Raw genomic sequence first — 144,179 nt, forward strand, 5'->3', positions numbered from 1 at the left:
AGTACTTCATTGATAAGAAACACACACTGATAATTAGTTTAAAACAATGTGCTGTCATTAGAACATAGAACATCACAAAATGTTCAATCTGGTAATTAACACAACAAGAATGACTCAAGAAAGGTGTCCTTGGCTAACAGTCAAAATAAACAGTACACGCATTACAATTAACACTAAAAAGGGGTGGCATAGTTTTGGTTGAGATGAGGCTTCAGGTTTCCCACTTTTTGCAAGATAATGAAAAACTTCTTATGAAATATGAAAGAGCATACAATTTTCAAAGGAATCCAAAGTTTATTTGAGGAAAATTAGTCTTGAAATGGCTGAGGTATCAAAAAGAATGAGGACATAATAAAAGGTGGAACCCACCTTTTATTAGGACCACTTTGTTTTACTTTGTTTTTAGATATCTCAGCCATTTCAAAACCGACTTTTACCCCCCCCCCAAAAAAAAGGAATTCCTCCTAGAATTGTATGCATTTTACTATTTTATACTTGGTTTCTAATTAAGTCGCAAAAAGCTAAAATCTGAATCACCATCTTTATAAGAAATATACATCCCTTTAAATGAAGGGAACAGTTTTTATGAAATGATGTCATCACGCGATTAACGTTTCATAACAGCGTTACGATATGAAGCAGGTGTTAAGGTCATCAATGAGATCATAAAGAACGTAAAAGGAAAACAAAAGAAAGATAAAAAAACGAATCTGTAATTATCACGGGTTTCTTATATCGTCATCCCTATGATATTACTTCAGAGAGTACGAAGAGCCCCCCCCCCCCCAAAAAAAGGACTAAACCAAGGGCAAAATAAACCCCGAGGAGTTTTTGTTTCCACACCGCTGCGCACAAACTGCGCACAAACCCTTACGCTTCAACTCACTTGTGGGTCGATATGATCCCCACACCTTGGCAATTTCACAGAACAAGCAATTTATGGTAGCATAAGTCGCCCTTTTTACGCCTTTTTAGCTTCTCCTCATACTCGAATGGTGGATGATATCTTCTTCCCCTTGACAGACCATAGTGGCATGATACATCCTTTAGTGTTAGGCGTTATTTCGCTTGGATTAGCCTTATGTGTTAATTGTTCGTGCCTTCTTGCGCCGCTGAGGCGAAGGATATTGACGATGAAGACTCGATGACAGCTACACACGCTCGTAATCTTGGGAGTATAGCAAACTATCTTTTTCCACTTCCCTGCGCGGGGGTATCTTTCTCTTGCGAGTCAGTGCGCGCGGTGATCGCTGCTCACACGTATTCTCTCAAGATCCAATGAATCGTTGAGAAATAGAAATGTGTCAAAATGGTAGCGACTCCGGTGGGTAAATTAAATATAGTTATCGTTTTGACCCAATTTTGGAAGCTTTCCGTCCATATATGCTTGCTGGAAGGAGTAATTTCGCCGTTGATCAGCAAGCAAACATTCAGATAAGACACCGGGACCAGTATGTTTAACAACTATTCATCTACAATTATTCTCGTTCTAATGCGTTTTAGTCGCAGATGCAGCTGTAAAATATTCCAAATTTTCCATTTCTGGTTAAGAAATTAATAATCATGAGTTGATATTTGTAATATTTATGAGTTTGCTGTACTCAGAGATTATTTGCCATGAATGCGTTTGATGTCAATCACAACGTGACCCTTTCCGTTAAAAAAGAAGAAGAATACCCTATGATTTATTCATAATCCGTCGGTTATTCTTTTCAAGAAACACCGGAATTTTGTAGCCATGTCACCAATCCAAGAATGATTACAGATTAGCATTTTCAACCCTTCATCTCATACACAGCGATACATTAAAAAAAAAAGTTGCGATCTGGATATGACTGTTTCAATCTGCGTAAAAACATATTTCTTTTGATGACGGGCCCCTTTCATTAAAACAATAACATTTCCTGGTAGCACAAGTTTAATCATTCATTTCTTATTTCTTTTACCACAACCTTCAAATACTTTTTGTTATCTTATATTATGTCCTTCACATGCGTTTCAATTGGTAATGCTATCTAGTAATGTTAACACGTATACTTGTAGTCGCGTTATTTATTTCAATTTGCTTTTGCCTGTTTTAGAATGTTATATTCTCTCCATGCACGTTCCTTTTGTATTGTCGGTAACTTTTATCATTTGATATTTCAATGTATAAATTGTAATACGTATATGGTTGATTTCTGTCGACTTAAACGTGCATTCTATTCCAAGAAGCATCTGGTTTTTACCGAATTGATAAAGTAGATTCTTACTTTAAACCATTTTAACCCTTTAAAGTCTGTCTCTCTAATGACGCTTTCAAAAGAATCAAGTATACTGTCATCTTTCAATCGCAGCTTGCTCTGATTAAACTTGTCATGTATAGCACGCATTTAAACAACATTGCATAATTATAGAATGACTTAAGCGACGATCTCATTTAAGAACTGATGTCTCCACCCTTATCGATTTCGGTTCCTCGCCCTATTCCATATACATTGTAGCTTTTAACAATTGAGCAAACCTTAATAGCATCGTCTGTCAGATGATAGCACGGAGCAGTATGTCGTTGTCACGAGATAGAAATGAAGTTGCTTAACCACACAGTTATGAAAAGATTCCTAGTTATCATCTTAACTTCAATAACTCATAAACGAATGAAAGTACAAAAGAATCAATTCAAAGACACCAGTTTTGCATTTGATGAGAGTTTTATATCTATCTTCCCATGCCCATATAATTTTCATGTGACATCATTATCTGAGTATGATTGCAAAACAAAATTAGAATAATATTGGTATCTTTTATTTCATTTTCAATAAGATATTTACAAACAGAGAAGGATACTTAAACTTATGATTGAGGGATACCTTTTTTTTTATCTGACAGCGACGCGAAGCGTAGTGTATTCTTTTTCTAATCTTAGAATTATCAGTAACTAGACTTGTTGTATTCATTTATCTATCTATTTTCTTATTTTGGACAGACAAATACGCTGTCATTGTTATTTCATGCACAAAACAAAATTCTCTTTACGTGGGATGCTTAAAATTGATACATGTGACACGTTCTCAATGGTTATTGTAATAATATTTGCGCGTGATATGTAGCTGCAAGACAAGTCAAGCCAGAACTGTGTGTGTGATTTGATTATCGGTGTTATTTATTAGGTTTTCATTTGCGTGAATGCTTTTTAAGCTTGGATTAATTTGAATGAAAATGTTTTAGCAACTCGTCACTAAGTCTTGTCATTTTGTTCCATCTGTAATACAAACTTTTTTGTAAGTTATGGCAAGTTATCTGTGAGACAATAATACCCTTGAATAAACCCGATGGCAAATAAAGCATTTAGAATGATAAAAGGGGGACAATAATCATGATGAATGTCTGAGTTAAAGACTACAGTGCGAAATTGATGTGAAGTTTCTGTCAAAAAAACAAACAAACAAAAACAACACACATCCCATTTCCTCCACGAAAGAAATGAACAATAACAACGAAAACAGCAAAGGTTAATGGGTGTATAGGTGTGTTTTGTCCTTGTTTCTTTCCGTTTCGTTTTTTGATTTAACATTCGTTTTTTGATTTAACAACAACAAAAAATAGAATGGAGACAAAAAAAAATCATCGTCTTCATCGATATCAAATGGTTCACTTGGAATTTGACCATATTTTATTTGTTTTTGTTGTTGCTGATTTTTTTCACCTTCAACTTCCAGTGTATTTATAGAATAAACGTTTCCTTTTGCTTTCGTAGCTTCATTCGATAGTGCCAAATGTAGATTGAATTGTCAAATCCTCGCCTTAACGTTCAGTGTCAGCAGAGCCTGAACGAATTTAACTCTTACATAACAAAGATCGGCATAAAGACTCTTCAATTAACACATATTAATGAACATGGCGCACCGCCAACGGTCTGCGGCGTGCACACGTCGCTTTCGTCAACACAAGCGGTCGATAACGCACACTCCGCATTGTACGTTCAGCGTTGTTTGCTCCGCCCACTTGCGCGCGCGTCCACCACTGACACGTGTCCCTCTCATTAATTTGCGTATGACTGACAGCTTATTATGCACACATAATTTCACAAGTTGAATACTATTGGTTTACTTTGAAAATGAGAGTTAACTTTTATCCTTGTATTATCTTTCTCTTTCCCTCTCTTTCTTCTTTTTCTTATGTTCCCTCTGTCTTCACTCACCTCATAAATTATGTATTATAACTCTATGAATTTTATTCTACACTGTGCTATTAGGCTTAATGCAGGATGGTTGGTGTAAACGGGGAAAAAAGCTGAAATATGTAATATCGCCTAATTTTTCAGCGCTGAACTCGAGATGCGCGGCTAAAAGGAAAAAGAAACCCACGGTGTTTTTGCCGGAAAATGGCCATTTAGGATGCTCTCTTGAACAGCAAGCCTGATTTGTTAGCCGTAAAACTCCCTGTAAGGAATTCGTGCCTGTGCATAGGATTTCCTAAAGGTATCTGAGCTTGCGGTATTCACTCTCTCTCTCCCGACCAGCCGAATTGATGTTTGCAATGCCTCTATTTTGGGTCGGCCATCCCCCAGCCAGTGTGTGACGCGAAAACCTCCGGCCACTATGTCGTCTGCGCCGAGTCAACACACCTCCGTGTGTAGCGTCGAGACATGAGTTGTGACGAACGGGGTAGGCGCGACAGAATCGTGACGAATCCGCGCTTTTGGGGACTTGGCAAGCCAAGGGATTGCACACGTTTAAACTACGTGCGGTTTCAATGCTGGAACGGGCCACTCCAAGTTGAGCAGCCGAGGAAATCCTCACGTTCCAATTGCTACCAACTCGCGGACTCCCCAAACTAGGTTTCTCGCGGGAAGACACACGCACGACCAAACCACCTTGACTGTGCTGCGCATTATTTATTGTTTATTTTTGTGCCTGATTAGGTGTAGAGCAGAAGGAAAAGACTATCCCGAAACACGTCGGAGCTGGGAATCAGTAAAAAAGGGAGGGGAGTGTGTGAGAGAGGAAAAAAAGTAAAGGTAAGTCATTTGATCAATTCATGAAGGTGGACTACGGTACGACTTTCCCTCCTACTTCCCACTTTTCAGAAACAGTTTAGATTTCACGTCTATTTCCTTTCCAACTCATCCGGGACTGGACCAGTGCGAGTCTGAAAACACACGTCTCTAAAAACAATCCCTTCCACTTCACAACGGCTCGCAGACATAGTTCGCCACGACCGTGATCATCGACCTCGGCTGAAGGCTGTCGACACTGCACGATGTGGACTACATATCACTGGTTTAACCACGAGTTCGTCATTCAAGTACCGTATGGATTCACGCTGATGTCGGACGTACAAGTTGCTTCATTATCATTGTTGCGTAATCATCCGCCATGAAAAGGTGGACCTGGTTCGTCGGCGTAAAGTATTGTGATAGCCCTGTATTCCCGGCTACCTGTGAACGGCCCTTATCTGGGACAATGTGGTGCTAAAGCTCAGCTAGAAAACCTGCAAGATGGCCAGAGTTCTCGTTTGAAACAAAAAGGTCAAAGGTCTGAGATTGTAAAAAGATTAATGTTCATACAATTTTCTTGTATTCTGGTAGGTAAATGTGTATGGTCTTTTTATTGTCAATAATTTTTAGCAGAAGCTGAATAAGACATGCAGATAGGACATTGATCATTGAACCATAATTTTTCTACTGAACTGAAGAAGAAATCGAAATGTGAAGTCTTGGAAGAAGAAAAAACAACGTGGTGTCGGGGAATAGAGAGCCCGCATAGCCCTCAGGTGCTAGGCAGTGATAGTCTCGCCCAGACATCTGCGGTAGACTCACAGGCGGGACCGCTGTCTGTTTTGCTGCTCCCCGAGTGGTCACCGATACGTGGAATATTGTTTTCATTTCTCATTCTCTCCTTTTTTCAGTGCTTTTACCCCTTTGAAAGTTGGGTCCTTTTTCTTTCCATTCTGTTTTCTCCTCCTTCTACTCCTCCTCCTCCTCCGTCTTCACGTTGGAATCTCCTGCCCGGAACATTGAGAAGACATCGGGCCCGCGGGCGCCCGATGGTCCGCACGTGTTGGTCCGTCTCTTGCCGAAAGTAAAATTACTCGTCGGGCCAAGGCCGAGTAGGAACGTACATTCAGCTGTAATCAACCTCATTGTCGACCTGGTTAAAAGTGGCAGGAAAAATGATAAAATAATAGGATATCAGGAGGAAATTCGAAAGGTGGAGAGGGGTGGGGAGGGTAACGGGAGAGAATAAAAAAGGACTATGGGTTAAAGATCAAAGTTTGGCACACGTCATGTGCATGCAAATGACTTTAAAGTGATCCTATTTCATGATAAAGAGGAAATTAAGTTTTGACGAAAATATCAACTTGCAGTGATAACGGTTGACAAAATAGAGTACAAGGTACATTATGCCATGTGGATATATTGAAGGTAAATTCAACCGATTTACCAAATATGTTCATTACCAGCTCTTTAACGGAAATCCAAGATTTACTATCATTTTCATTCTATTATCAGATTATAGCCAAGCTTTGAAAATTACTGTCATCTCAGACTTTATTTCCAGCAACATATTCCCTTTGTGAATCATTAGTTTCAACGAAATATGGATCACAATTAACGTTATCACAGTATTGTGTACTCCTACTATTCAAAATTTTCTCTGTGTAGATAATGTATTAGATGCCTGTAGAACTCCATTCATTTTTTTTTTCATCTTAGCTAAAGGTGATAACGGTCATAAAGTGAGATCCCTGGAGTTCAGGTGAAAAAAAAGTATATCAGTAATATAAACACCTTTACCTCGGGAACCCAAGGTAGGCAAAAGATATCAACACGTTGCCTGACCTCTACGTAGATTTATCACCGTAAAAGTCTACCTGGCGTAGTACGGTATGCCAGGTAGACGTGGGTATAGAATGGCTAGGGCGGCCGTTAAGTCCTTGCTAATAAAAGGAGGCTCTTAGAAGACAAAGACATAGAGATAATAAGACAGGGTATGAGGTGTCGAGGACCAGGGGAGCTAGACCGTAAGAGTTTATTGATGATCTGGTGTGAGTGAAAAGTGTTGGTATCAAAGGCGTGGGATTTTTTTTTTCTTCTTCTTTTGAGAGATTTAGTCGTCCGCGCGACGGGACGAGACATACAAGCCATGGTTCTTGGCACTGGGGTGCGATGAATGCCAAAGAGGCGAGAATTAATTTGTCGGCCGGCGAAAAGACGACCGTAAGTGATCACAGATAGCTTCACTGAGCTGGTCGCTACAACTTGGGGTACACTGATGCGGGCTTGGTGTGGGCAGCTACCCAGCAGGCTGCCATCGGCGAGGATATGCGTGAGGAGAAATTGGTCATTTTTGTGGAGTGGAATATTGCTCCGAATATAGAGAGATTATATGATCACGGTTTTGACGAGCTTCGGGTGTACTCGGGAAAGCCGGTGTAGCAGCGAGCGCCGAGTGCAGCGAAGGGGCGGCTCAGTAAACGGCTCGACGCCCGTGCGTGGCGGACGCTTAACCCCCCGAGGGAACGACACGGCTGCCTGCTAGCTTCGTGCTTCGCGCGAAACAGATATCGTCGCACCATTTTCTATTAAACACCCCTCTATAATTTTTTTCCCTGCCTCTCTGCGTCCCCTGACAGAAGTACATATCAGCGAAGTAAAAGACCACGATACAGTGAGGAGAAACAAAATATATTCATAACTTGGGCGTCCAATTTTTTTGACGTGTTCGAACCATTCAAAAGAGGCCAAATCTGTGTTATTCAGGCTAAATGTTCGAGTAGGGGTCATATTTAATTTTGCTTTTGTTCGCTATTTTCTTGTTGGCATCGAGGGAGCAAACTGAACTTCAAACACCGTTGCATTTTTTTTTTTTTCCGGGGCTTGGTTGGAAACTGAATAGCGACAAATTTGTCGTCCCGCTCCCCCGTTTCCCTGTTGTCCCCGACAGATATTTGGAATTTTAGGAAACCAAGCCCTGTCTCAGCCAGGGCCACTGTGTTAACCTGCAGGAACTAGCTCGAATTTGCCTTTCTCACGAGGGCTCACTGTTTGTACATAGCCCAGCGACGTTGAATTCAGCATGGATTTATGACATACGTGTATGTATGAAGCAACATATTGACTGTGTTAAGTATAATTAGACAAGACATCGTTACGTCTATTTCTGTGAATCCACCGATTGTAAACGGTAAGTCTCTTTGAGCGGTAGTTAATATTCACTTTTCATTCTTACTGTCGACAGATAATCAGGGCCAAAAAAGCTATGGGTGCTTTTTTTTTTTTATTTCTCGTCGGGGTCTATAAAAGGTAGCCAATAGCAATAATTGCAATAATTGTAATGAATTTTTTTTTTCTCGACCATTTACACATAAGCGTTGACTTATGACTTTGCTTCACGCACCTAATGACGAAGATTTTGTATTTGATTTGTCACTGAAGTGGGGAAAAATACGCAAAAGTACAACCGAAACACACCAACTGAGTCAGCAGATTAAATCATTCATATGTCATATTCATTCATAATCATTCAATATTCTGCCAACGTGAATAATTGTCTTGTATTAAAATGCCCACTTTGGAACTGTTTTTCCCCCTTTACAGCAGTGCATTGATAAAAGTTGTTGATATTTTTTTCTTGAAATGTAGCTCCTACACTACTTATCACATTGTTTGAATTAGAAGTTTTAAAAATTCTCGCCCCTTTTTATTGTGTCAGTCTCTTTTTTCCTGTCAATTGCTTTCCCCTGTAACGCAATTTTCCTGCAGTTACAGATATATCCGATTTTGACATTCGTGTAACTGACACGTTTGCGTTTTTGTATACCACGTGAAGATGTTATGATTTGATCAGACAAGGTGTGTTTTCAAAATACCACAAGAATCAACCAGTGGCTTGTTTCGTGTTGAAATATATGTAATTCGAAACTGTTGCGCTTTATTTGAGACCTACGTACGGTAAATGAGTCACTGAGATAATCCTGTACCATCCAAGTTGGCAGCGGCTGTCGAAATAAGTTTCACTTTCTCTTGGTGTCCCATGTCCTGTCAACCTATAGAGACAATAATCATCAACTTCATTACAATGATAACAAATTCAACAAGTCATGATATATTCTTGGTTGGTTGTGAATCTGTATAATGCATATTCGGTAACCCACGTTTTCATGTGAATGAAATTGTTTTACTCTCACTATTGTATAAACATCGAAAATCTTGAGTCCAGATTATAAACATGATTGCTCTAAATACCAATAAAAAAAAAGAAATTCATTGATGGACAAAGTTTTCCTCTGATTTTTATGTGGATAGGGATGTGGAACACACCAGTTTAGTGCTTTTGCTGCCAATACAATTATGTCATATTTTACCCGCTGTTTTATACCTAATACTCCAATGATTGTTTATAAAATTCCCTTTTATTACCATGTGATTACCGATAAGTGTCATAGATTTTCCAGATTTTGCGCTTTCAAATTTCAAAATCACATAAACTTCTTTTTATTCTCTTCTTTTTAAAAAAACAATATTGACAATTATCATTCTTGACGAATGCATATAGACTTCTCATAATTTTTGGATACAAATTACTTGACAAAGCACTTTAAAATATTTTTGTCCCATAAAAGAATATCGTTGATGAAATTCAAATAGAATGAACTAAAGCATTTGAAATTGTTGGCATAAAAAGAAAAATCCAAATTCAACAACAATAATCTATGAAGGAAAAAACAACGATTAGAATTGCTTTATTTTGAAAATAGAGAACAGAAATATATCAAAATGGATTCGTTAGATATTTAGTCCATTATGTCTGTACTACATGCCAACTAGAAGTGAGGATGGTTGTGGCTTTAAGTTAATTCTCTTATTTGCGTCCTACAATGTTTATACTTTTGTTTTCCAAAACATAACTTTTTCTTCTGAACAATGAATGAAGAATAACACTACATTCATATTACTTTTCACATTTTGAATCACCGCAGTTAATAAGCTCATGGGAAGCTATGAGTTAACTTGATATTCCCTCGGGTTATACGTTCATGACCTTTCTGTTTGTCAGAGTGATTTTCTACAACCATGTAAACTCTTAAAATCGTCGATGAAGTTCTTTTATGTAAAAATCGAATTTGTATCAAGTTGAACAATTTGCATTGTGTGCAAGTTTCGGATGACGTCAGAATATGTCATTACAGCCAGTCGAGTAGGATTAATCTTTGCTCACGTACCAGTAAACTCTTTCTTTTGTTACTTTTGATGAATTAAATCATCGTTTGACAAAGAGGGGAAAAAATCAATTCAAGTGATCTTGACTTGAATACCACGAGCGGAGTATATAGGAAGCAACAGTTTTTTACACGATGGGGGAAGTGTAGCTCGCTATTATGTTCCAAGGCCACTCTGGCGTGAGTGTGTGCGGGGAGAGTCGGGCTGCTGCAGAGACGAACAAGCCGCTAGAGGCCGTGACCTCGGTGTACAGCAGAAACGGTTCTAGAAATATAATTGTTATTACCGCTTTTTTGTAGGTATACCGTTGCTTAAACAGCCGGTTCCCTTTTAATCAGGACTTAATTTCATTAATAAATTTACATTTGATTATATAATGATATCAATAGTCTTGACTGGATCATGTTTAACGCTTAATATGGACAAATTACAGTTCACACACAAAAATTGATTGCTGTTTTGTTGTTTCGTTTATTGTTTCGTATAATATGTATGTAATCATACAGTATTCTTAAATTGTGTCTACAGAGATGTGTAACGGTAATGTTTGTGCAACACAAACGTCTGACCGACATTTAACTTCATTTCCAGTCTGAAATATTTTATGTTGTATAATAATAAACACTGAATATGAAAGGTATGGTATGAGTTGTGAATATCAATCCATTTAAATCCTCCTCTGATCAAGAGAAATGAATGTCAGTAAATGCTACAACAAAAAATAATTTTACTACGCAGCTAGTTTGACCTATGTAACTACATGTATGTATATTGATATTCCTATGACTGACGTCTCCTAAGCAGAATGTTCTCGTTTTAGGTTTGCAAGGCATTAGTTGTCCCGCTAATAAAGAGTATACTCTTAATAATCTTCATGTTCTTTTTTCAAGTTCTGCTAATCGTATTAGTCTTTCTCTACGGGTTGTTTTCCTCAAAATCGATTATTATGACATATTTCTTGTCATGCAGAGGGAATGCAATAGGACGAAAAACGAAATTGTAACTTTCTTTTGGTGGTGTAAATGCTAGGGATAAAAATGACAATCAGAAACAGTGGTGAAGTTTTTGTTCAAGTTTGTATCGGGTACGCTCCTGCTTGAAGTAACATAATTATTTTGATATATATTTGTTATTGCTTTTTCAATGAACATGATTTTGGTGACAAATGTATTCCCACTGCCAATGTATGAACACAACCCATGTATCAGCTCGGCAAGTTTCTTTTGATATCGGCAATCTGCTACTCTCTTTCTCTCTCTCTCTCTCCCCCCTTTCTCCCTCTCTATCAAAAATAAATTATTTAAAAAAAAATCAGTTATCAGTTTCCTGTATCATTGTATGCGAGATGGTATAAAGAGTCCCAATGACGAAACCCTTTTCAAGTCCGTCTTTTGACGAGGTAGAAAACGCATTGAAAGAAAACAAAAAGGTACAAGTTCCAGCCACCGTGACAGAAGTAAGTCAGTTTTGATTGATCGAGACCATTGGCGACATCTGTTGAGGGGTCGGCAACATATAATGACACCGTTGTCTTCTTCTTGTTCCTATCCCTTTTATGTGTCTGTTGTGTTGGTCGTCTCTTTGGACCTGGGCACAATGCAATCTGTACACGATCTTTACTATGTGGGACTAGTAACAGATTGTGACTTTTGTGCGACTCGGGGAATCTTTATCTGATACCAACATGTGATCAAAGAAATAAACAGTTGAGTAGCGAATGCGACGCGGTGCCAGCAGATTATATACAGTATGTTCCGAGCAGTGCTGTTGCTCGTGTACCGCTTAAAAATATTCGATGAACTGAGTAACTACAATGTCTGTACATATCTACACTTAACTTTAAACTGTGACAAAGTATTATATGTATCTAAAAAGCTATCTAGTAACTTATTCGACCATCACTTGGTGTTACTACATCTCATCCAAAAATTTACTCTTAGAGAAATGATTCTCGTCTGTTGTTGTTGTGGTTGTTATTATTATTTTTAGGTGTCATTGTTTACAGATTAGATTGTTCATTTTGCACAAATGTAATGATTTACTGTACAAAAAGTCTAGTATACGTATTATGCCTCTAGACGTGAAAAAAAAAGGCTATGGGATTTCCTCCGTGATGACAAATGGTTATTCGAATGCAGGAACTTCCAATGATGTAGCGCTTTAGATAGTGTGATGAACAAATTAGTTTAAAAAATAAAGTATACCTACTAACATACTTACATTTTGATCTTGTTAATGTATCAATGTACGTACTAAAAATACCGTAGTTTAAGGTATGATTACTTCTTCAAAACTTGTAACCATAAGTATTTTCTATTTCTGCAATATAAATTATGAACAAACACCATCTACATGATTCTAAACTTAGATCACGTCCTGCCTATGAAGACAGCTCAGTCAAGTAGTAGATGTAAAAAAAAAATGTAAAAAAAAAAATGACGAAATTCACAGCAAATTTGTGATACAAACAGATAGTCATAATGTACTGTAGAATTAACCACTCATTTAGCACAATAAAAATTCTTCTTATCGTAAGATGAATCTCAAATTTCCAGACAATGAAAACAAACAGCTACAATATTGATTTTTTTTTTTTAAACTATTCTCCCGACTTCTTTTGTTTTCGTCAAGAACAGGTGTTTGTAATTATCACCCTTGGAATTCCCTTTCGGAAAAAAATAAATAAATACATGTGCAGTCATATTTTTGGACGCGTATTCCAGATGTGCTGTTGCTTTGCAAAGTTGTGTCGGTGATTAAAAGGACATAACAGGAATTCCTCTGTATTGTTCGTCATGTGTTTTGTCTGTACGGCTGTCTTTATGTCACTCATGCTTTTTTGAAATGGAATTTGATGTTGCGTTGTTGTACCAGTAACCGCGCTTAAGCTTTTGGTTCTGGGCCCCGTTGCTAGAAACTTTGCGTTTAAACGCAACTTGCAACTGATTGTCACTGGCCAATCAAAATCATTGTTGCATGCATGTCTTCTTAATAGGGCAGACCCTGAGCCAATCAGAATGGTCAGTGACAATCAGTTGCAAGTTGCGTTTAAACGCAAAGTTTCTAGCAACGGGGCCCAGATGGTGAGAATTATTTTCGAGATGTAGCAGTGACCTTTCCTTTTTTTCTGTGTTTGTTTTAGGCATTACAGAGGATGATGTGCATGTATTTTCTGACATTACACATCAGTTTTATCAAACATGTTATGGCATTGTAACGGCAGTATTATATTGCACAATTATAATCATTTCTGTTGCTTCAATGCCGGCCCTGTCTATGCAAATGTTCGCCTTTGGAACACTTTGGTGAAATGACAAAGACAGTCGTCGATCCGAACTCTAGGTATATTCACATAATCTTGATAACAAAACACGCTAGGAATGTTAACTTGCGTGTACACATTTCCTGTGTCAAAATTTCTTTTGTTACGATAAACTTCCTACTTTTGTTACGATAAATTTCCTACTTTTGTTTCTTTGACTCTTTTGTATAAACCTTCATCAATGTCGTAATGTAATATAAGATTGTAGAAGAGCAAAGAAGTATCATTTTGTGCTATATGAATCATGTATTACTTTGTGTTGCATTGTGCATACTATTCTAGGTGTGCAAAGCGCCACATAAGCTCCTTCTCACAAATAATATACTTGATGTTTGTTTGTTTGTTTTATTTCCGTACTAAAAATCAACATATTCCATACATAAAGGTAAAGAAGAGAAAAACGTACAGAGGGTACCCCACGTTAACGCACGCGATAATTATAATATAGAAAAAGCAATATTAATTAACATCAGTCTTGTATTTCTCTGGTCGCCCGACCACGTCCACTAGGTGAGCGGTCGCCATGAAGGAGAAGTCGAAGAACGCCGCTCGTACTCGGCGCGAGAAGGAGAATGCCGAGTTCTTCGAGCTCGCCAAGCTCCTGCCTCTACCGTCGGCGATCACCACGCAGCTCGACAAGGCCTCCATCATCCGTCTCACGACCAGCTACCTCAAGATGCGAGCTCTTTTCCCGGACGGTGAGTCACCTCCGAATTTGGCTTATTTTTCCAGAATTTCCCGCGATTTGTTAACAATATCTACATTCTGAGCTAACAGTGAATTCCAATGAATGATAAAAAAAAAAGTTAGATAGAAATAGTAGCCAGCAGTTGATACATTGTATGATAAAGCGATGACATTCCGTTTTGTTTTAATCGTAAATATTCTTGGCATTGGGTTTCGATGTGCAACACGTGGTCAAGAAATTCACCGACTCGAAAAGGAGGAGTAGCGAATATGGTCAATTAGGGTGGCCGTTCGCTAGGTACTACTGCCTATTTCGTATTAATCAACTCGTAATGTTTCAGCAGTGTTTCAGTTGCAGTGGTAGATGGTGTATCGTGACGAAGTTTGTCGTGTCTCGCTGGTTACAAACGCCGTTTTCCATGAGCCACGCTATACTCAAATTCAAAAGGAATCATCATGGTACTTGTAGTGGCGCTGTTTCACAAGTTTGTCGCCAATATTTTTCGTACGGCCAAACACACATACAAAGAAAACGAATCCCTTGAAATAAGACTAGTGTTTAGCATCACTTTTAGTTTTCGTTTTTGATTACCATGAGTCAGCGAATTTTGTAGCGAGACACTGATGCTGTCATGATAGTGACACTTTTGTGACCTACTTATTGCATTTTTGTTTTCATCGAATAAAGTGCTAGATAACAATAAAGAAACAAAAGAAATAGTGGAAACGTGCGAATACATGTATAAGCCTGTGGACTTCTAATCGTGTGTGATGCCTGCAAGATTTCACCATCAATTTTGAACATTCTCTGGGAATGCATGTACCAAAAACAAAACAATAAGCCCTGTAACTCATTGCCCTTTCTGTTAACTTACAAAGTAAACTGATGAAAACAAAATTTTAATAATGATGATGATGATTCTTCTGCTGCTACTACTGCTATTGGCACTACCAATTGCAATTATTACAACGTGATGAAAATGCTTGTGGCGATGATAATGAGTGGAAGAAGAAAAATAGGGGTAAGAAGCAAATACGATTACACTTATCTATGTTTTGTTGGTTATTGATTCACAAGTGGAAATGAAATCAGTCATTATCAAACATGAGTACTGTTCATAATTTCATATCTGCAATGCGCACAGGCACTATTGAGAAAAAAAAATCAGTAGAAGAAAATTGTCACTTTGTTGCATTATGACAATAATAATATTCTCCATGTGGAGATTGGCTATTGTCGTCATTCCTGTTCCTGAGAGCGTGACCCCGATAAGGTTATATCGTATTTTGGCAGTGTCATGACCAAACAGTCACGTGATTCTTCGTCTTGGATTGACTTCGGTTTATTTACGCCCAAACCATGGCGCGACGGTAGCTAACCCCCGAGGCAGAGCAAATAATAACACAAACATGAAATCAATATTGTATCAGCATACAATGCGTGTACGAAAGAATGAATGTTGCATATTTTGAAAGCCTCTCTCCTGTATGTATACTGTATTTTGAAGTGGTGTTTGAAGAGTACAAGATATACACCTGTTATCAGCATGAGATATGTACTCAAAGAAACACAATGTGGGTTTGTCTCTTCACATGGCAAACATATTTCTTTCCTCTATCTCGCCCTCTTTTTTTTTTCTCGTTTTTCTCTCACCCTTACCCTTTGCCAGTTATGTTTGTTAAAGTTCTGACAAAATGAAACTGATGCAAATGAAATGGGGGCCCTGTCAGACACATCATCATATTCGTTATGCGCGAAGAATTATGTTTTGATTTCGTGAGCTCACTTTGGTGCATGATTAAAAACAAATCTTGCCATATGACCATCCATAAGTTTGTTCAAGCCTACAAGATGTCTTATTTCAGGTCAAACAAGTTACAAAATACTTCACTAAAGTAAAATCACCAGTGATACATCATGTCTGTCTGATGATAAATCAATAATTAAACAATTAAAAAAACCCTCAAAGAAACTGGTATTTTGTAGCCTTAAGGAGAATAATGATTTACTTAAACTTATTCTATGAGAAACAGCTAACCATTATTTATTTTGTTGAGAATAACAAATTCAAAATGCAGTATTTTCCTGAAGTTCAAAATCGCTCAAGTTCTCAAATTCCAAGCCACAGAACAGCTTAGCATTCTACATGGGTTTAAGGAACGCACGGCACAATTTAAATTCAGCATATTAGAGCCTTCGCCTGGTTGGTTTCCTATTGCACCGACTTTTGCATGCAACTGATTCCGAAAAACCCTTGCCATTCGCGTGGCTAATATTTGTTGTGAGTTGACAACGAGGTAAGATTATAATCTCGTTTTAACTCGAGCATCGTTTCGTCAAGGCAGAACTGTGAGTACAGTAACCATGAGACCATCGAGATGTTACAGATAGATCCAAGCCCTTAACATGCATTGCGGGATGGCAGATTGTATCTATATCACACAAATATAGAGTTCATATTTGATGTAATATGCGCCCGAATCCAAACGCAATAACTCTTCAACTCCGCTGATCGTAGATCGTTTTGTTGAGTTATGGAGGTATGGAATTGTGCATGTTATGGAGAGAAAAAAAGAGAGAAAAAAATCAGTGATGAACAGCGCAATGATGTGAGGAAAAATTAAACGATGCGTACTTGGAATTGCGAATAAATACCCCCAAATACTAAAACGAACAGTACCAACAAAGCAGTCATGTGTTATATAAAGATGGCAACCTCATTGAAAGATTACAAGATTGCAACCTCATATGGAAACATGATTATTATGATCTATGTCAACCTATGAACGGAGATACAATCTCCTATGTATATTGCAAACATAAGAATTTCGCTTTTTGTACATTGTAATGTAAATCTAAACACTCAGTTTCTATAGAAACTTATGTTGTTCTCCTGGAAATGGATGAAAACAATGAAAGAATAAATGAAAGAATGAATCAACATATATATATGTATCTATATATCTATATCTATCTATCTATATATATATATATATATATATATATATATATATATATATGAGTAATGCATCATAACATATAAACAAGACATTCTTCAGTATGTAGTTAACCTATTCATTTTGCATGAATGCCCTATTTGTGTTTCAATCATTTGTCCAAGGTTTAAATTGTCATTACTGATACAATTATGCCATTTATAGCCACTATTTGATATTGCTTAACCATTCACATATTTACACGAGTGACATATATGAATAGTGACCCACTTTTCACAAGGTAAAGAAGCTCCTTCTCTTTTAATATTCAATATTCACATCACTCCACGTTTGCTGCGGTACAGATGCAAACGCCTAGTGCTAGCTACGCATAACACTGCTCTCAGTCTCAGTTGCAAGGTACAAGTTTTCTATCAAATAAGCAGCCATCAGGAATACGTTGCATCTGTCTCGCGTATCGCCATTGTCGTCGTCGCCGTTCGTACTCAATTATCGACATTAATTTCCGAGAGCTTTCCTCTTCTTCCTTATTTCCGTCTGTTAACTCTGGGACAGCGAGATCTGTCAATTTTGCAATCCGAGCGATTTTTGCAAATAAGATCCTGTGGTTTGATTTGTCGGTCTATTACGCGCCATGTCGTAATGTAATAAGAGAGTTATCGTGAGGCGTACGTATTGTACAAACTGAACGCGCGTAGAGAAACGGACGTGAAACGCTATACATTGGTTTGTTGCTATCGTGTTATACTTTATGTCTTACATGGCGTACGATTTTTTTCCCCCCGCATTTTCCTTTTTAAGGTTAAAATGAATGCTGACACAACGTTCGGAAAGCTTTTCTAGAATGGAGACAAGATTCTATGAATCATTTTGAGTAAATAAGACAGAGACAGTGTATGCATGACAATTAATTGAGCACAGGTGTTACAATTGAGGTTCTGCTTATAACAAATAATGTAGACTCTATCTTCATATACATATTTATCTCCGAAAGTCTGCACTTAAGAGAAGAAGCTTTTGCAAAAGTAAGACTTTCATGAATAAAATGATATGGATTCTATGGTAACATTTCTGTAGAAATTATGAATGTGAGTTTGCTTTTTATCTTATTGTGTTTTTTTTTTGTTAGAACTTGTAGTATATAAGTTAACGTTTATACAAACATAATTTTCAAACAATTTCCGTACATATTTACGTCGAAATCATCGGGAATTGCCTCTGTACGAAAGGAGAATAGAATTACATAATTATGTTGAAACGTGTATGTCGTGTGCAATAGCGTTTTATATTTCATTTTTGAGGCTATAGAATGAAATGTGAATGTTAATCATGGGTAAACATACTACTATTTCTCTTTTAAAAAAGATAGAGAAGATGCTAACAGTGTTGACTGTGACCTGAAGAAAAATAGAGTCAAAAATATCAAACCAAGAGGATAGCTTTAATCCAAACAAAACTATGATGATAAATTGATATGTCTCTATGTCGTTATCTGTATAATGAACTTTAGCAGCATTTCGATATTTCGATATTCTTCTCATTATAATCTGCCAATACTAGTACATGTATTCGTTCTAGCGACCATTTCAAATCGCTGAAAACGTATCTCTTTCTATTAATCAATTTATAATATTCCACTATACAACAGACTAGATTATAAAAATGATAATAACGACGACGATGATGATAATAACAACAATTAAAATGATAATAGTAATTATAACAATGAACGAGGCTTTGAGTCAAACATAAAGCTCGTTGAGATCACTATAAAGAGGCTATAAGCCTGATTGAAATGTTTTCCCTGGGGCCAGTGATGAAAGTGGTCATGAGGTGTTTTGTACGTATACAGCACCTTGTCCATGCCTTGCGTACATATCTATACTGTGAGCATCTTATCATAAGTGCGTCGATCAATGTGCCAGATTCATAATGGATTCGGGTTGCAAGTGGCATCTTAAATCCAATATTCAAAGGTTTTCTGAGACTTTCCAGACCCCCCCCCCATTAAAAAAAAACAATATCTGTATTTTCTTTTTGAACGTGAAAAGGATATACAGCAAGTTTTAAGTTTGTGGGTTTTTTATGTGTGTTTTTATTTTATGGCTAATGGGGGGGGGGGGAAGGGGGTTAGACATTTCCACTGTAGGCATGACGAACAGAAACACAAGGCGTTGATTGCAACATGAATTGATTCTATAGATTTAAGTTATACATACAATAGCCTATATGAATGTATGCAGGGCCTAGGTACATGCTTACGTTCACAAAATATACATGTAGCCCATTGCCATACCAGGGTCCTGTTTCATAAAGCTATTCGTAAAGTTACGAACGACTTACGAGAGACTGGTCATCAGTTCTTGTGCTGAATTATTGAAATTCTAATAAGTATAGCACAGCAGAACTGATCACCAGTCGCTCGTAAGTCGTTCGTAACTTTACGAACAGCTTTATGAAACACCCCCCAGTACTATTTGTATAATTCTTGTTATGCCTGCTATATGCTGTATAATGCGTAAAACCTAAATCCAGTGACTTGCATCGTGTGTGATCTTTGTTTGTAATTATACTTTATTCCCCAACGTATGTTGTAATCTGCTTGAACTGCTCTGACTGCATGTTTTGGCGCCTACGTCTGCTTGCGTCAGATATCCGTTAATAGCAACCAGATTAAGTTCTGTACAAATAGATGTAATCAGAATAACTTTAAATGTGTGTCAGCGAGAGAAAATACAATCACATTCGTGCTCTGTTCTTTCCCTATCCCACAGACCAGCGAAAGTGTCCGGCAAATATTTTCGCAGCGTGTTTTGTCAAAGACTTTTTGTTTGTTGTAGCGACGGGCAAGAAAAATATTTTCGGAGGTGCAGCCAAAACATGATTATATTGAGAAGATAGATAGATGTCGAAATGACGTTAATCCTGCAGGTGTCATGGGGTTCTTATGCCAGTCGATGTCAGGTGCAGCTACGTTCTCGATGATCTTGTTTATAACAAACATTTTTTGCGACAGGGATTGTGTGAGAGATTAAAACATTTTGCGATGTGAATAATCTCCGAGTTAGAAGCTTAATCAATGCACGTCTACAAAGGCATCATGGACATCTTGCAAGAGAGATTAACTCGATTAAGTTTGAACTTTTCTCCAGCACAAAGGACAAGCATGAATTAGATAAAGTTTCAAGTGTGATCATTGTGATGAGACTTGATGGAGTCTTTGCAAGAATATTGTTTATCTTTCGTGAGAGAACAATGCCATTTTATTAACTGATCTTCAGTTCAGCAAGTGTTCTTCGAAGGTTCACGTCACCGCGAAGAAAAAAAAAAAATCAGTAAACATTCACAATGCTTTGAAGCGATTTATATATAAGCACTAGTACATGTACTTTTTACATCACTCCCAGGCTGGAAAATGGAAAATGACACAATAATATTGTGTGTTTTTGTTATATTATAACAAAAAACAAGATGAGCATAGCTGTGTAAATGAATGTACTTGGGCATTTCCACAGTAAAAAGGTACTTTTCAGGGATGTCGCTTTATTTTTTGTTTCCAGTGTGCATTACACCCCATACAATATTTTCTAGAACACTTGAATGAGAGATAACTCTGCCCTCAAATTGCTTCAAACAAGTAATCTATTGGAATTTATGCCAAAACAACAAGTAAATGTGGAAATTCTGTGGAAAAATGCCCACACCATTATGTGTGCGAGTGAAAGAGGGGTAGAAGAAAGAGTGCGATAGATAGAGAGAGAGACTAGGAAGCAAGAAGGTGAGGGAGATAAGCTTACTGCGTAGGCTCTCCTAGTCTCAACATGCGATTATACAGAAAAACATTGACCCCATAATGGAGGAGGAGGCGGAGAGGCGGTTTATCGATTTCACTAGGAGAAAAGTCAAACGCTTAACCATCGAAGACTCGCATAATGACCAGAACACTCCTCTACCCCCCCCCCCACACACCATCCCAATCCCAAACCATCTCCTTCCCTTCTTCCCCTTGCTCCTCTAACGCCTTGTCTGTCTGTTCATTGTACTCTATTTTCTAATACCTCTCCTAAGTATGCGAATAAAATCAATATCATTTATCGCCGTTTTGCAAAAAGAAAAAAAAAAATATCCCAGGGGATTCGCAGAGAGCTAGAAAGACCAAGCAGCAGGGAATCTGGAGAACAAGAAGAAAACAAAGAAGAAAGAGATGCCTAGAATACTAAAAACAGGGCATCAATATTATAATCTAAAAAGACGAGTATTAACATAATATTATTGCTAAATGACGTTAGAAACAAGGCTATAAAGTAAAATTTCATACCATTATATATACACCTTCTAGTATAGCTAAAATCTGAGATGGGCTACTGGAAGCGGTGAATAAGTCGCAATATTGGCGATGATCTTAGGTTTGAAATCAGATGTATATCAAAAACCTATGGTATTAACATCTTATTCATACTTTGTTAGTATGTAATGATTCTTTATACTGTGTTCCATACAGTACACATGATTTTATTTCATATAACTTCTAAACCATGGCATTCCGACGTGTAATGGGTGAGTGTTTAATCTATTTGTGAGTTTTTACTGTTCATTTTCTTAAAGTGATGCTATGTAATCAAGAAGTTGTGGCGTTCAAGTTCATATACTTACAGTATAGTTGTTTACGTGTATTTGGCAAATGAATTCGCTCGTTTTCGGCAACATACAGTATGACAGGTAAACTGAATGTATAATAGCAAACACCAAGACCTCCATCTTTCGTTTCCTATATTTTTTTAGTCCATATTCATCGTCCTCCGGAATTGAAACTATAATGGATCTTTTTAGAATAAGAGCGCAAAAAAATAATTCTTATGTATGATAATCATTTTGAAATGTGCGATGTAATGTCGGAGGAAGCAGTCATTATTTTGTCAGTATTATGTACTAGTGGCTTGAAGAATCTTCTCAGCCTTATCAAAGAAAAGAAAAATAAATAAAAGGAGATAAAGCAGCAAAGGAAGAATTTCTTGGAGTATAATTTTATCATCGATTAATGTTGTTTACTACTTGTCTTTATTCCACTCTTGCCCTTTCCCGAACAAATGGCGTTCGGATTCAACCATTCTCCTCATTTGGAGTGTTGTACATGCATTGGGGTCTCCCCCCCCCCCCCTTTATACCATGGGTCATCATTACAATAAACAACATCCCGTTGCCATGGGAACCAGCGATCGTTCTTCGCAAGTGGTGCCATAACGAGGTATCACATTATGCTCGTAACATTTTATGGCGCGAACTTAAGAAGCAATTCGTCTTCATTTCGTAGCCACAAGCTCTATATGGAGATGACAAAAGTCAATATGTTTAGGGAAATGAAAGTATTTGAGACATAATCTTATTCGCCTTCCGTATATAGCTTAATAATTTTATTATATACATATATTTGATTACGCATCACCATATACCTCGACATTTTAGTACTTAGACTAACCTCATTGAAATCACCTGTAATTGGGTTTGCATCGCAAAATTACAAGTAAAGCAGTTGGTATATGTTATCTTTAATATTAACGATTTTATCAATACCATATTTCCCCACACATGTACACACAGTGATTTTGTTTGTTTGTTTGCTTGCTTGCATTCTGGGATTGCGTCGGTATTAGACAGGCTCTGTTTAAAGTTTACCCTTTAATGTACATTTGCATAGCGTCACCATTAATAAATATTGAGTACATATTGGCAGTAAAAAAGAAATTGCACTTTCATTCACTGTGTTTATTTTTCTCTCTTTGTTTGTTTCTCACCATCATTTTGGTAATTTTTCGTTGTTGCCATAGAGCGTGAATAGTGGTACTTTAAGCATTCGGGAGCGAAAAGCGCGGGTAAATTTACCGGTCGTCTGCACAGCACTCGAGTGTCCGCACAGACAGTAATTGTAAGCAGTCTCGTCAAAGCTAACACATGCACCAGATAGTGTGTGTCACCAGGCGGAAAGTAGCTGAGAGATTACAATCAGGATATCCATCGACAACACCGACAGAACATTATTTACAAGCCAAGAAGGTAGTCGGCTGCTGTTCTGGTCTGAATGTTTTGTAATTTCTTTATTGCGGAAATGAATGTTCACTACGAACGATGAATATCATTACCGAAGAAATTAGCACATAACATCGAAGAGTATTGTTTCAAAATCAGTAGTTTACAACTTCTCCACTGTGAAAACAATCGCAGTTTAGTTTGAATTGTGTATAACATGGTAGTTGTTAAATCGCTGTTACCATGGAAACTGCAAGTAGTATGAAATACAACGTTGTGTGTTATGAAACAAGACCCATATCAGATCTACATCACTTGCGGGGGGGGGGGCGGACTGCAGCTTTGCTTAAAAAGAAATGAAATCAAACAGCAGCCCCCCCCCCCAAAAAAAAAATAATAATAAATAAATAAATAAATAAATATAAAAAATAAATAAATACATAAATAAAAGCAAACTAACCAGCAATGGCAAAGCACATAAAAAAAAAATCACAATTTTATAATGAGAAGACAGGCTATGAAAGCGATACTGTGCGGTGTACACTTCAGTAAACTACCATAATATTTACCATACGTAATAACATCGATTGATGCACACTGGTTATAAACTCAAAAATCAAAACTTTTTTTAATGAGTCCAAACGGCAGCAGCAAACCCAAGGATACCACCAAAGACAGGGTAGTCAAAATTCATACTTAACAACTTGTTACGTGACAATAGGGACATCATACTACACGTCTCAACTACAGTAGCTCTTATGGGCGAGGACCCCTTGTTTACCGTCTACTTACATGTATGCACACTCGTGTGTGAAATTCTTGCTCCCTAGGTGTACAAGATAAAACACACTTCGGAGAGAAGAGCAACCAAAGTCCAGGGCTTATTGGCTGACTAGAGTTTGAGATCCATTTGTTCTCTTGTTCGAAGTGGCTTTCTCCCTCTTTCAAGAATACAAATATAAGTGTGAGTCTGAAGTATCACAAGATCCCAGCTTTATGACAACTTCAAACATAATCTTTCTGTTCTCGTGGAAATGATAATAATTCTAAGCGAACCAGTGTGCCGAGAAGACAGAGATAACGCGTAAGGAATTTTACATCAAACAACTTTGTGGTTGTCACTGTTTGAAAGTTATCATAGGGTCTTAGGAAATAGATATTGATCTAGGATCTGAGGAATTAGACATTGATAATTTGATATTCTGTATAAATAATCTGTATATCTCTTCTCTCCCTCTTTCTCCCCATCACGACTCACGTAAAATAACCCTGAATCGTTGCGAAGAAAAATGACTAAAAAGATTCAAGTGTATTGCGGATAGTCTTTTTAGTACGTTCCTTTTTAATAGAACAGCTGATGATAATAGAGATACTACTCCTACTACTTCTATTACTGCTACTTCTACTACTAATAACAGTAATGGTAATAGCAATAATAGTAGTAATAACGATAATGATATTACTAATAATAGTAATGATAATAATGATACTACTGCTACTACTATACTACCACGACTACTACTACTACTACTACTACTACTACTACTACTACTACTACTACTAATAATAATAATAATGATAATAATAATAATAATTAAAATAATAATAATAATAATAATAAGAAGAAGAAGAAGAAGAAGAAGAAGAAGAAGAAGAAGAAGAAGAAGAAGAAGAAGAAAAAGAAGAATGAAAATACTGTAATGACCATTATCATTGCTATGATCATCAGGATATTTATACATAACATTTATAGATATTATATATAATCTTTACATTGGATCTTCATATCATACACTTCTCCTTCTTAGTTTGATGCCTACATATTTTCCTTTCTCTCCTCTCTGAAAAAATAAACAAACAAACAAACAAACAAACAAAGAATCACTTGATATAAATCATACGCTTATTTCATTTTGTCCTGGTTTAGAAAAATACATGTTTATAGGCAGGAGGAAATGGATAACCCGTACCTTGTATCATATCAAAGCTTACAAAGGTGTGAGTAGAACGTAATTCACATCAAGGTTTCCTGCATCAAGACTTGTACAGAGCTTGTCTGCATTCACTTATCAGCGTCCTTGCACCTGGGGAAAGTGGTGGACCGGGAAACCTATGGCTAACATAATGCCGGACCCGCCCTGAATGGGTCTTAGCACAGCTGACCACAAAGGGAAACTTCTCTCTCTTTTTTTTCCTCCGGCTGGACATTGAATACAGAATCGTATTGACCAATTGACCGCCCCTTTGAATGGTGGACCACTTGAGACGGAAAATGGGGTATCGCCGACCATTGTGTGTGCTCGTCTTATTGTCACCTTTCTGGCAGTGTTTGACTCCTTGTCTTTTAATCAGGACAGAAGGCATTTTAAGGCCAGAGGTGTCCAAATTTGTTGCGACCGAACCATTTAATCAGTGGCACACTTACTCATTTCGAACTAACGTCTCCGATGAGTGGAAAATGACCACTTAATTATAACCTCTCTAATGCGTATTCTTCTAATTGAATTAGTTCTACAGGCTCAATAAGCTATAAACTCCGAATCGCATTTTAAGGTCGACATAGTATGCCATCGGCGGAATGATTTCATTACGAGACATTCTATGGGCGCGCATGGTATAATAATGAAATGTGTCAGGTAAAAATACACAAAAACAATGTGTCTATAACATGAAATATCGATTGACGTATTCGTTTACGAGGATATCATAAACATACTACAATATGATTTATTCTTGTGAATGTTTTTTTTTTTATCATCTTGTAAATATTCTGTCGTTAAATCAGCCCTAAATAGAGTGACATCTTATGATGTAGGGAAAGAAAATTGTCAACGCTGCTATTATGACGTTGACACGCGCCACCGAAGCCAACATTGTAAGCTCAATGTATAACACTGGTCCACAAACTTAAAATGATTACCTCGTGAAATTCTCTAAAATCACTTCAAAATTATGAAATATATTTTCAGATGGTGCTGTAACTTAGGACGGACTTGCGATACAGAGCAGTCAACTCAAATTATAGTCTAAATCGAAATTAAACGGTGAATTTAACAAATCTTAGGCAAACAAACGTACTTGATGATTATTGATTGTATATCGTCATTCTTTTTCCTTTGTTTTATTTTGTGAACTGTGTACCCCGTGGTCTTTTTAGTCGTAAACGAACGTTATTGTCAAATTCTTGTCAAAATTGATCCGAGATGAATCTCTGAGGAACCCACATCAAAACTGACAAAGTAACAATAAAATTCGATTGAAATACGAGAGATGTACCCTTGAGATGCGAAATAGTAAAGCTGTATGCAATATGTAACAGTGGAGGAATATCAATGATTCAAACAAATTGAGAAAACAAAACAAAACAAAACAAAACCTAAAGACATAGGCCTGATATAAGGCCTGTAGAAGCGTTATTTTAGTAAACGTTTGATATGCCCTAGAGCACAACATAAAGCATTAAACAAAACAAAAGCAGGTATCGGAGGCTGTTGCACACACTATCCAAAGTCCCTTACACAGAAAGGTTTACACTGACACCTTTCACACACACCATCCAGTTTTTGCCCACAACAAAACTACACTCATCATCACAGCCAACAACACGTTACTATTTTTGGAGCAGAGTATCTGAGGGGGCTGTCTAGCTACATTCAACACATCAATACGTCACTACATCAATTGTCCTTTCTTCCTCCGTCACTATCCATTATTTTTTCCCCTACTTCTTTCGGATTAGATTCTCACCGTCCAATTGATGGCCCTATCACCCTATTAAAAGCTAACGCCTGCTAACAATAGCTGAGATGCTAGCTTTTCAAGCCGTGGGTGTCGCCCTCACCTGCGTGCCACGGGTCGATCCCCGACGAGATTCCATGGATTGGGTGGTTTCAAGGAAAGTGTTCTTCGTGACATAGCATAACAATTATTGTAAGACCAACCGCTCTACGCATATAGTGCGGGGCTATACCTCCACAAAACCAGTCAACAACACAGCACGAACTTACCGTACCTGATCCAAGCTTGGCGAATATAAAAACATCTACGTTATCATAACAATAATCATGTATTCATTATCTACTCGTATCATGTAGGCCGTATAGCCATTGGAGCAGGAATTTTATGACAACACTTCTCTCAAAAAGGTAACAGGCATTCCTTCTAGAGAACTTTGATCTTAAATTAATTCAGAAAATTATTGCAAGTACTTGTAAACAGCTTAATATAGGGCGAGTGCGTGCGTGCGTATGTGTGTGTGCGTTTTGTTGTGTGTATTTTCATAATAATGTTATCATAATACTTAACAAGGAGATGCAGCAACAACATTGCATTTTAAACTAATGAGATATCTAGCACTAAGAAATGTCCCTTTTTCTATGTTCGCAAGATCCTAGGTTAATCAAGTGGTATAAATTTTTAGCAGGTTCCGGGGATCTTTTACGTTCCAGTGTGACTCATGACAATAAATTTTGATATTCAGCTTGTTAAATTCTTTTTCAGTTTCGTTGCTGAAACTTCGCAACATAAGAGTATAAATAAAAGTGATCTTAGAGAGGGTAAAACATAATGTTGAGAGTGTCCTGTTGGGATACAACTTTTTTTTTTTTTTTTTCATCTGCACGCCAAGAACAGAAAGAGCAAAAATAATGTAGTATGAGTAATCAAAAAACAAGGTGTAGCATGCATTCCTTTGCAATTGATTATCACGCAACAAACATCCTAGTTTTGTGGATTTTGCTATTTTATTTATTGTGTGTGTGCGTTGTGTGTGTGTGTTTGCGCATTATTGTGTTCGGCGGGCAATCCTTTCTTCAAGTTCTAAAATTGCTTTCGTTTTTTTTTTTCTTTATTTATTCCATTCTCGTCTTCTTGTTGTCTTTTGCTAGAGGTTGTGTATCACTGAAGTGTTTTTGTGTTTTGCTATTCGCCGGTTAATCGTAGCTCGCGGCCACTCACCTGCGCTGAGGCGTAAGTCTCCCGGGCCGTCACGGACGAAGTAAACTACGATGGACCGATGAAGTATGCCAATAGTAGCATAAAGAATAAATTAAAGCGCACTCCTAATTACTGGTATATATTATGATTCATGCGGAAACAAAATAGATATATATGTACATGATACATGTATGTGTATACAGCTCGTCATACATATTTGAACAGAAAAGAAGAAGAAGAAGAAAAAGAAGAGGAAAAAGCAAACGACATACTTGATGTGGTTATCTATTTCAGATATGAACAAGACTAAAATATTTTGATGTAACCATTCTCTTCTTTTTCTTCTTCAATAAGCTAGGAAACATCCTGAATGACTTGATAATGCAAGATTCCAACACAAGCCAAGTAATTTTTAAGTGTAGCCTATAGAATGAAAAACTGTAGCGATATGATGGGAAAAAAAATGCTCCAAATAAGTATAGTTCAGGGTGTGTTGTAACAAAATATACTCTAGTGTTAATATGAAATATAATATGAAAATATGATTTTAATATTATTTGAAGCGTATTATGTAAACTTCAAATAACAATAAAAATGTTGTCGTTTCGAAGGAAAATCTCATTTCGAAAATGTTTTAATTTAGTGTGTATTTGCTTTTTCCACGCAGGAGTAGATAACAAAAACAGGTACAGTCGACATGCTCATCTTAATTGATGCTTTACTCTTAAAGGTTTTCAGAAAATTTTGTGAGATTTGACCATTTTTCTCCCTGGTGCCTAACATCACGACTGTAAACGTTTTTGAGTATTTGCTCAAGCCTCTGAAAAAATACACAATAGGTACTCGCACAAATACAACACTCCTTTAAACTTTGACGAATAATGGCCAAGGAGGCGCAGATTAACCAGACTTCGAATAACTCTGCGCCGTCCAAATAGTGCGCTTGGTTTCGCGCGGACTAATATCAATATTTGAGGGAGAAAAAGGAATGAAAATATATATATCGCGCGCGACTGTACGGACGCTGCCTTGTTCATGTTCAGCCTAATTTACAGCTTGAGATCACTTGCTCGCAGGCTGGGTAGTCCACTTTTTAGCTGCAATAAGATAGTGCGCCCGCCATAGACAAAACACAGTGTCAGATTTCAGTCTCCGGTTGAAATCGAGGGTGGTTTAAAACCTCACTATTTTATGTACTGTAAACAACACGTCAATTAGAAAATAGTCTTAAACTTTTGGTTGTGTGGAGGAATTTTATGTAACGTTGACAATGGTCTTTTCCGCAGGGAGGGGGGGGGGGGTCATTCTCAGTTCTTTTTTATTCTTTTGATGGGACCACACTCCTTGAAGCCAAAGTATATTTTTCTATTCCCATTTTCTTTTCTTTTGTAGAAGGAAATTATTGCAGTGCATCTACGACTCCGGAACGTTTTACCAGAATCTGCTTTAAAAAAAAAATACACGGAAATTTTGTCACACGATGTATTGCTATGAGTACATAGAAAGGAATTTGCTGAAACAATTCATTCTCACGTTTTCTCTATAAGACTGGATATATTCCATTATCTACTCCATACAGACAAGATGACTACTCCCAAAACAAGCTGTAAAAAAAAGACAATTCTCGTAGTCACGACATCGTAAAACATATGCAGTGATATAGAGGAAAGTTAGTGTTTGTATCAGCAATAATCAGAGTCTGTAAATTTGCTAGATAACAAAAGCTATACAAACGATGGTATTTCTCGTCTAATTTTTCCTCTTTTTTTTTTTGGGGGGGGGGGGCTGTCACTATCATGTAGACAGTAATTTTTCTCCCGATGCATAAAGAGCGGCGACAGAGAAGATACATTTTCCATTATCGTCACCCTCCCGTCTACCTCTAATTGAAGTCGACTATAACAAATGGACTGATGAGGATTCACCTGAAGCCTTGGTAGGAGGTACTTATACCACCCCACTGAGTCTTGCCTGCCCCCCTCCTCCTTCCCCTGATTACCTTTTTGACAAGAACCACGCCACGCGGATAAAACGGATGTCGACACCACCCTCTTCCCCCCTTCTCGCCTCCTATATTCAGCATCTTTAACGTCTCATGGCGTTCTATCGGTTTTATCCAGCACAAGCTTCTGAATCTGACTCCTAATGTTATTGTTTGATTGTTCTTTTGAATTGTTTTAAACCCATGCCCTTTGTTACGAACTCGGTTTCCGTTTTTTAATTCCCTTGTCCTCAATTTTATAGCTAAAATGAAAAAAAAAAATACTGCAACTCACTCTGATGCCGATAATCACATGTCATAATGCATGTCATTCGCTCTCATAATCAGCAATTCATTTCATGATATGATTCAATAAAACATATATTGTAAAAAAAAAAAGCGTTAGGCCTATATAAATGTCATGTGATAACACAACAAAATAATAATGGAACCGCATGTAAGCGAACTTGTATAGTTGCATATAGGAGCCACAAAATAAGAGATAATCATGATAATTCATTATAACAAGTTATCATGAATCCTCATTATTCTCATAATCGCGATATCATTTTTATTTTGCCTTATTTTCAATAGTGCATTCCAGGTTTTGTTCTTTATTTACATATTTATTCTTGTTATTTACCTACTTATTTTTCTCTTATATTCATCCCTTTCCCACCTCTCCTTTCATGCCAGTTTGGCAACACGATGACGTCATGATGTTTCAATAATTGCTGCCAAAACACTTGAATAGAGAATCAACTGGTGCTTCACTGATTGAGAATACTTGATGGACTTTCACGAGAAGAAGAAGTGGGAGTTAAACCGTCATTTGGTATTAAGTTTCAATTAGCAAGAAGAGAAGCTTCAATCACTGAGTTAGCCCCTCAAGCGCTCTCACTTTTTTCCCTGCATTCCCTCGACAAAGTTCAAAACATCCTACTACGATTACGATAGCTTTAATTGTAATAATTAGAATTCAAACACTATGTTTGCAAACCGTTCAAACCTAATTATGTTTTACGTCACATTGAAAATAAAGATGGTCGGATGACCTTAAATACTGTGTGAAGATTCTTCAATTTCTTCAACGAGAAGGGAAAAAAAAGTATTGTTCTAAAATGATAGGCACACATTTTTCAATTTACATTATTCTGGATTAGCTTAAAAGAAGCTCATCTTACACGTGGTATGACGATTATCAGTACGGCTAGCGGGACAATAACGTACGGTGTAAAACAGTGTGAGCTTCATGTGTTTCAGCCACCTCAGTCTCTTCCCGCACTCGTTGATGAATCGCATCGATCAAAAACAAAATGGCGCTGGCGCTGTTTCTCGGACTTCATCACAGGCCAGCATACGGAGCGCGTTGGCTGCTCTTAATACATGTATCAATTTCTCGTTGCGCACCTCAATCAAGTCGATACGAAGGCAAATATTAGCTCGCGGAGCAGCCTCTAAGTTGAGCTGCTGACAAGATCTATCTATATATCCGCCGTGGCTTGCCGAGGAGCTAGGTATAAGAGAGAAAGCGAAGAGCAGGCAGGGGGAAATTCGATACCGAAATCTCTAAAAAGGCGGCCCATCCTCCAAAGGCGAATTTAGGGGAAAATTGTCTCGGATACGTACTTCCTCCATTTTTTTTTCTTTTGGCGGGAATTCGTTTAACCGTATTAAGTTTTGATGGAGTTTTATGCAGTAAGGGGTGCGGCAACGTATCTAGAAAGAAGAAGAAGAAGAAGAAGAAGAAGAAGAAAAAAAGATATCATGATCGTGGCAATTTTGCTCACCTGTATTTTATAGGTACCGAGTCGTCGTCGACTGTGTCGACGAGGAGAATAGCCATGGTCAACAACAAGTGGTGACATGCAAAAATAAATGGCAGAATCAAAATATCCAGTCGCACTCGTTCAGACTGTCCGTTGCCGTGACAATGGTCAACATGAAATATTTTTGCACAAGTTCGAATTAAATTTGAACTGAACTGAACTGAACTGAAGAGATAAGTGTACTGATGGTAGGCCCCTATTCAATATTTAAGATAACGGTTGCTCCTGGCTACCTGAATGTTTGTCCAAGCCTTGTGCAACTGTGTGTAAACTGAATTCTAAGTCTCGAAATGTTTTAGTTCGGAATAGACGACCTGAGGAGCTCGTCGGTGAAAGATGGTAATCATTTTTTTCTTTTATTTACGGATGCTTCTCTCAGGTTGCTTTGTACCTGTTTAAGATCTTATATCAAACCGACTCTGAACCAATTTTAATTTATGAGTTGTACCTATATAGCTATGATTGGGTCTGACAAGCTTTTTTTGTCGTCACAAGGACATTCTCAGCTTGTGTACCAGAATATTTCGCATACATTTTTTTTTTCAAATTTTCAACTTTGATTTCAATTTATTCCCATATTTCTCGGTGAAAAATACATCAAATACAACAAAAGGAGATAACACATGATACCCAGCTAGGACGCATATTGCAAACATAATTATGCAACCCTTATTGTAATTTCCACAATAGGCCAGTCTAACAGTGCATTCACTTTTATGGCTGTTTTTACTTCTAAGAACGTAGGGAATGATAACTAACTATGCTCCATCCGCCTTCGCATACACGATCCATTTCAATTCTTGGAATCCACTTGACAAGCATTTTTAGTTGATATGTCGGGTAAACATCTCCCATGGTTTCTAGTTGTCGTGGACAACCTCTGTTAGAAAGGTCAGCATTACATTTGACTGTTATCTTACTGTATATTGGGTCTGTTGGTAAGGCTGGACAGATTCCATCTTTAAGTCAGTACAGTAAGTCTAAGGATACGAAAAGTTAACTGCGCTGCCATCGCAAATCAGACGAAAATGTTACACTGAAATGATACAATCTTGACACCGACAGCCAGAACACAAAACTGGTAAGAGAACAATAATTGTTCAGTACATGTCGTTGTTTCACTTTGTGTGATATCTGGGTTGTGCTTCCCTGTGACAATAGAAACACTCACAATTTTGTTTGACAAAGAATAGATAAAATCCGGTCATACACCAGTAGCATTTATCCTAAAAAGCAAAAATTAGAAATGATTACCTTTAACACGTGCGGAATAAATGTGGCCGTAATATATCCAAAGGTAAAGAGGGATGCGCGCCAAAAAGTCTGTCTTCACCAATCGACACGGTTTTTAACGAGTCAAACCCTTTCTAATTCGCACGCCTTTATATACCAGCAAATCTCCCCTATCCTTTTCTTTCCGTTATTGGTCTCACTTCTTCGATTTAATTGGAGGCATGGAAGCATACCGATTAATGAGCACGAATTCTTTTTTAAAGTCATTATATGAAGCGAAGTGAAAACAAAGAGAAAGGATAGAGCAGAAAACGAAAGTACATATTTATTGGTGAAATGTCCCACCGCGTCGAGGGTCAGAACGTGAAAACTGGGCAAAAAGCGAGATTGGGGAATCTGGCCGAAACGTGGACATTGGGGAGGAGAGTGGAGTGGGCATGGGGAGAGGACATGCTTGTGGTGTGCTCCGGCCACTGGACGCGGCACGTTTCCATCGGTCATCTCCATCAGTGTCCGGTGGTGAGATGGCCTGAGCTAATTCCCGATAAAGCCCGACTACCTTTACTCTCATCTAACTCATAAAAATTTGGTTCTAACTCAGTTTCATGAGTTGTCCAATTATGACTGAAAGTCCACTCTTCTCCCATCTCAAAAACACCATGAAAAACTTTCAACAACAATTACACCTGATTTCTGTATCCTTCACATAAAATGCTGGCGATTACCTTGGTCTGGAAAATCGTGAGTCAGAATCCGAACGCTAGGACAAAGATTATCAGAAAGGTAAATTAGCCCAACGCTCTGTCCATCACGTCTAAAGTAATGTGGACAGGACGGGACTCGGTGGGGCCCAGCCATGGCTGAACAGTATGGGGTGCCGATGGGGTCATTACGCCCGATATTCGGCTATAATTATTCGTTCCGGAAGCTGACCTTGCAATCGGGTATAGCATGAGCACCGCGCTCGTGCAAGATTTTTCTTTTCATACTTAAGAAGCACCTTAGAATATTTATCTAAAGTCATTATTGAAAGTCATGTTACTCCCTGTCACACACATAATAAACTTATGCACACACTCACACACCCACACACACTGGCACACGCACGGACCCATACACACACACCCACACTAACCATTCATTTATTAATCTATTAATTCTATGTCACGAATGTCACTGTAAACTAATATAAACTAATAAACATTAACATGCAATACACATAGAAACATTATCATCATTATACATCATTTTAGTATATAAACCTCAAATGTAAATGTCATTTGATTTATAAGAAAGACACACCTGCATCGGCATGAATTGCAGGAAAGACTTCATTGGAAGATATCTTGATAGTTTAAACGAGTAGTAGAGATCGCGTGCATAAAATAATATTGAGATTTGATGACTTTTCACCTCATCTCAAACTGCATTTTAATTTGATTGTGATTTTACTTATTCAATGTAAGATACGGTAAAATAGGTAAGTCATAACTCTGTTACTTTTTCACTCGAAAAGGTTAAAGTTAGGGTTGATTAATGGGATAATGAGGACTTGCAGTGTGTGTGTATACACAGCTTATTAAGCCTTTTCGTGGCGTCATTTATCTAATGGCCCTGGCCTTAAGGAAGCGGATCCGTAATTATTGGCGGGTTATCCGCAAATTAATTCGTACAGAGCACAGATTTCCCCCCCCCCTCCTCTCTCTCTTGTATACAAAGCAGCGTGTGACGATCATACAGGAAGCTGAGATAAATAGCAACACGAGTTAGCCAGGGTCATGGTCAGTATTACAGAATTGGATTCACAGTTGAGCCGTTGAGACAAAACCATGAAGTCATAGCCAAAGGAAGAACACTCTTTTCTTCCTATTAAAATTTTACTCACTTTCCCTAATTTCTAAGGGTGAAAGACTTTAACTACAGCGCATTCGCATCTCGAGTTAAAGTGCTCATTATCATGATTGGCTTTCACCTTCGTCGTACATGACAAAGTAAGCAATCATACATCAAAACGATGAATTAATATTCCAGCATGCAGTGAGAGTGGTATTTATTAGGTACATTTTCACACGAACAAAGGCATACAAACACACACACAATAAATGATTATTATATGATATGTATACATAATGTATATCACATTATCTTACTTTGCCTGTTCTATATAACTGGCATTAGAACATATCATTTCTGGTCCTGTTTGAAGTCGTAGTTGGAAACGCGGCCTGTAATGGAAGGAGCTAGGACACAAAAGAGAAAACAATATCCTACAATTAGTGACTGAAATGTCGAAGAAACGGAGGGAGAGAGAGAGTGGAAAAAAGAAGAAGAGATGATTAATGCAAAGAGCTCGCTCGCGTGAACAAACCGTTGAGAAAGAAAGAAGAAAAAAAAAAATAGGCAAGGAGCGAACGCGGGGGCGAGTTTTCGGAAGCACTCCACCCGATGTTTGTTAGACACCTTTGAATAAGTTCTGACAAATATTGGGACAAAAATCTGCTTAAATATGATCGCACGCAAAGGCGACGGTAGAAATGGAACGGTGGAGTTGGACGTATCGGGGAGAGACGGAATAGGAAGGGGAGATTTGGTGAAAAAGAGGAAATATTAGAAAGAGATGGAGAAACAGAAAGAGAAAGATTGAGAGAGATGGAGAGACAGAGGGAGAGAGAGAGAGAATGGAATTTAGAGAAAGCAGAAGGGAATGGTCACCAAACATGCTGCTAATATGGAAACGACACAGAACGTCTGTGAATATATGACAGAAGTTAAAGAGAAAATTGAACAGATATCTTGTGTTGGACAACAGACTGAAGCTATCACCTAAGGTTGATATATATATATATATATATATATATATATATATATATATATATATATATATATATATACCGGCCTATAATATACAGATATAAACATTTTTTGTTGCTACATCACCTTGGTGGCGTACTGTGAAAATATTGATTGAGTATCTAATATCTAACCTCACGCTAGATGCTTCAAGATGATTTTTAACCGGGATTAGGTGTTTCCAATTCGAGGGCTAAAAACACGTGCTGGTTAATAATATTCATTAGAAACATATACAATTTATAGATGGTGAGAACACAATGGGACATAGCCTTATTGTAATAAATGCTCACCAAATGATCATACCTGTCAGTGAGTGGATGTATTTTCACGCCTGAAATATGTAAGGTTAAAACCATATTATACATATTAGGCTTTGTGTCAATACAGTAGCAGTGTTGCACGTCATTTCAGTGTATAGCTGATAATGTTCAAGCTGAGAGAGGCAGAGAAGAGAGAGAGAGAGAGAGAGAGAGAGAGAGAGAGAGAGAGTGTGTGTGTGTGTGTGTGTGTGTGTGTGTGTGTGTGTGTGTGTGTGTGTGTGTGTGTGAGAAGAATGGAGGAAGGATCGACAGAAAGAGATATGTTAAGGTGAATGTCAATATATTCACTCCATATTTCCCAAGTGTTTGCTGAGGAAAGATAGACATAAGTGTGAGAAAGAAAGGTATCTGTGTGAGAAAGGGAGTGCTGGAGAAACACTGTGGATATGACTAACCCCCTAGGGAGGCATATACGTTTGGTGTTTTTCCTTATTTAGTTTAATATCTCAGATTAACATACGGGGACGCAAGCTATTCATCGAATGGAAATATTTGTTTAATCCCTCCCTTTAACTGGCGGGACAGCTATGAGATGCAAACACAAAAATACATAAGACCTTTGACCTCACATTTTTGCGGACAAAGGCGAGATCGAAAAACCGTCAAAACGCTCCTTTCTTGATCTGCTTTCTTTGGCCAATTCTGTCCATTTTGTTTTCCTCGACTTTTTGCTTTCTTCTGATGAACATCTTAACTACCTAGTTCAAGTCAAGTTCAAGTTCAAGTTGATTTATTTCATTTCCAACAAACAAAATAATTGGAAGTACAATGAAACATTTGTATACACAGATGTCAGAAAATCAGTACCACAATACCTATGATCCTGATATTCAGTAACCTTAATGCCCATTTTATGTCGTCTATGATAAGCTTTTTTTTTCTATATCTTGTATCACCTTGATTTGCAAAATGTCTACTAATTAAAGTGCTCGTGGTTTCCTGATGTGGACAACCGTCATGCATTGGCAAGAGGAAGTGTACCTCATGAAAGGACCAAACTCAACCGTCGTTTACGTTCGAAGCAACACAATGTTTCGATACACTAAGTTAGGTATCTCTTTACGCGAGATGACTGCTTACTGCGGAAACATGGCATTCATGCAAAATGACAGTTGCAGTAATTATACAAATTTATGCTTGATAAGTTTCTCTCACTCTTTTTCCTCTGTACTTCCAATGACAATATGACTCCCGATCAAAATGTTGTCACCATCACTTCTGAAACGATTTAGTGCGAAGTGTTCTTTCCTTTGCTTTGTTTAAAGATGTTAAAAATGCAATAAAAAAGAAAATGGTAATCAGATGGAAAATGATATTTCTTTAGGAGTAGAGATACTTATAAGCAGTGAGTACAATGAGTACAATTTTGAAACATGATAAAGTTTTCTGAATTAAGGGTAACAGTTTTCGCAACAACAGCAGTGACAATAGAAAAACAATGACAATGGAAAAGCACGTAATACCTTTATCAAGGGTGGCAATAGTAAATGAAGCATATTAAAAGTGACATGTGATGGCAAAGAAATTAACATGTTTAATTTGTTATATGTATATCCCATGTAAATATCCCTTTAAGATTAGATTGCACATTATCGTGATTATAACAATGTTATTATATTGCGTATGTATTAAATCATTTAGCTTATTATTGCACCATTACGGGGGGTTTACCACCTGCCCATTGAACTCATTATGACGTAGGTCTTCTCCTACTGTCAGAAAGAACCAATGAGGCATCTGATTACTTCCAATAAAAAAAAAAGAAAAAAGAAAAAAAAAAGATGGACGTTACTGTTTGTCCTGCTACGCTGTCGAGAAGGCATGATGGGTGATTGGCAGGCTGGTATAAGCTTAACTACGAGTGGTTTTCTCGCCTTCGAACAATGGAGTTTTCTAGGAGCGACATTTTAAGGCGAAACCTATCCCAGGATGGGAACAAAAGGGTGTTGGTCCCCGTGTTACCCCTCCAGAGAAGAGGGATGTGAACGAGGGAAGATGGTATAGTGGTGCACACTCCTCCTTGGCCTTCCTCTTATCATCAAAACATACCCCCCAAATTTAACATTAGGGGGGAAACAGCAATAGCAGGGGTTAAACGAAAGCTTAGCAAATGGATTGATTCTAATGTTTCGGTCACGTTCGGACAACAAACTTTTTCTGTACCCGCGGTTTGACTGTCGATGGACTGAAAACGGGGGGAAAAGGCGACGGCACGAGTAGGGAACAAACTCGACCGGGAAAACAAAGAGAGACATAAAAGGAAAGAGGGACAAAGTTGGGGCTGGGTCTCAGATGTGGGAGCAAAGTTGATTCAAGGGGACAAACGATGGGGGTGGATTAGTAGTTGGATAGAATGACACAAAAATAACACAGACGCCTTACCAGTCAGGCGCTTCGCGCAGCTCCCAGTTGTCCCGCGTCTATTCCGCTGTGGGGGGCTCTGTGGTATGGTGGATAATGATCTTGACTTGTAAGTCTTGCGTTCGAACCCTCACACAAATGGGCTTTTCGGTCCTTGGACAAGATGTACGTGTACCTGACAATTCTCGGCCAATGGTAATGATAATAGAAGCAGCGTCCACTGGGAATGACAACAATGAAAAAAGAGGTTCCCTTGGGTCAACAGAACCATGCTATTATCATGTTGTTGTAAATCATTGTAGTTTGCCGATTATGCATTATGATATCAGCAAAATATTCTGTTTTTGTATTTGTACAAGTGCTACCCAATGTATTCAGGGGAGAAAATGCATGTGTGGTTTTTTCGCGTATGAATATTTGTTTTAGCAATTAGCTTCATTTGATTAAAAAAAAGGTTATAAGATCTGTGCAATTCCCTTGTTTAGAAAGCTTGAGCGCCAGATTTTGTGAAGTGAATTTTTTCAGATGGTTCATGTGTTTCCATTTGGGAATGGTGAGAATAGAATAGACACTTATACCAACGGCAATTTGTGTCATCTCTATGTGATCTTTAACTGCAAGTGAAATATAAAACTATGTATTTTCATTCTCATTTTGTATACATGCACAAAGGGCCAAATACAGGTATAACTTTCATCAATCTGGAGTACGTTGGGGGAGGAATATAATTTATATAAATAACTTGTGACACACAAAATACAAATAATCCTATACTCAATGCGACATTTTTATTGGCACCAAAATTGTATTATCGAAAAGCGTAAACCATATTTAGTAGGTTTAATGTGACACAAAACTACGGTGTATCGCGTCCCCCATTTCCTATATCTCAATTTTGTGAGATGCGCAATGAAAGAGACACATTTTGTCTTCGCGCGACAAAGAAAAAAAAAGACCTATATCGTTAATGCGAATTCGACGCAGATAATGCAGGTACTATAAAGTTATCGAGAGAATATTAAGGTAATCAGAGAAAGGGAGACTGAAGAGATGGTGCAAAAGGAAGAAGAAGGTGAGAAATATATTAAAAAAAAAAGGTATTGAGAATTATTCCACAAGATGAAGAGATTTTAAAGGGTAATTACACACCAATTAAAAGATACTCAGAGTAAAAAAGTGAAGTTTTAGAAACTCAATAACAGTGACAATTTGAACAAAATGAGATGAAGACTAGGGAAGTTATTAAATTGAGAAGTTCTGCTAAATTTTACTAAATTTTTCGAACAGTCGATATGAATAATTATGTAAGTTAAGTGAGGTCCTGTTGTTGTCATCTGATGATTTTCCATTGGTCATGTACAAAAAGGTGACGAAAATTCATTTTCAACGCTATAAAAAAAAAAAGAAATCCACAGGCCTAGCGGAATAAATTCAAAATAATGATCAGTTATATTTGGATTTGAGACGGGGCCATGATTGTATTTAAACAGAAAAAAATGGACACCCATTTTCAAGGTTTTGTGTACATACAATATGACAAGTTGTGACGCGATGACATTATCAGCTCCCTCATTTGCATATTTATATTGACTGTTTAAGATGCTTTGTTGAAATTAGCTTAACTTCACAATTTCATAACTTCCAAGCTTTTCATCTGATTATGATCAAATTTACATTGCTTGGCTTCTACATGTTTGCTCTTTCTTTTCAGATTAACTTGAAACTGGCCTGGAATTCCCCTTTAAAGGGATGGTACAGTTTCGGTTGAGATGGAGCCTTAGGTTTACAACGTTTTTTTTTAATGGTAATTTTTTGAGATAATGAGAAATCTCTTATGAAATATGAAAGAGCATATAATTCTAAAAGGAATTCAAAGTTTATTTGATGAAAATTGGTGTTGAAATGGCTGAGATATCCAAAACAAAGCGATCCTAATAAAAGGTAGGACCCACCTTTTATAGGATCAGTTTATTTTACTTTGTTTTTGGATATCTCATCCATTTCAAAACCGATTTTCATCAAATAAACTTTAAATTCCAGTTAAGTCGTATATACTTTTTAGCATTTCATAAAGTGGTTTCTAAGTATCTTGCAAAAGCTGAATCCTCACCTCAACAAATACTATACTATCCTTGAGCTTAGCAGGTTGGTTCTCGATAACAGCATTTGCTGTTGTGTTTATGTTTATTGTTCATTCCTGAGAAGTACAAAAGTTTGGTATATTATGCTCCTTTCCAATTTTTTTTTTCGCTTCCTATATTGTATCAAAATCAGTCAAAGTCGTATTGTTACAGTGTCTCCATGTTTTGTAGTGAAAGTGCGTTTGATTTACCCCGACCACAAATTCCTGTATTTTGACAGAAGGAATTACAGGCAGAAAACAGTGCCGGGAACCCCTCGTACTACATCGCCTGGGCGTGCCACTGAATATCAGGAGGGGATTTAGGCGGAGGAATCCCACACTTCATCGATTAGGCTCATTCACCATTCGCAGAATTATTAAACAAATTTTAGTCTCTTCGGAGTCGACTTGTTTCTCTCACCGTCTTAATTCGATCCCGTAGTTCATTTTGACGCAAATGCGCGGTGATTCTCGCTTAAACTAATCGCTTTTAGTTATACGATCGTCCTCCGTACAGACGTTTGATGGGAAGCAGCTACGTACGGCTCGCCACCCGTCAACGGAGGCTCAAGATTTCATGCTGCGACCTGCGACGGCTGGTCGGTCGCGCTGCGCCGTAGTCGACGCATTATGGACGGATGGCTTGATTTCAGAATGAATTACGAAATGCAATTGTTTGGATGAAGTAGAAAGTATCCAGGAGGATAACTGGTTGATTGAGGTGATTCATCGTAAGATAATGTGATCCTTCAAACAAAATTGCATTACGGAGTTGCAATCAAACGACCCTGGAACAAAGTCAGTCCATTTTAGTTTTTCTTACAAATGGGAATAGCATTGTGGATTACATACTGACGACAAAGTTGTTTGTTGGAAAACACTTCTTTTCTTTCTTTGCGTTTTTCTTCAAACAAACAATGCATGCCACTTTCTTTTTTGATACGATCAACTTATAATGCATCAATGAATGAAAGTCAAACAGAGGGAAATCAATAATCGTAATCTTGTTGTAAAGTGAAATCCAAAGCATTATGCGATGTGCATAGTGGTAATGTTTCCAAGAGGAAACTGTTACATCTACACATGGAGACTGGGTCGCTAGGCAAAGTTTGTCTTACGCGTCTCCTGTACAAAAGACGCAGTGCGTCTTTCTACCACCGCTTTCATCTGTTGATTTTAAACAACCTCGCTCCCGGGTAGACTCTCGAAGGGCACCGCGGGCCTCCTGGCCGCCTTAGCTGCTGGGCATTTGGCCCCCTTCCTGCACCTGTTTTGATCTCACTAGCTCTGTATATTTCCAGGGCCGCTGATATGGATTCCGCCGGGTTGTAGTCAATTACGCGAAAGTCACGATCACCTGATTAGCGTGTGGATGGGTTTTCTTTCTTCCTTCCTAAACTTGCACTTTTTCACCGGCATGACAGAATCCTCGTCTCTTTCTCTCTTCATGTGAAGTAAGGAGAACGACCCCTCTCTCTCTTTATTTGTGTGCATTCGATGTTTTTATTGGCAGTGTAACACACTGTTTGTTTGTTTGTAAAATCTTCCCAAAGATTGTTTTCGTATTTTCGTCGGTGCGTGACGAAACGGCGCCCTTCGCACGGGGAGTCTACGCTCGATGCCCGGCCGTGCATTCATCATGACTCGGTCTGGCCAGCATTAGTCCTAATGTCGCAGAGAGCATTCCTCTCATGAACCGACAATTCTCTCGTCCTCCTACTCGTTGTCAGCCGCACTCTTTCAGCAATTAGGCACGCAGACCAACAGGGAATACAAACTCTTCCTGGCCTTAAGCCGACAAAGTAACTGTTGCGCCCCGTTCCTCCACTAAATGCTGGGAAAAGAATCAGACGTATGCCGTCATCCATAATCGTTAATATCAGCTCGTCGTTAAAATTGCCAATTAGACGAGTGTGAACTTGGGCATAAGAATTAAATGCTTTCTGTAGTTCAAAGCCTTTACTATGAATCCTTTTGTGAGGTCAGACGAATGTGTCAAGTATACGAGAGATAGCAGACGAAAGCACGTTTGTATGTGAGCGAGTATTTCATGTTCAATGAGACATTCAGATGGTTGTTAAAGCGCATTTTTTTTCTTACTTCTCTGTTACGCTGATTGGTGACTGCTGACGAAAGCCGGCGACTGAATAATTGATAATGATGAGCCTAACTTAGATCAAAGGAATAATGATATGATAGATGATAATAGGAATAGAAACATGAATGACGCCGAAAATTGAATGCAAAGGGGAGGGGGGAGAGAGAGAGTGAAGAGAGAGAGAGAGAGAGAGAGAGAGAGAGAGAGAAAGGGAGATCTCATACCCTCTGCCTGAAACTCATATTATGCTGAAAATCGTCAACAGCCAAAGTTGAAACGTTCTTGAATAGTCTGCATCATTTTTTTTTTCCTGATTTGATTACCAAACATATACTTTTTTTTTTTTTTTCAAAATGTCTCTCTGGCAACTATCTTGGAAGCTCCGGCCGACTCACGGTTTGATGAAAAGAATTATTTGATCAACGTAACGCAGTGAGATTTCGGAATGATTGGCGTCATTTTGAGTATCGATTTTACAATCACGAATAATTCAGACGGATATTTTGGTATTGTCCAATGTCACGGCCCGAAAATGGAAACAATAGCTCTTGAGTAGATTTCTCTGAAGTGACGGTCGTTTGTTTGTTTTTGTTTTTTTGTAGTACTAATGATACAAGTCTTTATCATGATTATGATGTAATGACGCCGAATCCATTTGATGATGAGTAAGAATGTATGTAACATTTCCTTTTACTAAGACTAGTGAGCAAAGTTTTATACATTCTTTTAACGTTTTGTCGAAATATGAGTTCACTGATTGGTTTTTGTGTAAAAAAAAAAGAGGAATATGTCAAAGGAATGTGCAAGCCGAAATTAATTATTCGCTCTTACAATATGGAATAAGGAATATATGCCCGTATATTCATATATAATTATATTCATATCATACATTATTATGTCGCTCTTATAATTATGGAATACAGAATATATGCCCGTATATCTATATATGATTATATCTATATATGAAACATCAGTCGCTCCTATAATATCGAATACGGAGTATATGCCCGTATATTCAATGGAGGAGAGTCTATAGCTTCCTGACTCCCTTGAATACAAAACACAGTCACAGCATACTAGGCTCACTCCTCCTTCCCTACCCACCCCCCGTGTCTCTTTCTTTGTTTTCATCTCTTTCGCTCACACACACACACTCTCTTGTAACAAAACGTATAACATTGTTGAGTACGTTGACTTATAATCCATTACACTTGTCAGTGTCTTGTATCAACATCGAGGTCGCATGGAAAGAACAGACAGAGATACAGAGAAAGAGAGAGAGAGAGGGGGGGGGGGAGGTGGAGAAAAGAAGAGCAGAAGAGGGGGAGAAGAAACAAATATATACGTTTGGGTTGTGGCGCATAAGGGTCATTGACGGTGTGTAAGCATTGCTTTTATGCGTTTTGATAGTATAGGTTGGATATCACCTCGAACTCTTTCCGCGCCGTTTGCGGGCGTTGGGTAGCACAAAAGGAGAGTTCAAACCGAAGTTCTGTGAGTATACACCAGCCCCAACTGGATTCTGATATGTATAATATGACATGTCTTCTGCGGTCGGCAAATTCCGAGAAAAGGTTTACTTTTGAGAGTCATGTCAGAATGAAAATTATTAAAGCTTTCACTCATGCAGATGTTTGCACAGGAGGTCAGCTCGTTCACTGAATATGACGTGATCCAAGTTGCGGTGCCGGCGGGCGAAAGACTCATAGTTTAAGATATGATTCCTCATGAAAATATGCTGTTGACTTTTGATATTTAACTTTCTCATTTTTATTTTCATCTTTTACATTTGGCTGATCACCATCTATGCGAAATTGTCTGATTTAATTAGTTTCAATACAAAATCAATGTGGCCCATTTTACTACAGTACCATCGTCTAGCAACAGCAGTGAACAGAACGCCATATTTATATTATATAGCTTGTTTAGAAATGAAAAAAAAATTGACATACCAACATATGGTAAGATTTTCTTGTATATGTCTTTTAATGTATCATTGTATATATACTTTGTTTACGTATTACCCACGTACATTTTCGTTGTTGCTCTTTATGATTATTTTCTGACAATTTGTTGTATCATGAAAAATGTACAGAAATAAATGAACTGAATTGAACTGAACATAATAAAATATGTAAGTACGTTTCTAATATATATACATCAAATTATGTGAAAGTTTTTTACACACGTAGGTGGCCTGGGGAGAATTATGATAAAATTATGATTTTTTGAAAATAGAATAAAAAAAAAATTGCAGTGCTGCAAACTGATTCATAAGCAACGTATAAGTGCAACAATTTAGAACCATTCTTCCGAGAACAGCAGTTTGTAACACATTAGTCGCCATTCTCTCCCTCTTTCTCTCTCTGTTACCATTCCCCATAATGTATTCTGCGCATTTTATCCTCTTTTTGTAACACTTTTTACCCCCCTTCCTCCTCCCGCCCGTTTTATTTGCTAGTGAATCTACCACGAGCTCGCTCAGCCCGATAGATGACTTAATTCCTCACTGTTTGAACAAACTGATGAAGCACTCCCATGTGGGATGGAGGGCGAAGAGGAGACACCGCATCTGTGATGGGTGTCTGGAAGAGAGGACCAAAGGGGATGGGAGGAGGAGGAGGAGAAGGGGGAGGGGGGAGGAGGGGAAGGAGGGGGAAGAAGGAAGGTGGAGATGGATGGATGGACACAATATAGAGAGAGGAGTATTTTTTTTTTTTATTGTACCTTGTGCAGTGCAAAATATGTATTGCCTTTTTAAAATTTCATGAGATGTGATTTGCAGGATGAATAAAGGTCATTAACGTTTGCTATTTCAGAGTCAGCGTTTTGGTAATTAAGACATGACGCTAATAAGTCATTAGAAGAGGAATGCATAGTTGGCAACTGTATGCATATTTAAAGTCCAGTTGCATATAAATTTAACGGAAGTCTATTTCCGTGTGAAACACTCGCCTGCTTCAATGTCATCAGGTTTATACCAGGTATAGGCATGAATGACTCCTTATAGATGATAACTGTTGCTTCAAGAATGTCAAAGGACAGAAATTCCACGTTCAAACCAGCCAAATGCCAGCGCAACCAACTCCTTTGTCCATTCATGTAAAAGCACTGTATTAATTGTGAACTCTTTACTGTATACTGTAATACTGTATACTGTATACTGTTTACTGTATACACCAGTCACATCACGGTCATGTACAATTTTTGTTCCGATTGTCTAATTCAAGTAAACACTGCTTCTAAGTCTAAGCTTTTGTGTTCGTCTACTTCTACTGCTATTACAAGAAGGTTAAGGCAATGGTGTACTCTGTTTGTCAAGAATGGCTCACAAAAAATGATTTGCCATATCGTTGTTATACAATATATGGGAATGGCATTGTTGTCCTCATCATCACCAATAACATCACTATAATTTGACTGCCTCGTCGATTTCCTATCGAAACAGCAGGGAATTGATCGTTTCGTTAATATTCCAACGCGCGTAAGATCGAGATCAGCTCAACAGGCCTTCATCTTCCTTGCGTGATGCGATCTTGAGACTGGTATATACGTCCTCTCCAGCATTAGATGAGCCTCACTTCAACCAAAGAAACTACAAAATCGCGTGGGGGAAAATCGTTTGTGCAAAATAGGGTAGGAAGCGAAAAGAGGAAAAGACCCAGAGAAAGAGAGAGAAGACCATCCTGCAATTGCTTGTGACACTCAGACCAAAAAAGAAAAGGAAAAAAAAAAAGATGGAGATGAAGAGAGGTAGGATGGGAGGGGAGAAAGAGAAGGAAGGGGATGACAAGAGATGGATGATGCCGTCTGAGGATTACTAACCCTCCCATGGTTAAACATCATTATGCGAATGAATCGTGTGCCCGTCACTAAGAAAGGGATAGAGATGTCAGGCTGGTGAAATTGGCAACGCAATGTACTCTACATGGACTTTACCGACAACTTCAGTCACCACCGAGCCCGGGTGTGTGCCTATTTTTATCTCTTCTTCTCTTTCTCTTCGTGATGGGTGAATATGCGGAAGGGGGTATCGCAGGCCCTTGCATTAAGTTGTCAGCCGCCATTAATTGGCGGCAACGTCTTTGTCCCTGTCTCTGTCCAAATTATCGTCATTAGATGTCAAACTATTCCGTATAATTCGTGAATCATTGATAGCTGGCAGCAAGAGTGCATACAAGGCACATATTCACACACACACACACACACACACACACACACACACACACGCACACACACACGCGTGCACGCGCGCAGACACACACATTCACGCACACACAATACAGCACACGGACGATCAAACACACCCACCCACACACACTTACACCCACACACACTCCAGGGGCAGATCCAGGAATTCTGTAAAGGGGAGGCGACTTTACAAAATTAAAGCGGGGCTTACTCACCCCTCCCCATTTTTTCTTTTTATTTCTTTTGTTTTAACGTCCCCCTCTGGATCCACCACTGCACACACACACAGACACTCACACACACACACACGCACACTCCTCCCTTGGTTACCACACATTGAGGAAGTACTGGGATGTATGTGGGGTGTAAAAGGTGGAGCGGAGCGGCATGAGAAGGAAGATATCAGGACGGATCGGGGAGAGAATTATCTATATTTGGGTCTCCTTACGTCATTGCATGCTTTATCTTTAAATTGTTATAATTATATGATCGAAAATAGCATGCGTTTGAAATACACACCATATGTTCTATCATAATGTATTAGCAGTATTCTCAAACGAGAATGTTTGCAGGCTCATCAGGACGAAGATCAATAACGTTTTTAACAAAGACGGTACTATAATCGTTTTAGTTTTTCTTTACATTTTTTTTTTCTTGTCAAGTTTACTGAAATGTCTAATGCGAGATTCTAGCTAAATTGGCGATTGTGGTGATTTAAGTTACTTTCATCAAACAAAGCAAAGTACATCTTGCAAAATGCAGACACACACATACACCCACATGCACTAACTCAAAGAAAATAAATGTTACCAATGTAAGATGTTTATTGAAGTATTCATCAAGCAAATACAGGCGTGTAATTGAGTTAAGAGTATCATAATTGAAATATACATGCTACATTATTTTCGCGAACAAGTGCGCACGCAAATACGCACCCCATCCGATCGTAACCACCTGCAGTTTGCAGCGTAATCATAAGTATGGTTGTCTGGAACACATCGCAGTAGGCAATCCCCCCTCTATACGGGGCTGTCTCGATCGCCTGGGTTTGTGATTGATTTCCCCCTATTAGGTCAGGAGGGGTTTGAGGGGCATCGGCGGTGGTGGGACAATTGTGGAGATTGCACGTCTACAAGAGCGCGCCCTTGACATTAAAGGAATACTTCATGAACGAAGACTAATAGGCTTAATCGTCATTCCGATGACGCTGCGGTTCATTGGTAATTAGTCTGTCTTTTTTTTTTATATAATCTGGTAAACTTCTCCCCACCATAGCTGGTTGATTTCTTTAATGAGTTCTCGGACTTGGAATGAGACGACGCTCGACACTCGAAACGCGAATGAAGATTGCACAAGTAATAAGGATGAATGTCATTAAACATGTAATTAGGCAAAAACGTGAGGTTTCTGTTCATGCTAGTCATATAGAAGGATCTAACGGGAGGAAATCTAACGGGAGAAGAAAGAGAGAAAGAAAGAAAGAAGGAAGAATAAAAAAAGTTTGATCCTCTTCAATCTAACAGGCTATCAAATTAACTGATGTAGAAAAGCCGTAGAATACAGGACATGAATTAAATTATACAGATAATTTGTGTGATACGTTGCATTTATTCATTATCATCATGATTGATTGCTGGTGCTGTTTTTTTTTTCCCCCGTAATGAAAGTAAACTTTCAGGGAGTATACAGGTGTTTAATCTCGGAATTAGGCGCCGGTACATGAAGCTTAAGTAACTATCATGGATTGGAGTCTGTCGCAAACGATAAATACGTCATAATGTCTAACACATACATTCATTCTTTTTTATTTATGTCACTAAAAGACGTCACAGCATTGTTACCAAGAACAAGCGACTGTTTGCTACATGTTGGCATCACTTGACTTCCAGTCTTTCGACTCTTTAACCTCACGTTGCGAAGATCTATCATTCTCGTATATCGGCTATTGTTTCCAGTTCCATCTACACTGTTTCATACACGTATACAAACACACGCAGGCACACACAAACAAACACTGCCACGCCAGCAAGAAAAAGAAAAAGAAACACACTCTCTGCTATGTTGAATCTGAATGTCTTTTGGGAGCATATTGAAAGAATCATTTCTATACTAGATTCTTCTCAAACTCTCCCCCTGTCGCCCTTGCCTTTCTATCTCTCTCTCTCCTTCTCTATCTCTATCTCTTTCTCTTGCCATTTATCTCTCTCTCCTTCTCTCCACTCTATCTCTTTCTCTTGCCATTTATCTTTTTCTCTCTTTCTTTTGTCTGTCTCTTTGTTCCATTCTGTCTTTTACGTCAGTAATTCTCTTTTTCCCTTAAAACAGCATTGGTAATAAAACAACGGTTGTTAATACAAAATAATGTGAAGATGTAACTCAGTGATTAGTGTCTATCTTAAATGAGGTGGAAGGTTGTCATACTGGACAGCTTATACGTTTCATCTCACTGGAGCAAACATTAGACATAAGAATCTTCATCTCTTCTGTTACAATTATATATAATTCTGCAATTTGTGTGTTAACATTTCCATTCGTTGTCATTCTTACTGTGTCGTTACTGTGCAGCGCGCTCTATTTGGATGAGCAAATGAAATACTGTGATAAATGTATTATTCAATCACCCTCAAATTCACTTTCAAATTTGGGCAAGTTTATATGACAGCTCAAGATTGGGCAGCAGGCGTAATCGAATAACAAATCGTAATAATGCATCAACCTGAATTGTAAAGCCACGATCTGGTAATAGGCTGCATTATCAACCCCCCACCCCTTCCACTCCCTAAATCATTATTTCATTTATTGCTGACATTATTACGATGGTTTTGTGTGCGTGTGTGTGTGTGTGTTTATGCGGTTATTTTCCCGTCGGAGTCATATCTTGGTCGTGTTATTGTGGAGCGCTACTCTGAAGTATGCACTCCTCTCCAACTCAAGGGTTCCGTTTCCGAAGCGAAGAGCTCAAACACAACCCCCGCCGTCGCCTCGGCTTGACAGCACTGTAAACGTCCGGTCAGATTGACTGCCTCCATGCACCACGTGGGTAGTTACTCTAATAGCAAACGGCCGGCCTAGCTTGCCGCGACAGTGAAGATGGGGATTCGTACACAAACAGCAGCGGCGTTTGCCCGCTTGTCAACCGGTTTGGTGGGTCGCAGAATGTACGACATTTGGATGAACGATAGACTGAAATTCATCGTAGTTTTCTTCTTGCAATGAGATGAGAATAAAGTGACTCTCCTAATGATCTGCAGCATTATTCGTTCAGCAAAAAATACAAGAAAAATTAGAGGAACTTGAAGCTTTCATTTTAGAAACAATATCTCTGTCAGATAAGCCACAGAGAGCATTCTCTCCGTTTATAAACATCAATCTTCTCATATGGCACAATGTGCCTTGTCGATACCATTTGCCGACTATGTCTAGTCACCTGGGGCGAACCATGAGGGGTCGGGATCATTTGGCCGTTTTTCTTTTCTGGGTATGTTAATGAATTCAAATCAGTCATTGATAATGCCTTGTCGGCAGACTTTAAAATTTAAGCATATAGAAAAAGAAATGTTCCTCAGATTGTAACAACGGAATGAGATCACTACTTTGATTTATATTTTACAATGAAGGAATTGGTAGTTTCTAAAATTGCTTAGTATATGTTGGTGTGTTATCTGTCAATGACATTATACAATATAAGTATTACAGATGTGTTTTCAAAAATGAAAAAGAAAAAAAATTGGTCATGCTGTTATGATAGTTCGAGTCCAAAGCATTCACCGAAAGAAAGCATTAACAGAAATGCGTAGTGTTTATTAAAGCATGCCTATCTTCCTCTTGAGTAGCGTTAACATCTTTATGTCGTATTATCATTGCCTTGCCTTGAAGCCACCTTAGACATTCGAAGACGCGTAATGCACATTGCACTGTGACGAAACAACGAGGGAGCTATCGTTATTCCTTTAAGCCATGTCCACATGGGTCGCGTTTAATGCTTACATTATTACGCAGACAGAACCTTTATCGTCTCTCGTTCTCTCTCTCTCTTGTCGAAGCCTACATTAACTGTATTCATACGAGACAGAAGGAGGGAAAAAAAATCAATGACATCTACATGCGGTGAAATCTAAGAATCGCCACACACATTAGGGATTTTCGAGCCGGTGCCCGTTTGTACTTGTCTTGTCTTTTTTCTGACCATGATATGTTTATACTTTACGATGCGCAGAGAACGGGTGGGAGAAACGCTGGAAAAAATTATGATTTTTTTAAATCAGAATGCGAAAATAGGATATCGATTAGGCAATCAAATATAATATGCAGGGCAGCGGGATGCAAGACGGTGACAGCTATGGGATAAAAGCAGGGATAGAAAGGGAGAAATGTAAGGTGGGCGGGGGGGGGGGGGGATATATAAAGGAGAAGAGACCGCCCTCTCTGTTTGCCGTAGTAGGAATTCTGAATTTGATAAGCTTCGTCGAAGTGTCGCACAGAAACGCGATTCTTGTTGACGGAGACTGAGGTTTCATAAGGTAATTCTCTCCAAATTTCAGTCTCGGTGCACGATAGTGTACTAAATGAAGAGTCGAGCCCCTTGCATTTATTACGGTAGATAGAATGAAGATTTCGCCATCATTTCAACAAAATAAATGTAGATGTTAGGCAATAACGCCTTATTTCTCGCAGCGAAATGAGAACTTAAGCTATGTGCAGTTGGCAAATGCAATAACCAAGTATTCTGATAGTATAACGTTCTTCATCGTCAAAGTATCCTGCAAATTTATTTGTGGAATTTGTCAATAACATTGGCGCTATCTATAGGGTTTCTACAAGATTAATACAAAGCAACTTTGCTTTTCATGGTAGAGAAATGAGAGTATGTATGACAGACGTACTGTCATTAATGACGCAGAGTTGAATCTTGCTAGAATGTCTCAGTGTCATCTGTGTCATGACGAAACGAGCACAAAGGCGAAATTAGAAGCACTTTACGCCAAAAAAAAAACAAAAAACAAAAACGAAGAAAATGTTTGCTGTGGCATAACATCGTAAGAAGATAGAGAAGTATAGAGAAAATACAACAACGATCGATAATAATGATAAGAAACGTCAGTATTTCATAATAAATCTTCAACAACTCGTCATTTAGAATGCGCCAAATTCCTTAATAATATTGAGGAGTTTTCTTACTCATTTCCTTTCTTTCCGTTCGTCTTCTTCCTTTTCTTCAGTGATGATGTTCACTTAACTATTTTCTCACTTTAGTCCAAAAGATACCACTGTAGGTTTTTTTAAGTACCTCTGTCATTTTATTGTTGTTTTTGTTTTTGTGTTGGTTCATTCTGTGTATTTTGCTCTTCTTTTCCACTGTCCAATCGAGGCAGAAAATGGATAATGACAAAATATATTATGATCTGAAATGTGTTAGACACCATCTCCTTTTACTATCATTTGTTATTTTGTTTTTCTTTAGGACTGGGATGTGAAATAAGGGAAGAATCGATCTATTGCCGAAAGCGGATACGGGCTGTTTATCGCCAGATAAGCTTTTGCGCCCTCACAACATGTTTTCTACATCGACTTTTGCTGCACGCACAGATCTCTGTCGAACGTAGAGGTCGCATGTATCCCAGGGCATATTCCTTTCAAAAAAGGTGACAAATGTTTACCACCATCGTACATCATTGGTAAGCACAGACGTGAATATTGCAAGAAAACGAAAGGACTGGCTAATAATTAATCGTATGATGACCACGATACCTATGGGGAAATATGACTTTTTTTCCCCTGGGTTTTGTTGCATTCTGCATGCCATCTATTTTTGTATGGAAAGACACTATCTCAGGAGCGACACACTGGTCATAATATAGGCCTACATAATTGCGATCATTCGTTTTATGCCACAAAATGTCGGTAAAAAGGAGTCTGCAGATTTTCATTGAATAATGTGTTGTAAATAACTGCAAAAGAAATGTATGCTGTAATGATAGTTATTATGCGTCGTGGAAATGAAGCGAGCGAATTGCGTGTATCTCTGCTCTATGGAGTTGATCTATTAAGCCCTTCTAGTATCGTAAGTCACTATTGTTATTAACAAAAACGGCAAGTAGTTGATTCAATAAAAAAAAAACCATCAGATTTCACATATCCGGGGCAAAAACAATGCTTACTGCCTTGATAATGTTATGTTATGTTTCGGTGATTTTAATGGAAATGTAAGGGTATGGTAGTCATGAAGAAAATGAAAATGGTCCCTTTCTAGATGTTATTCCTATAAAAAAATACCATTTACCGGCATGAGCAAAAACAATACAGCAGTGTTTGTATGTGCGTGAATGTGTGTATGACCATGCAAGTTTATGTATACAGTGTGGGTGAATGTGTGCATGATTGTATAGGAGGTATGTTAGTGTCTGTGTGACTGCTTGTATTATGCATCGTAAGATCGTATAGTTATATTTTAGGGAAGGTGTGCGTACGTACTTTCGTCATGTTCCTGGTAGTATCATTGTCCACCAAAGTGTGTCAGTTTGCTATCTGGAATTACACGGTCAACAGTACATATCACTTTTCGTGTTTTTTTTTTTTCGGTCTTCGTTAATTTTGTAACCGTTATTTCACTTACACAAAAAAAAAAATGATTCTGTTTTAATCCGTGCATAATATGAATGCAACGCATTTATACTGGGAATATGAGATAGAAATTTTGAATTATGTAGATCTGTGTCAGTAATACGCATTAGTGTGCGTAGATGTTGTGACATAAACAGAAAAGAGAGTGAGAGTGTGAGCGAGAGAATGGTAAACGAGTTCATGATGTATTGGTCTATCAAACGGAATCGTCACGGCAGAAAATCGATAAGATGATTAAAATTGCTTCGGAGAGTGTTTACCCACGGAGTTGAAAAGGTGACCCCCACAAACTGACACGTTGTAAATAGTCTTCTAATTGAACCCTTGAACTTCGATACAATTATCAAATGATCACGTTATAATTAAATTAATAGCACATACATTGATACGCGAATCTTCTCGTTGTATCCGTCATAAGAATCCATGTATGCATCAGTCTGCTTTCCGTGAATACGTCATTTCTACGCATCACCGCATAAATGACATCATATTGACATTATCTGTTCAAATGAATATCACTCCATTTGGTTTTGTTCTATATTGCTTCGTTTCGCGTTTTTTTTTTTTTTCTTTGCCGTACGGGTAACTCTGCATCCGCTGTCTAATATTCATTCGAATTGCCAACAAGAAATTGACTTAGACTCACTTGCAGGTTTTTTTTGTTTTTTTTTTTGGTAAGATCCAAGTTGTAGAAGCGTTTTCAACGCAAAGTAATCGCGTATGGCCTGTCCTCTATACGTATGAATAAGACTTCAGTAAGGTTGATACGGTACGTAAGGAAAAACCAAAGCGCCCTTCACTATTGTCAAAAGCAGACTCGTATGGCGATGTGCGTGTGAAACGCGATCAATTGCGTCTTACACCCATCTGTGCAAATAACCCTCTCACACGCAATCCCAATCGTACCCTGATGGGAAATGAATCGGAATTAATATCCTGCATAATTGCATTATTTAAAGGGAACAAATTTCTTCGCGAATAGACGTCTGTATATCATATGCACTTGCTAGGGGAAAGGAGGTAAAAAAAAAGGTAGGAACGCAAAGGAGGGGATAATTTGAAATGTATATTAGAAGTGTTCAAACCCAGCGCCCGAAGCGCGGGGGAACGCCGCTTTACAGCACCCCGGCGTAGCCGCGGGGAAAGTTATATCTATCGTGGCTTGTGTGCAGTGGTGGAAACCTACACCGATGTAAAGTTGTACGGTTTCCGCCGCGCCTCGGACTCTCTCGCGCTCGAGACGAGCTGGCGATCGATAGCTGTGCCGCAGCTCTTGCTCACTCGCCTTACACGCGGCCCGTTGTCTCCAGCGCCCGAGAACCTAGCCCCCGATCGCACTGACGACACTGGTATACCTTTTCCAGAAGGCAGCGCGCCTCGTTCCTTCAGTGATTTATTTATCCCGACTTATACAGTCAAATTTACAATGCGATCGATGGCCGCGCTTTTCTCTTCTTTATTCGTCTGAGTTGAGAAGAGGTGAAAGAAGGAGCAGAGATAGTAGGAGAGAAGCAAGGAACGAGGGAACATGATCGTTTTCTGCAGCGAGGTGCCTGTGATTTTCAGCCCGCCGGAAACCGCGACCATTAAGAAGGAGTTAATGCCTTGTCAGAGGGGTAAACTGAGGCGGGTTTTAGGTGCGCTTAAGACGAAACATCTTCCGCTTTTCGCTCCATTTCAATTTGATGGTATTCGATTTTTCCTGCTCATTCGAATTTTCGTCTCTTTTTTCCCCCCTCTCCGTTTTCCCATCTCTTTTCTTTCCCCTTTCGCGTACCGCTCGTGTAGACTCCTTCAGGACGGGTTAGAGTTCGGAAAGGAAGAACAGAGATCCAAAAAGGGAGAAATAGAGTGGCTGGCAATTGAAGAAAACAAAACGATAGCAGCGAGCACAGTTTGGGGCTCGCGGGCGCCTGTGTTATTCAATCGACACCCATCGATGCTGCATTAATGGCTGCAATCATTCTCAGAATACTTCAGTGTTTAACGATTTCCAGATCAAATGTTTTCGTTTAGCTTTTATGACGACAGTGAAACCCGGCAATTTGGCAGTCCCCTTAAACATGAGGTGTATAGACTATACTGCCCCGCGCTACTCAAGCTTGGGATAAGACGTTTTGTTTGTGCCAAAGTGCCATCTTTCCCTTTTTAGAAAGCAAATGAACAAAAACAAGGCAAAACAAAACAAATAAAACAACGAAATAAACTATATTCTATTGTAAAGTCTTGCAGTGCCTATTCCTGAAACCACGTGCATGTTTGTGTAATTACAAGACACACAACCCTAGATTCTGTTTGCTTCAGCCGCTTTTTTTCCTTTTTTTTTCTTATCAAAGTATCGATTAGCTACTGTCGCTGCGATGGTTTCACTGTTTTCTGATCATCTGTTAGGAAAAGCAAACTTAGTTGGTGATGGGGATGGTGCGGGAATTCATTGCAGGGCTTTAAATCTGTTGTCTTTATTTTCTGAACATAAGATGGAATTCCAATCTCTGTTGTTGTTGTTCTCTGTATTATTTTATAAAAAGCCATGTCTTATTTTGCAATAAACTCGTGACGCCATGAAGTCCCAAATTCTAAACTGAAAACAAAAATGACGTACGCTTAATCGATAACGGGCAACATTAAAATCAAATGGCTAGAGAAAATGGAATCACGTAAGCATATATTCCGATGTTAATCATTTTTACAATCGCAAATACCAGCACCTGTCGAAGACAGAAATATCATTATTCCTTTTTTTTTGGGGGGGGGGGGGAGGGGGGGGGGGAGGGAAATGCCGTCACTGTCAGTATAGCGAGAGTCTCAAAGTGTACCTAAATATGCATCCCTGATGTTGTAAGTATATCGTCTATTTCAGTATCTTCGATAGCTAATTATCATGTCTTGTGACAATTATTAAAGGCCTTCTGGTGTTTATTCTGGGTACGTTTGCTCAGCAGATATCAGTCTGTTTCCAGCATATAACTTATTTTCTTCTTCTTCTTCTTCTTCTTCTTCTTCTTCTTCTTCTTCTTCTTCTTCTTCTTCTCCTCCTCCTCCTCCTCCTCCTCCTCCTCCTCCTCCTCCTTCTCCTCATTTTGCTCATTTTCCATTCATTGGTATCTCTTTTTCTCTCTGCAAACAGTCAGTGTTTTTTCTACTCGCCCACGCATAACACGCACACAGATCTCTCTGACACACATGACACAATCATAATATAGGCCTGCATGAATGCGGCAAATATGAACAGGCATAAGAAGAAAATGCAAATTCATGTTCGAATATATACTTTGATGAATAGAGCGACATGAAACGAGCAGATTGGTAAGGTAGGCATTTCTAAAAATTGGACACAAAATTGAAGAAATTATAGAGTTTCAAAGTTTCATCATTGGCCTACATAAAAAAAAACAAACAGTTGTCACGATCCGCGTCCTTTGGAAAGTAAGAGAGGTAATGGTTTATCAATTCGCATTTAGCTCTTTGGATTGTGAAAAACAAAAGCCCGTGTATTTAATACTTACAGAAAGTTGTATTGAGTGATTGAGCAGCTTTACTAATTACACTCCCAGCCAAGGAATGCAATATCTTATTTTTGTCATATATCTAATTTAAGGTTTTCCTTCAGGTTTGATCCCGCTCTTTTTTTTTATTGAGGTAGAAATTATCATGGGCTGATAGTTCACCTTGAATACATAAACATAATATACACACACCATTGTAATATATTGTAGCTGTCACAAACCTGATGAAACGACTATTTCCACATCTACTCAAGTCAGTCTATTGTGTTATCTTGTCAAGCTCGCTTGTCCGTGTTTAGTATTCCATTCTGTGTACAACCAATCAATTCTCGTATCTCTCATGTGTGCGTCATTGTGCAGAAAAGAAAAAAAAAATGTGCGCGCGGGTGTTTTGTATGATGATGACAATGATGTTGATGTGTGTGTATGTGTGAATGTGTGTGTGTGTGTGCGTGTGTGTGTGTGTATGCCAAATAAAGGAAAGATAATTTACTTAATATACACGTGATTTGTATAGTATCTATAAGGAGAAGAGAGCCATTTTTAGAAAGAGAGATTTCAATTCGTTCATCAAATTTAGAATCAATGATTTTTGACGCGTCTTTCCGGCGTGTTGGCGACTTGCCCACAAGTCGTGCAAGGACCAGTTTCATCTACGTGAATATCTAAGTCATAAAAAAGACTAAGCACACGGTATTACACTCGGAGACGTGTTTATACAGATCCTGCTATCTGATATAGAACCTAAGTCGTATCGTATTTATTTTGTCTAATAAACCTCGATACCACAAATCTATATGGTATAATATAAATTACTATGTAATTGTGTCGTATAGATACATAGGCAAATAGATAGATAGATAAAGAGAGATAGAGAGAGAGAGAGAGAGATACAGAAAGAAAGAAAGAAAGATAGATAGATAGATAGATAGATAGATATAGATATCATTACCTATGTGTCCGTGTATGTCTAATGTGTACACGCGCGTGTGTAAATCTTAAGAGTCACTTTATTTGACCCTAAACTGACCATGTTCACAAGCGATCCCCAACAGCCACCCCTTGCACTGACGAAAAATTTCCTATACGTGTTTGAATGACACTAGTTGTACGTCCCTCAACGCGGTGTGTTTGGACAACATGCATAGACAGCGGCTTGTTGTATTAGGATGACTGTCAACATGACCGCTGGATGCCCTCAGAATGGGTAAAGGAATAAATAGAAACCATCATTCTACACTGACACACCCTTCGTTTGGGCCGTTTCGATGACTACGGTACACAGGTATAGCTGGTTAATTTATATATTCCAGATTTCGTCTTTATATAATGTGTACCTAAATTTGTCTTGACACGAAAATGAAAAAGAATGGAAAAGGAAAAAAAAATATTTTCAATAGTTCTCAGGAATAAAATTACGTTCTAGTTAGTTTTACGCGACGCAAGTCAGTGTTCGGGTAGAGAAGAATAATCTATTCTACGCCATTGCAGAGATAAAGCTGAACACTAAACTTTTACCGTGACGTACATAGATAGACGCACGTAGCACCTATACACGCGATGCAAACACCTTAATTGATTTAGTACCGCGCACTTGTCAGTTGTACCTATTCCCTCTTACCTTCAGCCTCTCCCCTTTTCCCCTATACAAAAACAAAAAGAGCTTAAAGTAGCCGACGACGCTCTAGCTAGATTTGTGTGGGCTCGGCCAGCCGCAGGATATTGGCGGCTCGCCCGGATCTAAACGTTGATGGTATGTTTATTATTTCGGTTGGGTTTGGGCAAATGTAGGAACGAAATGCCATCCGCGATTAGCGAAAGCTACCCTTGTCCTCGTTAATTTCCAAATATTTTGACAGCAATGGGGGTCTTCTTGCCGTGCCTTAATTGCAGACGCGTGTAGAGTGTTGAAATTATTACGCCGGCGAATATGATACCACTTGAGTCTGCTGGTCGTCACAGACGCCTCACCGTGCCCGCTAAAAGAAGAGGGTGTATGGGGTAGCTAGCCGGACTCCTAAAAGGATCTACCGTTTAATTTCAATTTGTATACTTTACCGGCGAGCGTGAAAGAGCAAGATACGTCTCCGTTAACGGATGCCTCATCCATTCTTCTTGCACTGTCGACACTTTGAATGATTTTCTAATTTCAGCGACACGAGTGCTATGAGAAACGAAAATAGATTTTGATTTAGAATTGTGCAAGAGAAAGATTAGGTAACGTACTCCCTCTGACTCCTTTGGCTGTATAAACTTATGGTGTGCAAGTACACAGGATAAATAAATGAAACACAATATCGGGGAATATAAATGGCAAGACGGCGTGATATAAATAAAGAAAGAGGGTACGCATAAAGAGGGAAAAGGAAGGAAATAAAGAAAGGTATTGAATAAGTTGTCATATTCATGCTCAAGGTATATTGAAATAAAGAAGGCTACGGGAGGTTGCCCTGCACAAAATTTAATGACAGCGTTTTTATTCAGATTAATTATTCATATCGTCATTGCTACCAGTGCCATTACATTATTATATTATGAATACATTGTCGATCAACTCGTTGCTAAAAAAAAAAAAATGCTAAACACATCCCTAGGAGTTATGCTGCCTCCAACATTGCTCTCGAACTGAGAGCGCGACCCGCTCCGATTTCTTCCCCAGAGATAAGGGCGCGAAACCTGGTATTCGACCCCTCTGAGTGCTGAAAAACGGTCACGGCAGTTATCCAGACATATTACGTATATGTCTGAGAGTGAATAACTGATGGCCAAATCGAATCTGGAATAAATTCACTGTAAATGCCCTGCATGTATAAACCACATTTGATGGGAATTGGGATGGGAGTGTGACAATTTTTGTGTATGGATAAGAGAAGTGGCTAATACCTTGAGAATGACCAATATTTAAATAATGTTTATTATGTTTAACGATGAAAATTTTTTAAATGCGTAAATACACTAAAAAGACAGTGACATTGCGCTTAAACAAAAAGAGAGGGGGATCCGAATTTTTAGATTTGACTTTAGTTAATAGTCCATGCATTTGAACATGTCTGATTTTTTCTACAAAACATATTTGAAGGTCCATTGTCGTATAACCAGGCAGAAGGGTATAGGTTATACAAAATGATCTATGTGCGCATAGCTTTTGCGCAAGGGTACGTTTCATATCATTATTTTTTTTTATAAACAGATAAGAATGTAAAGGTATACGAACAGGTTGTGTTATGCGTCAAGGACATCGATGTGCTCTAAATCAACAAGATGACAATATAAACACATCGCATGAAGACGAAGTGATATATAAGAAAGAACTATGCAGGATCAGGGTACCCTTTATACAATGGTGAAGTTTGCGCATCAGTTGAAAGCTATAGTCATGTTTGAAGCCTGCCGTTGTGGAGATCACCAACAGGTCGCGTGATATAGCATTTTCAAGGTAAGGTTAGTAAGCCCACGTAGTGGAGGGAGGGGGGGGGGGCGCTTCGCCGTCGCTTTTTTTTTTTTTACACAAAGGACACACAAAAAGACACAAAACACAACAATATAAGCATAACAGGCTGGATAATATATCACTACACTGCACTGAACTATACCAAAAATATCTTTCCCACTTTATTTTTTTTTTTTTCTGAGCTGTTAAATTATTTTATGGTGTTTCCTATTCCTGTCTATAGAGGTACCTAAGACTATGATTTCAATTTTTTCTAGTTTAGCTATACCCCGTGATGGTATATGATAAAATTTGTACAATCTAATCTCAAATATAATTATATGCTTTTAAATCAAGTTTGTACCTCTTGCGACACACGAATACTCAGCAGGCCTTCTAGACAACGTATGTGTTATCACCACGACGATTTTATCTCAAAATCTAATGGCGGAGCCACTTCTATAGGTTATCCCTTTATAATTCAGCGGACTCGAGTTGGTGTTTTTTTTTCTTTTCTTTACAGATCACCGACGTATTCAGATTTCATCCACAATATAGGACGTATTTCAGGATTTTAGGAAATCAGTTCTTTGGAAACGATAACAAAATGTGTATATACATCAATGTATGATGTTGATAGTGTGGTGTTAAAATCTTTCACTTATTACATTACTTGTTACATGTGTGCAGGATTATCATAAAAATTTGCGCTCGTTTTCAATCTGTTCTGTCATTGTTCTTGGTGTAAGGAAGAGGATGGGGCATAAAGTTACAATTCAGTTCTTCTGCTGGAATATGAGTCCATGAATTAAGGACGGACAGAAAGATGAATAGAGGAAAAGATAAAGGAGAAGTAAGAAGGTAGATAGAGATGACGATAGAGATAGACAGAAGGTATAGGGAAAGAGGAAGAGGAAAGGGATCGCTCCAAACAGGATGATAGGGGTCTCAAGTGACCCGATAGTGCGTTGTGGGGTGAAATAGCCAGTGGTGACTTTCACAGCATGAACGCGTCGCCTGGCCTTGACTTCATGTATGTAGGGGTAGTTAATACCTTACTGCTGCATGGTTATACGTCGCCGTCTTTCTTGCTGACCACTATCTGTGACTGACCATGTTCTCTGTCTGGATACCTCAGCAAGTTCGAGACTAACGTGTGGTTCCAATTATAAGCAAGCAAGACAGAAAGGTCACTTTACTTTGCATAATGTCAGAAAACAACAACAACAGCCACACATGATAATCAAAACGTCCACATGGATGCATTGTAAACGATGTTTCATTGTCATTATTATCAATGACTACAATTATGTAACAAGCCTCTGCTGTCCTAAATCTAAATCTATTTTAGTGCAATGGACACAAGATGTACAGTAACAGATGATATTTGGAAGATTAAAGTGTTTATGTGGAGCGTAACTGAAATCTACGCCCATTTCTCTTCATGCAATCATTTACCAGAACAAGTCGATGTAGAGGTGGAAATGACAGCAAGACTGTTGGAGGAGCACCAATAATCAAAGCAGGTGGAATAAGGGCATAAAATATTCTTAAGAACCTATAATTTTCCTCTTGACCCTTTGTAACGTTTCAATTTAGTACGCGTTTATCTGAGCTTCAGCACAAAGTAACCAACTTCATCATTTCCTTTGTAATTTTTGATACGCATTTCGCTTTCCTTTTCTTTATCGATTTCATTTTTTGTGCTTTCCAGAGTGTACATTAGAACACACACACACATACGCACACACACAAAAGAATACACAGGGCACAAGAAACGGCCGACGCTTTTGTGTCTTATTAGAAAGTCAGAAAAACAAAACAAAACAAAATGATAAAAAGGGGAAGGTTTCTCTTTCAGCTTTTTTTTTCCCCCCTCAGGATAAGATATGATGATGAGCGCATAAAGGATGCACGAGTCTAGACAATCGCGCGTCTGTCGTAGTCATGGAGACGGTAATATGGAGTTGTTTGATGATGATAGTCAAGTGAATTTCATCTTTTCACCGACGTTCGCTGTCATTTCATTCTTTGAATGCCGTTTAATTATTCACGAAACGAGATAAGAAACTTCCCCTGTCGAACACTTCGCCGATAATGAACAACAACGATGAAATATAGAAGCCCTTTTCCCCCCTCGGATGCTGACACAATAGCTTTTTAGAGTACATGTTACTTGCGATTGAAAAGATGAGTTTTTGTTATGCGGCATCTACGTTTAGCTGTTTTGTGTGTATTATTTCTACAAGGAGTAATTTGAATGTCTATACCTTATCTTATCATCTCAAACTCTATGATGCTCTATGATGATATTGCGCATGTTCTCTTATGTTTTGTATTTAGACTTAGTATGTGTGTAATGTCATTGACAAATAAAGATATCACTTATATGTTACTGGTTGCTTTTTTTTGTCAATTTCTCGTCCGTAAATAACTATAGATTCCTTGATGCAGTGGGGTCCAGAGAAGAGAAATGCGACTTCATTCAAACCCGAGGTTTACATTCACCTAACAGATCGCTCTATTGTGAAAGAAAGTTATCACACACTCTAAAAACACAAATGTTGAATTAGCATTTAAAAGGGCCGAGGAGTGACAACATTTTCAAAGTGTTGGTTTTCCTGCTAGATTCAACATTTAAAATGTTATCTTAAAAGTTGGATGCAACACTCCAAAAAATGCTGTCACTCCTCGGCCCTTTCAAATGTTGATTCAACATTTGCGTTTTTAGAGTGCATCAATGGAAAATTAATTCAGCTGTTACCCCAGCTATTGCATCATAAAAGTTTAGTGAGTCACGAACATGGTGAATATGACTGAAAGGACACTATTTATATTTTTCCCTAAACAAGCAGATACCGGTATATTATTAAAATCATATCAGAAAATTAAGTCGTAAATTGTCCCCGTTTCTTCTGGTGTTGCTTTAAGGTGATGCACTTTCCGTCCTGCATTGAGGAATATTTGACCAACCAGCACTGATGACTTGATGATTCAAAGTACTGAAAGGAATATCGCTCTTCATCGTAATTTTATGGACTTCATTGTCAGTTTTCAGCCCCTTTTGATCAAAATCATCCATAAAATTCACTTGAAAATAATCGTTGCCCTCTCATTCAACCGTAATGGCTTTGTTCATAATAGGTCAGGGTTGATATGCTTATAATAACATAAGAAAATAGATAGAATTAATTTGAATATAAAGACACGAAGAGCTAACGTCCCATCTTACCGTTACGGGATGAAGGTCGTTACATAATGGTAAATCAAAGCAGGTTTGTGTTACCAATGAATTGTTGGCGTTTCCCCAGGGTACAAACCCAGGTATGTGATAGGACCGTGAAACAGTTCACTGGTGTCGAGCAGCGGTTTTTCATAACGCTGGTATTTCCAGTCATAATTTCAAGATCAAAGCCCCAAAGCTGTAGAATCTTTTGGGAAGATCATGTCGTTACCAAAGGTTCTTTGGTATGATGTACAACTGCTTAGACGTACACTCACATACGGAACCCCAGGTACACATTTTCTTGTCCGTTAGAAGGTTGAAATGTGGACGAAATGAGACTCAAAGTCCGAAGAGTCGAGCGTCAAAACCACAGGGTCTTGGGGTTATGCGTGACTGGTCATCGAAAACTTTCGGTCTAACAGCCGTGTCCCGAACCGAAGGTAAATGTAATGTATTATGCTATGTTTGCTATCCTGTTTGGCTACACAACGTTTGCAGGGAATTTTATAAAGAGGAAATGAAAGTATGAGAGATGAGATAGATAGCATTCACTTTGTTTGTATTTTGTTACGAATGGACTCTGCGCGTATCGAAGTGTAAGAGCCTGTCATTTTCCGCTAGTGCGCCATCTTTGCTTGGATAAGGAACAGTGTCAAAAAAAAAAGGAAAAGAAAAGAAAAGATAAAGAGACAGAGAAAAAAGTTTGTAATGTTTTGATCTTTAGCGCGTTCTTTGATGATTTGATTACAAGCGAAATACTTGCGGAAAATAAGACCAAAAAAAAAAAAATGATATCAAAAGGACAACAATCCACATCGCTTATATCCTTTCAGAGATAATCAGCCCGTCGGATCATTTGCTTCGCCCGCGGTATTTCCTGAAGCCATCTTTTAATATTACTACAATTCAATTAGACCTGCGGCAGACAACGACGCACAAAGTCATATCGCTTAATTGTGCAGTCTGCGAACGGGCGTAATAGTTCATCCTGTGCCGTCTTCACTCCCGCGATAAAGAAGGAAAAGTCACGCTCCTTCAATAATACATCTTCATTGGGAACACAAAACCCCATACTCTTCCTGTTATGAAGTCATACATATTGATAACTTCACATGAAGTTCGGCGGTGGGTTTTTTCCCCCTCCCCGCTCTTATAGGGATTAATGCTCCGTACATTGTACATTGCCTCGCCTCCGTTCGACATGTTCGATAACTATGGCGAAGCGAGAAGGTTGTTCGTTGAGTTTGGAGCCTGTTTCTCCTTCGGCATGGAATTTGGTGTATTTTCGCTTTCCTTTGTCCAGGAACATCGAGTGTGTTTACATGGTCACGCAACAAAACAACCAAAGCAAAACATGAAGCAAAACAAAGGAAAACAAAACAATATCTGTACACGATCACAAATGACCAAGCATTTAGACATAATTCTTTTTTTAGCTAAATATACACAAATGAGATAATTAACACAAGATAAAGAAGCGTTCCCTGCGGGGTTACAACAGAAAGGTGAACTTTAGTTTGCTAGAAGACAACGATTAGCATTGTTAAGAGCAATGACATAAGTACGAGGGCCAAGTAAAAGAGAACATCAGGTTTCATATTATGAAGTCAAGGTTAAAATGTGCTCATATTGCCACAGTCTAGGAAAAAGATTGTAGCCTACGCAAAGCATGTCTGTGACGTAGGAGTTCGAAAAGAGAATTTCATCTGCGTGCAGCAAGTACGCAATCCGAGCTAGCCAAGGTTTAGTAAAAGAAAAACAGAAGCAAAAAAAAAAAAGCAAAAAAAAAAAAAAAAACACCTTGCATGACCTGGAAAGCTCGTATTTTTAAGTAGTGCCCATGTTTGTATCAGCAAGAGTTGTATTCAAGACTAATCCTATTGTACATGTATTCATATGAATGGAAGTTCCATCGAATAAATGGATTAGTATAGGTTAAAAACTTCTCTCTTTTTTGATATACCTTTTACACGCAATTAAGATTTTATTGTACGTGTATTAAGTCAAGTTGATACCTTAGCTTTTATTTGCTTAGGCAAGTTTCTAAGCGACTCTTTTCTTTGATAGCCCCCTTTTTAGAGAAATACAAATGATATTTTAATGAATTATAAAAGTGGTTTATTGCTCGGTACAACTTCTTTGTTACTACGAACAAAACAACGACGAAAGCAACAACAAAGACGCAACTGTTGATCGACTACATTCGCACAAAAGAAGAGAAGAAAATAATTCGCACAGGTTCGTTTTCCTGAGCTTGCAGCCAGTCACGATTGGTTGAATTAGAATAAGATTCGATGCGACACGACGCGACGCAAGTGACTGATGAGAAGCGAAGTCGCCCTGAGCTACGCATGCCTGATTGACGAAAATATGATTTCATGTGATGTGTTATGGTGAAGTATTTCCCTTGGTAGTCTTAAAACCCAGGTGTTCTCTGCTTGATGTCGAGGTGGATGCTGAGAAGCAAAGGGGCCTAAGGACAGAATTAGGATGTTCTTTTCCTCCTCCCTACCCTCCCTTCTTTCTTCCTTCTTCTTGTCCTTATCGTTCTTCTTATTGTTATTTCTGCATTTACATCTTCCACGTCAAATGAAATTCTACGAAATGAAATACCAATACCTCGATCTTTGCGGCTTTTTGGTGGAGCGACGATTTGACCTAATTTTATTATCATACAAAAAAAAAAAAAAAAAAACAACAACAACAACACACAAACACGCACAGAAATTATTTCAAAAATAAAAGTGAATAAAAATGTGATGAGGTCTACGGCTGTCTGTCTTGACTACGGCAAACCATGGGCGCGAATGTTAGATCAGAACAATAGTTGATTGTCCTTCGGGTGTAGTTTTGGTGTATCGTCGTGATCAGATGCAATTATCAAAGCTGCATGCACAGATGACAAGTCAAGCAATTTAATTATGTAGGTGTACTTCATGGGACTAGTGGAAATGTTCGTTTTTACCAGCAAGCTTTACAGGGAAATTCCAGGTGATTTTCATAGTTTCATATCATGTCTAGTACGAACATTGACAGCTCTGTGTTTAGATTTGTGGAATCACTTGTGGACCTTGAGCAGAGAAACAAATTCTATGAAAACCCAAACAAATTACACTGAACAAGGTAGCAGCTTCACCATAAGAATGCATGAGAGGGGGCTTACACAGTTCAGAAATGTAGCAATGCAATTTTATTACAATACCACTTGCTCAATGAGGTCACCTATGCGCAAGAATTTACGCATGCTTTCTTCTTTAGTTCTACTTCCTTGAGCCTCCACTCGTGCATTATTATGGTGAAGCTGCACTGTCATCTTCCTTGTTCATTGTGATTTGTTATAGATTTTGAAAACATTCTTATTCCTTATCCCTATCACTATACATTCCAACTGTCCAAAACTTTGTATCCAGTAAAACTGATTTATAGTTGTTCAAATGTAAAAAGTGTGGAAATCAACCGGAGTAACAAATTTCCTTTAATCTTATATCGAAGAGAGGTAGGATTGAACAATATCAAGGTTTTAAGAAAGTAGATCTACACTCTTTATATCATATCGTTATGTAGGGTTTTCAGTGTTGGTGCGCATTCTTTAAATCAGTGATTTTGATAATAAACAAGAGACAGTCAAAATACTTTTCGTCTCTTACCAGTACTCTTACAAGGAAAAAGAGAAAGAGCAAAATAAGGAGAGAGGGAAAGAACAAATGAAAAGAAAGAAAGGAAAGGAGAAAAGGGAAAGAAAAAGAAAACTAGCGCGCAAACACACAATAAAGAGGCATTATTGTATCCATACACGCGTCCATGTAAATGTATTTTTTTTTTTTTCACAAACGAATCTCGCCGACTGTTAAACTTCTGTGAATGAAACTCATTTCAACTCATTCGCTTGAAAAAGAAAACAGAACGACTGGTGCAAGGGGCAATTTCATCTCCATTTCCACCTCGAGAAAAACAAGAGACCAATGAGGATATCTAGATACTACTTTAAAAAACTAATTTAACTCGTCATCGTGTTTCTTCCTTTTCTTTTGCTTTGTTCACGGGAAACGCAAGTCCCCAAAGAAGTATTAAATCTTGTCGACGACGCTACAGCCCCGAAGCCGGAAATCTCACTCTTTTTATCCAACGGATTGCATTTTTTGTTTCAGCGTGGCACCACCACAGATCAGTACAACGTTACATCTTATTAAGACCGCATCGGGAGGAGAGAACTGAAATACAGTGGGAGTGGGTACATAATATACCAACAGGCTTGTTATACTCAGTAATATTACGAGTAATTCTTCTCCAGATTGTACGAGGACTTTTGTGCGTGTCTGCGCATAATCCGCAAAACAAATTCGTTCGCACGTTTTATTTTGAAACGGAATACGGGACAGCTAAGCCTAGATAATTCTGCCTTTTTCCCCCGTCTTCTATTTTGGTCATGTTATTCGCGTCGCAGAGTAGCGTTACCCCCAATTTAAGAGAATACTTCGTTACAGGCAGGAAAGACGACGAAGGGGGGAAAAGTTATCGTCGGAATTCGATGCAGAATTACTATCCCTAATGACATTCGACAAACTGTGTGACTCCGCGCCGTTATGATTGTGTTGACCCCCTCCAGCGAGTCTGGATCGCTGTCACGTGACAAGAGAGTTCAGCCCTCCGATAATCTTTGCTTAACAACATGACCTACACTGGAGTCTGCTGGGGACGGGGGGAACCATGACTTTCTCGTCGACCAATGACACCGTGGACACTGAACACCACCTTCCGGAACTCCAGAGGAGGTATCTATCTCGTTCTATCACCATCAAGGGCCACTTCCCTCTTGAGGACGAGGGGGGAACTACTTAAAGATTCGTCACTGAAATTTCAGGGAAGGGGAAAGGAAAGTTCATGATAAAGTGATGACTTGCAGATTTATGCTTTTCCCTTACTACTATTAAATATTTGTAACTGTCACTGTAACTGTATTATTCACGTGATGACGTGTTTGTTTACCAGCTCACATACTTTATTGTGAGATGAAGAAGGGATATTTCGTCTTTATCATTATAAGCCTCGATCTTTGACATGCAAGGATATTCCGGCTTTGATGTGGCCATTTCGTTAATAGCCATTTTTTTAATGAGTGCGACGAATAATAATTCCACCTCTCATTAATCAAAACGAAGTGTACGTTATTATAATTATTATTATTATTATTATTTTTTTTTTTTTTTTGGGGGGGGGGGGTAAAATTTTCCAGCTTCAATATTCAATATCTGAACATTCGTTCAGATGGTGTGCCTTGTGTCGTTGTTGCGGTAGGTGTGTGTGATTCGGCACATGTCATGCATTAAAGGAAGAAAAGAGGAGAGGCATAAGGAGAGATAGAGGAAATTACGTTTAGATACGAGCAGAAAGTGAAGTCCAATAACAACGAAATATTTACTCTTGGGTTTGATTTAAAGGGAAACGAGCTGGCAAGTTATGTCAACTTTCATCCCCAAGGGTACAAAGCTGTCACTTTGGTGCGTAATCAAACCACCAACTGTCACTTTAAGCTAGTATTTAGGGTTGAATAAGAGCGGTTGACACTAAAATGACAATGCGTTGGACGTTTATTAGTGAGTGTGTGTGTGTGTGTTCAAGTTTTTGCCTTTTTAAAAGAGATTTTAATGAGGTATATTTTCGCGGAAAGCTCTCAAAGTTCCCGAGGGTGACGAAAGTACCATGAAATATTTGACGGGCCAGGAACCAAGCAAAACAAACGATTACTAAACAAACTCTTTGTGACCACATCATTTTGCCCTCATACTGGGCATTTAAGTAAAATAATAACGAGAATTCCGAAATGGCGATGATGAACTTCTGGTATTTTACCGGTTGCATGACCACCCCCCCCCCTTCCTGTCTCTCTCTATTCTGTCCTTATCTCTCTCTTTCTCTCTCTCTCTTTCTCTCTCTCTGTCTCTTTTCAGCTTATTTCACTGCCTCACCATTCATTTCATTTCATTTCATATAACCTGTCTTATCTCACATTTTTAATCATTTACAGAAGAAAAAGTCCGCAGGCTTGTTCTAAATCATAGAGAAAAAATATATTCTTGAACACGAATCATGTTCCTTGTTGGTAAATCGCGGAGTAGTAATAACGTTTAGATGAGAAGATTTTGTTCCTATTGGTTCGCTTCTTGGAGTCCTCATGTATTATAGTCATTATTATTTCGATAAGGATGTCAAATAAGCACAGTCGTTATATTGTACGGGCGGTGAGTTGGTTCAGTCGGTAGCGCGTCTGCCTCACGATCCTAAGGGCCCGGGTTCGAACCCAAGTCTGGACTGAGCAATGTTGTGTGTATAAACGTACCGTCCCCTCTAGCAAGAGGGAAAACTCTCTGTCCCTCGGATTGGACATAAAATGGAGGTCCCGTGTATGAGAGAGTAACAACTCATGCACGTAAAAGATCCCGCTTCATTCATTCATCGCAAAGAGCAGGGTGTTTAACCCGGTAAAGTGGTCCCACCTCACATCCAACTAGACCCCATGGAAGACCAGCTTAACGTAGCTGAATATGGGCTATCCAGCCATCTTCTCAGATGGAAATGAACAAACAAACAAAATGAATTTTTAATTATGAAATGATCATGTTATTGCCAACAATCTTTGATGAGAGGATGAACGTATGATATTCCTTACTTTATCATTCGTGCAAGCTAATTTCAACATTTGTCATGTATAGTGTCATATTCATATCGGTGGTGAGATATATTGAAGAATATTATTATACATATGTATACATTTCCTATTAACATGGTAATGGGAAGTTGGGTTGCTTTGAAGAATAGATATTATACATGTGTATACATTAACTATTAACATGGTAATGGGAAGTTGTGTTGCTTTAAAGAATAGATACTATACATGTGTATACATTAACTATTAACATGGTAATGGGAAGTTGTGTTGCTTTGAGATTGAAATCGCGTGAGATGTGATGACATTTTTGATGTACATTACAATACGCTCGAGTTTTAGGGAAAACGCAGTCTCAAGGTGGAAACCTTACGGGATGCTTCACAAAAGCGATGCCAGAGCTCTCCTACTGGAGGTGCAATAGAGAATATTCCCGTTATTCCTTCCTATAAGTCATAACTTCTTTCACGTTCGAACATCTCAGTTTTATTATACATGGATGCTGATCGCTCTCATATAGCAGCGGTGAGAAGGTTTAACCCAGAGCACAGCCCCCCTGCACCATGGAACCCGTCGCTTTGTGTACGCACCTGGGCAAGGGTGGCACGCCGCAGCGCCGGCCTAGCACATCCACGCGATTCGTTGTTCAAACATTCACGGCTTTTCTTCCCCCGTCTTCCCTCTTTTTTTTTCCTGTCATTTTCCTTATATCACTCCCACACTCTCTCCCTCTCTCTCTCTTCCTCTCTATGTATGTCTGTCTCCCCCTCTCTCTCTCTTTCTTTCCTTCCCTTATCTCTTTCTGTTTCTCTTCGTTTTCCCTTGACATTTCGTTGACATACTCACTGGCGTGCATGCACCTCCAACTCCTCACTCGTTCTTTCCAACCACTCTCTCTTCCCTTCTCTTCCCTTCCCCCCCCCCCCTCTCTCTCTCACTCTCACTCTCTACTCTTATACCTAAAACTAATTGTCCGGGCTCAAATTCCATGTTGCACTCCATTTACTTGGCAAACAAGCCACATGTATTCTGCAAGTTAAAATGCATATAGCTAAATCTCTGCAGCTCTCCCACTAACGTGTTACAGTGTTATGTTTTGTGAGATACGTCGAATCGAGCAAAGAGGTGTATGAACACACGAACGTAACTAAATTTCCTTCACTTGTGTGTGTGTGTGTGTGTGTGTGTGTCTGCGTGTGCATGTGTGAGTGTATGTGTGTTCTGAGAGTCATGCAGAATTTTATGTCATTTTTCTTATACATGGTATACGATTTGCAAGAAAAAAAAAAAACCAATATGTATTGTACTGTACTTTAAAAACCAATAATGATTGAGCAGCACAAGAGACAAGAATACAGCTGCTTATTTTTGTTCATAATTTCCTATATTCATCTAATTGTTATCATGGACTTGATATCGAATTATATTCGAATAAAGAATATCAACAAACAAAAGCGTGTGTGTGTGTGTGTGTGTGTGTTAGTGTGCGTGTGCCAGATGGTATAATGTATAGCCTCATGCGTTGAATAGCAATCGAATAGTAATCACAGCACTGTGTGCATGTGGGATATGTGGAATCGCAATCACTCTTTGCTAAAGTCAGAATGAGCTTTTGGACGTCTTCGGAGATTGTCTTTGATTTTATCAAAATCTATTTGTCATTTATGTTCTGTTTTTGAGGGGACGATTATCACCAATCAATCATGATTATTGTTTTCAAACTCAAGAGATTTAACCCGTTCCATACTGAATTCTGAAATGCCCATAGACTTAATACGCAGGCCACCAGGTTCCCGAGCAGAACTTGTTAAGTAATCTGCTATACGTGGAATTTCTAACCTTTCAGGTTGTGGACATGGATGCATCCATGGGACGAATTTTCAGCCAAAATATTTATCAATGGAAAGCCTTTAGTCCTTATTACTAATAACAATGATGCCAATTGTTCCACCACATTTTCCCAAGTTATATAGGTAATGAGTTTATATGAAAGTCCCATGCGTGTACTCTCACACCGCTGTGTGATCCAATTCAATTCAATTCGATTCAATTAGTGTTTATCTAATCCAAACAGATAGAGAGCATTCAGACAAGTATATATAAATTCAAATTGACAATACAAATGTAACAGAATGTGGGGATAGCAAGAAAAACAAAGTTTTATGAGCCGATTATACCTATAGTATCCTTGTATCATATCCTTCATTGTATCCCATTGCATGATTTGTCAATTTGAGCTCCATTCTTTACTGCAAAATAAAAACAGTAGGCCTATATTGTATACTATTCCAAGGAAGCTTTTACTCAGTCTTTAAATATAGCGACCTGAATTTGAAAATTGAAAAAATATTTCTTGTTTATTTTATGAGTCCGCCTGACAGATTTGATTCTATGAATCTGCCAGAGAAACCAGAGCAAAATTTGACATTTTGAAGGGAATTCCTTCAGTCAGCATTCAGCAAAATGCGAACGTTAGTGCCTAGTCACTTAACGACCTATATATGTGAATTCTGTTGTTCCATTTATTGTATCATCAGTGGAAATCGTCCCAACGTCCGCGTCCGCTTTGTCCCATCGAATGGCCTTTTTAATGTCCCGTTCCCTATGAACGTACTTACTATTCACCGGAGACACTTTTGTGGATATTCGTCCGATTATATGGACCTCCCGGAAAGTTGACCAAATTTCTAGCTCAAGTGTTTGGCAAATTGCGAGCGTCGTAAATGCACTTTATCGGGTTTATTATTTCCACTTCTGGGTTTTCTGAAGAAAAAGTTTCGTAGCTCTCTAAAAGCACACATCGCTTATTTTTCATATAACTCTCTTCCCATTTCGTAGTTTCTGTATTCATTCTCTCTATTTTGTCAATCGCTGTGCCTGTATGTGAGTGCTAGGAGGGGGTGGGGGTGGGATCACTACTAGTGCTCTTCAGTCTCGCGTCTTGCCACTCAACACGTCACACTTGAGTGAAAATGTGGAGGGCTGACAGAGTATCATCAAAGACGAATCCGAGAAAGAGTGAAAATGCTTCCAGAGAAAAAAAAAAGAAGAAAGAAAGAAAAGGATTTCTTTTTTATTCACCCCAGTACACCTGTACTCTCGGAAAACACGCCAAAATTTTAGCGACGATTCTCGGGGTCTGTTAACACACCTGACGTTCGCACACACTTGGAGGTTTTGTCCCCCCGAAATAGGTATAAAAACATCTCCTTTGGGACTCGGCTCCCCAACTTCTTTTTTACCCCTCTCGCCTGTCTCTGGAGTGTATTTGCGCTAACATTCGATCTCTTGTGGATGTGCCGAGAATATGGCTTCGGATCGTATTTCGGTATATTCCGAGGAATTTTTCCTTTTTTTTTCTTTTTGGTGGAACGGTCAGAAAACACCTCCGGTAAAAGACGCCAAGATATTATAGAATTGAGTTAAGAAGATGATGAAGAAGACAGCGAGAAAGCTTATGATCTACTTGGGGAGTATTACAAACGAAGGGTAATAAAAGGCATCACTGGAAAATGCTTAGGAAAACCGAGGGATGGATGTAAGAGAAAGAATAGCAGAGATGAAAAACACAAAATCTCTGTCATATCATTGACACTTAATCACTTTTTATCTGATTGGGTTGTGTATTATAAAGGTCTGTATTAATACATTTCAAGTAAACGATGGTTGAAATTCCGACGTATCAGACTACATCAACAAGTTCAGCGGACAAAAGCACGCACATTCATGGACACATGAGCATTGGATAGACTAACCGCTTCTTCAAAATGCAGACAGTTTTATGCCGATGTGAAGTGCTTTCGAACTGAAGACATTCTCGATGTTTTAACGATTTCAATATATTCTGCGATGGCAGTAGTAGAGGCGGCTGACATCATTCATGGGCTAAGCAATTCAAAGGAATGTGGGCATCAAAGGTCTGTATTAATACATTTCAAGTAAACGATGGTTGAAATTCCGACGTATCAGACTACATCAACAAGTTCAGCGGACAAAAGCACGCACATTCATGGACACATGAGCATTGGATAGACTAACCGCTTCTTCAAAATGCAGACAGTTTTATGCCGATGTGAAGTGCTTTCGAACTGAAGACATTCTCGATGTTTTAACGATTTCAATATATTCTGCGATGGCAGTAGTAGAGGCGGCTGACATCATTCATGGGCTAAGCAATTCAAAGGAATGTGGGCATCAATTGAGTATATGAATATAAGAACGACCCAAGTCCAATTTTTGGCCAAATTCAGTTTGACATGGGAAATTGTAGCTTATGCATGGACTCATCTTGTGTATAAATGATAAATCCTAATTACCCCCGGAAGTGCCTGAAATGAATGAGTTAAATCTTATATTAATGTAAGAATGAAGGACTTGGGTCATTCTTACATTCATATAATAGCGCCCTCTCTCATCCTTCTCCCATCTCTATAGCAGAATATCATGTGCCGTGTATATGAATCAAAGAACGACCCAAGTCCACCACACAAAATGGCCTCTCCACAATTAATGTAAATGTTCATTGTCATAATAATATATGTTCTAATTTGTATATACAATGTTGCCTTCCTATCACAGTTAAATAGAATATTATTGGGCAAATAAAAAAGATATGAAGGGTTTTTTTTTTAGTTTACTCGAAATGATCTTCCATGGACTTGAGTCGTTCTTATATTCATATACTCAATTATAAACCTATTGATGAGACAGGATCCGATCTGTTCCTGCGAATTAATTAACAAGAAGTGCGAAGAAAACGAGGTTTTTACTATGTACCGTAAAAAAAAAGAAGCTAATATGAGGGAAGAAAACGTGCAAGTAGAGTTTGAGGAAAAACGTAAAATGTGGAGCACAAGAATACTAAAACCCATCTATATCTATATTTCAGATATTTCTGTGTTGAAATGGTGCTTGTTTGAAACACTGAGAGGACTCGAGAAACGGAATTGAATTGGGACTTGCAAACAGGAGGAGTTTTCTCTCGTGTTGTCTGGAGGAGGGGGGGGGGGTGGTGGGCTGGGGATGGGTGAAAGTGGTGCAAGTGGTAGCTGCCAACAGATGATGCCATGGATGCGGAGAATTGGCGACGACACCTTGAGGAGATGGCGGACTCTTACATCGAGGGATTACGTGATCGGCACAGCAATGCTTGCTGGAGAACAGGAACAAGGCCGTAGATGTAGAAGTTCAATTTTCAAAAACCATGCCGGGCACACCATCAATACGCATTCTTCAGTAGCAGGATAAATCAAAGTCTGGTAAACCAGTTCGAAGTTCCACTTTGCGCATGAGCAGAAGGAAGGTCATTTGTACTTACAGGCATGTTCATGTAACCTTTGTGAATAGTGCTTGCCAGCAAATTTACCTAATAACAACAAAGTGTTTATTAAAGCCCAGTAATTGGGAATATCAAGAGGAAAATATTTTTTAATGCATTCAGTGCAAAAGAATGAAATTATTATATGATTCCATAAGGGTTGATTGACGGAGTATTCTCTTGACAATACACGGTCTACATACTTCTGTCGTTGCTTGAAAATGAATTCCATGAATTGTTACATCGGGAAGCTTATGCATTATGTCGCTTTGAAAACGAGTAAAATGCCGAACCATTGGAGAAAACAAAAAGATCATTGTACAAATGTGCTCACAATTGTGAAGTCCTTACAATATCTGTATCTTCCCATCACTCCATAGTGTATATCTTGTTCCTTTGGTGATGCCTTGTTAAACGACACTTCACAAACTATCCAAGCCTTGGTCAATGTTGGTGTTGGAATCCGCTATCACCTCAGCATAGCTGCCATTTTCCTTCCATCTAGTTCGTATAACGTCTCTGGTATCTGCTCCATTCTCCTTAAGCGTAAGCCTCTTTTTCCCCCATCTGCGTTACAGTTTTCCTCGCCTATTTGATACGGTGATTTTGTGTGTGTGTGTGTGTGTGTGTGTGTGTGTCTTTAGAATTGTCTTCTTGTCTACGTCTTTTCCCCTTTTAATGCCTTATTTACTCTTTAAGGTCTGTCTGTTTTTCAAATAAGGATATGTCTTAACACGTCATGTGACTGTGTATGTTCTCATTGCATCTTCTGTAGGTTCATTTCTTCGTACATATCGTCATTCCTCGTCATCCTGTTTTGATGTGCGAATCCACTTAGCTATCTCGGATATTTTACAGACACTCCTTAACTCATTTCTTTGGGGAACTGAATATATCTGCTTTTTCTGTTTTCATTTCTTTTTTTTTCTTTATTCAAGCATCTTGTAAACACCATGTTTTAAGAAAATGACAGCATGCAAAAAAAAAACTGAACAAAAACTACAGAGTACAACTCCACTTTGATTTACTTTGATTGCAGCTCAATGAGAGCGCACGATTTGACTCACAGCTTCACAACGGAACTCGGTTACTGCTTTTGTGCCAACTTGTGTTGAGCAGTGGCATTTTTATGCTCGCTTGGAAATGTCTACTATACAAATGGAGACGGCAAAAAGAGCCCTTAACGAGAGTAAATCATTTATGAGCTCTTTCGTGAGGCAGGATTTAATTTCTCAGTACTGGGTGGAAAATTGTTGTAAAGTTGCTGAGTCCCGCTTTAGTGTATCAGGCCCTCTTCTGTACTAGAAGTGAATTGATGGTCTGCGATAGGTGGCGATTACTACAGCTAAAAACAAGCCACACGTAGAGTGTGGATGACAGTAAATCTGTTACCCATGCGCAAAAATTGCATTTATTCTGATGTATACCTTCTCGCTTCCAGAGTTTTAATTATCATCTACTTCTCCTGTAATTTATTCAAATATTTTTTCTTCTCTTCTCAGCTGTATAGATGCAATCTTTCCTCGTCTTTACATCCTCATCAAGACACTGTATTACATAATAAGGACTAACATCTCCCTAATCTCACAGTGATGTATTTTGATGTGCAGTCTAGTTCACGTGTATCTGCGGCCCTCGAATCTGTAGTTTAACGCTGGAGAGTTGTTGACCGGCAAAGAAGCACATTGACTGGAGGAGATGGTTAACAGCCAATCTGGGATCTCTACACAAGGAAATCTAAGCGAGGACTTCTCTCCCTCTCTCCCCCCCCCCCTCTCTCTCCCTCCCTCATCTCTTTCACTCCTTCTTGCGTCTTTTTGCGATCAGTGTCCCACTTGACCTCTCCGCTCCTCTGAAACTTTATTCAAACGTCACTTGTGGATGAGAGAAAGGCGAGAGGGTTGCAGGGGGGCCCGGGGATCAACCATCACCCGCTCCTTTCGGCGAGGTGTGACCAGGAAGGTAGGAGGATGACTGTAGCCTCTCAATACGCACCATGGTTAATGTACGTCTTTAGTGTTGGCTTTACGACGCAGTGTTGGTTTATCACTGAGTAAATGAGCTTGAAGTCACGAGCAACCCACAATGAATATTCTCAATTCGTCGCTTGTTCTCCTACGAGCATTCTGTGTCGTTTGTTTAAACGATGGCTTTGGGTTAGATGCTTTTTATGTATCAAACATGAAAGGGATTATCTAAAAGCTGCAAACTCATTAGTTAAAAGTCACTATTGAAAAGTTAAAAGTTTAAAGTCAATATTGAAAAGCAAAGTCTTGGTATTTGGTTCTTCAAAGTAAGTGAGATGATAGATTGGGTGTAATGATCATTAACCTATTGAAACTATTGTTATAGGATGAAATATGCCCGAAGAAGAAAAATATATACACCCACACAGAGGAACGCACAATATGAACAACTGCCACACAGATGTCTTCGCAATGCTTATTGAAATGGTAATCTTTTAAGAAAATGAAGTGGAATATTATTTGATATTTGCGTTAACAGGTTAAGCAGTAATTAAGAATGAAAATATCGTAAATAGTACTCTTCTCACATTATCAGAAAATGCCGTATGCTTTAAAGCATGAAAATACATTGGGCCGAATGCATAAAACAAGCAATTGCTTGTAAGCAATTGCTTCAAGCAAAAGCACAAGCTCGTCTAGCAAAAGGTCTAGCTCAAGCAATTGCTTAAATCTATATGCATAAACTTTTGCTTATGCTATTACCTTTTGCTTGTCCCGCACAAGCCATTGCTTGCGTTTTCAACAAAAGGGACTTCACGCCTGTGCGAACACAAGAACAAAGGCGAGTGTGACAGCATGTATTTGAAAGGGCATGTGTGTGAGGAAACATTTCCTGACATAGCAGAAGAGCTATGAAATGCACAAACACATACACACACATCTATACACACACACGTATTACTGGCTGATTCCCATCACTGCGGCTTACTGTAGCCCGGATCTGCCAGATCGCACGCGGAGATAGAGGTCTCCTTGCTCTCCACCGAAGTCAGACATCCTGATTTTCATCACATTTTGCGTGCTAACCACTGGACATTCCCGGTGTTGAAATGAAAAAAGTGTCTTACACTACTCAAGAGTAATTTCTTGTAGATTTATACCACTCCTTCACAAGTTTGGTCTTTCTTTCATGAATATGAAAATGATTAAAAAAGGGAACGTTCCGGTTAAGCAAAAGCTCAAGCTCATTTTACAGAGCTTGGAAAATCGTAAGCAATTGCTAGCAAGAACTAGCAAAAGGTACGTTTTATGCATACGTTTTTAAGCAAATGCTTGGTCTCTAAGCAATTGCTTGAGGGCAGCAAGCAATTGCTTGTGCTTGCTAGCAAAAGCTTCTGCTCGCAAGCATTGCTTGTTTTTGTGCATACGGATTCGAGTAAAAGGCTAGCACAAGCAATTGCTAGCGTTTATGCATCCGGCCCATTGATTGTACCGAGTATAATTATCGCATAAAAACTGAAGTCGTAGGCCACCAGCTGGCGCTGTGCAACGCGTAAATTTAGTTGGAAAGGTAGTACTTGGTAGCACAACTCATGAGTGGTGAAACGAAATGTTTAAGGCTCTAATCACACAGTGATTACATGAACCTGTCGTCTTAATTAATGAGCAGCATGTCGTCATCAAATTGCAAGCTGTATGAAGCTATATGAACTATTGATAGTTCCAATATTTAATTGCGTGAGTGTGGGTGAATGTGTATGTGAGTGTGAGAATAGACCTTTTTTTTCAAAGCCCTTCATTTTCAAGATTTTTACAGTCATTACTTACATGTAAGTCAATTATAGTTATTGCTTGTTTCGTTCTCCCTATCTCTGTATCTACCTATACCCGTGTTACTGTCTATCTATCTATCTATCTATCTATCTATCTATCTATCTATCTATCTATCCATCTATCTATCTATCTATCTATCTATCTATCTATCTATCTATCTATTTACATGTATCTATCCATCTATCTGTATTATCAAATGTTTACAGATAGGTAGATAGATAGATAGATAGCAGATAGATAGGTAGATAGACAGATATATAGATAGATAGATAGATAGCAGATAGATAGATAGAGAGATAGATAGATAGATAGATACAATCATACCGTTGTGTGTGTGTGTGTGTCTGTTTGTCTGTCTCTCTGTGTCTTTATCTGTGTACAGCCATCAAAATGAATATAAAAACGGATGGAGAATATTGAACCGTACAGAATGATAGACAAAGATGTAACAAAGGAGGCGATGAAATGAAAAGATTATTTTGTTTCTGCGCTATGAGAAAATGAAATAAAAACGTCGTAATAACAGACCCTAGCTCACACATATTCATCAGAAAATAGTTTCTGTCAAGGAAATAGGACAATACTTGTCAGCACTGACGAATTATCTCTATGTCATTAGAAAATGTGCGAAATGTCAAAAATTTGACATGGAAAGAAATGCATTTTTGCAAAAGTAAAAAGGTTGATGGTGATGACAAAATCTAGAGGGGACTTTTCATAGAGGTAAATCACAGCGGTTCTCAGCCTGTCATTTTCTTCTGATCATAAGTCCGCAATGTCCACAAATATTTCGTCCTGTTTTCCCCTCCCTTTCTCTCCTTTTCTTATCATCTTTTCCCCGGACTCTTTGCCAATCTCGATTTTTATATCACTGTCGCATACCGTTTGTTTAAGTTTGCTCACCGAGTATGAGGCTAGGGAGCCCATTGTGTGTGTCTATGGTCTGCATTCATTAAGTTTAATAAGTTATGATCCACTTTTGGCGGGAAAGAGAGAGGGGGAAAATGGATGCATTGACGGTGGAAATATAGTCATTTGCGATGAATCAACACACACAGCCGGACTCGATTCATAAACCGTACAGAGACGAGATATTGCTCGCCCTCAATCTCTTCATTGCTTATATTGGGGACTCCGCGAAGGAGATTTTGTTTGAGAAAATTTCGGTGGCAATGTGGCTTCCTGACGTCCACGGTATTGTTCTGAGCTAATATTTGCTTCCAAAAGGAAACACACAAGAACAGCCCCCCCCCCCCCTCCTCCTTACCCCTTCTTTTTTTAAGGGAACGTCTTTACACCCGTCAAATCTCTGGAAATTCTGCTAAATTAAAGAGCACGGAGTGAAAAGGGGAAAAAGAGGTAAGCACGAAAATGCTATCAATAACCAAGGGTGAGGTTCCGACAAATATCACCGGGCAAACTTGACTTGTCTTTCCCATCGCGTACCTCTGGTTTTTTAAGACACAACTTCCGTTGCTTTCGACAGGCTGACTGCCCATGCATTGTTAAATACCCCCAATAAAGAATTCCCGGTGTTGGATCCCGCGAAATTGGGAGCGTAATGTTCGCACGTCAAGAAAAAAAAAAAAGAAATAAAGAGAGGCTCAAAACCTGAACGAAAATGCGTAGAGAATTTCATTACCCGCGCACTATATATATCATGAGTCGGTGTTTGGGTATCGTGTCCTTCTCTTTCCTTTACCCCACACCGGTCCCGCTAACAATGCCTTTACTTTCCCGTCAAAATTTGCACAGAAATGAATAGTTTGCATCCCTTTACGAAGTTCCAGTTTGCCGATGTCTGGATTGTAAGGGGCTCTGAGTACGCGGTTCTTCCGCCGATGCCTTCCCGGCAAGTAGAAAATCAATAGCCGTCCGAATAATGCAGTGTATGGGCTCGGGTAAACTTCGTAGCAGCGTCGCTTGTTTCCCCTGTCCTACGTACTCAAACGGGGAGGGGGGGGGGGGGAGGGGGGGGGGGCGGGCTTCTGCTCTTGGTTTTACTTTCTCGTCATTTTTATTTCCTTTGTACCTTCATCTATTCAAATAATGGTGATGAATGGATTTTAAGGACTAGCTGTCATTTTCTTGTTTTATTGTGGATCGGAATGAAATTCAAATATGGATCTTTCTCTATTCCTCGCCCGTCTCCTTTTTTCCCCTTCCTCTTTCTTATAAAGAAAGAAAGAAAGAAAGAAATAGAACGGCTAGATCGGATATTGCGAGAGACACATTCCCGATGCGATTTCATTAACATCGCGTTGTTAGGTGCCCGGGTTTATTGTAATGCGATCCCCGAGTGTTGGTAAAGAGTAGAATTTATGAATGGCCAATCTGGGTAAACGTTTTCGTTCGCAAGCTTGTTTAACTTCCGAAGCCCGGGGGGAATACGGCCGTTTCTTGCATTCGAATCGATTTTTCTTTCTTTTTTTTTTTCTTTTCTGCCCGCTCTTGCTCTTCCATTTTGACTGACAAGATTTATATACATTATATTCTTTCATTTTCATTTTCCTCGCATTAGTATTTTTGAGTAATATCTCATCAACTGCTGAAACTTTATTGCATGTTTCGTCATTGTTATGGTGCTTATCCTGGTAGTTTTAGGACAGAGTTAGAAAAAAAAATAACGATTTTTATTTGATCTTCTTACGGAAAGTAAAGCTTCAAGAGGATGTGCTGTACTTCAGCAGACAAAAACTATAAGTACATACGTACTTGAAACATGTAAAGACAGAGCTAAGCAACATGATTCAAGATTAATTCGTGAGACATTTTGGCGCATAACCGCCTTTTTCGTCACTACACGAGAACAACCGAAGCATTGTTGTCACCGAACAATCTATAATTATGGCGCAATACTGAGAACAAAATCGGTTTGTTTTTATATCACAGATGCCTTTTGATAATGTGGAAAGATGAAAAAACACGACTTCAAGATACGATTGCACGTACACTCGTCTCTTGTCTCTAACGTGTTAGCGTTTATACCAGTTATAGTTCACACCGTGTCACAGCGTACACCTTAAACCAACTTTGCGTTTGCTTTGGAACACTCTTTTCCATCGCCATTATTTACTATTTTTTGTTACGACGGCAAAATGTGCATTTTTTTTTTCGTTACAATTTGATTCGTATACTTATATCTTGTGTTATATTCAGTGATTTGTCCTCCCTAATTGTTGAAATTGATAAATGTATCACATTGTATTATGTATTTCCTTTCAGTGATGGAAATAAAGAAGAATCTAATTGAATTGAACTGAACTGAGATGCGCCATACCTACAACGACATGCTTTCCCTATTTATTGCTATTTACACCGTCTGTTACGATTCATACCTTTACCATTTGATATCACATCTTGTACCTTTACGCCTCAAATATATACCTTATACTATACTGGTATTCATTTACAAATTTATAAAAGTTCACATGACATAATAGCTTTCTGGTTGATTCTAGACCAGCTTTCTCAAATTCATATTTCTTTCCCTCCCAAAACAAAAGAGACAAGAATGATATTGCGTGCCTCATGGAGAATGTTTTAATGAATACGGTATACCTCTTCTCGTTTTCGTCTGTTTTCTGCAGGTCTCGGTGACTCGTGGGGTAGCAGGAATATCTCTGCCTTGGACGCTATGACTAAAGAACTCGGAGCACATCTTTTACAGGTGAGGAGTCATAGTCTATAGTATAATATTATATATTAGATATAATAGTATAATAATAGTATATAGTATATAGTATATATATATATATATATATATATATATATATATATATTCATAATATTATTATGAATGTAAGATTTTCGATTCTAAAATAATTAGCATTGTTGTCAGAATACAGACGCATGATTGTCATGTCAACACGGACTGCAGGCACAAGGGCATTGGAGACTGGATTTAAACGTGCTGAACAATGCTGTTTCAACGTACCACGCGCATCAATCCTCGAAGGCAATATTGCACGATATACAGGAATCTATACTGATTTTTTTTTTTAAAGAATAATAATGGTAATATTGATGATAACGATAATAATGATAATAATAATAATAGAGAGACTCATTCTACGTAAAGAGATAATGATAAGTATAATGCAGTTTCTTTCCCAATTAATAAATCATGCGCCCGGAGTCCGTTCAAGCAGTGCACCGTTTTTGTTTGGTTTTGTTCTGTTTTGTTTCATTTGTTTCTTTTTTTTTACTTGCTTGTTTGTTTTTTGTTATATTCTACGTAATGCGATGCCTTATCTGTTTGTAAAAAAAAAAAAAAAAAAAATCATTCGACAACAGATACTATTATCACTTCTTTTCGTCGACAGACATTGGACGGCTTTATTTTCGTTGTTGCCCCGGATGGAAAGATCATCTACATTTCTGAGACGGCGTCTGTTCACCTTGGTCTGTCCCAGGTAGGGGGAGCTCTCTTGCTAGGCATTGTTCTTGAGCTACGTGGTAGATTGTTTGTTCAAATTCATGAAATTCTTCCGTCGAGATGTTTTCATTGCAACTGATTGACAAATTGCCCTACATCGACGTAAATAAGCACTGAATTGATCAGTGTCAGTTGCAAAGATTGTTTGTTGGTTCGATTGATTGATTGATTGATTGATTGATTGATTGATTGATTGATTGATTGATTGATTGATTGATTAACCCTTTGTGTGTTTTAGTACCGATTGGCACAGAAAACCCATACAGCATTATGCACACTGTCCGCTGTCCCTGGTAAAAAATTTAAAAAAAGGAAAAAAAAAAAGAAAAAAAGAAAAAAAGGAAAAAAGAAAAAAGAAAAAAGGTTAATAGATAATTATTGCTCTGATTGATAGTTGATTATTAATGGAGTGAATGGCTGATTTATGTCAAGTCTATATATAAAACACAGAGTGGAACACAATACATGCGAAAGTACACACCTCTGCAAAACATAGGAGGATTAAAAAAAAAAATGGCGTTTTGTGGCAAGATTGCATGCCCTGCTACATTATGCCATTATGATGGCGCTGTTCCACTGTAGAGAGCTGCAGATTATCTTACGGATATCAAATAACATCGCAGGAATCGTTTGTAACGCGTTATCCACAGACTCTTTCTTAAAACAGTTACGCTGTTTTAAGGAGACTTATCTTTAGATCCTAGAGAATAAGTGCAGCCTCTTTTCTTTTTGTCTGATCTTGATAAAGACTCACTTTAAAAACCATGACCTCATGATCAGATTGTACGTCACTTCCGGAAAGAAATGTGCAAACAGTGGATATGCTTTGTTGCCATTTCAGGGAATAATCTCAGAATTGAACCACGACCGCTTCTATTTGCAGTGTTCCACGGAATTGTGGCATACTGCGAGAATTCATGAGGGTCAAGGGTATACCGCAACCAACCCTCCCCACAATCCACTCCTACTTTGTGGCATCTTACTGTGATATTTATGTTACAAGTCTGTGATTAGGGTATTATTGTGTTCACTACCGCATTACGTGGATTCGTGGACTCATATTACATTTAAATGCAGATCAGTTCTATAACCCTATAATTATGGTATCACTTTGTCAACTGTTTGTAAGAATGTTTTATATGGTTTTAGCTAACCGATATCACTGTCCATACTGGCGGACAAGGGATGGCTTTAGTTTTGTTGTTGCCCGATAACGAGTTTGTATTACGATTTGTCATTCATTAAAGTCAAAAGATACTGGTAATTTTAAACCTGGTGGCAAATAGAAGTCACTCACAACAATGAAGTTTTTTTTTGTGTGTGTGTGTGTGTGTGTGTGTGGTTTTATCTTGTTTTGAGATTACATTATAAGTATTTTTGCCAGCATTGCTGAAAGCACTTCTGTTCAAAACTTTACAATGCTATTTAAAATCAATTATGTTTCTAAGATTTTCTTGTTGCTGGCGATTTCTCCGTTGCCCTTTTGCCAAACAAATGAGCACTATTATTATAAACATTCCCTTTAAAAATCTTTTAAATGTTTCAATTGTTAAGTTAGTATGCTTAACATCCTATCCATTATAAGAGTATCTACATCAGCAACACTCCATTTTGTTCAACGGGGAGTTTTTAAACCTAGGGGTCGAACAGTCCCCCCCCCCCCAAAAAAAAAAGAAAGAAAGAAAGAAAGAAAGAAAGAAAAATGCATACTGAACAGGTAATCTTCTGACGACGAGACTACAATTTGGGTCATGTGTACTTTTTCGCGGGCCAGAAAAGATGTCAGGCGAAGAAAAGTACAGTGGCGAAAAGGACGTATCACAAACATAAACCACGCGAATGCTAGCCAGCCGTGCCGCTCCAACATCGAGAGAGAAAAAAAGAAGAAAAAAAAAAGGCTGGAAAAAATCTTAACCAGTCTCAGCGCCTGGAGCGCTGGCTAAAAAACGTTCCCCCAAAAGTACAACTCTTGGCGGAGATATTTTCCACCTTGAGATTTTTCCCCCACGTCAGCGTAGACATCCAACAAGTTACATGATAATGGATTGGAAGCCTTTGTTGGGTAATTGTTCCCCCCTCGTCCAGATCTCCTCAGAGGTTGGAAAGGGGGACAAGAAAAACGACACTCCATCATACCGGCGTGAAAAGAAACAAAGCGCGGGGAAGTCAAAGTTCGCGAAAAGTACAATCATATTGTAGATAAAAGGGATCAGTTTTTTTGTTAACTTTGGTCTTGTACTTTTGAGCTTTTAACCTTTTGTACTTGAACTGTTCTTTGTACTCGGGACAAACACGTTACAGTAGCGACTCGGCCTTGCACCTATCCCGGCCGGCCAGAGGTAGGAATTGAATGAAAACATTCTCTGAGAGTTCCGAGAACTGGTGTGCCAAAAGACGACGAGTTCGTCATTCGAACCACAGTCACCGCGCTGTTCCAACTACGTGAACTATGCTTAGAGTCCTGAATGTACTTTGCACTTTATCGCCTTCTACTACAGCGGCCGTATTCTTATGCCAGCATACCTCAGCCACCTTGACCGCTGGACTCTTAGCTTCATATCAACGCTATAATTTGTAATATTCACACTTATGACATCATTTTTTTTTTACACTGTACTTTTGTACTGATGACCTGATCACATATGATACCCTTTCACACTGAAGAATTTTGATAAGTTGTGTAATTAACAGCCATTTGGTAGTTATTCAAAATTTTGTATTTGTATTAAAGGTATAAAATTGTTTACCATTGGGAGCAGTGATTTAAAAAAAAATTGTCGAAACATCACATTTTATGCTAATGTGTAGGTCAGGAGTATCACAAAACATCACGCAATATAAAAATTTCGCAATTAAGCCTAAAATATAAGGGGATATCATTATTTTTCTCACTAAACCATAACTGTGACGGTTTAGTCTAAAAACATTTTATCATACCTATTGTTCACATTTTGTGTATTTAACTATACTTATTATAGTTACTTCTATCCCTGACTCACATTTTAGAACTATTTTGAAGCACTAAAGCTGGGGCTTTGTTTCATCTGCAAATGGTAAATTATGCCTTTAAATGTCCGTGGTAAGCACGTATCGTCCTCAGCTTTTTAGCATGTCATCAGTTTCTGGTTAACACGTCATCTTTTTTTTTTTTTTTTTTTTTTGATGTTTTGAAAATAGATCTTTAAATCATGCTCCACTGTATTACTCAATGATTTCTTAAAATTGCACCCAGTCTATTATTCTAATGAGTATCAGTATGGTCAAGATCATTCCATCGCTACACACGAATGATTTCATGGTATGAAACAAGCACGTTCATCAAACATCGTCTGCTCTAGTGCTGCACTGACATTAATACTTTAGTCACGTGAAGATGAATTCACACGGACAAAAGACACACACTTAATAGTCCCACGTGTTGGCTGGATTTGTCTGTGTGTTGAAATGCTACCTGTAGAGCACTTACGACCAACCGTAGATGCAAAAGCTAGTGTGTTCCAGTGGTTGTTGGAACGAAAACTTTTTTGTTTTTGTTTTAATATGCTGATGACAGTCAACACAGGCGACAGCAGCAAACCTTATAATATGACTGAGTGCAACAGAATCTCTATAGGAGGATACCTCCTATTAGAGAGTGGTGTGCAACAGGTCTAGCGCCCTCACACGTTTGGATGATCGTTATTACGACCGTAGAAGAAAAAAAGAAAGCCGGAAAAAGAGGAGGAGAAAACATCCATCGTGTTAAAGTCTGTAAATATAAACTCGAACATTTGGAAATGCATCATAGGAATAGATTGCTATGCAAAATGATTGTACGTCACGGCGTATTTCAAAGCTCTTTAACGTGACTCATGATTTAAGCTTAATTGTCAACAAAAGGATGGATGTCATGAAAGACGGCTCTCAAAACTGAAGATAGGATAAGAAGGAATATGGATAAACAATGAAAGGAGAAAGCTGAGTCAAAGTGTGATCCACATGATTCCATTTTATATTAAGAAAAGAGAAGGGAACTCCCCACCATCCCCCCCCCCCCCCGAAGAAGGCGGCATTCATCCAAACGCCATAGATCCCTAAACAGTACCTCTGCTTTACCTTATTAGGTGGAGCTGACGGGGAATAGCATCTACGAGTATATCCATCCAGCTGATCATGACGAGATGACGGCACTACTGACGGCCCACCAGCCCTACCACACCCATCTGCTGACAGGTAGGCATCGTTAACACTAACCATGGACATACATACTATGTAAGGGGTGCACGACACGAGTTCGACACCCATGAATTAATCATACAGCCCACGAGTCATACAGCCCATGAGTTCGACACTAAGCAAATAAGGCCCATGAGTCCGACTCTAGGTAAACAAGGCCCACGAGTTCGACACTAAGTAAACAAGGCCCACGAGCCTGACACATTTGGTCCCGTGATGTAATGTTGAACTCATGGGCCTTTTTTTTTTTTTTTTTTTTTTTTTTGCTTAGTGTCGAAGTCGTGGGCCTTATTTGCCTACTGTCGAACTCGTGGGCTGTATGACTCGTGGGATGACCCCCTTTCTATGGGTCCATGTGCTAACATAGCTGAGTCTCGGTATGAGATATTGACAAGATCAATGCAGTCCCCAATCTTCACCGTCAAGCCTATTTACCAGGCTCATCTTATAAATTTGAATGACAGGTAGCCGCAGTATAAAAGCGACACTCCTGAAGGTGAACTAGATACGACTTGTTTGTTTGTTTGTTTGCTTATTGTATTGTCGCTGATTTTATTTTCCCTAAGCTTGACGATGTAAACAAAGATCACATTTTTGCAAGCCGGTTGTATTGTATGCAATAGACGTCCATCGAAATTCCAAAACTTCACATCTGAAGATAATTTCTATGAGAGAAGACGGGTATTTTGGCTTATAGTCGGCAGTCAAAATTAAAGGGGGGGGGGGTAAAGGAAAGCAAATATTATGCGACAAGGTTCGAGTCATCCCCTCTGATGCTATTGCTCCACTGGGTGAAAAATTCACGCGTGCCTGAAAGATGCGATGGAAAAACTGGTGTTATTTCTGATGCCTCGTATTTACTCCTCTCCGAGTCTATCCTCCCGGGTCGCACCTCATCGACTGACTCCTCCTAATCATGCAACCTAGATCTCCCTGATGTTGCAAATTAAGGTATAGCAAAGTTCGCATCATGGCTACCCTAGAAAATGGTAAGGAATTTATGAGACAAAGGCACTCCATTTTAAATGCAGCCATTTTTTTTTTCTTCTTCTTGGAGCCTACATGTGGCTCCCGGGAAAATGACATATAGAATTTGGCGGGACCCGGACCGTAAATCATTATCTGTATCAATTTCACTCGCCTTTTCATTGCTTTGTCAACATTTAAATGTGTTTAATATCCCTGCTAGTGATCGCCAAACATCCATTTTCTGGCCCTTCACAAAGAGGGGGAAAAATCTGTATGTATCCATTTTTGGAGCTGTCATAATTCTTTATTTCTACATTTTCTCCTAAATCCGACTCGCATCTTTACTACAGATTACGAACTGGAGCGGCAGTTCTTCTTGCGAATGAAATGCGTGCTCGCCAAACGGAACGCCGGATTAACGTCGGGCGGTTACAAGGTAAAAGGGAGTGCAGCTATAGGGATTGCTTCAAATGGGAGGAACCACGTGCTCGTAAATGATAGCTCTTCCGACCTCCCGATCCCTTTCTCTCTTCTCTCTCCGTATTTTTCTCTTCCACTCTCTCTTTCTATCACAAGACACTAATACACACACCCCACACACACCCCCCCCCACACACACACACCCCACGCACTCAGTAAGATAATAGTAGTTGTACTGTTCCTATTGTGCCATAGACATTAGACAATGCAAGATCTATAGAACAAAGAGGTTCAGGATTTCACTCAGTTGTTTTGTTTGGTTTTATTTTTTATTCTATCGGCATTGATAAGATTGTTTTCTGAAGTGCTAGTTCTGAATCAAAGGCATGCGTTATCATGTTCAGTACTACCATCTAATATGTAGCAACGAGAAATAAATAAGTTGGTATATCCAAAGTATTTCACCACTTTGCAATCAAATTCGAAAATAACTATGGTAGTACTAAAAGAAATTATTAATGTATAAATTTGATATCTTTTCCACGGATGCAAGTACCGTAGAGGATTCGAACTCGAAATATCCTGCGTATATTGTAAAGTCCATAGCTATATTTACCACACCACAACGCTCCCACATGCTAAATGACTGCAATACAATGATTAGTATTCGATTTACCAATATTCTAAAGCCATATTATTGGGACCCCCCCCCCCCCCCCCACCCCCATCCCCCCGTAACAGGTGATCCACTGCCACGGCTACTTGAAGATTAAACAGTATACGATGGATATCGCCCCCTACGACGGCTGCTACCAGAACGTGGGACTCGTAGCCATCGGCCATTCGCTGCCGCCCAGTTCCCTCACCGAGGTCAAACTCTATAACAACATGTTTATGTTTCGGGCCAGTCTGGATATGAAGCTCATATTCCTGGATGGAAAGTAAGTCAGATTCTGCGATAAGAATAGAAATATCAAAATAATTATTATGCAGTGTTTTATGTGTTGAGTTGAGAGATATCTAATGGTTGGCCTGCCGTATCACGACTCGTGTAATGAGCCGCTTTCATTTTTGCATTTTGAAATCTTAAATTAATGTGGTGACCACGGGATAGGATAACTGAATTACCTGGTTCCATAGAAAACGAAAAAGAATGCAAGAAAGAGAGAAAGAAAAAACGAAAGAAGAAGAAGAAGAAGGAAGAAGAAGATAATAGACTATCTCCCGACAGGAAGACCATGGAAGTTTGTGGAAGTTTAAACACAGCATAGTATTGACAGTCATTAGTTTGGCAGCAAGTTTGCTAATAACAACGCTGAATATGACTGCGCTGTACTTGGAACTGACAGACCAATAATTGGACTGACTGACGCAATTCATATTCACAAAACTTCTGATTGAAGACTGATAGATGAACGCCAGTCGTTCAAGCTCTCGCATCATAACGCCCGCTAAACTCATGTCGGTGCAAAACTTACAGACTGTGATTCTATGTTTGTTCTACCTCGTCTGACACTGACAGGGTTGCCACCTTGACGGGCTACGAGCCGCAAGACTTGATTGAGAAAACGCTCTACCACTTCGTCCATCCTATGGACATCATTCATATACGATACGCCCACCATACTCGTGAGTATTAACAATAATAATCTTGAATATTCATCCGCATGTCTTCATGAGCGGGATGGTGTGTTGTTTAAAATTCTGCGGATGTCACAGTGACGAGAACTTGTGGGATGTATTTATTCACCTGCTGAGCAGCAAAATTGAAGATCCTATATAGCTAAATCGATGATATAAGTCAATATAGAGCACTTCAATCCACTCCCAGCGATTCGATCTGGAAGTTTGCTGTGAGTACAAGGAGTTATTCAATTAGATACATTTTTGTTTTGTTTCTGCAAATCCCTGTCCTTTATTTTAATCGGAGTACAGTGGCACATCACATAAGGATCTTGCTATATAATGCAAATGTGTTATCATGGCGCTAAATCCATGGCGCTACCAGGGAGGTGGAAGAGAGCCCTCCCTGGTCCTACGGTAGATTCAGATCCTAACCAGTGCTTTCATCATCGGACAAGATCATTTCAAGAGCCTCACTACATGAGTGCCTGGCGATGCCAAAACAATCTTGCCCCACCTCCCCCCAAAGAAAGGAGATGATAATAAATAGTTGGGCCCACTGGGAGAGGAGTGTTAACAACGAGGAGGCTACGCTTGCTTGATAGTACCATAATTTTTGAAGAGTTTAAATGCAAAATCTGATCCACTTTTAGCAACTTCATATATTTGAGATGTAAGATGCTAAACACGAAGAAAATGATTAAGATATATAATTATGACAATTTAGATGATATCTTCATATGCATTTCTTGTTATGTATTAGTTTAGTATCATTTAATAAATTCTTTTTTTTCTTTTTGATGATGACCTTACTTTAAAAACTTTGAAAATGGCGTTCATCAGTTTTTGCATTCAAGCTCCAGAATCATTATTATTCTAACGATCATCATTATTAATTTTCTATGTGTACCAGGGTCTTTCATTCTCATGTGAATTCAAATTGTGCTCTCCTTGTTTGCTACGGCAGTCTTATTGAAGGGCCAAGCGACCACCCGATACTATCGATTCCTGGCCAAACATGGAGGCTGGGTGTGGATGCAGAGTGCTGCTACTATCGTCCACAACAGTCGATCATCGAGACCGCACTGTATCGTCAGCGTGAACACAGTCCTCAGGTAAGATTCCTATTACACCATCGTAGAGGGCGCTTAACCTTGTAATGATAATTTCAGCGTCATCTCTGCGGGAGCGGCAGTCGCACCGGCGAAAGAAAACACACAAAACAATAACTATTCAGAAAACAAAGCAGAACAGTAGCAGAACAATTAAGATGGTGACACAAAGAGAATACTGGCTTTCACTGAACTGTTTTCAAACTTTGAAGCGATAATTTTTCTGACAACTTGGGTAAAGGCAGTTACAATAAATTGCCATTAGTAGTGCTTACTTGATATGTCGACAGTGTGATTTATACCCAACATGTAGCCTTGATATTCTGTTGTATCAAAGGCACATGCATCACATTTGGAAGTTACTTTCAGATATACTTTAGAATATTATTTTTTGTTCCGTTTCTAATTGATTATCCCATTCTGGTTGCTTGCCATCGCCAATAGTAATGAGACACATTAGTAAAACATTTGTGTCCTTTGAGTGTCGATGGGCAAATAATACCCCATAACGTTGTAGTAATCGGCAAAAGTCCCCGGCACAGAATGGTTTAAAGAAAAACCAGTCAAATGTGTGCAGTAACAGAGATCCAACTATTTGGTAGCTATAGTCACTTGATACTTTTTTTTTTTGGGGGGGGGGGGGTTGACGCCTTGAATGACGACTTGAGTGCTTTCTGGAATACCTTTGTAGACGGAAATTGCAACCTGGATATTACTTCTCTAATCAATTTGGATGGCAGGGTTGAGTAGAAGGAAGAAATATTCTATCATTGTGTCATTCTTTCCATTGTACCCTTTTATGCAGTCAAATGGAAGAGAAGGAACTTGTTCTCCAGTTTGACCAGCTGCAAGCCAAGACGGAGTCAAACTTCTCTACTACGGAGGAAAAGCGACCAGTGAAGAGCAAGAAATCAAAAAGCAAGTCATCGAAGTACCACCCTTACCAGCAGGTGCAGACACCTACTCAGAGCCTGCTGTACCCTGACACTATGGCTACTGCGGCCACGGATTACAGCCAGGCCAGAACTTACACTCAGTACGCGGCCGCGGCGTGCGAGGTTCCCGTGGCGACGCCTCAACTAACCGCCGCGTACCAGGAAGGTCTGGACAGGTACAATGCAATGTACTCGGCGAGCTACGCCGCGGGTTATCAGCACAACGTCTATGCAGACGGCGCCTATGGCGCTTACGGGAACTCCTTCGCCTATCCAACCACGGCGGAGGCCTACGCGCACTGCATGAACGATCGCTTTTCGACGTATCGTGGGCATTATGGCGACGAGAGGTACTACGGGTCGGCAGCTGATGCTAGGAGCTACTTCACTTGGACTGCAGCGGCCACGCACGGCTACGGCGCTGACGCGACGTCGTATGCGGACGTGAGGAAAAGTTCGCACACGTACTCCGCAACGGATCACTTGCGAGGCGCCCCGAGCACGTCGACGTGCTGCAATGACGTAACGGACTCGCGCCACTTAGAAACACTCTCGCATTCGTGCTCGTCGATGACGTCACCCAATCACGGCGTCACGCCGGAACACTCAAATAACGTGACGTCACCAGTACAAACGGGTAGTCCTTCTGCAGTCGCCACGGTTTCTCCGCGAGCGTACAGCCACGAGAAATCTCGGCAGAGACGAGACACTGATACTGCAAGCAATACTGGGACGAGAAAATTCGAGAGCCTCGTTCATGCCACCGAGCGACTGGTGAAGGAGGAGCGACATAAACTGAACAGCAGCCGGCTAAATGGCGTCACCACCTCGCAAAGTGATATGGTAGCCACTCAACATACTGTCAATTCTGAAGCGAGACGAAGTGTGGGCTCAGCGGAAAATTCGTCCATGAGGAAGAATTCATCGGCTGCTACAGACACCCGCGACACGCGCGATCTGCACGATTTGTCGTATGCGACGCGTCCGTCGAATGTGACGAGGCAGCCTGCCGCCTACGACGGCTCGAGAAGCATAAGCCCTACGCGCCGCAACAACCTGTCAACGCTCAGAAATGGGCACACCTCTCCGCCGTCTATAAACGGAACGTCCCGCATCGCGGACTATTACACGACAAAGGACGCATCCATGTGTTATTCAGGGAACACGGCACTGGCACGGACGTCTGCTTACGCGGCGTACGGGGCGACGGAGGCAGCCATAGCGGAACAGTGCCGAGACCCCAAGGAGTACCCGTACTTTCACAACACGAGTACGATGTGCGACCGAACAGGTCTGGGGTGGTACGCAAACGGAGCGCATCTGAAAGACCTACACAATGCATATGCGTATTAGCAACTTTAAGCTCTTGCTCAAGTCTATCTCAGTCTTTTAAACGTATACGTCAGCAAACGACCCGAAGCACCCCGGAGCAGCTTTTGTTGATGATCTAAATGAGTAATTGATGTGTGACCGTGCATCACAAAACAAACAAATAGTAGCACCCATTGATTTTGTGTGAGTACTCAAAAAAGGTGAAATGGATCAACCAAGTCAATCTTCAGTTTTTCATATTTCCTGAATGAGCTATAATTCTTCTACATTACTTCCAAATTTGGGATAAAAAAAAATGAATTGGAAAGTGTGTTTTCAGCAGTTTTTCTACAATTTTTATTTATTTTTTTTTGGGTAAAGTTGTGAGTTCCGATTTGTCTTTGAGGGCCCTTCTCATTCTTTGAAAATCCTTTGCACACTCTTCACTTTCAACACTAATAACTTTTGAAAGGATAATGCTACTGCTTTGAAAATTGAAATTTATTATGGACAGAATGTGTTGATAGGGCATGCTTATTTTCAGCTTAATCTGATAGTCCCTTCGTTGTTGTTGCTCCGGTGGTTTACATCCTGTTGTTTTTTTCCCCATTCATCGCACAGCTATTAGCACGGCTTGGTAAAGATAAAGAGCTTGAAGACTGTAGACCCTTTTACCTCAGAGCTTCTTTTTTTCAGTTCACACTTTCCACAGTGTGTGCTTTCTTTCCAATATTTAGATAGGTTAGGAGAGTCCATCGGTTTGAATTGAGTTATATATCATTTTGAAGCTTAGAGTCTGCTCTTTCAGAATCTGCCCTTAACTAAAAATCCATGTCTGGCGACTTTTTGTTGGTTTTGTGATGCAGGGTCACATATAATGTTACAAACGAACCCTGATGTTGCCGATGTGTCATAACTGACCAAAATCAATATATTTTTTTTTTTTTTTAATAGTATGGATGGCAAGAAAATCAGTTTTCTTTGGAGCGTATCGCCACCTCTAAGGTAATTACAAAAAAAAAATATTCAGCGGTCTCTGAACATTTAGAGATAGTATTGTTGAATGGCTAGGGTAACAACACATTACTTCTGGCAGATGGTTATGTCACCATGGCTACTTTCATCAGTAGCATTCCATAACGGGATGGCCAAACCAGCTCCGGCAGTTCTTTAGAAACCTTTAGAAGTAGAAGCCCTGACTTGCCGAGGAAGCATATTGTGTACAAACGAAAGAGTTTGATGGCAAGTCATCAGTGAACGACGTGATTTGAAAACGTTCTCTAGGCACTTCGAGCAAAATGATAGGCACAGCTTCAATTAAGTTGTTGCCAAGTCGAGACGAAAGATTGAACGCACAGTGTCTCGTACCTCCGCTATTCGTCTGATCAAAGTTATCGGCTATAACGACGTATTCTACCTTTAGCATGTCGGGTGTTTTGCTGAGACTACCCCCCTCCCCCAGAATTTTCCAAAGTAAGTTATTCTATCGACAAATAAAGATAAGGATAAAAGTTAATAGTTTCGACTTGTACACCAAAATAACAATTATCTTAAGTACTCTCATCAAGCAATTAAATATTCTACATAAATAAAGTCGTATGTCTCCACTCAGTAAAGTCACATGGGTACGCTGTGTAACGAAGTCCAATCAACGGAAGATTCATGATTATAAGAGCGGTACAAGATCATATCCTCCCTGTAAACGCTGGTTGCATATTGATGCTTTTGTGCTGTGAGTAAACGGGTGAATAATTCGATCATATTTTACAGGTGTAAATAAGTCATTGCTGATTGTTAGAAATACTTCTTTTTTTTTTTTATCGAGGACTCTTTTTAAATCAAAGGGCATGAACAGGAATGAAGCCTTATCGCATCGTGTTCCTAGATCATGAAGCGAGAACAAATCAAATCTCAATAAGATAAGGATTACTAATAAATAGTTGACTTCGAATAATAAGTACATTGATTGCAAGAAAAAACAAAGTCTTTCTTGTGGCGAAAAAAAAAATCATTTGAAACCACAAACTGCCTCCAGCAAATTTCTAATCTATTAACATGACATATATCAACGGAAGTGGTATGTATAATGAGTTTATCACACGCGAAGCAAATTAATACTATAGGTATCTAATGATTTTACAAAGATTAATGAATGCATATTGTTATGTGAAGAGAGCTTATACCTAAATTGGCAACATAACGCATTTCGATGCTTCATATTTGTATGCTGTATAACATCACCATATTACGGGATAAAATAATAAACTGAAATAAGTGTGTGTAAATTGTTCAGATTGTTTTAAAGAGATGTCCTGGTTTAGACTGTTCTCTGATGTATTTTACAGTGTTTTCTTTTCTTCATGATTGTATGTTACATTTTTGAAAGAACCAGTTGCAATTCTATGTACAGTTTTAATGTATTTTTGAGATATCGATGCGTATTATTAGATTTCGATGGATGAAAGTGTTTTGTTTGTAAAAAATTATCATGGTGATAATCACGTAAATTGAAAGATTGATGAATAGAATGTGTTGCTCAAAGAACGAATTAGTGTCGAGTCTCTTTTGAGGTTGATATGAGTGTAGCGGTGCTTACCCCATTATGCGACAAATAAGTTTCCGTAATCTTTTTAAGGTAATGACAAGTCTAACTCATTTTATATTTTAAGTTTTTCTTCAAACCGGATGGCATTTTATGTGAATGCATTTTAGAACATTTTTCGGTTCTTGCTGAAAAATAAGTACTACAATGATTACTGGATAAAAACGCATCTGATCAACAAAGTAGGAGAAATGAAAAACGGCTTGGTGGGTAATTTAGAAAAGATATAGAGAAGATAGACATAAGCATCAGCGTTAGACCTATTTCAAATCCTCTAAATAAGACTATTACCACAACAGTGGGTTAGTCCTAATAAGTTGGTTGAAAAAAAGAAGAAGAAAAGCATTCCTCTCAAAGTGGCAAGTTAGCGAAAATTTGACCAAACGAACAATATTCTGATAATTATACTCAATAGTTCAACAATAACTATGGCAATTCTATCTTTACACCTTCTAAACTGAGTTCAGATATATTCGTTTCGTTACACTACTGCTGCAGCATCACTTACATAGATCATGTAGTCTTCTCTTCCTTAGTCTGATAAAAAGAATAAATAAATGAACAGATAAATAAGTTCATGATTATATAGGTCATGAATGAACTCGTAAAATATTCCTTCCGTTTGACTCTTACAATAGAACGAATCACTCTAGAATTTCGAGCACATCCGTGACGAAATCTTTGTCCCTTTTTTCTGTTTGTAAAATACAGGGATATCAATAAACTAGTATACTGAATAAACTAGCGCAATACCAAAAAAGAAAAAGAAAAAGAAAAGAAAAGAATATCATACTGAATATGTGTTTTGATCTTTTTTTTTTTCCTGAGCTCTTTATTTTCCTTTTTAGTGCTTATATTAGGAGTCATTGGGATTCCTTCAAATCGAACGGCTTCTTGATGAAAACCTGATAATTTCTATTACGTCATAATTAACGTCGTCATGGTCATGTCTTCTAGGATTAAAAAAAAAATCAGGCATTGTCAAGAGTCGGTATAGCTACTACAGCTAACGACGGCGAACACATATCATTACATCAATGTGTAAACAATATTTTGTTCATTAATGATAATAGTGTTAATGGTGTTCAGCGTTAACAAGTCAAATGCTGCCTTCAACATTGCTTGAAACTTAAGTGGCATTTTAATTTTCTCATTTTTTGCATTTCTCCCACAGGAACCTTTTCAGGATTTAACTGTCATCAATTTCCTCTCCATTTATTTTCTTTTCCGCAGCAGCATTTAATTCTAGGATCTACACTAGCTCCCTCTAATTTACGTCTTGAATTTCAATTTGTTCTTTTCTTCTTCTTTTCATTGCCCCCCCCCCCCCTCTCTCTCTCTCTCTCTCTCTCCCTTCTCTCCGCATATTCTCACCTCTCCTCTACTTACCCCTCCTTATTTCTGTTAATCGTCCTTTCTCCATTCATTCGCATTCCATAGCCACACTGTTCGCCGACTTCGTTCTCCTCTTGGTTTCATGAATCTTCACTGCTCTCCCCTATCTCCATGATTCTCCAACATCCAACTCCTTCCTCTTCCTCTTCCCCTCTATTTCATCTTTCCCCTTCTAACGATGTCCGAACATCTTACTTGATTCTCACACTATTCTTCCTTACCACTCTCTGTGTTCCTTTCTCTACTGTCTCCACTAGTGCAACTTCAACTTCCAGCCCATTACTGTCTCCCACTCTTCACTTTTTGCCCTCCTCACAACCCCCATATGTCGCTTCCCTCTTCGTTTCTCCTCTTTCTAAGCTCTTCTTCCAAACTACGATCCGGTTAAGGACTACATACACATGGTGTCACCGCAAATCTTTCTTCCTAAGTGGCATTTGTCGTCATAACCCCACCCCAACCAGAGTGGCATGTCATGATAATTATTCTGTTCGTGTATGACGTCACTTCTTCCCTGGTCAGTAATAATGAGCTCTCATAACTGCCCGGATTTTAGCATATATTTTGTTGAGTTTATGATCATTACTGACAAGGGTTTGTGCTTGATATAAGCGCAGCTGATTCTGCCCTGGAATTTGGGGAAAATGCTTTCACCCAAGTGACTGGCAGCCTCTAATGATAGAACAACCACAAGACAGATTAGATATAATATGTCCACCAATCTTTGCGTCTATACCCACGAAATAATGATGATTTTGCTCGCATACGTGCGTAAACTGTAAATTCAGGATGAAATTGCGATGAAGGTTTTATGACAGATATCTTCGTCAGATTTTTTTTGTTTTTTTTAATCAAAAGAGTCTTAAATGAGTTGAACACCTTTCAGGGTGAACGTCGTACGAAATTGTCCTAAAGTCACGGTGGTGTGTCGCCTTATGGGACACAATTCACGAGTCAATTTAAGATGTAGTTAGAAAGAAAATGAGACAGAACATCAATGTGAAGCGTTCGCATCAGAAATAACCAAGTCGCCCTTTAAGAATGACGCGCACTTCGTTGTTTTATTAAAGGTACAAGTAGTGTAAATAAAATGGACCACTTAGGAATGATTTCATTTAGAACCTATTACTCATTTGATCGATCCAGATGAAATGCTGCAGTTTTCATAGAACACTAGAGTCGTCCTTTCAAAATGACTTATACTAGAGAGCTGATCATTATTTTTTTTTTCAGAAGTACAGGGTAAACAAGTGACAGTAATCACAACCTCTTGTTATGAAAATGATCAAGCACGCTTAAATATGAGGTTGAGTTCTCACGATTAATCGTCTTCTGTGTTCTGTGGTCAAGTTTTTTTTTTATCTATTTTTTTTTTAACGAAGTTCTGAATGAGTGAATTATGATGTTTTTTCGAACAAAAGTATTTCTGTTGTAGTCTTCTTCCCCATTTCATTGACGATCTCTTCGTGTTTGAAAGAGAAAATAACCGGGCATTAAACGCACACAAAACCAAGAGTGGAAGAAGAAGTGTGAAACACGGTGGTTGAGTTAATATCAATGGACTCCCATCATCTGCAGAGAGACAATAATGACATTTCTAGTGGAAAATCTTTGCAAAATAGACAGTTACATGCCATAGTGTTGTCTTCAAAGCAGAGATGGCACACATACATTGTATGTATCGTCAAACCTCAAACCTCTTCTGACATTGTCCGAGACAAGAATTTTTGACGACCCGCGCGCACATGGGGGCGCGCTAGCAATTTGTGACTGAACTTGCCATTGCACTCGGTTTGAGGAAACAAGAACTCGCTTTGTGAACGGTGGCTTTGAATCTGTACGAGTGTTTTTGAGCAGGACTTTCCTCTGCGTATTTCGAAAAGGAACATATTTGTAACACATGGAATTGTATTGTTCTTCAGATTTTTGATTATTAAAGACCTAATCATGAAATACATTCCGGTCGGTGTTACAGCGTTTCATTTCAAATGTTAATAACAAAGCGAATAATGAATCACTTTTCATCTAAAACACATGGCTATTCGAGTACATTAAGGAAGAGCACCGACACCCTTATAGGCCTTACACGTATAACGTATATTATTGTGTGTGTGTGTGTGTGTGTGTGTGTGTGGGACCATGAATGTTCGAATGTAGATGGAATACACAGATTTTTCAGGTAGTGTAAATTACTCTATGTGGCTATCCTAGCATCTCTCTCCTCCCCCTCTAGTTTAGTATTAATATTTTTGCTTTTACTTACCAACACTAATCCTTCCCTATCAGTTATGCCGTCACAATTGGTATCTTTGGATTGAAGACTGTGTGTGCAGAACAAAACCCAAGGTATACATGCACCATGTCATGGCGTCTCTCTCCCTCCATACCCCCCCCCCCCCCCCCCACCTTCTCTCTCCCTCCCTCTGTCTGTCCCGTCCTCTCTGGATTCATGTAAAATAAAATAATTTAGAAGGGGGCAAATTTCTGACGTCTGACATTACTTTGACTCTGTGTCATAAACTCTTTAATAATTGCAGCTTACTATGATTGCAACTATGTACATAGTATAGTAGAACCAACTGGATGACAGATCATCAAATATGATTAAAAGTGGTCATTGATATTTATGTAGCTGTAGTTAAAAATCAATTATTACTTTTCATTGAGTGGAAATGAGTTTCCATTAAAAAAAAAATGACAGAAACAAGAGGAAAATGCTGATACATGTTTTATAATCAGAGAAGCTCATTGCAGAAAAAAAAAATGTCTTTATTGCATCATCCATTCTTTATAAACTTATTTCATTTTCTTCTATCTTGTTTTTTCTAGATTAATTACAATTGATGCTCATGTAATTCAAGACTGTTGATATCAGAATTAGGCCAACATTTACAGCAATCAAAACCAAGTCATCAGTATAGTGTACTAGAATGACCTGTTTCCCTCTTGTGTGTGTGTGTGTGTGTGTGTGTGTATGTTATATAACAATTATATAAGATAACTAATATATGTATAATGACTACATAGAATCAGTACGAGTTCCATAAGACTTCATCATCCTTGAACACGTAAATTATGTGCTTTGAAACACCTGTATAAAGTGCTATAATGCAATAATAACAAGTCATTATTACTGTCATCATTATCATCATTATTATCATTATCAAGCAATGACATTTTGCACTGATTTACAACTGATTTACATCCTTGAACATATAAATTATGTGCTTAGAAACACCTGTATAAAGTGCTATAATGCAATGATAACAATAGTAATTATTATTATTGTTATTATTATTGTCATTATCATTATTATTATTATTATTATTATTATTATTATTATTATTATTATTATTATTATTATTATTATTATAATTATTATTATTATCATCATTATTGTTATTATTATTATTATCATAATTATTATTATTATCATTATTATCATCATCATTACCAAGCAATGAAATTTTGCACTGATATGCAAAAATTCAGTTGTTTCCAGAAGTATGCTGGTCTTGCAGACTGAATGAAAAATTCATGGCTGAAACCATCAAATTTACAGCTCTTTTCTGGCACTCATGTTGAAAGAGGTATCACACAAAATTGGAGCATGAAAGAATGGAATATAAAGGTCATCTTTTTGACAGCCTCAATACTTGGAAATATTCAATAATATTCAATAATCAATAGTTGTCTTGGAATTCTTTGTCATCTCATCTACTACTGCCATCAGCAAATTTAGCATTGCTAGTCAATGCAATTTAGGGAATGAATCTTTGGATAACTGATACATTGTATCAAAAATTTCAGAAACAAATCACGCCAAACATACATCAAGAAAAATAACAAAGTGTGATCAAACAATAATAGGGCAGAGTTAAGTCGTCATATAAACCATCTTGGAATTTCAAGGGAAAAAAAAATAAAGTGCGACAAATCGTGAAAGAGTTTGAAAATTACATTTTTCCCCATCCAGCTACTCGGACTGAGGTACAAATGGTACTTTTTGTTTGAGAAATATCACATTTGCTTGATATTTACTGAAATGGAGAAAATCAGCCACAGAAGGCTCAATGTCTTTGATACACCAATACTTTTTTACCTCATTTCCAATGTGAATGTCTCACTGAATGCATTTTCCTGAAATGAATACAGAGTTCAGCAGTCATCAATTTTGATCAGCATAACCAAACTTGCTGCATGTAAGATTTCCAATCACCCCATCTAACCTTTCAGATGTTTTGTCCTAGAGTGCTAACAATTATCATAATTCTAAATACTGTTATTTTAACAACTATTCCAGCAAAAATGTCTCTATTGTAATTTGGCAAGTAGACAAAAAAAAACAACAACTAAATGTTGGTAAATTTATGAAAATATATTTTTTATCCCATAGGTAACGTGACACAGCAAATAACAAACGAGCACTATCAGCATCTCATGGGTTGGTCACCAATGTGTCACAGAAGCAGAATGGTAGGTGTTGTGTCCTCTCACAAAATGAGATTGTGATGAGTCCAAAACTGTTGAACTTTTGAAAAGATGCTAAATCCCTAGAGCCAGATGTGTCACTTTATTTTCCCCAAGGGGTGGGGGGGGGGGGGGAGGAGGGGGTGTGTCTTGATAGAGGAAGAAACCTTTCATCTATCCTCTTTCAACCACCACCACAAGAATGGTACATAGTTTTTCAGAACAGCTGTTACTACAGACTTACATTGAATTGATAACGGATTTATGAAAACAGAGTCATACTACAAACTTATCAAAGTAACATGTTAAAAAAAATGATAAGAGTTTGAGTAAACTCTCTTATGTCATCCTTTGTTTTGTTAACTATTCATTTGATATCAGAAGTCACTGTTCACTCATCATTTCAAGGATACCTGTGAGCCTCCAGACATACTGAGCGTACAAAGGGAAATCCTGTGACAGATGCAGGAGGCTATCTTCTAACCGCTGTAGGATGTTAGTCCTAAAGTCTCGAGTCAAGGCCAGCGCTCTCACAGAAGATCTGCTCCTTCTACAATTGCACAGGCTGGCTGATGTGTTTTCATCATCATCCAAGGAAGAAGTCACCTGTCTAGCTTTTCCTAAGTGGCTGCCTCTTTGAAACAACTGTGAGGAGGAGGAGGAGGAGGAGGATGGCGCTAGCTGTGAGATGAGAATGTCCTCCAGTGTGGAGAAGAGGAAGTATGAGCTCTCCAAAAGGTCTACGTCGAGATGGTGCCCGCGGTGGTGACTGGTGTTTCTGAGAGATGCGGACACTTTTTCAATCTTTTGCAAAACTGTCTGGATGATGACGGGACAGAGGTGACGGGATTTTGAGAGACTGGAAACAAGGTTGCTGGATTCTTGGAGTGAGTGAACCTGTGTAAGAGCAGAAAAAGTAAGGTGCATATTAATTAATATGTACCAGAAAATGAGCAAACATAAAGAAAAAATGACTGAATTCACAAACAAAATGATACAAAAATGGATGAGGAATAAAGAGGATGTCATTGAGAAAGAGCAATAGGACATGTAGGTCGTGCACTTCGTGCTTTCATGTTGTAAGAGTCTATATGTTTTGGTTTTACAACATATTAAAAAAAAAAAATGCCAAGGGAGGTTTAAAGAAATGCATAATATTTTTTTTTTTTTTTTTTCACAGCTGTTGCTCTCAGGCTATGATTGCCAAACTTAGGATGACACTGCTCCTTTATGTTGGCAATCATTATTGATACACACAGTCATATCCAAAGTGTTTCACCATTTCACAGATGGTGCATTCTTTTCTTCTTTTTTTTTTTTGATAAAGAAGCTGTTCAACAGTTGATTCCATGCAGTATTTTCACCATCCAAGCACAAGAAAGTTTGTACATTGTTTGTAGATATATTATGTCATTAGCTTAGAAGCAGGAGGATGGCAAATTACCGGAGACCTTGTATTGTATCAACATCCTCCTGATCCTCAATTGGCAATGTGCACTAATGACATCGAGATAGTGGAAATCATTCTGTACTTACATTGCACTTGTTGGAGTTTCTCAACATCTCTCCGAGTATCCCCTCCACCAGCTTCGTTGTAATGGTGACAAGCTCCATTCTGCATCCATTGGCAGCAGGTGAATCAACAACTTTAGCCAGAGACTCCACCGCTTGCCGGGCAAGCCTCGATGATGTGGCACTGGTAGATGACCCTCCTCGCTGTCCCTCCCAGATGAAGTCTGTGGCTGAGCGCACACTCTCAACGATGACCTCCGGAGAAGCGAGTTCTGATCTTGCCTCTGGGTCGCTCGCTACGGACAGGCACGACAAGCTGTGGAGGAATTTAGTGTTGGCAGACAGCGCCCCCTCTAGGTCAGAATGGTGACAGTTTTCTGAGGATGATGGTGGAGTGGGGAATGCATCCTCACCTGTGCTGCTCCCACTGCTGCTGTTACAGATTTCTCTTCTCCTGCTGTCTGCAAATGATGCATAAAGATCAAGCAAAGCAGAGTTGACATAAGTTAACTCACTGGTACTGCAGCAAACTGCCGGGATACTACTATTGAATGGATGTACCACATGATTTTTCTTTTTTTGTCAGTCATTGAAAGTTACCTTGTGAAATCACCTCAGGGTTCAACAAATAGCACATGATTCACACTATTACCAATTGATTCTCCCATATAATGTGCTGAGGGAAAGGCAAATAATTATAAGAAAAAGGTAGCAAAGATAATAATCTCAATATGTGTTATAATTGCTATTTATCAATGGACATTTCTGGTTTCAACAGCAATGCTGTATCATTATCAAAGAAGTCTTCAATTCAAATAATGCAATCATTTTCGAATATCAATTTCATGCATGCATTGCCTTTGATATCAAATCAAAAATACATTTAGGTTTTGTGTGTGAGCACATGTGTGTGTTCTCATGTGAGTTTTAATGAACTATAAGAAGCTTAGTGGCATCCCTCAACCAACCTACAGATGTAATATGTCATAACTGTGCCAATGTCCGTGAACAATGCCCTTTTACATTTTTGATGATTCCAATTGTCACAAGATATGCACACTTTCCCAATATCATTAATTCATTCCAAGGCAATGTACGAAAAATTGAAATTTTGGTTAGTCAATGCTGATGAATACACTGCAATCTTACAGCATTCAACAAATGACAGAATCTTATCTCATTCCTATTCGAGAATCTGTCACATAACAAATAGACCTTACACATCCTATAGTAATTATTGCATCAAGTGAAAACTAAAGAAAATACCGAGGTGAATGGAAAAAAAAATGAGAAAACAAGAAAAAGAAAATGGCACCTGTAGCAAAGAAACATGAAACTGTACAATACCTTTTGAGATATTTCTGTCTGGCAAGTTAGCCTTTACTAACAGAAGTTCCTGTCTTGTTTTCAACAGTTCCCTCTCAAGCTGTTTGGCCTTGGCCTTCCAGGAGTTTTCTCTTTCCTGCAGTTTCTTTGCCAGGAGCTGTGCATACTCCTTGCCAGTCATTGACACAGGCTTCTGTTTAATGATGGCCGCTGCTGCAGCCACCTTCAGCCTGTCAACAAAGGCTGTATCCATGATGTCATCTGAAGTATGCACACCTGGCAGAGTCTTAGATTCATCTGATGTCTCCATGTTTCGCTGTACAATACAACAAAGGTGACAAAAGTTGCTTCATTAGTATTTAAATATTGCAGAAGACACTTCAAGCTGTAAAACTATTAGATTATAGGGACAATTTGACATCAACTTCTGAACTCTCTTGCTCTCTCATCTAGTTGTAGGCATAACACAATTCGGTAAACCCATTCAATTTCCATACTGTTGCAAACCAGGAATGTTCGCCTTTATGAGAGCCTAGATTTGCACAATTAACCCGTTGAGGACGAGTCCTGAGTATACTCGGGCAGGTGTCAGATGGGAAATGCGGGTTGTAGCAAAATCAGTCCGTCCTCAACAGGTTAAAATGCACACAAAAAATTTTGTCTACACTATATGTCTTGAATGCCTGTGACAATTCGTGAAAATTCATGCTGCGAAAAAAGCCACTGGCTGCAATTTGTGAAAATTCCATGGCTTTCAACTGGATATCCAGTCATAAAGAAGGGATTGTACATGCATGTTGTTGTTGCACAGTCATTTGAAGCCATACCAATTAAAATGCATGATGTCTGTACACTAATTCTGTCTCAATAAATTCTTCCCAGATTTTAGCAAACTTTCAGTGACTGTGACATTCTTTAAATAAGTGTTATGATAAAACAATCACAATGTAAACCAACTACATCTATAACGTTACACAGCCCAGTCGCTGTAGTGTAAGTAGCGACAGGGCTGTACAGTCATGACCCACAACCACGAAGAGAGTTCAGCGATCGCATGCGATCGCTTTGAATTTTGATACTTTAGATCATTTTTTTGTCACCTCAAACTCATCTGATGCGGCTGCGACAATCTAACGTTAGACAAGACATAGGCCTAACTGTTAGTGTTAACTGTTACTAAATGGCCAATCAATGCATTCTGAACGTCAGATATTAAAGCCATTCTAAACTGATATTACTTTTCAATAACACGTCAATATCGATTGGACACATTATCAAATCTTTTCATAGCCCCCTAAGAAGTAGCACTAGGCGTATCAAGTGAAAACTTTACACGTCGACAAAATGTTTTCAAGAGTTTCATGTTAGTATTGTTAATGCCTTAGCGTTGTTCTGTCAAGGTAGGGCCTACACTAAATCAAACACGTGGGACTGCAGCGGCAGAATGTATTGTCTTGAAACGAAGTGTTGTTGAGAAAATACAGCCATGGGAATGGTGAGTGTCGTAGTAACTTGCATTGATTAAACATACCATATATGCTGCCGATCCGTTGACATACACAGCACTTAAATGTTCTTCTCAACGATTTTTGTTGGTCGAATTCTACAGTAGGCCTGTATGCTTTCCGCTGTAGTGATCTGTGTTGATCAAACACGCCATGTCATTGGCAGAAAGTTTTACATGAGTAGCGCCCTCTGTGTTTCAGTTTGGGACATGGATCTGACAGACCAAAGAGACCAGTACAGAGTGATACAGTAGATTCATACGTGCCCTTCGTTACAGACTATTACAGCATTCCCATTAAAGTGATACGTAGCGAATTTCACATATATTATCATTTAAACTCTAGTACCAATATTGTCATTTGGTGTTTTTTTTTTTATCACGTATGTGCTAATTCGATTTTTTTTTTCACTACCAGCATGCAGGTTTTGTTTCTCCTTTGATATAATATCATTATTTTTTGTTATATCATTATCATCAGAATTGAATTATTTTTTGTTTTCTCTCCATAATCAATAAAGCATGGCCACATTGTTTCTTTTCAGGTTGGGCTAGCTTGTTGCATATCAGATCAAAGCCCATTACTACCCTCTGTACATGCTTCGAAGAAAGAATAGTAACTTCCATTGCCAGTGGTTCGCAGTCCCACTTGTCTTGACTAAAATAGTTGCTTTACTTTGTACTGTCTTGTCCTGGTTAATCGTCGCTGTAGGCTTTGACCATTTTTTTTTTAGGCTTTAATCTGCGTTTTTTTTTATTATGAAACAAACTGCTAGTTTATTCATTTCTTTTTCTCCTTTTCTTTGTCCTTTGTTTTACACTTTTATTTTCTCTTTTTAGTTTCATTTTCAGATTTCTCAACGAAAAATACTTCAGATATAGCAAAATGAATGAATGATTCATGACATCCAGCAGGCTATAGAATGCACCGCAAATATAATATCGATCTTAACATTTCGTGCTCTTCTCCATCTTTTTCTCTTCCGCACTGTTTGTAGCTGCAAGCTTGTCACTGTTTTTTTTTTTTCTTTCCGAGGAACCGAAGTGAGCCCTTCAGTGTACTTTTTTTTTGTCGTAAAACTTTAAGTATGTGTGTTTTACTGAATAAAAGACATTTAGCAAAATACAATTTTTGTTTTTATAGATTTCAATTTTAATTGAACTAAAAAAAAGTGATTTTGACATGGGTTCTGTATAAATGCATGTAATGGTTGCATCTGCAAGTTGCAATTTGTTACTAAGCGCTGTGATGACGTCATCAAGGCAAGAGCGAAATAAAATTTCCGACAGGTACTGAGCCAGTAATTGTCCCGCTGCTTTGTCACTGACTTTGTTACTGACTCATGCTTGTGGCACGCCATAGTTTGTTGCTTCATGACAGATCCAGGCAAGGACTCCCAAATCATACAATTACAAGGGCGCGGTGAGCAACGAGCGTTCTCGCTTGTCATGTAGTTGTAACAATAGCTCGAGGAAAGCATACACCTCCCTCGTAATGAAAGTTCCCATTACAAATTACCAATTTGAAATACTTGTACAGGGAAGGGCCGGGTGAAGAAAAGGCACTGTCTAATTACGCAATGTACTTACTGTAGTAATGAGATAATGTAAATGAACTATCCTTGAGGAAAATATCATCAGTGACGATGCTAAATCAACATGTAAACAAGCCCAGTCACTGAAGGTATAGTGCAGGGACCTTGTTTGCTGTGATTTTATTTTTCAGAAGTACTCCTAGATCGGACAGGCTGACTCCAAATCATTCATTCAACTATCTCATGGAACTACAGGAATACCCCCATTGTAACTGCAGCGGGATCTGACCACCAATACAAGGCATCCAATAGGGCGATGCCTGCCAGTTCCTGATGGGTCAGACCCGAGAGCATAATACTTTGTACCGTACGTCTGTAGGGCTCACACCTGTAAATATGATGGAATGTCTCTGACCGCATCACAAAATCGTACCAAAGATACTAAAATAAATGAAGAAAAAAAATCAATTACAAATCAGAAATGCAGTTTGGCAAAAAAAAAAAAAAAAAATGAATAGCTGCAGATATTGAGTATGAATTTCTCTGCAAATTGCATTTTGGTTGGAAGATGAAAGCTTTTGTCATAGAATTTGAAGGGGCTATATTTGATTGGGTGCATGTGCAGAAAATATGATTTTTTAGTAAAAAGAAGTCGTAGACTGGCTTTGCGAACCCTTGGACAGAGTTTGAGCTGAAGAACCCCCATTGGAAATTTGATGGATGAAAGGATATATCTCAATTTTTCAGGTTAGCGAAGATGAAACACCTCATTTCTCCCAGCTCTTTTACAGATTTTTTTTTTTTTTTTTTATTTTGAATTCTAACACACGTCTCTGACTTCTTGCAGGGGAAATATTTTACCCGTGTGGGCCATGTAGATCAGAGACAGACACGCCATCTACGGCGAGTAACCGAATAGTATTGCATGGCAATTGAAAACTGGTGCAGCTGTGGACCTGTGTGCTTAAAATATGGCTAGGTTTTATCCCCGGGGTTTTGTGCAATTGTCTGTATTTTTTTTTTTTTTTTTATTCATGTTCCATATTCCACATTTCATACAAGTTTTATATTCCATTTAATTTGAAGCAGAAATGTTTTTCACACAATGGTCAGTTTGAACCAATAATGCACAAACGTATAAGGACATATAATTGGCGTGTAATGAGGAACCCACTAAAAAGCAAAGCTTGTAGGATGTGGGCTCCAAAAATATAACATAGGTTTTAGTACAGTATATCAATGTCAGAAGTGACGTAACATGCAAAATTCAAAATATCAAGAATATTACAATGTTTACGGGATGTACAAGGTATAGTATATAATGTTTATGATTAACTTATGGTATAAATGCTAAGAAAAGTAGCAAGTTGATCAAACTAATGAAGTCATCCGAGCGAGGCATCATTTGAGTATATGCAAAAAAAAAAAATAATTAAACATAGGATTTTAGAAAATTGGCTTTGAGATTTTTCTTAAAGGAGCTTAAAGAACTTGAGTGCAACCGAACAGAATCTAACTCATTCCAGAAAGAAGGGCCGGTCGATGTAATTGTCTTAAGGGCTAAAACTGTACGAACAGGGGAAAAATGATAGGATTCACTGTGTCTTGTAGGGTAAGTATGAATATCACTGTTTTTCACAAACATTGAGGAAAATATACTAGGAAGGTCACCAGTATTCAACTTATACATGAAAATTCCAACATGATATAAATAATTTATATTATATGATATAACATGACATGATATAAATCATGATACAAATAATATATGACATGATATAAATAATATTATATATTATAATTTCAAGATAAAATGAACGCAGTCACACCATAAGCTAGCCGGTTAATGATAGAATAAAGCACAGTAGCAGACGAGAAAGTAACACCCAACAGATTTTACTTTGATTCTTCTAGTAGCACACACAAGAAATAGAAAATCGTTCTTTTGATGTTACTAAAAGGTCAAAGTTCGCAAGTTCACAAAGTTCAAAAAGACTGAAATGTGGGTGAAATATGGTGGAAATCACGAGTGGTTATAGGGTTATTTTCTACAAAGAAATGTTAAGTATGACCCAGTCTTATTTTCTGAAAATGTTGGTTACAAAATGAGGGCAGACCTGCCTGAGGTATATAACCATAAAACGTGTTAAAGCCTGTGTGGGAATTACTCTTCAAATTGAGAATTAAGATGTAAGAAATTTTAGGATCATAGAAGCCACATACAACTCGAGCGCATTATTCATGTGGTACTGTGATACTTGTCATGATAAACTTCAGTAATGTTCACTCCATATTATGACGTTGTGATATCATTGACGTGTGGACAGATGCGAGGCGTGACGTCACAAAAGACTATTGTCTCACGCGCGCCATCTCCCATGGAGATGTTGTATCTGATTGAAATGTGTAGTGATGCAGCAGTATTGTTTCAAAACGGCATTGATGTACAGATAGCATCTGCCCAAACCATTGTTCGTGTTACTCATACGAGTCACACCACATATTCGGAATATATTACAGAAAGGCACCCGTTTGCAAAGTGGATTTCTGAAGATAGGTAAGTTGTTTGATAATACATTGAGACAAGACACGTGTGGCAAGTATAAGTATGAGAAATTTATTGCATAGCATTGTTTTTTGTAGACACATTGGTCTAATGCTCATGAGTGATATCACATAGGCACAATTTACATTTATATCTGTCTATCCATCTATCTATCTATCTATCTATCTGTTTATCTATCTATCTAGCTATCTATCTATCTGTTTATCTATCTATCTAGCTATCTATCCATCTATCTATAGACCTATAGATCTCTACATTTTCTTATATCTTTCCCTTAGATATTTCTACTGAGTCACTGACTTCTGTCTATCTCTCTATCCATCTATTGCTCCTATTGTTCTCTCACTCGGTCTTTTTTCCTTACTCATCCATCGGTCTGCTCTTCACTGTCCCATTCGTCTCCCTCCCTCCGACCCCCCCCCCCTCCCCTCTCTCTCTCTTTCCTTCTTCTTTGTTTTCTTGGGAACATGTTTTCAACTGTGTCATCATAGCCAATTTATGAAAAAAAAAAAAGATGCAGGCGGGCTGTAGAGAAGTGTTTACGAAGGATCTCCGAATCATCAACAATCTGTCTGTTCACTGCAGACACTTTGCTCATCACGTCTTCGTCACACTCTAGCCGCCAAGAGATGGCTTTATATGACACAAATATTTTATACACCTGTTGCCAATTTGATGCAGGAAATTGGACGAAGGATGAAGGCACGCTATTATCCCTGCAAACACTGACCTTTTCACTTGATATTCTGTCAATTAATTCTTGGTGCTCGTCTTCCTGCGTTGTTGTGGTGCAGTCATTATCTTTTTTTCTTTCCATGTTTTGGCTTACATATTTTCTCTTTTCTTTTGATAACAATATCCTGTTTTCAATTTATGAACAAAAAATAATAATCCAGGGTGTATCGAACATTAAATTTCCCTTTCCCTTTCCTTCACTTTGAATAAAAAGAACCTACCTACAGAGTAGCACATAATCAATAGCTATAGTTTACATGGTGGAATAAAAAAACAAAATGCAATGGAGTTTACATTTCTGAGGTGCCTTATCTCTTTATAAAGAGGAACGAAGTGAATTTTTGTTAATAACTAGAAGGTCGAAACACTTCAGGTTCAACGAAATGACGTAGGTGGATGACCACAGGAACTTCCCGTCTTTAAGCGGTTTGTGAATAATAACAACGCTCCGTAGCGAAGGAAACGAATTATAACAAACGCAATTGCTCACACCATTAGCCTGGAGAGTCATCTAAATATAGATGACAACACCAAGATTGTTTTTCACTCGGCTTCCTCCGCGAGATAATTACGAGAAAAGGATATGTTCCTCTCCTTCCTTCGCTCTCGGCCATCGGAAATGTTTGCTATAAAACTGTCCTATTCTGTTCTGGAAAAATGCATATACTAAAGCCTCATAAGCACCAATAATCTATTTAAGAATGGAAGAGGATTTAATGACAGCTGTCATCTATATGTCATTTTTTTTTCAAGAAAGATTTCTGTCCATGTCAAGAATGTCACCGGAAACTCAGTGGTGAAGCAGTTGATTTCGTTGAGTTCTTTTAACGGTGAAAAACAATTTAGCGACCAGTGATTCGGAGTCACGGGTTTGGCAGATGATTTCTATTCTTCAGCCATCTCCCCTGATAAATCTGAAAAATAACACCTTAAAAAGATGAAAAAAAATCGAGAGGTACCGAGGGGAAAAATAAATGCTGTATGGCTTCATCTTAGGCAGCAGTGCCCATTCAAATATCGTAAAGAAAAAAAAAATCAATGTCCAATATTATTCAGTATTGTGGCAAGTGCAAAATGCTTTATTTCCTTTTGTCAATTTTAACCCATTTCCTACAGGAACCTGGTGGCTTGTGCATTAAGTCTATAAGGATTTCAGAATTCATTATGGAACGGGTCAAGCTAGGTGGTAACCTTAAGGGGGAAACAAGGACAATCAATTCTCCTCCATTCCCTTTGAGATTTCTAAATAAGCAAATTCTTGTAACAAATGCTTTGCGCTTTTAGATAGTGAAATGTGAAGAAAATTTTTATTCATAAAATTCAGTTAATTTTTACTCCTCTTCGACTGTAGATGCATTATCACATGCTTTTAGATTACATTTCAAACTATTTTCTCTGTGTTCATACCAATTAAGAGCATCAGAAAAGACGGAAATCTTTTGACGAAAAATCCCTGAGAAAAGGGTACCCTAATATTATTTGTGAGGTCACATACTTCTCTTTATGTCAAACACACCCGACAAGTAACTGAAATCACGTCAAACTGCATTTAAATGTATGAAGGTTTCAGAGGTTGACATAGCAAGGAATACATTTTGGTACCCAGCAACTCTTTTGAACTAACCTATTCTACAAAACAATGGATAACACAACTCTTAATCTGTCCGCAAATTAACAAATATCAAGAGTATAGCTTTATTATTTCTAATCTAGAAACGTCTCTTCATCATCCATTTAAACATTTCGTTTTATTCGCGAAGTATACCAAGGGAAAACATAGTCATAAAAAAGGAAGAAAGGTTTATATAAAGAACTCAGAACAAAATTGTCATGGTTAGAATGATTGGATGCTGTTTTCTTGTTTATGCCTTTTCCATTTCAATCATAGCATCCATAATGAACATTGCTGAAACTGTTTGTCTGTTCGCGTGCTTGTCGCTACCTCTATCTTTCTGTCTCTAATAATTTACTTTCATTCATTTCATTCATTAATTTTCCATTTCCAACAGACACATACAACTATTTTACAGAAATTGAATACATAAATTTCGTCATCTCTGCCTGTTTCTTGATCTCTGCCTTGATTTCTGCCTTGATCTCGTCAGCCTGTTTACATGCATCACTGGGTTTGTCTTTTGAGCGCCACTTTTCTCCTTTTTCTTTTGTGTTCATCTCTAAATAGGTCCGGCTGGTATATAATTATCATCATGTTCGTTGAATGTCTTCATGTAACTCTCTCTCTCTCTCGCATTTTGCCGTCTTGTTGTCTGGCGGTCTCTATATAACCGCACTATCCCTTAGTCACTCCCTCCCTCGTTATCTACCCCTCCCCTCCCCTCCCTCTCCCTCCTTCTCTCCGCACACATGCACTCCCTCTCCCATCCCCTCTTTCTCTCCCCTCTCCCTCTATCTCTCTTTATTTCTATCTATCTATCCATCATCTATCTACATATCTACCCATCTATCTATCTATCTATCTATCTATCTATCTATCTATCTATCTATCTATCTATCTATCCATCCATCCATCCATCTCTATCTATCTATCTATCTATCTATCTATCTATCTATCTATCTATCTATCTATCTATCTATCTATCTATCTTTCTATCTATCTATCTATCTATCTATCTATCTATCTATCTATCTATCTACCTACCTACCTAGCTACCTACAATGTACCTATCTATCTATCTATCTATCTATCTATCTATCTATCTATCTATCTATCTACCTCTCTGAAATAAATGGGGGAGGGGGGGTAGAAACCTTTAACTCCACATTTATCCCGGATTACATGACAGCTGGATCATCCTAGTCATTGTGCACCTGTTGGATGCACCATGTCGATGTTAATCATCCATTTACTTCCAACTTTTGGTAGACAGATGTGCAAGCGAATAAAATAGACAGAGAGCAGTTGACATGCAGTAAACTCTGTATTCTACAAAATGCTAACAGCTACAACAATAACACTCGACTTGTAAAGCTTACCAGAAGTAAAATATCACGTTTAGTTTTGAGCATTTATACGTTGTGTTTCTCTTCAAGCAAGTACAACTTTACTATATCCATTATTCTGCACACAGCCGCAATGAAAGACAGACCATCACATGCATCAAAATACTCATTCAGAGAGTTGAATTTCAGGAATTGAACCAAACATTCGATTCCCCGTTCCTACCGGATGTAAAATAATGTTACATTATCCATAGCATTGTCTACGCTGTTTCTGTTCTAGAAAGTTGGTATCGCAGGGAATCACGTGGTAACGACTTCGGACGTTTAAGGTTCCCCAAAAGAAGCACGTTTAGAGAGTGAAACTCCTAGTAACATCAGAATCGCAACTGCCATATGTGAATTCGTCAGTCCCGTAACAATTAAGACTCCATCCCTGGTGGATCTAGAGCTCACTCCACCGGACCAAAACACATCCTGAACATTTTTTTTTCTTCATACGTGGGTCTCATGCCTCTTCTTGTCGTTATTCTTAGAACGTATGCATAGATCATTATTGTAGATTGTAAATAATTATGGGGGGGGGGGGTAGAATCAGCTGATACTGAATTCATATTATGATAACAGGCGTTCCTTCAAATTCAACCCAAATTCAGGTGAACGAACTTCGTTAACGAGGACTTATACAACAGATATTGCTTTTGATAGGCCTCTGATATTCAATAGTTTCGCAACGTGTGAGTTTGCCGGATATTTCAATAAACACAGCTCAAGGACATTGGATGAAGTAGAGAGACAGATTTCTTGAAGGGAGAAATTTATTCGGCACACTTTTACAGGGAAATTCTAAACGAGAGATTGCCATGTTTATTAATCGGCAACAGCATCTGGCAGAGACAGTATGTTATTTATTATATCTTATTTCCCTTCCATATTCCCCATCCATTACTTTGTCACTTCTTTTCCATCTACATTTCCCCCTTCTTCTTCTTCTCCTCCTTCTAGTCATCCTTTTTCTCCTTCTTCCTTTACTCCTCTTTCTCTTTCTTTTCTTTCTTCTTCTTTTCCTTCTTTTTATTCTTCTTCTTCTTTCTTCCTTTACACCCTGTTTGTCAATAATAATGAAGTTTACTTAAAGCCATTTGATACTTTCGTTACAAGAATTAGAAGAAGATATACAAAAACAAATTGACTGATAGGAATATAAATAGATAGAGAGAGATATATATATAAATAAATAGATAGATAGATAGATGTAGATAAATAGATGTTGATGAATAGATAGAAAAAACCCAGATGGATGAATTGAAGGATCACAGTGATCGGTTGTTTTTAAACACAGCTTTGACAAAGAAGGGAGAAGATGAAGGTATAAGAGCGCCACAGAAGATCGAACAGCAGCACATACAAAACTCAACAAAGATGAGGAGGTGTGAAGTACGAGCACTGTCTATAAAAAAAAAAAAAAAATCGAGTGAAAATGTTCATTCTTGAAAGAGTGAATAACAGAAAAGAGTGAATTTAGAGTGAAATAGGAGTGAATTTTGAGTGAAAATGTTCATTTTCACTCATTTTAGAGTGACCTCAGGTATCACTCGAAGATTTTGGAGTGATCCCTGAGGTCACTCCGAAATTAGTGAAAATGAACTTTTTTTTATTTTTTTTTAGAGAGAGAGAGAGAGAGAGCAGGAGCACAGACAAAACTAAAAGAAAAAAAAAAACAAGGAGGTGTGACATGCATTGTTTCTTGCTTGTTAAAAGTTTTGCTTCGTCATCAAGTAGTATAATCACCTCCCTGGTATAATACAGCAAGGTTTGCCTCATTACAGTCTCATTACGCTGGTTAATATCTCACGAGAGCGGAGTTCGCCACTTGTGACCTCAGTCGTGACGAAACAAACAGGTACTTCCCCTTTCATTCTCCCTAACGAGAAACAAAAGAAAAACAAGAACAAGAACAAGAACAAGAACAAGAACAAGAACAAGAACAAGAACAAGAACAAAAACAAAATCAAAATAAAAAAACAAGAACAACAACAGCAGCAGCAGCAACAACAACAGCAACAACAAAGCGAGTCAACGTTTTCAAAACTTTCTTAATGACGAAGGACCAAGACAAACGATAGTACTTTGAGGTCTTACAATGCCAGCCACTATAGTGGTTGTCACAATATGTTTTGATAACAAACATAAAAAAGAGAAGAAGAAAAATAAATTACAGTCGAGACAATAAGTCTACATTTTCGTTTCTTAAAAAGTTGAATCATTAGAAGTATTCTAGACGTTTGTGTGCATATAGGGTTCATTGCAGGTCTGCATGACAACGCACATTTTACCGCCAAGTTTCTAACCTTCGGCAAACAATGATCTCCGAAATCAGAGTCAAACAGAAAGAAAGATGCTCTTTACTTGTTCTTAACCAACAAAGTGTCATCAAACTCCAACATGTTACTTTTCCGCAATCAACGCAATGACGCAGTAGCGAAACCGAAGGACGCAATGATCGAAGCGCACCACACGTGTGCGCGTTCGTGTATCATCGAGCGATGCGTGCAATTTTCTGAAGTCATGATCATACACACAATGTCATGAGATTACGACATTGAAGGTTTCACTTGCCTCCACTGCGGTCACTTCAAGACAGATTATGACGTTGAGAGTATAATAGAAAAAAACAACAAACAAACTAAACCAAAACGAAATAAACAACATAATTATGAAAAAAAAGTCAAGCAGTTTTGAAAGTGAGTCATATGTTTGGCGAAAAGATAACACGCTGTCTATATGATGCCATAATTTGTGCTCGAACGCATTCTTTCGAATGTATTTTTTTTTTTTAGATGAAAGTGCATTCATTTCATTCATTTTATTTCCAACAAAAGTTTGATCACAGCATAACATTTGCATGTACACAGCTATACGAAATCAGTGCGGCTCATTTCTCATAATAAGAGAAATATATTGTAAAGAAAATATACTTTGATGGCGACTTTACTGTGTGAAAGGAAGATTGTTGGAAATGGAGGGGACAGCTAATAATGATAAAGCAAAAAGGTGTATGACCAGTAAGAAGCATCTGGGGGAAATAGCTGTTCCTCAACCAAAGCTGCCAGCAGCAAAAAGCACAAATAAGAAATTCATTGTTTCCTTCAATAGTTCATTACCATCTTGAATTCAAAAGACGAGACTTATTTTTGTTTCCTCTAATGAAATACTCGGACTATGGTAAAAGTGATCCTAATTTGTCGTAATTATAGACTAAGAAAAGATAAAAATACTTCCATGACCACACTTTATTTCTGCCTGATTCGATATTGTTTTATTTTTTTTTTATACGACCCATGCACGTCGTGTTTTTGATGAATAGATTATACGAAATGTAGATAATTGTACCGGGAGAAAGCTTCAGGGAAAATCCAAGATATCACTATAAATGATGAACGAGAAGTTAAATTTTACAATTTCTTACAACAACAACAAAAACAACAATGAAACACAGGAGCAAAAAAGGTTAAGAGGCCTCAAGCGACGGATCATAATATCTCTCAGCTGTTAATGGTACGGCTACGTTCACAACTCAGAGCGGCGACCGGCCGATTTGTAGCCTGCTCGGTCGCTGCTGAAATTTTGGCATCGCCCAGCAGTTTTTGGAGATGTCGAGCAGGCTATAAAATCCCAGCGGTTACTTGTCGATTTTAGGTAAAAAATTTGCAAAATATAGGGATCTTCTCCGCGCGGAGACCGAGCAGTCACCGGGCGATGCCCCATTGACAACTGGACGATCTCTCACCGCCCATCGGTCGATTTTTACGAAATCGCTCAGCGACCGACGGGTAATCTATAGGTCATCTACCGGTGCCCCGCAGGCGTACCGGCGGCCGCCCGGCGGTCTCTGCCGGATATTTCTCACGAGCTACCTGGGTATATTCATGACAAGTATCTGTATGTGATTTGTGATGTGATAATCAATTGATTAATTAAGATAAAACTCGAGGTTAAAGATTTAAGACTTAAATTACCAACTACCAAACCTCAGTTATGTGAAATCACAGATAACTAGAAATTAGGAAATCAAACAAAAGGGAGGAAAACACAAGATGGAACAAAGATTAGAATAGATTAGAATTTTCCAAAATATCTTTGTTTGCGTCTATATCTAACAGTATTTTTCTATTCCTATTTAATTTCATATCTTCATTTTCCCATATCTTGTCATTCATAACTTCTTCATTCAATAGGCTTTTAATAAATGATAAAATAACCAAGCCATAATATTTTACTAAGTCTACATATCGACACTAACTTTTAGCTTTCATCTCTTTTGCCTCAAAGTGGTTGTTCCTGTCTTCCATGTCTCTCATGTTGGTTGCCGAGATATTGAGAAGCTGAGATGTTGGTGGGGTTTTCTTGCCTCTATCCCTCTCCCTGCTTCTTCCACATTACCCTGGCTTCTCTTCGCCATCTAGTCCCTAGTTTCTTCAGTGCTTCTGTCATCTTTATCTTAATCACTGTTGTTCCCTAAATCGCTCGACGGCAACCGCTCGATCTATTCTCTTGGTTTTCTTCTGTGCTTTTGTTATTTTTTGTATCTATTATTTTTGTTCCCTAAATCCCTCGGCGACGACTGCTCGATTAGGTCAGTGCCTGAACGGTTGCCGCTCGGACACCGAGCGTATTTTGAGCAGCAAGTGAAAACTGGTCGGTCGCCGCTGATATTTTAACTCCGCGTTACCTGAAAATCAGTGGTGCCTGGTCGGTCGCTGGTCGATCACCGGTCGTTGTCCGACCGAAATTGGCTAAAAACTCGCAAACCGGTCGCCGAGCAGGCTGATTTTGGGGATTCTGACCGTAGCCACTGTAGCAGACATTGAAATAGTTCTGTATCTGAATTACACTCTGTGGTTCTTCTCTCTGCTGAGTAAAGAGAACTGAAGACGCACCTGATTGTGCTATACATCCACTCTATGATGTGGTATCCTCCACACCAAATGGAACAACCAACACAGACGTAAAAGACTATCGTGATTTTGGTATATTACACGGCAGCATAAGAGTTCCACGAATGACGGATAAACAAACTGCCAAGAGAAAGTTCCTTCCACGATCTACTTTCAATTTTTCAAAAAACAAAAACAAACAAAACTCTGAAGACGTATACATCTGTTTGGACGTAAATTCACTATACGTGAGGTTTGACTGTCCGCCACATTTCCTGTATTTTATCAACAGGTTATCTAGAAGCATTTACGATTGAAACTTTCATAGAAACAAAAGTTGCCTCCGATAGAAACAAGAACAACCAAACACCACGTAACACCATGATGTATCTATACTGCGAGCCACTCTGCTGGCATTGAAAAACAGTTACAACACTAATGTGCAAAACCATTCTTTGGGCTTTAATAAATAATTGGATCCACGTGTACGGGAATGGCGGATGCACGGAATATTGAGAAGAGTCAGGAAACATCGGGATCGTGAGTCGAGAGGGAATTTCCCTCAGTAACAGTCCCATCCTGCGGGTGTATGAGCAATTTAGTTGCGCATGTGATACGGGAGGGCACGGCTGAATGGTTCGACTTTGTAATAATTGACTATTCGACAATAAAATGGTTCCTTTAGAGGCAAGGTGGAGTCAAAAATGTTATCTATAAGGCTAGAAATGACTAAAATCGGACACTGTTTATTCTCGCATTTCCCGTCTTTAATATTTTTAAACATTATGGCTTGAATCAGATGTTGAAATGATACGGAAAAAAGGAAAAAAAAAATGACTCTCAATCCCACTGCCACCGAAAACTGTTTCTATGCACATAGTGCCAATGACACTCTGACCCTACAGCGCTGAAAGGGTTAAGTCATGCAGCTGGATTCTACCTGTCACGAAGCAAGAAACATAAGAGATGCAGGACCGGAGATAGAGGTGGGGAGAGAAAGGATCAGAGCCGTATGAGGTCGGAATTTTTGAAGAACTGAGCAACACTTAAACTTTTGCTCTGCTCTGCAGTCAATGATGTTTACTTATCTTAACTCACATTCCCGAAGCCACTTGTCTATTAAAGTTGCAAAATAAGTTCATTGCCAAGAAACGATCTGATTTGAAGTAGCTCACTTCTTATGTGAGCTTGGAAGAAACGTGCAGACATAATCAACTTAACTTTATTCCTCTATCCCATAAATGAACAAACTTTAGCAGTTATAACATTATGCTGATTGACTTTAATACCCTTTTTATCTTTCCAAGTGACGACCATTAATACTGTGTTCGAGTCGACTGCATTCTGTTATATTCCAGCTTCATCACCGGTGGCTTCAAATGTTTCATAAAGCAGTTTGCAGCGTACTGTTGTTGTGTGGTACCAGTCAGTTAAGGGAAATCCATTGGTGACTATAGCAAATGTCCATGCTAGTCAGAAACGAGTGCGAATTTCACTATACTCATGAGGCCTAAGCGACCACATCTGCAGGTTATCTTTAAGACAAATTTACAAAAAAAAAAAAAAAGTTGTTTGACCTTGCTTTGACCTCAGGTTTAATCGTAAACATTGCATTACACACACGTTGCAACTTTATGACATCGACATTTTGTACTCGTTTTTCGTCATTAATGTATTGTATTCTAAGCCCCTAACCATAAGTATTCTACATTCTACATGCCTCTGCTTTTGAGTAAGTTCCTCATAATATACAGGTTATTCATATTTGCTTCTTTATTTGATTATTTCCATCTCAAATTAACTATTTCTTGTTGTACCTCTCTTTTGAAATCAAATGTAATGTAGATTGTATGAAGTTTGGAACATGGAACAGTATAAATTAAAAACTAAATAGAAAAAGAAAATGTATCTAAATTATTTCACAGAAGGGAGCATGGAAAAAATAGCAACCATGTTATCGACAGCCGTTTTCAACAGAGCAAATGATTCAATTTGTCATGAACTGTGCAACAAGTCTATTAATACACATGCCAGACATTATGTGCTAGGCATCGCTGGTGGTCCGGATAACAATAAACTATTTGCAATCTTTGATAGCAACTTACATGGTGGAAACTGCCATATTATAATAGTCAATAACATGTTCGATGCTCCCGAATTGTTACCCATATACGAATGGGGGGGGGGGGGGTGGGGGTGAGGGAGAGGATGTAGCTCAAAGTAATTACTAAATCGTTTAGACAAGTCACAATGATAACGCTGGCGAAGAATAGACAGATAGTGATGGACAGATGAATAGATAGATAGATAGATAGATAGATAGATAGATATATGTATGAGAAGACTGCCCAACGAGGTTGAATTAGCCCTATTTACATGTATATCATATCAAGAATACAATACATACTTGTATGTTTTAAGTAAAGGTTAACTTCAGGCCAGCGTCCGATTTTAAGGCACGTTACGTTAACTCGTAAGGCGAAATGAAGAGAACCCAACTATTAATAGAAGTATAATATAAGAATCTAAACTGAGGGACATTATCATCCAGAATTTGAGCCTTTAGTCGTCATCGTCATTTGACATCCTGTAAGAAATCCTTGGGGGAAGTGGAATGAGTGATATTTCATTCCCTCTCTCTCTTTCACGGGGCATGAAGTTCACATTTCCGCCAGATATATTATTCTACATCAAGGCTTAGATATTTCTTCACATTCCCCCTCCCCCGCGCCATCCAGCCCCCTCAATATTTGCACGAAAGACATCGAATGAGAGAAAAGAAGATTCCTTTCGAGATCAAGCAGAATGGTGGAATTCTATGGGAATAGTAAGAGAGAGAGAGGGAACATAAGTTAAAGTCTCTAGAAATGCAAAATATGAAATGACGTCAACTGAGAACTTGATATGTAATCGGGGTGGGGGACGTCACGGACAAAGATATTACATTACCTTTAATACCAGTGACGAAGTTTGTTGATGACAGAAATTCGTCGGATTGATTAACATCTACTAAACTTTTGCTATTATCTACAAACTGATATCGTATGCACATTATGCCTTTATACTAATTTAGAGTCGACTAACATGACGATCGTAACATAAAAAAGGTTTCCCTGAGAAGAAGCAAAATGTGAGCATGAGGTCTATACACTTGAATGTACGATAGTGAAACATTATTTCTAATCATGTTTGCCCTCCTTCTGTGTGTGTGAATTTGTGTGTTTGTTTAGTTGTTTGTTCGTCTTCGCTGCTGTGAACATTATGGCAAATGTATTTCTCCAGATCAAATTCGCGGGGGAAAACGCCTAGTTCGCACATGATAATGTGATTATCTTTGAAATCAGCAAGTCACTAAGATCTCGGAATACCATTTCCTGCAAGTGCACTCCCTTCGAGGCCCCGATACAGAGAGAGAATTGGATGCAGGGGGAAACACGCAAATCCACAAAACCCCATTAGTATATGACGGGGGGATATGGTTCCCCTGAAATTGGTTTAATTGGCGTTCATATCAGTTTCTAACCTTTGGATTCTAACCTGGGCGTGTACCTCTAAATGTCAAGTGCACTTTTTGTTGTTTTTTCTCTATATTATTAACTCTTTTTGAATATTTGAAATACTGAAACCTGCTGTGTAATATTAAACGCAAAGTGGCAGTAAAAAAAAAAATAAAAAAATAAATAAACCCAAGAGATGCAATTTAATCAATTCGCATAATTACATACGAAACACAATATACATTCATACGCAAGTATGTGTGAGTTTGTGTGAGTGTATGTGTGTTGTGTGCCTGTTATATAACATAAACACACGCCCCACATTATTAAATGATATATATAATTAAATGATATATATATATATATATATATATATATATATATATATATATATATATATAACTATCTATTCAATAGACTGAATATTGGGTACTTCTTTTCCGATGCTGTAGAGCTGTACAATTGGAGAAAATCGTTGTTGTTGTTGTTTTTTATACAATGGCTATATGATCGTAAAATGATAACAATAATGATGATAATAACATCACCAGTAATGGTAATTGATAATCATGATTATTTATCATTATCATCAGTATCATTACCATTACTACTGAAGATAATATTATTATCAATGTTATCATTTGGTCGGCAAGCATGATAATTGCATTCCATGGTTTGTATACTATTTATGCAGTCTATGATAAATTCCCACCTTTAGACAAATCCAGATCTTTGGCGAAATTCCAAAATGGGGGATAAAAAATAGATAGATTCGGCCAAAACAGCCTTGGCAAGTGCGTATCGTATATTCTTCAAAATGGAAAACCAAACGAGCAATCAAAACTTTGCTCTTGAGAACGGAAACTTGTTCCAGCCGGTATATATTCGTAGGTAATGTTTAAAATCTTACTGCGTTAAACATTTTGGCGTTTACTCCTCCCAGTTGTTTTAGGGGAGAAATGGAAACCGTACCGTGTTTGTTTACTTGTTTGTTTGTTTGTTTATTTGTAGTTTGCTCATTTGTTTGTTTCTTTGTGCTTTTTCTCCTTTTTATACTGTCAATTTTTAAGAATACTTCTTAACTATCTGTATCCTTGTTATCAAGTCTTTAATTCTACAAAGACACAGAAGTTCAGCCTAGAACATTGTTGTAGAACCTATACTACGAAAATAACCAAAAAGAATCATTAAGTGGAAAATTCTGTCAGAGTCAATAGCGTACATCTAATTCAATTACTCGACATTTTCAGTTGTACGGCAAAAAAAAAAAAAAAAATAGCTTCATCTGGATTCCCCAACGACCGGCTGACTTCAGAAAACTTTTTTTTTTTCTTGTTTGTTGTTGATCTTTTTTGTCATTGAAAGCACGACTGATATCATTTCCATCTTCTCGACCTTTTAAGAATAGAGTTTGTTTTTGTAGTTATTCTAAGGACGTCCAAATTCCGATGCAGATTTCATCAGTAACATTCACGCTCATGTGAGTAAAGGAGAAGAGAACAGATCTCTAAAATGGATCCCCTGGACTATTTTTGGCGCCAAGATAAGTGTGTGTGTGTGTGTGTGTGTCTGTCTGTGTCTGTATTGTGCTGTTATGTGTGCGTGTTTGTGTGTGTGTGTATGTATGTGCATGTTTACGTGGGTGATCTTATCGGATGGCGTGACAAGGAACGTGGGAGTGGAAATCGTTGGATACGCTGCAATGCAATCAATCGTCATGGTTTGCTTCTGGAGAATGCGGTGGAAAGCCGTTGTTTGTGTTTGTGTGTGTGTGGAGGGGGGGGGGGGGATAAAGATGTGGGTAGGATAGCCAGCAGTCTCTCCCTCCCCCCCCCCCTCTCTCCCTCTCTTTCTCTGCAGAAAGTTGAAAACGACGACAACTTTGTGAGATATATAACTGTATAGTGAATGAATTTCACAAATCGGCAAAAGTCATTTTCTCTTTATATCTAAAGATAAAAAGAATCATTGATACGAGCATTCAGACACAATGATTGACTTAAATAAGACTATAACCGTGAAAACCCGAAATTTTGGAATTAAAAAATGTTGTACAGACGCAGAAATTGGCTGGAAGTGTTTTGTGTGGTCATCTATATACGCACATTCTCACCTAAGCCTGTACGAGGAATATTCTTGAAGAGAACGGCATTTTGTATGAGCATGGAGAGCTATGTAGCTCCATGGTATAAGTGCAAGAACAGTGCATGAAACCACAGAATTATGCAATGTTCGCAGAAGTGTATTTCATTAGCACAAACGTCACAAAGGTTAACGTGGTCAAACCTCTCTACAACCATCTGACATTGCGTCTCCAGGGTATCTCAAAATATGCATCTTGATCACGTGACGATGACGTCAATTGCGACGAGTTTTTTATATTCATAAAATGTTTGTCTTACATGTCTTATCACATTTTGTAACCGGTAATCACGAAAGCTTCAATAAAGTTACAGAACATTTATTATTTGATTTTATATTATCTTATTCTCTATAGACTCTAAACTTTCTCAACGACGTTAGATTTGTTCTAACTTTATTTTTGAAAGCCTAGAAAAACTACACAAATGACTACCAGATAGACAACTTATGATCTAAAGAAAAGTATTCTTGGAAGAGTACGTATAGTCAAGGTAACAGGAGATTTGGTATGGTATATTCATAAACATTATGCATGGTATATAGTAATCAAAACACCATATAGTAGATATGTATCGTCAAACATTGACTCTAGATTTGCAGATCTTATTGTTTCATGGTTGTAGAGTTTGGAATACAAAGTCGACTATGTGAACACACTGTGGGACACTGTGTTCTCTCTTTCCAGTAGGGATGTCACAACTTACACTGACTTGTCACATCTTGGTCAAATAATTCCAGCTCTGTTGTTTTTTTCTACTGACATCATCAAAGACATGCACCTATCGCTTCATTCAGGTAATCTATCCTTTCAGGTACGTCTAAAGAATTTTCTCTGGTTATCCCCTGCTTGCCCGTCTGTCGTCGCACACAGGAGACACTTGCCCCCGTAAACTTCCTGTCAATAACAGGCTCCGGGTCTGCTCGTTTTTTGGCTTGCTAACGCGTGGTCGGTCAACAGTGTGTTTTACGAGGGCTTGCAGTGGTAAGAGTCTCTCTGATGTGAGTCCGTTACAGATTTTGTTGCGACTATTCAGCAACGGACAGCATGCAGCATGAGAAAACATGAATTGTAAAGAATAGTTGAATTGTTCTGCAGAGGGAGACAAATTGAAGAAAACTCAAACCTCAGTCTTCACCCATCTGCTTAATAATATCTTGCTTTCTTTAAAGTGAATATACCTGAATATAAAAATGACTCAAGTCCAAACTTAGCTATCGTCTTTGGAAACCCTTTACGAAGTCATGCAAAGAGAGATGATCATTCAAATGAATGTTTAACATTTAAATTTGTATAAATAACATTCCACTATAACTGAAAAAATAAAAACAATAGGAAATTATCTAATGATTTCTATTTTTTTTTCTCAATTTTCGGTAATGGACTTGGGTCGCTTTTATATTCAGGAATTTAATTGCTACTCTTATTTAAAATAGAGATATACTCCGCTTGCGGTGCAGTTTAATGTTTTGCTTTCACCCTCACACAATCTGATCTGTATACATCGATGACACTTGTAAAATTAATAGTGTCAAGTAGTTGCCAGGTACCAGGTCATAAAAGATGTTTTTGTTTGAATACTGATGGATCAAATTTGTATTTTTTTTCTCTCACTTTCAAAGCTGTGAAATAGGCTTTAATGAAATGTACTTTAGATTCGCCACAAAGACAGTAGCTTCTCAGATGTATTAATCAATAGATGCTTGCTGTCACTTCATGATTATGTAGTTGATGTGTATTTTAGGAACGATTTTTTGACTTAAATAATGAAAGTAATAAATGAGTCAAAAATATATATCTCAAAAGTTTCCTGTTCTGCAGTAATGAATAGTCAATGATTTTTATAAAGGGGTAAACTTTGATCATTATTGTAATTTTTTTGCATTATAAACAAGTGTGGGCAACGTTAATTTCGGCATTTTGGATATCTTTAGTAAGCTTTTGTTTTGCTTTGTGAGTATATATATATATATATATATATATATATATATATATATATTGTGTGTGTGTGTGTGTGTGTGTGTGTGTGTGTGTGTGTGCGTGTGTGTGTATGTGTGTTTGTGAAATGTCTATCTGTCTCTCTTTAGTTGATGAGCCGATGCGTTTCTCGCTTGCATATGATATCCCAAGCCCCCTTTCCGTCTCCCGAATAAATGGGCCACAATAATTGGAGTCGGAAGTTCCACTCATTTCTGACAAATGGTCATTTTAACGGAGTGGATCAACGACGATCGAAAAATATGACAAGCCTACGTTTCACTTGTCAATGCATGTGCAGAGATAACACGTGCGGTTACTCAGGCTATAAGATATCAAATCATTTTCACCCCACTCACACCCCCCCCCCCCACCGAAAAAAATGATATGATATACTCACCTTCCTGTTCATCATCGCATAGCTCTATTCTACATTCGTGACTCCAGTACCTCACCACCTGTGTATAATGAGGATGATGGTGGTTATGATGATGATGATGATGATCATCATCATCATCATCATCATCATCATTATCATAATAATAATGATAATAATAATAATAATAATAATAATAATAATAATAATAATAATAACAATAATAATAATAATGATAATAATAATAATAATAATAATAATAATAGCAATAATGATGGCAAAAATAATGATTTTTATCAGTAAGATTTTTATAGTATAAAGGAAAGAATCTATTCAGGATGACGAGTCCAATTTCCCCTTATCCCTTATCTAAATCTCTCCCAGCTCGCTTAGATTTTAGGATTTTTCTTCCAAAGTGCAAAATATCCTTTTCCTTCGTGGTTATGATACACGGCACACCTGATTCCCGCAAGCTTTGGATTAAAATGGACAATTACCTTCCTATAGGTATTCATGAAATCAGTGACTCCAACCCCCCATATAATGCAAACTGGAAACTGTGATTGCGCAAACAAACGCACAATATGTGCGAGTAGCGCACCGTCACGAACTTGAAACACAATTCAACATCTTCTGCGGCCGCGGTCCAGCTCTCTATAGGGTAATAGCGAGATGCTCGCTGGTGCTATCTCAACCTTTTTTCTTTTTTTTAAAATAATAATTTATAACACAACTAAAATTGGGCGGGAGAAAGCTAAACTCGGAGGTGGAGAAAATACATCTTAAGTGGAAGACAGACAGCTATAGAGTGGGAGAAATTAAACTCAAGAGATAGAGAGGGAGATTTTGAGAAATTTAATGGTCTCGAAGCGGGAGATCTCCCGCCGAAGGTCGTTCAATGAAGACACTTCCTGGGCTTCTGTATCGCCCCCTTCCTCCTGCCCTCGACACGGCGTGAATTCTCGTAAGAGTTTGAAAAGGGGTGTCCTCATGAGCACTCATCAAGGAAACTCTTCGACAACTTGATATCAAAATTAGGAATCTCCCCGTAAAAATGTGTCATAGGGTCCGGCATCTTTTCGGGACAGAAACTAGGACATCTTAACAGTTAAATGGTGGTCCTCATTCAAGTTGATCTTGATTAGAGAAAAAAAAAGAAGAAGGCAAAATCAAATTACAGTAAATGTTTTTTTTTTTTTTCAACTCGAAGAGAAGTAAGAAATTTTGGTTGTAGGGTTCAGAGCTTACTTCTGTCTTTGCAAAATAGTGATAACATGTCACATCCACACACATGCAAATTAGATTATAGTTAACGTTATACCACGGCATCATCACTCTTCAAGCGGTTTGTACCAACAAATTTGATAGAAATAATGTCCTTTCTCAATGACTGAAGGAGCCGGGTATTCTATAACCATAAGAAATATACATAATTGTTAAATTATTTCTGATTTTAATAATGTCGTCTTAGAATCATCTGAGGATGAAATTTAGCGAAACTTTCCGAGCAAGCCAATGGGGGAGATTTGTGAGGTCATTAAATCATCACCTGACTTAAAATACTTTTAGCATTACAATTATGGAACCTTTACCATTCTTAAGGTTTTTAATATCTTATCTTTCTTTTCTTTCTTTAAAACAACAACATAATATCTTATTCTTTACTATATTCATCACAGTCACACTGACAATACAATAGACACATAGCAGGAAACAAACAAAAAAGAAAGCACACGTAATATTTTCATTTGCATTTGTTTAATTTATCAAGATGAATATATACAAGGGTTCAACATATACAAGTAGGTTTATTTATACAAAATAGAATATCATTTAAGCTAGACATATCAAAGCAAGTAGAAAACTATTCATTGGAAATGAATATAAAAATATGAATACATCATCGCATCACCAGTATGTTTTGAAATTTAGTGTGATCTCTTCTTGAAGCATAGAAAATAGATTAAATGTTGTACATGTCGTCTTGTAAAATGTAACTTTGTTTAAACAAGAAACATGATATAACCCGAATAAACAAAAACGTATAGAGAGTCATACAACAGAGACACATGAAAAAATTCATCATTATACGCACAATACAGATACACACGATTTAAAAACTTGTCACTTTCCATCATGGAATACGATCTACGTAAATTTAGATAATCAGACAATGTCTTTTTGTTTAATGAAACATCATCTTAGGAATGGCCATGCTTTTAAAACAAGCGGGAAATACAACTCTAATTCTCATTCTACATTCATATTGTCCACTTTCTCAGCATCATGGGTACTGTTTTCAAATAATGGAATAGACTGCTGTAAATCGTAAGCAAGACGCAAAAAAAAAAGAAAAAAAAGGACATACTCACTTGTAACAAAACATTTTAGCTATGAAGAACAACCAAAACCAATCAACAACCAAAACAACAACATGCACATATTATGAAAAGTTCAAGTATTTGATGCTGTTTTCATATTTCTTATGCACATAGTGTATTTTCGTCCTCAGTTGATCCTGGAAATTCAGAGATGCTCAAACACATCAGCCCTTAAAGGTTGACATTGATATTACATTATGAGCTAAATGATACCCAGGGTAACATATTTTTACACGTACAAAATGGCTCCATACTCACAATTTAATAATACTGTATCTAACAAGTTATCTGCCTTCCCGGAAATAAGAATTGGCAGGTCTTACGGTGGAAGGAGAGATAGATGCGAAATGTATATTTCATGGCAAACGATACGACTCTGTTGAGTCTCCATGATCAAATGATAATGAGTGCCCAATAGAGAAGCAACAGGATGAATTCTCTGCGTTGCCATTGCAACTAGTAGTTATGATGAGTCTAATGATGTTTGAAGAAAATAAAACACACTCTAAAAAACAAACAAACAAACGAAAAAACACACACAAACAAACAAACAAACAAACAAACAAACTAAAACAACAGTGACAAGATGAAGATGATAGGAATAATGGGAAAGATTACTATGATAGGAATACGTAAGAACCGATGAATAGAATGAAATCTTCTGTTATGATAACATTATACTCTCCCACCCCCCTTTTTTTTTGGGGGGGGTCGACTTCTTTCATGACTTATAACCGACATGGTGTCATGACTATCATCTTGTTTTCATTCCTTTTCCTTTTGGTCCTCCTCCTCCTCCTAGACTACTCCTTGTATTGTGGATCAAAAACAAACTAAAGTATTCCTGACCGGTGACTAGCCATAACTTCAATCCCTGAATAACTGTCAGGTATGACTAAAAATCAGGAGCCAACGCGCTTAATCCTACCCAGTATATACCGCAGAGTTAATCCTCTCAGTGCGTGCGTTGGAAAGATTTCTAGCGAAACTTCGGACCAAATTTCCCTCCATCTTGAGTATTTTGAGGAATGCACCGCATCAGTTCTTAATCATCCCGCCCAACAATGACAAAAAGAGATTCCACAAAGATTAATACTTTTCGAGTTCAGCTACCCCAGCACACGTTATCAAGGTGCCACATTTAGCTACCTGACCACGCAGTGACAAAGAAGACGCCCATTTAAGGCTTTTACTAATAAAACCCACCCCACACTTCTCTGTCGTTACTCTAGGGGTGTGCGCTGAAAACAGCGTTACAAAGAGAAGGGTATGTGTTCTAGCATATATCCATGTGTCAATATAACGTTCATGTGAGACGTGCATGTCAATCTGAGACGGGAAGAGAAACTGATATTATTACTTACGTAACTCACGTAATGCCACCCTTGACTTTAGAGGGAGATGTAAACAGGGAGACAACTTATTGATTTAATTGTGGGTGATATCTTGGCTTTTTTTCGGCATTAAATGTGCCCACTGCAAAATCAAACTACATACATTTAAATTCAGAATGCGCCGAAGCATAGCATTTTCCTGCGAGAACGTGTTATTGCCGATAATTTTATCATCATGCACACCTCACTGACGCATCTATTCATTATGCAGTGTGGACAGGGGTCATCACAGCCCACGTTATCTTAATTACGTCATTGGTAGGTGAGTAATTTCCTCGTCGATGTGGCATTACAAATTGTCATTGATACATTTATCATCTTCATGATCGTGTTTCCGAATTTGGAACAAAGGTTTAAAATGCTTGACCCTGTGACCGCCATGACCAGTGCCAAACCGCAATCCACACTTCACGGAAGATCGGGTTATTAAAACAAATCAAGGTCTTTTCCTTGCCCAAAGGGATTAAAAAATTATCTCCGCTCTTGAAAAGAAACTTTTTACTCAACTTATTATGCACAAAATAGATCTTTGCCCTTACGAAACACAGACAGAATTAATCAGGATGTCTACACATGTTGGAGTTTGCCGGGGTCATAGTAATTGAATCGGACAGACTATGGAAGACGATCATTACCCTTGACAGCTATTTTTGTAAACATTGCGGCCAATGGCCTACCATAACACAGGAAATTTAAAACAAATGTTGAGTGATAACACAACCTCTTTGGTATAAGTGTCTCTGCCCATGAATTATCTATACTGATTTGTGCGTCCTTTGTGTTATTTTAGGTTTTTGTTGTTTTTTTTCCCTCTGGCCTCAATGATAATAGGAGTTCAGAGCTTCTATTATGAGTTTAAAGAAAAAAATATGAGTTTAAAGAATAAACTCGGAGTGTGTCATGGACATTATGTGCAACGGATATTCGATAAGCACAATCGATGAGATGTTGCATTTGTGTTAATAATAAGCTTATGACTTTCACTCTGGAGTATCATCCTTGTAAGGCAATAATCTCATCTAAATGGAGTATAGAGATTGTGATTAATATCCCTGTCCGTGAAGGCATGTGGAATTCTAAGTTGCCTTAATTTCTTTATTTCACCCACTTAATTTATTGAAACTTTCACAGCTCTGTCTGTTAGCCATGCCTCATTTATTCCACTCGACTTCACATGGGGTGGATAAAGGATTTTCGCACCTTGGCGACATTCAGGTCTCCTGTACTGGATATTGGCCTACCTTGCCCGATTTGGATTAATTTTTCTCTCGCAGACAGTGACACCAAAGAGTACCTCCTTAGAGAGACATGCTGACTGTATGGACTACTCAGTACGCCATAGGCTGTCATATGGAAAGATTGGTCAGACAATTTTCGACCTGGTTATTATTAGCCTGTGCTTTGAGGAAGCCTTTCGCACCTGTCACTCTCCACACCCCACTGGTTGTTTATGGAGAGAACAGCGGGGTGATGGTGTGGTGACTCCGAGGAGCTCAGCTGCTTTGTCACCGTGAGTCGCAATAGCGTTATTGGTCGAAAATTGGGTGATGAAATCCTCTCGTTCCATTAACAGAGACCCAAATCGGCACCTACCTCCCCCCCCCCCCCCCCGACCAGACATAGTTAGGAAAGCACATAATGATACATCGCGGTAATACCGTTGGTGCTGATACAAATTTCTGACAGCTGATATTACAAAATTTGTTACAAGCATCCAATTCGGTGAAGTGAAATGTTAGTAAAGTGGTCTATTTATCCAATACTATATTCAAACGTTATAAACACTGAAAGTAAGTAGCAGTACGACATTGGAGCAAAAGCATTCATGATATAACGTGATCTTTTACTGTATCTAAATTAGCAAGGGGGGGGGGGTGTTGAAATGTGACGAGAAAAGTCCATCACAGTATCAGTACCTTAGTTAGGTGAAAGGATTCACGCTTCTCACATCCGACAATGACACAGAGGCTTCCTAATGTTATATAAGCCACTGTACATCACCGCTGGCCGAGCTGTCAGTCTCCATTTCCTTCACATGAAGGTTTCCAAAAGCGGAACATGTCAACGAAGAGAAATCCTTGCCTCTTTTATCAGTGCAGCGGTGATTGTGCCCCATTTCTATGTCAATCACGTCATAATTCCATCCGGGAGAACAAATTTGCGTTAATGGAGCGGTTTACTTCGCGCCCTAGCTGCCCCGCGACGAAACATCGTCTGCGCTGCCTCGTTCGTATTTGGGTACAACTGAGTTCTATTAACCTACAATTTGCGTGTTCGCTGATAACGACTCTTATCTCACGTAAAAATGAGAGACATACGCTCAGCTTTCCTTGTGCTATCAAGAATGAGCAAGCGCAGACATAAATCGCGCACAGACGGGATTAAAACCTTTTACTCTTCTGATGAAAAGATTGTCAGGCAAAATATAACTTTAATGTGCGATAAATGTGTAAGACGAGTTAATTCAACTTTACGTCTTTTTTTCTGTTATTCAGTGACGAACAAAAATTCTAAATTAGCGAAGTCTGATATAGGCTATCGCGGCGGCAACAATCTCCAGCCATTTCCTAACTGCTATGTAATGATAAGAACACTTTATTACTTTATCATTAAGTGTAATTAAATGTTTACCAAGTAGAAACAGAAAAAAATGAGTTAATAAACAAATCTGCCTCTCTATAAACAGGGCTACAACCTACAGTATATAACTACACCATTTCACATTGCATTTTATAAGCATACCTAGTAAAGAAGGCAATACTTTGATACATACTTGACAAAATAGTAAAAAAAAAAAAAAAGAATCGTATTCCTTTCATAACAATGTGACAGGAGACATGAGATAGCGTGTAGCCTGAAAAGTTTTCGTTAGTATGTTTTTGTACTAAAATCTTCCATCAAGTATTTCTATGACCAAAAATACACGGATTATATTTTCGTCATCACAAATCCATCCATGTGAATGTTTGCAAACATTAAAGTGCATGCCCTCTACAACCAAAAAGAGGAATCAGGCTGTAAATAAAACATCTCTATTGTCGCCTTGCCTATTTGCTGCAATAGCATTTACCTCAATAGGACATTTCCAGAACTGGCCTCTTACTCTTTATACACTACTAAAGAGAAGCTTGTTTCCCGGATAGAACCTTAGACTTCATGTCTGACGAGAAATATTTGAGATGGAACAGGCTAGGTGCCCTTTGCATGTCGGTGTTGTGCTTTCTGTGGCCCTGCCATTGTCAACCTGTACTGTTCTCCAAATACAACACTCAGATCAAACTTTAACCACTTCTTCTCGAAACGAATCGTCGTTTTCACAACTAAAATGGGGTTGCAACTGATTGACAAATTGCTCTACATGGACGTAAATAAGCACTGAATTGATCAGTATTTTAGTAGTAGCCATGATAACAGAAATCATGGGCGTACGTACTCGAGCAGGATTTGAACCTACGACCTCGTGATCTCCGGACAGGCGTCATCTCCACTAGACCTTGTAGTGCATTTGCCATTTCATGCGTAGTACAAGTAATTTGATTTGTAAATCAGATCTTCTAGAAAAAAATGTTAATATTCATGTTCCTATAGAGGTGATGCAATACCTAGTAATGTTGATGTCGCACCAAAAAAAAAAAAAAAAAAAAAAAAGATTTTGACAATGTCGTTTCATTGGTATATTAAACTCGACACTCTGGTAACCACCTTGTAAAAGGTGATTCACTAATTAAGGCGGGAAGCTTTTGTAGCTTGGATATCGAGGGGCCAACCAACCTGCTGCTAATCTTTGAGTGATATCTTTGTTTTTGTTTTCGAAGGAAATCATTCGGATGCTAGGGTGAGACCTAGATGACCAACTCATTGTCATCGGGTACAACGTCCTACCAGCGTGACGATGAGCGAACTTAAACGGGGTAACACCTGTCTGTCTGCGTAACTATCGCGAGCGGCGCTGTTTGCTTGGGTGCAGTTAATTTTACCAGACACCACTCGTAGACGGCTGTGCTACCGACTCCCTTCTAACAGGTCAAGCAGAGTTTGCATGACTGTTCCCTCAAATCTCATCAACAACAACAGCAATATGAATTGTTCATGACATTTCCAAGTCTTTGTAATGCTGCCGTATACCGGCAGGTCTGCCTTTGGATAATGGAAAAGGAGCAATGACATGATAGACCCTAATAAGCAGATTGTTCTCTTCACTTCCTTCAAGTTTTTAAAGTCTTTATGACCACCTGGGGAGGAAGGAACAAATTACGGATTGACGTTATGTTTTTGCTATACCTCCATGACTTGACACTTTCAACTGTTATTTTCAATTGTTATTTTCCTTGTTCCCATATCAAAATAAGTTACCAAGCCTATCATTCTCCCCTGTCAATTCAACAGACAAATGACAGAGGATTAAAGGCAGTATCGAATAATAACAAAAAGGGTAGAACCTCTTTTCAAATTGATGAAACAACTATCGTATTATGCAATTTTCAAAGACACTATAGGGATAACAACTGTATAGTTAATGTGCTTGTCGTTTTTGCTATGACGCATTTTGAAAACCACATGGTACTTCACAACTCCTTAAAACACACCCCAAACTATAATATAACTAAACCCGACCCTATACCAGCTACCTTAAGTCTCTGGCTGCTTGGAGAGCGTTCCCGCCAACTATCAGTCACATTCCGACACACACGTGCTATATCCCAACACGCACCGTACGACTTTCTACCGCACACTCATGTTTAATACGAGGGCAAGAAATGAGAGATGTAGATTATGTTTCTTGCCAAAGAAACACTGAGATATCACATGAGGACTCGAACCCTAGACCTTTCCTTTTAATTCAAATGCCCTGTATACATTTCCCATAACTTGTCAAAGATAATCGTGTCTTTCCATAGAATAGGGAGAATTCATCTATTAAGAAAACTGATGTATTGTGTTGATACCATTAGACAGGATGGTCATGAGCCAAAAGGGAACGCATTTTTTTCCCGCTGATTTGTTGACTGTACATAATTCATCAGAAGAAATTATTTTCACTACATGTTCAAACGGAATGCTGAAAACGGAAGTTCAACTTCGTTTAAGAAAACGAGTAACAACTTCTCATCCTCAACAAGTTTTCAATTATTTCCCCCTACTTTACCGTTTTCGTTTTTGTTTTGATTTTTTCGGGTGGGGGGGGGGGGGGGGGAGGAGTTGCCGTGGTTAGTGAACCTACGGAACTTACCCTTGACTTGTTTTGAATTGTTATGATTTACATCCTTTCTGAGATGAAACTAATCGTATCAATTAATCGAGTATTTCCTGTTTTGTCTTCCTGGTGGATCGGTTCTTTGTCCTACCCAAATTGGATGTGTTCGACACGAAATCTAATTATCTTGATACTCGTGGCCACATGGAACAAAAACTAATAACAAGATGACATCAAGGCTCGTTCATAATTGTCATATTGGTTACATTCTTGTCGCAAAACCATTGCTTATGAAGGAGATGTGACTGTTAAAGTGGGTCCGCATGTAGCCCATGCTGTCATTATTACGGCGACGCGATGTCTCCTATTCACGTCTAAAGTTTGATGTTATGCTGTTAACAAAACGCATGCTTTATACATATGCCTGACTTGGTTTGGGTTGCTGGACTCTGTCACCGCACAGTCACACTTAATGGCGAATTTAGAAGAATTCAATTTTGCAGCACGAGGCTTTTAACGAATTGCAAAAAAAAAAAAAAAAATCATTCTTAGAGAACTAATGGAAATCACATCGATGTGCGATCAACTAATGGTTATGCCCTCGATTATTGCCGAGTTGAAGTGAAAATGAGATGGAAAAGTGCTTCTTAAGAGTAACTTTACTTCAAAGGAGGAGTTCAGTTTTCCTTGTTTAAAGGGCCCATTTCTCAACACCACAATGAAGACATTTTGTAATACATGATGATGACAAAGTCTCCAAACTCTTGAATGATGAAGAGAAATTAACTATCAAAATGCGAAATTGTTTGCAAGGGTTGGCAAAATACGAAGCTTTAACCCTTCTGTAGCAGGGACTTTCGACAATATGAGCAGCGATGTGGGGTTTCTGTGAAAACCGACCCTAAAAACACACAAAAGGTTAAGCCCTATAGCACGATACAAAGCCGTTATGTGCGAGTTCTGTACATACTATTTTCCCGAATCTCTTAAAAAGGGGAAACCGTGAGGTACAGTGTAAGGAGGTGGAAGCTGAGGCAAAATGTTATTAGTTTCGTTGTTGATTTTAGTTTTACATGATTTTTACACAATGCCTTGGATCTCCCAATCTGTGATGATTAGTAATGATAGATTTGATGTCAGTGATCTTTGAGTAACGAAGAAGAACAAACAGAATAAACGCAACAAATCAAAATAAAATGAACAAAATGAGTGATGGATGACGAACTGAAGACTTTCATTCCAACACAATCAACTCAATGTCGCAACACTTGCAAGATCACGTTCAAATGTTATCCTTCTGATGGGCAGGGGTGAATGCAAGGAAAACAGGGAAGAATACCTCTAACATCGGCATAATTACAGCATTCTTTCATGCGACTTTCACTTTCTGGCGTACAATGACTTTCATCTCATTGTCAAGAATCACGACGTTGCACGTTAGGCTTCCGAAGAGTTTTCACTCCTGGGATATCCGAACGTCGTGAACTCGACTGTACTGGTATCGCTTTCCTGCTCGTCCTTAACTGATTCCGAGACAGTGGGAACACTTCTTTTCTCCATACGATCTTCCCTCCGCTGCCCTTTCATCTCGAACGACAACGTAATATCCACGGTTGGTACCTCCTTCTTCGTCAACCTCGGTGCACTGGTACTCTTTCCGCTGGTCATCGTATCCGCGTCCTTTGGTAAGATCGCGATTTCGTTTCCGTGGGAGGCGTTCGAAGCCTCCTTCTTAGGTGCGATAACCAATGGCATAGGTGGGGCAGCTTTTTCGACGTCCGTATCATTGGTGTCATCCTGATCCTTGTTTCGTTTCGAGGCGAAGCAAACCGGGCCTGTGACGAGGAGCAAGACGACGAGGAGCACTGTGAGAATGACCTCGGCGATCATAACGAAGATGAATATGAAATCCGATGAGGAGAGATCACTTGGGGCAATGGCGGTTCGGTTGATGTTTTGGCCGATGAGGTCGATGTCGTAGTGGTAATCGTGGTAACTTGGGCTGTCTACGAAAGGATCTCCGCCCTCCATCACGACATCCGTGTCACCAGCAGTGCCATCGGTATCACCAGTGCCGCCTTCAAAATGTGATCTGGATGATACGGAGGACGACGAAGATGACGAAGATGAAGCTGACGATGAGGAGGAGATTGGAGACAAAATATTACTCGGTTCTGTGACGAGTGATGACGGAATCAGCTGAAAGTTGATGGTGAGGTTTCCAACAGTGGCAACGGGTTTATTGGTGTCGTTAGTCCGAGTTTGGTTGGTGTCTGGACTCAAGAGGAATTCCGTGTTTCCGGCGCTGTACATTGGATAAGCTCTCTGCACTCCTGAATCTACTGTAAGACTATCATTTAACCCTTGTATGGGAGTGACAGTCCCCGGAAAATTTGTGGTAGATTGATTGGATGACGTCCTGGAATTATTCGCCTTCGACGACGTTGAAGAATCAACCAGGGAAACAGGGCCAAAGGGAACAACTTCGGGGATTTTTGGCTCCCACAAGAGGTCTGTATCAGGGTGTCGCACTCGGAGGTACAATTCCCGCTTGGACGTTCCTGCAGTCAGCGGCGGGATGAAGCAGGATACCTTTAGACCGTGGTCCTCCGGCAGAATTCGATGTATGATAAGTTCGTCTCCATGGTGCGATAGGCGAAACCGCGAAGGTGAAATGGTAGGGACGATATTCCAGGTGAAGGCACGAAGTCCTGGTTCAGCTGCCTTTGGCGTCCTAGCTGGGCAGACAAATCGGACTTCCTGGCCTACATCAACAGCCGTTATTGCACGTCTTGAAAGGATAAGGTTAGAGTACGGTTTCACGTGCAGTGGCTTGAGATGACATTGGTCCTGGACGGTGATCCATCTCGTACCATTGTGATGGTCATACTCCACTGAACAGGCGTATACGTCTCCTTGATCTCGAGTTGTCACTTTAAACACGTGAAGCAATTCGGGGGAAGGCTTCCCAGCTCCAAACTGGATGCCATCAAAACGCGTCCGCGACACCACCATATTCTCGTTCCTAGTCCAATTCATGCTAATCCTGGTATCTCGTGGGCCGGCACCGTCCAGCTTGCATCCAAGCCGCAGGTGGACGCCGGAGTGGAGGTGACTAGCGTGAGGGTCTGCGATGCACTTTAGAGTGGGTTTAGGGGTAGGTTTAATCACTGTCACGGTGGCCGTTTGTGAGCGGCGCCATCGCCGATAGTTGAGCTCTCCGAACTCGACAACGGTGCATATGTACTCACCGGCATCATTCTCTGTGATGTTGCTGATAAGGAGATCGAACTGGAGGTTGCCCTCGTTGTGCTCCCCCACGACCGACAGTTTGCCAGGCTCCGACGAGAACGACTGCGTCCCGCTGGTGAGGAAAGATGATGTTGGATTCAGCTTCATCCACGCCACAGCCTGGTTGCCCGCTAGGTGGGACACAGAGCACGTGAGGCGGGCCGTTTCACCAACGAACGCAGTAAAGTTGAAGGGCTCCTTGTTGAACTGCGGGAGTTCTTTAGAAAATCCATTTTGTTGCTGTGAGTTGACACTGGCCGAACAGACTACAAGCAATAGGAGCACGCTACCTTCAAAATACATCTTGGCTGGAGCAATCAACTCTTTGTACTTTGCAGTATTATTCACTCTCTTGCCCCAAAGATCCAGAGCAAACCACAAACATAGCCACGGGAGTTCCCGGGAGCGTTGTGTTGATGAACGTGTGTCGTTCGTACGACGCCACCTCTCCTCTCTGCGGACTGCCGAACTTGTGACACGAACAGTCAGTTGCTCGCCCTCTCGGCTAGAACTGACGGCTGCACGCGAATGGTTTTTGGGAGAGATCGGCGTACACTCACCACTCATAGTTCGAGCCTGATATAGCTTTGCGATGACGTCATAGCAGGGCACCGGGTTGTTCTTTCCTCACATCATAATCATTATCGAACTTTCAACAGTTTACACTGCACTGAATTAGGAAATCCCTATCGAGGAGAATAAAATAATTGTGATTATGAGATCTGTCTCTCAGAATTATCTCATAGCCCTATACTGTGACTACCTGTAACAAAGCAGACTTCACTCTCGATATCTTTTTACCCTGTCTGTAGAATATCTTCTTTTTTTTTCTGAAAACACATACGCCATGGCTTTGTCATTGTTTTTTTTTTCCTTTTTATGAACAACATGTTCAATGGTATGAAAAGAAAAAAACACTGTGGACACTTTTGGTGGAGACATCTATATGTTCACTGGGACTCAGTATGTTCTGACAAGACATTTTCTATCTCTGTTTCCTCCTTAACTGGACTGACTCGTACAATTAACATATTTTCAAATTCTTTGTATATGCAATAATTTAGAAATAACATTTAGATTTCGTTTTCGTATCGTGGCTCTGTTTACCATTAACACTGCACTCTACGCTACACATGTTTGCTGTTGGGTTATTTAAAAGCATGTCATCTCTATAGTTATTTTGGTCTAAATGTTACGATGTATCATCACCAAAATAAACTGACATTCTAAATTTGGACTCGATGGCTTTCGATGAATATCTTTAGTTTATTTCATCCACTTTTCTTAAAAACAAACAAATAAACAAAAAACCTCGGCAAAGTGTGGAACAGAGATATTCATTAAGAGAGTTGCACTGAGCATGTACAGCCTCGTAACAGAAAGCAAGTGAAAGTGATGGATTTTCCAACTGAAAAGAAAATGATTTGCTCCCGTTGAATGTGTGTCATTATTCGCCACTTGCGTGCTCCGTAAACGTGCGCTGAACTATATAGGTGGCGGCTGGAGACAATTTCCCACTCGGCGATAATTGCTAACTTCCCGTACACATCAGACCTAATTGGGAGCCTTAACTAAAAGGTGTTCATTACCCGTAACTGAATCAAGTATGGAAGTATTTCATCGATTGCCCATTTCGTATTTCATACATGGGTGTTGGATACGGTATACATCCCTCCCCCCCCCCCTCATTGCAACAGGTTATGTTATGCTTCATTTCTTTGCAAGATCTATTACAGTGTATCTTGAAATCTCGCCAGGTTCCAAAGAATGCCCAACCCTTCTCGAGTAATTTAGCAATTCGGTCACATTTGGCCCTTAAACACGCATACTCGTAAAGAAAAAAAACAACATCAAAATCGATACGGAGAAGGTTATAGAAACCAGGGAGGTGAGAGGAAACCTCCCTGGTTTTCCTCTCACCTCCCTGTAGAAACAAAAAGAGAGAAAGTGACAGACAGGCAGACAGAAAGACAGACGAAACTGAAGAGGAATATACATGCGTAAAAGAATTTAATGCGAAGCTTGATTAATAATCAGTTGTCTTTTCTTCAATTTAGCTGAATGCAGTAGACTACTTCATTTGGTCTACAACTGGAAATTTAGACTGTCGGCATAAAGTTAGGGTGTCACATGATATCTGCAATAGCTGACGGAAATATAAATCAGGCTTTACGATGAATCACATTGCTTTAACCAATAAGATTCAGAGTGAGCAAATAGTAGTTATAGTTCGATTTTTTAACTGAAATACTTATGATACTGTATTTTATCTTTGACTTATTGAAAATAGATTGACGTTTCAAAGAAAAATGACCACATAAACACATAAAAGCCTTATTTACGGAGATATTTTGTTGTTTGTGTTCCAAAGCGCAGTGATCAATCTTTTAGGTCGCCAGTGAAGAATTTGAAGTGATATTAAAAAATCTGAGGAAAATCTCGCACAATAAAAGGAAAATGTATTCATTCTTGACGACTGACTTCAGCGAGAAAGGTAGCTGCCAAACATTCATATTAGTCATGTTAGTGCAGACATGTTATGTTGCTTCATCTTTTTCAATACAATAGTCAAGACTGATTATTTCTATCAAATGCGAACGGATGACAGCAAATAAATCTGAGAAACTAAAATAAGATAGCATACATTATGATATAATTTATAATCAGTTGCACTACATGAGCATAAATAACAAATATTGCCTGTTTGTAAGGTATTTGTAAGAAAAATGTGGGACGTAACATAAGTCACTTTGCATCATTGATGGATCCCACAAGGAGCACAAGTTGTGATGGTGAACTCATATACAGTTTACGAAATACAGACATGACAGAATTACCAATTTAATTCAGATGATTACAACAATTTTATTGAAGGATCGGATCATCGACAATCGCTAAGCTGTTATTTTGCACTGGTTTGCCTTTGGAATTAGACACACAGACACGCATAAAGCTGGGTTTTATCTATTGCCTGCATCTTTGGCACCAGACGAGAATGAAAACATATAAGGTAACGCTCCACGAGTTTCCCCCTTCCACCATGCTTGTGTTGTGATGACATTAAAACGAGGAAGGACACGGTCGCTATCTCGGCTGGAAAGTTGTGATTTTTAGCCACCTCTGAGGAGAAGAGGTGGGGTTAAGGTGATTGAGCGTGCAAGTTTCCTTATTAATTTCTGGCAGAGGGACCGTCGTGAGAAGCAGGGACCCTGTCTTAAAATGGTGGATCATCCTATATAGCCCACAACTCAGTTGTAATTGTAATCGTTAATGCTAATAATTCAGGATCCATTTAGTTGTCATTTGTCAAATACCCTTTCTTGCGACATCAAGTTTATAATCATAATCATCACGATCATTATGAAAATTATACTCCTAGCAGGGTTCCATGACAATTATGCACTGCGACGATTGCTCCCGTGACATGTCTGCAAAAATAACGACAGGTATACCAAATGGAAACCATGACAATGAACATGAAGTGTAGAGAAATGAGAAGAGAAGAAGAGAGAGAAAAGAGAAGAGAACAATTAGAGAATTTCACTTTAGCATTCCCATTTTCGCCTATTTAGTGGAGGCGTTTATAGTCCAGCTTATGGCGAGACATGGTGGGCCCAGAATAGTTCCAGTACGACATGTACGAGATGAAATTGACTCCAACATTGATGTAAAATCGTGGGTCGG

The 144,179-nt window shown here is 38.6% G+C and overlaps 3 protein-coding genes across 3 annotated transcripts; 1 reads left to right on the top strand and 2 right to left on the bottom strand.

The window, feature by feature from the left end:
* The first annotated feature begins 14,049 nt into the window (after positions 1-14,049).
* Positions 14,050-94,747, top strand: LOC140242773 (uncharacterized). Its single transcript, XM_072322533.1, has 9 exons — positions 14,050-14,224; positions 83,273-83,352; positions 84,008-84,097; positions 88,224-88,332; positions 89,655-89,740; positions 90,466-90,665; positions 91,247-91,353; positions 92,315-92,462; positions 93,265-94,747. The coding sequence occupies exons 1-9, from the start codon at positions 14,050-14,052 to the stop codon at positions 94,745-94,747; spliced, it is 2,478 nt and encodes an 825-aa protein (XP_072178634.1).
* An 8,809-nt stretch (positions 94,748-103,556) lies between these two features.
* LOC140242913 (meiosis-specific protein MEI4-like) lies at positions 103,557-107,657 on the bottom strand. Its single transcript, XM_072322660.1, has 4 exons — positions 107,542-107,657; positions 106,032-106,326; positions 104,709-105,145; positions 103,557-104,069 (listed from the first exon to the last, which is right to left on the bottom strand). The coding sequence occupies exons 1-4, from the start codon at positions 107,542-107,544 to the stop codon at positions 103,557-103,559; spliced, it is 1,248 nt and encodes a 415-aa protein (XP_072178761.1). The 5' UTR covers positions 107,545-107,657.
* Positions 107,658-138,641: 30,984 nt separating this feature from the next.
* On the bottom strand, positions 138,642-141,062 carry LOC140242914 (uncharacterized). Its single transcript, XM_072322661.1, has one exon. It carries the CDS (start codon positions 141,060-141,062, stop codon positions 138,642-138,644), a length of 2,421 nt encoding a protein of 806 aa, XP_072178762.1.
* Positions 141,063-144,179: the final 3,117 nt, after the last annotated feature.

This window comes from Diadema setosum, chromosome 19, assembly GCF_964275005.1.
Source record: "Diadema setosum chromosome 19, eeDiaSeto1, whole genome shotgun sequence".
NCBI classification, from domain to species: Eukaryota; Metazoa; Echinodermata; class Echinoidea; order Diadematoida; family Diadematidae; genus Diadema; species Diadema setosum.

Excerpts from the sequence above, each read along its gene's own strand:
- LOC140242773 (XM_072322533.1), top strand. The coding sequence starts at position 14,050 with ATGAAGGAGAAGTCGAAGAACGCCGCTCGTACTCGGCGCGAGAAGGAG. Across the intron at positions 83,353-84,007 it reads TCGGAGCACATCTTTTACAG|ACATTGGACGGCTTTATTTT; the intron begins GTGAGGAGTCAT and ends TTTCGTCGACAG. Across the intron at positions 88,333-89,654 it reads CCACACCCATCTGCTGACAG|ATTACGAACTGGAGCGGCAG; the intron begins GTAGGCATCGTT and ends TCTTTACTACAG.
- LOC140242913 (XM_072322660.1), bottom strand. Across the intron at positions 105,146-106,031 it reads AGACAGAAATATCTCAAAAG|ACAGCAGGAGAAGAGAAATC; the intron begins GTATTGTACAGT and ends CATCATTTGCAG. Across the intron at positions 104,070-104,708 it reads GAAACTCCAACAAGTGCAAT|GTTCACTCACTCCAAGAATC; the intron begins GTAAGTACAGAA and ends GCTCTTACACAG.
- LOC140242914 (XM_072322661.1), bottom strand. The coding sequence starts at position 141,062 with ATGAGTGGTGAGTGTACGCCGATCTCTCCCAAAAACCATTCGCGTGCA.